Source organism: Epinephelus fuscoguttatus, linkage group LG2, assembly GCF_011397635.1.
Source record: "Epinephelus fuscoguttatus linkage group LG2, E.fuscoguttatus.final_Chr_v1".
In the NCBI taxonomy this organism is placed as follows: Eukaryota; Metazoa; Chordata; class Actinopteri; order Perciformes; family Serranidae; genus Epinephelus; species Epinephelus fuscoguttatus.
In genome coordinates this window covers 25,415,803-25,537,698 of record NC_064753.1, presented here as the reverse complement: position 1 = coordinate 25,537,698, position 121,896 = coordinate 25,415,803, and the positions used below count along the sequence as shown (strand labels likewise).

Here is a 121,896-nt window from a genome sequence, read left to right as displayed (position 1 = left end):
ATATTCTCCTTTTTTTATTCTTTGGTAATTATGTTTAACAGGTGTACGTTTGTTCCAGCTGTAAAAAATTTGAAGCATACACACATTTTTTTAATTCTTTTAAAGACAGGAAGACTACATCACACTTAGTTTAGCAAACTGCTGTGAACAAGCTGATCACATAATCTGAGAAAGCTATCAGATTATATTTCATTCAGTCTTATAAACCTGTGATTACGTGCCAGTGAAACACAAGTGCCACCAACCCCATTGATAAAGCAAGAAATTCCACTAATTAACCCTGATAAGGCACACCTGTGAAGTGGAAACCATTTCAGGTGACTACCTCTTGAAGCTCATGGAGAGAATGCCAAGAGTGTGCAAAGCAGTAATCAGAGCAAAGGGTGGCTGTTTTGAAGAAACTAGAATATAAAACGTGTTTTCAGTTATTTCACCTTTTTTTGTTAAGTACATAACTCCACATGTGTTCATTCATAGTTTTGATGCCTTCAGTGAGAATCTACAATGTAAATAGTCATGAAAATAAAGAAAACGCATTGAATGAGAAGGTGTGTCCAAACTTTTGGCCTGTACTGTATATATATATATCTATCTGTGTGTGTGTGTGTGTGTGTGTGTGTGTATACATACATGTATATCTTACTATATAATGACGAAAACTCTGTGTGTGTGTCTGTTCCACGTTTTTCTCCTCACTGACTCGGTGAATCCATGTGAAATTTGGCACAGTGGTAGAGGGTCATGGGAGGATGCGAATGAAGCAATATTACATCAATTGGCCAAAGGGGGGCGCTATAGCAATGAATGAAATTGCAAACTTTGAATGAGCATATCTCATGCCCCGTATGTTGTAAAGACATGGAACTTTGCACAGAGACGCCTCTCCTCATGATGAACACATTTGCCTCAAGAACCCATAACTTCCGGTTTTATAGATTTTCCGCCATTTTGAATTTTTTGAAAAACACTTCAAATCGATCTCTTCCTAGGAAGTTTGACCGATCTGCATGAAACTCGGTGAACATAATCTAGGGACCAATATCTAAAGTTCCCTCTTGGCAAAAGTTGGAAAACTTACTAAAACTGAGCTTCTATAAGGCAATGAATATTGCGGAGGGCGTGGCTCATCACATAAAGGTGTATAACCGATCACCATGCAACTTTGTAGACATATGATCACACATAATCTGAGGGGACCCCTCCATTATTGACCCGATCAAACAAAATGGGGGCGCTAGAGAGCTAATTTCTTATCTAGGTCTAACCGCCATATCGATTTTTACTAAACCTGTTTTTTTGGGGGGGGGGATTTTGCCTATATTTGACAGGACAGTGAAGCATGACAGCAAGGATGGGAGAGAGAGAGTAAGGAAGACATGCAGCAAAGAACGAAGGCCAGATTTCAACCCCCACCGCTGCAACAAGGGCTAGCCACACCTTTCGCATGTGAACTACCAGTGCGCCCCACTTTTAAGTCAATACAACATATAAACACTTTAACTATCTGCCTTTCAACGTGCTACCTCAACTACTAATGTACAGTTTTAGCCCACTAACTATCCCACTATTGGCAGTGGTACTACTGTTCTTTCTATTAAGTGATCGTACTATCAAATTCACAAAAACTCTGTCTGAATACATTTCTCTTCTTAATGGGTTCAGTTGATTATTTAATCTGCTATTTCCTATGACCTGTATCCCAAACATATGCCATGTGAAACTGTATGTGGGCAACTGTGCACTCAGTGGGTATGGACTAGTATACAGTATTTTAGCTTGATAGTATTGAATGAATATTGCACAGAGTGCTGTGTACTGATGCATTTCCTAAATGGGACCTCCATCAGCCTAGAGAGCATCTGGTGAGGAGTGATTTTAGATAGCAGACAGTTTTATAGCACTGAACCTTTTACGTGATGAATGCAATGTAACACAGATTTCACACAGGCATTAAAAATTTCACAAAATGTTACATGTAACTGAAAGCTGTGTGAGTGCTTTTGCTGTGTATCCTACATACATAGCGGCACTACAGAATGCCACAACATCCCTTTACACATTCTTTTTTTAGTCAGTAACGAGTACACTGCTGTTTTTCATGACTTGGTGACTAACCCTGAAACAGAGCCTCCATTTTCTGTACAGACTGGTAAAGAAAGAGAGTGAGACCTTCAGTCTTCAGAGATCAGTCCTACAGAGTTTTTTATGGAACAAACAGACAAGAGGACATGTGAATCAGGACCAAAAAAAGCATCCAACATTTCTGAGAGCTGCTGCAGGAGAGCTGGGAAGGTGTGCTCAGCTAAATGCCTCATTTGTGAAGCTTTTACTGAAGTAAAAAGACTCTTTGAGGAAGCAAGGTTTTATAAACAGTCTTCCAATTTGTTGAACTTTGCTTTGATATTCTTCTGTTAAATTAATATTTTTCTATATTTCAAAGCATTTGCATAAACCTTGAGGTGAAACATTGTCACCTGAGTTTTCAGCTAGTCTTATCAAAACCTTAATTACCACAACATTATAAAGGATATATTGGTGATGGACTGCACTTGTGTGGAGCTCTTCTAATCTTCTGATCATTCAAAGCACTTTTAAGTCACACTCACCCATTCACACACACATTCACACACTAGTGGCCGAGGCTACCATACAGAGTGCCAACTGCTACACAGTATCCATTAACACACAAACACCAATGGAACAGCCATGGGGAGCAATTTGGGGTTCAGTATCTTGCTCAAGGATACTTCGACATGCGGGCTGGAGGAGCCAGGGATCATACCGCCAATCTTCCGAGAAAAATAAAATGGCTTAAGCATCAATAAATAAATGTATAAATAAATACAAGAATAAACAAACAAAAAATAAAATAAATAAAATGATACATGAACGAATAAATGTTGAAACAAATACAAACATAGATTAATGCATAAATAAAAAATGATAATTTAATGTATCCATATATTTTGTACAACTACATTTATTTAAGTATTTCTGTGCCTGTATATTGATGAAGCAGAAGGTTCGAACCTCTGCATTTATTTCTTTATTATTTATGTATTAATTCATACATTTATTTCTTTGATGCTCATGTCAGATATTTACAGTACAGTAGTAGTGTCAGTCTGAACATAAAGCGACCAGCTTTCAGGATGACAGTGTTTCTCCCAGGATGTGGCACAATATCATGTTTGCAATAGGTTTTTATTTACCGTCACTTGAAAATAGGAGAGATTTTTAGACAAATATCCTGTTTTAATAACAACACTCCACCTGAGGGTTTGTCTTTCTTTGTTTTTTAGATGAAGCATGTAGAGGAAATCCAAACAGTTACTGCCCTGCTGCAGCAGCTTAAAATACTCACAGAAATGTTTTCTTGAAATCAGCGTGCATAAACGACAGTTGTCATATTAGAAACAATAGCAACTCTTACACCAGTTCCTTTAAAATGAGTTTCATAATGGCCCTGAACCCATCCAGTCTTGGAGGTTCCATAAAACCAATTCTCTCTGTTATTTTACAATAACACATCTATGAGTGTATTATTTTTCATTTGTGCCTTGTCTTGTGTAAAGAAAGCACATTAGAAATACTCCAGCCAAAACAATAACACTGTGGAGTTGTCACAGTGGACATGGCAGTCTAAAAGCTGGATACCACCTGAATCCTCGTACAGTTCCTGTGTGATCTTCTACTATCTGTGCTCATTGAATAACGTCAAAAATGCACACAAAATATATTCATTCATTTTCCATAACTGCTTATCCTGTTATGGGTTGCTGGGGGCTGGGGCCTATCTCAGCTGACATTGGGCGAGAGGCGGGGTACAACCTGGACAGGTCACCAGGCTATCACAGGGCTGACACATAGAGACAGACAACCATTCACACTCACATTCACACCTACGGACAGTCAGAGATTACCCTGCGTGTCTTTGGACTGTGAGAGGAAGCTGAGGTAAACCCTGAAAACCAACGCCGACACAGGGTTCAACCAGGAACCCTCTCGCTTTGAGACAACAATGCTAGTATCAAAAATGACAGTACAATAAAACATGCTCGAGACAGCTCTGTATTTAAAATTACACGTTAAATCATTAAGTTCTGGTAAAAAAACAAAACAATCACATAGAAATCGTTCATCTGTATCTTCTTCAGCAAATCACTGTTAAGCATATTTAAACTTAAACCATCTTTAAATTGTAATATAAACACAGTATTTTACACATCAGTCGTCATGGCTGCAGTGAGAGGTAACAGTCGACCATGTGCTGTATGTTGAGAGGAACAGAGTGCAAAGTGATCCACTTGTAAACAGCTTTGAAGTTTGCACGCAACAAATAAGCAGTTACTGTTTATCAGGTTATACAACTGATGTGTTGTCAGTGCCTGAGGGTCCTGTCATAAACACACCTGAGGATGTGCCTCCTTTAAACTATGTTCAGCTTGATCCATTTAAATATTGAAATAGGTGAGGCTGTAAAAAAACCTTTTATTTAGGCTGTTTTTCCTCAGTATGTCTTGCAGAATTCAAAGCAACAACCTGATGTCCAATTTATTAACTGCAAAAAAATGGGCAGAAAAAAATACAAATTCACTTTCTGAGTGAAAACTGTTATGCCCAGTCAAATGCAGAAATTACATATAGACAAAGTCTCCCACAGCAAGAACATTTATCCTAATTTAGTAAATTGAAATCTAAGCTTGTTGTTGTGACAGTTCAAACAGTGTACTTGTCCTCTCCTTGCCTCTGTGCTTTGTGATAGTGGGTGTAGCTGCTGTACAGCTCATTAAACACCTCTCTGACTCCCATCTGCAGTCCGGCCGTCAGAAACTTAATATCCTGCTCCATGCACAGGTCCAGTATCCGATAGATCCCCTCTGTTAGATGCAGCTTAATGTCTGGCCGCAGAGTAACCTGCAGGGGTAAATAAGAGGGCAGTTATGATGAAAAAGGAGAAGCCGGCAGACAAGACAATATGAGAGAGACCAGAATTCAAAATTGGAGGTCAAAGAATGTTCATATGTATTTCATAAATCATATCTTTGTTTCACCATCAGTTGGCTTAGTTTCACTAGGCAGCGATGGTCCTTCTTGGTTCACACACTCACTCACTGCGAGTCTTCAACATTTTCCTCATGCACTTTAATGAGATCTGTCTTAGCTGATTACAGGCAACATGATACTGAACACAGCCTGAGGGCAAACATATCAAGCCACTAATCAAGTGCCACAAAAGTTGAATATTCAAATATGTCCCTCACGTCCTGCTTGATACCGGTGTCATTTTTAAAACAGGCCGAGGTTCAGACCTGAAAAAGTACACACACACACACACACACACTTCATATCTTCCTGTGTGACAGAAGAGGGCAAACAACACAACACCAAGAGTTGCTCTCTTTCTCCAATGCCACACAAATGTGTACACACACACACTACACTAGACACCACCCTTTGTGCTCAGTAAACGCTGCAAAACAAGCCAAGAAAGATTCGACAGTGTCTGGTTATTTCCCCTGTTACTTCATCCCCTCGCAGGTGTTACACCCTCATGACCTGATGACTGATACAGTTAGCTGGACCACATTCCTCAGACCTTTGACATACATCATAAACATGACAGTCGCTCTGTGCTGGTGACTGTACCTGTTAAACGATTAGATAAGACCTCACTCACATGATTACAGGCTTCACACTATGACGAGATCAGTCTATTACAGGTTTTCTGCTAACAAAGTTCCCCTATCAAATGTCATGTAGCACAGTAGTCTGCCAAAGTTACAGTTAGTGGTGTGCTGACTGTCCAAATACCTGGTGCTGTTATCACAACCTGGATACCTAAAGAAAACAGGACGCAGTGGCTGCACCAGGTGGCAACCTCTAGGGCTGAAAAATGAAGCCAACATCAAACGGCCACACAAGGCTGGCTCAAGAAGTGAGTCAATCCCCTTAAACCCCCCATGTTGAAATGCCCGACTTTACAGCAGAAATAAACATGTTCACAGCCTGGTACAAAAATGGTTTTGGTCTCTATAGCTAATTTCTCCGTAAGTGACAACTGTACATGGTGTTAATTCTTATTTATCTCACCCATTTACATTTTATTGAAGCTTACACATTATTGAGGCTGGGGCCGCTTTGAGTGACAGGCTTTCCCTGAGGTGTCACCACAGTCTATGAGTCACATCCACCCCTTGCTACTCCACAGCTCCACCCTCTCCTCCAAATATGGTCACTTGTGACTCCAAAAACAAAATGGTGATGGCCAAAATGCTGAACTCAAGGCTTCAAAACAGGAGTCCACAATCCAATGCTGATGTCACCATGGCTACATCCATTATTTTATAGTCTACAGTCAGCGCACTGAGAGCCAAAGCTTATGATTAGGGTCCTATCAGCACTTGGAGGCACCAGGAAGCTGATGAATCACTGTCTTTAAGGGCTGCAACTAACCATCATTTTACTTATTGATTAATCTGCTCATTATTTTCTTGATTAATTGTTTTGTCGATAAAATGTCAGAAAATGGTGAAAAACCTGTCCTGTGTTTCCCAGAGCTAAAGGTCACATCTTTAAATGAGATGTTTTATCTGACCAACAGTCCAAAGATCTAAAGTTTCAGCTTATCTTCACGTATGACAAAGATGGGCATCAAATTACATCACATTTCTCATTTATCAAAATAGCAGCCAATTTATATTTTGTCAACCATCAAATCAATTAACTGACTAATTATTGCAGCTCTACTGCCTCATCATCCAGTCTGTACATCAGTTTGCACTTGCTTGACATGCTTTTATTTTTACACTTAAAAGTTGCTTTGATAAATTGCACATATCATAGACTTTAGTTATACTGTACATGAACTTCACTACCAGCTCCTTTAAAGGGATACTTTGCCAATATTCAATCAGCAATCAATATTCCACCCCCCCCAATCTCTCTCTAAAACTCAGACCAAACTCCAATTAAAGCAGTGCTGATCAAATATGAACCAAGATTCTGTCGCTGCGTTGCACCATGTCTCACCTAAAATGTCTTCAGAGACATATTTAGCTTACTGTTTAGCTGTATTTAGAGATTATTTGTTATCAGCCGGCTGCCATATTGATTTCTGTGGAAAAATGGCTAAGCTTGTATTGCATCATCCATCAGCAGGAGCATATATTGGTCCAGTGGGACGTAGTGCATTCTGGTAATTATAAGTTTTCTACCTCTTGGGCAAAAGCGATAACCACAGCCCTTCTTCTCTGTTTCCTCTGGTCATGTAGCACCACTTTCAGAAGTATTTATGTCTGTCTACTGCAAAGACGGTCCAATTTTATGAAAAGACCATCTTTCCAGCAGTGAAGTACTTCTTTATGACACAGGTCTTGGATGTGAATTGTAAATTTGTATTGAAATTACTTTGTTGCGTTGCTACTTAGTTTTTTGGTTCTACCCTAAACCTATTTCTTATTCATAAGGACTCTTTGAACAGAAGACTACATGTGAGTTTTCAAAGCCTTCTGTAGTCACTCCTCATCTCTACATGAAGCTACAATGTGAGAAATTCAGGCCCAAGGATTTGAGGAAAAAGAGCACATGAATGTAAAAACACTATTTCTGGTTGGTGGATCGATTCAGATCCCTTTTTCTTTAAACTGTCCATCATGAGTCCGATACTGTTATAGGAGTGCAATTCTCATAAATCAGTGGAGTTCTCTTTTAGTGGGGTTTTCAACAGAATAGCGAGTCAAACCTGTTCAATATCAAGACTAATGCCCACATTCACAAACTGCACCAGCACAGAAACTGTTTTTCTCACTGCAGCTCCACTCTGGTCTAATAACACCTGGCTGCTGCACAGAAAGTTCAGCTCAGGCACAGAGCCATTAGAAACAGTTCTGACACAGAGACGGCTAAATTACCTCTGACTTACAAAGAGGTCCATCTCTTTGAAAAGCCCCATTAAAAGCACAATAGAAATCCAATTTTAGGATTATTAGATGGCTCACAGAGCTAAAAAGATCTCAAACACCTCTTTCTCACTGTTTCTATCTGCCTGTCTCTCTGTCTACCTGTCTGTCTGTCTGTCTGTCTGTCTGGATGGGTACTCTCATGTCTCCCTCTCAACGTGTAACTCTGCTGGAAACTGCTGAGTCAGGTTGGCGTCTTGTTAAGTACAGTCTGGTAGCAGAGAGGAGCCGCGTTCACAGACCAGACGTGAGTCACTGCTCTGTGGGAACATCCAGCCCAAAGCTTCATTCCAGCACATGGAGTTACAGTAATCCTGGACCTGTTCACTCACATTTGTGCACACTCACAGTCTGGCCAATGAAAACACTTCCCCATCTCTGCGTCTGAGCGTCAGCATCTCCGTCACTTTGCTCAGCTGAATCTCACCAGCTCAACGAGCACCACGAGACAAACTGGGCTGGATGAAAGGATCAGCTGAGATCGTGCTGCCTCGTTCATTTCACACATGTGTGCGTGTATATGTGTGTATGTGTGTCACTAACAGCTGTGGAAAATCAGCGGGGATGACAGATGGGTTTGGATGAGGAACCGTGTTGACTTTGTATGATACTATGACTGCGTGTGTGTGTGTGTGTGTACCTTCTGCAGCTCTGTGACGTATTGAGCCACCATGAAGGCCGACAGCGTAGTGAAGCTCTCAGCTGTAGCGGCGATGTGAGAGTACATCCTCTCTATCAGTCTGGAGCACTGGAGATACACGTCTCCGTCTGGATGACAGGAAAAACAGAGACTGGTGTTAATTTCTTCTACATGTTTACTTAGATATCATCTTCACATACACATGGGAAACTGCAGCCTGTGTGTAGTGGTTTGGGGCAGTTTGGACTTGCTGCACTTGTTAATGTGGGAAGTAAGAAAGTTTCAGTTGTGTTTCACACTTGAATAGTTTCAGTACCTGCTAGACTTTCGAGTTCCCCTTTTTATTTCCTAACAATGTTGCTGCAGTACACTTTAATTGCACCACTGAGGCTTGGATCATTTAAGCACTAAATTAATTAATAATAGGAGGAGCAGAGTTTGGAGTACACACAGAAAATTACACATACTTTTACAACTGTCAAAAAAAGCAGGCTGATTGGCTTGTAAAATAATAATATAGAGAATTCTCCAACAGATGACTGCGGTTTGTCTGCTGCTTAGTCACTGTCTACAGTTTGTGTTTTGACATGACACCTCCCAGTTCTCTACCACCTCCAGTAACAGGAAAAGAGAAGAACAAGTTCTATTAAAAATTGAATAAAGCTTCAAACTGTTTTTTTCAGCAAATTTTTATGAATTTACATGATGCAATTTGTTACTAATCTGCTATTTATTCTTTGTGACATTTCAAGTGCATCAACCCACAAGCCAGACCTGAACTGAAGAGTATTTGTTTGTAATTTCCTGGCAACTCTCTGAACATGTTTGGAACATCAGTGTTTGCTCCATCAGGGCTTCGGGACTTTTAGAAACGTTACTATTACTATCTCAACCTACAGCCTTTCACTGTGTGCTGTGAAAACTCTCAACTTCCTGTTTTTCCAGTGGATTAATTAAACAGTTATCTGCTCAGATAATAAAGATTGTGTGTGTTTCTCACCAAAACCAATGTTTTGCTACACATTCATTTATGGTAATATATAATGAGTCTTCTTGTCAGAGTCTGTGTGTTACCTGTGTCACTGTCTCCTCCTCTCTGCCGACCCTCCTGCATGATGGAAGCCACCAGACGATAGAAGACATTTAAGAATGACGGCGCTGCACTCAACATCACCTGAACACACAACAAGTACATTGTTATAGCACATATGTGTTAGGTACTCCCTAAAAACTTGGTATTTCACCTTGGGGGCAGTGCCTTACGTCCTGCGTCACAGACTGTTGTGTACCTGGCATGTGTTCAGCCGCCTTACGAAGATACACTCGGATTTTTGCTGCTTGTACTGCTGGCACAGCTGCAACCATGCTTACACTGTACGTTACATTGTGCGTGCCATGTTTCTTGCAGAACGTTTTTAAGGTGATGTGGTATATGAGCTGACATTGTCATCAGGAGATGAAAGGGATGGTGGAGGGCGTGTCACCGAAGCAAGACAGCTGTCAAGTTGCAGACTACTGTTCAAGACCAAGACACAACAAAACCCGTTGTGTTTTAGTGAGTCACTGATGTGTTTCCAGCGGCTTTTTAGGCTCCAACCATGGGTACTTTTGTGGTGACCCATTGGTGGGGATATTGCCACATAAACTAGTTGTTTTTTTAGTGAGACATCACTGCCTTCCTGCTGGGATTGTGCCCCTAAAACCTGGTATTTTAAACCAAAACATGATTTATTCCTAACCATTACAAAGTGGATTCTGTGCCCAAACCTAACCACGCATTAACCACAGCACTGTTAAAATGTAAAGTGTCAACATAACTGCTACACAATAACATGTCAATGTAGGAAATCTGTGGTTTGCAGAAACATAAAATGCCAACATTTTTCCTGGCGATTGCATTGAGGATATCCCCCAGCCTTCACATTATATAACTACCTAGTCAGAGGCTTTAATATGAATCCCACTCTGTGAGACCGACTTCTCCATCTCCATCTTTTCATATACTGTAGCTCTGGAGTGGTTTACACTCTCAGGACTTATTCTAGTGGAGATGTGATTAAAAAAACACCAACCATGTGGGTTAGATTACAGGGAAATATATAGAAAATGGTGCACAAAACCTGCAGAAAATTTCCAATTGATGTAATGGTACAACACTGTAACAGAGAGAATATGCAGTATATATGTGATACTGTCATAGAGTGCAGCAAAGTTTTTCCCCTGACTTAAAAAAGGGGAAAATTAAAGATGGATTAAGATGTAAAAAGCTTAACCTTTTTAAATGTGTACAAACCAGACCTGCAATATCCGTCTATCTCATCACTTTCACTGCTTGAGTCGTAACAGAGCAGCCATAAACTCTCAACCCAAAAAATGACTGAGGTAAAAGTTGGATTCCCACAAGAGCTACGTTTGCATTTCTGTCCACACACCTCTCTCTCTCTCTGTTCTCTATTCAGGGAGGCCTGCAGCCGACTGAGGGAGGGATGAAGAGAGAGAGAATATAAACGAGAGGGAGATGATGTCAGCGGCTCTAATTGGAGCTCGGTAATGGTTTCCATCGACTTCAACCAGCTCCATGCCAACCACCTCTGCATGCCAGCTCCCCTACCTCTGCTCTCCTCCTTCCTCTCTGTCCTATCACACCTCCTTCCTCCAGCCCACTCCCCTCTTTCCTACAACTCCTGAAACTTTCCTCGTGCATTGCATTCAAATCACCTTAGTCTTTTGTTCTCTGCTTCCTGTTTCTTCCCATCATCTCTTTATCAGGTCTTGTTCTTATTCTACTCTCTTCCTCTATAAATGTACTCTCCTTTCCTTTATTACCTCCCTCCCTCCTTCCCTCCCTCCCTCTCTCTCTCCGCTCCTTCCTTGCTGTCTTCTGTCCTTGCAAACATCTGATATCAGTTAGCTGGGTCTTGCCCTGCTTGATTTAAAGCAGCTGCCCCATTTCAGTCGCACTATGTCACCATTTCGGTATAAAAAACATTGTCATCATTTCAAGGAGCAAGTAACAAAAAAATTATCACATTAACACCATTATAATATGAATGCAGCACTTTAACCCAACAAAAGGCCGTGTGTGGGCTGCAATGTGGATCCACATTTGAAAGTTTTACATTCCTAGTAAAACGTCTCTCTATAGGCAAAAACGTTGTTCTGTCTTTTGACACTTTGGGTGCAAGCACTTCCAGTAAAAGTGGAGAATTTGGACGTTATGAGGTTTTCGTGCAGCTGCAGCACGACTCTGGTGAGCTGCAATATCCTTTCTTTGAAAGAGACATTCCTCTGGGGCATCCTGTGGGCTCAGCTGCTGAGTTTTAGGGGCACATAACGCATTTTCTTTAAATCACGGATTCACATTACAATATGTATAATTTCCTTTAAAGACATGATACTTTCTGATAAATATTACACTATAAGCACAGTTTTAACATTTAAACTCAATAGAAAATGACTTTATTTTTATTACAAAGATCACAGTCTGTTACTGCATTATCTCTGACTGATTACACGGTTTGTAATTCAGCCAATCCTCGACAATGTAAATGGGTTAGACATATTAGTAGAAACTCCTCTCAGTATGACGCAGCATAGCTTAACAGCACCACAAATTGCAGCCTCCAAACTGACCGTTAAGTTGAATCAACACCTCCGTAAAACAGTTTCAGCAAAAACTGAACATTACATGATGGTGGGATTTATAGCAAGACTGTTGGATTACACTGATGCATATTTTATCTTTTTTTTCTTGCTCACACTCACACATCTGTGCTAGGATCATTGGTTGCTTTGTGTATGGTTACACTATATGTATAATAAATGTAAAATAATCTAATATGATCTTTACATCTCTATAATGGAGCACCAGTCGACTCAAGCTGCACCAATACATACACAGGTCACACGTCACTCCCCATATGTCATCTACAAACACACCCTCCCAATCTGGTGGTCTATTAAAGCTGCAAAATCTTCCCAACTCTCCCTTTGCATTGTCTATGCCTCTGCTGCCCTGCATCTGTACTGCCGCTCGCTCCTTCAGCCCCACCTCCACCCCAGCATCCACCTGCGGGCTCCAGCTAGGGAGGGAAATATTTAATCATCACTTCCCAATATCTCATATAAACACATCTGCGGGGAGTGATGAGGCCGGAGGCTGGACGCCAACCTCTATCTATGTTCTGCTGTTGAAATAAACATTTAAGCGTGAGTTGTCTGGCTGAACTACACCTTTAAAACCTTTGACATCATTGCCAAGAGCGCCTTTTTACATTCATCTCCAAGTCTGCTCCTTTATCCACTGACTCCTTCACCCTCTCCCTCCATTAACCCCCACCCATCTGCCTCTTCATACCTGAGGGTGACACTGGATGATGGCAAACAGTGCCTCATGAATCACCAGGAACGCTGAATGGTAGACGGATGGGGTCAAGTGGTCGAGGGGCACCGATTGGAGCGCTCCAAGGACCAAGTTCACGTGATGAGGGTTGGAGATAAGCCCCTCCCCCTGACGCAGCAGTGATGTCATTGACGTCACTGTGGGAACCGTGAAGGAAAGAGTCAGGGAGATGTCTTCAGAGGACGATTTTACCAAGAACTGTAACACAGAGAGACAGAAACATATTAAGACACAACTATGAGAGCAAGTAGCTGCAAACACAAACACACACACACACACTCTCATACACACCAACTGTCCTTTTTCAATGTGCACATCAATGTCTTTTTTTAGCTCTTATGCACCAACCTTGACTAGCACTCCTACTTTTGTCGTATCCAGCACAATACAACGACAATAAAGGCTCCCTGTTCACGGCAAACATTTTGACTTGTCAGAGCAGGAAAAGCACAGGTTTAACTAATAACACTAATGGTGGCTCTGTTCTGACTAAAGACCCTGAAACTGAAGCAGCTAAATCTTTTGTTTGATCATTTACACCTGTGCTTTTCTGGCTGTAACAAGTCAACATGCCTTCTGTGGCAATAGGGCTTATATAAAACAAATTATGACAAAGCAATCTTTAGATATTGGACTACTTTGTCAAATTCTATATTCACCCAAGATGTGCTGAGACTGTGTGCTGCACAGTTACAAATATTCAACTGCTTTTAAACCATCACTTTTTTTTACAAGCATTAAACCAGGATGATTTAAGACTTTTAAATATAATTGTTCCAAAACTGATAGCAGAATCAAAAATGCCTCCAATACTGCCTAAAATGCTGGATCAGAAATTGGCGGGCACCGATCCCATACCATCTACTTTTTTAATATACTCGGATAAAATGGCAGTTTTCCCTGATATCAATTATTTTTGCTGCTCTAAAACAGGAGCCTTGACAGCAAGTTGAGCTGTGCAGCCACTGGAAAACATTGTTTTGGAGCAACAAAGAAGAATTCATTTCCGGTAAATAGTGCATTGTTAGCAATTAGCAAAACGTCAGCAATTTGGCTTTTATTGTACACTGAAAAGTTCCACCAGTAAGAAGAGAACGTGTATAGTAAAGGCTTTAGTTTTGAGGGGTGGCACGAGTGGTGCCAGTTTCTTATACATCTTATAAAGCATCTGAAAACACATCACAGATGTATTTTTTCATGTTTGACAAAGGGTTTAACCTGAACAATCATCTCACATCCATACAGGGTTAGTGGTATCCAGCTGTTGAATTTTACGACTTTTACACAAGTTCAGGTATTGGAATCGTTATTAGGAAAGAAAAAATGGTGTCTGAACATCTCTATTTTTAAATGGGTCTTCTCTTACATCGTCTGGAGAGAAGAGGGGGGAAGAAACAACAGAGCAGACAGATGACAGACATATGGACACAGTGAGTGTCTCTAATAGAGACAGAACAGCATGGATAGCATATTAAAATGCTCTGTGTGTGTGTGTGTGTGTGTGTGTGTGTGTGTGTGTGTGTGTGTTATGGTTAAGCAGATTGCCATGTTGTCTGTCTGCTCCACCCAGCAGGCCCGACGGAAAACTCATTGACCAAAAGGAGCCTCACTGAAAATTACAATGAACAGGCACACCAGCGGAAATCAGCAGACACGACTGTCATTTGGCTGCTGAGTCATCTAGACGGCTGTCACATGTGCTTCCAGTGCACTGTCACTAAAGTAATTACTGATGTAAGGCCGGAGAACACACTGTTAAACACTCTCAGCGTGAGACTGTCCCCTGCTTGTCCTAACATTTCTGTGAAAGTCATAGTAGGAACTCGTGCTTCACGATTTCCAAACAAGTATTTTTACTCACAAGATTATAAAACTGTAATGACAGCTACTTCAGCTGCACTGAGGAATACCTCTATCCAGCAAATGCACTATTATAGTTAATTACAGCATTTCAAAGTCAACTCAATTCATTTTCTCTGACTGAAACAAACACAGAGCCGGCTTCAGCAATACAAATATCACCGCAGTATATCCTCATTCCAGTGATTTTAACCACACATGTTCCTAAGTGGCAGAGTAATCGTGCACCAAGATTTGTCTTTAAGTATGCCATTAACTCTGTGGGTCTTTTGCAGGGTGTGGAGCAAGTTTATAGTCCAGCTCTTGACGAATTTGTTAACTGCTGTAACCACTTTTACCTCAGATAAATGTGAATAAGACCAAAGAAATGTTTACTGACTTCCGGAGGAGGCCCCTTCCCCTTGCCTCTGCTGCGTGTGTGATTAAGAGTGAGTCAGTGCAGCAGTATTTTGGCACTGTCTTAGAAGACAAGCTTGAATTTGATGCAGATGCTGTATGTAAAAAGGAAAATCAACGGCTGTTCTTTTTAATGGAAGTTTTAACATGAACAAGACACCTTCTTTTACTGAGTCCGTCCTTTCTTCTTTTACGATTTACCAGTTTCGCAGTCTTCATCTTAAAAATAGGAACATACTGAAACAAACATTCAAGCTGTGCTGTAAGATTACTGGTGCTACCCTTAATGACCTTCAGCACCTGGATGAAATGAGGGTCACCTCAAAGGCACGGACTGTTGTTTTGGACCCTCAAAGTCCTTTACATGCTGAGCTCCAGATGCTTCCATCGAGGTGGTAGGTTTCTTTTTAACAAACTATAACCATAGATGTCGAGTCATTGTGTCCTCTTTCTTCTTTTCCATGATTCATTGTGACTTTGTGGGAGGCATGGATCCTGTGCTTTGTATAGTATATTGTATGTAATTGTGTTAGATGACTCTCTGTAAATAAAGTTGCCCCTCGAGGACAATATGTTTTTGACATGACATGTTTGCTCTTCAAGTGGTAATGTCTTTTTTTTAGGGGGAGGTAAAAGGCATTTAGATGACTCAACATCACACACATATACTGACACAATACTCTTTACGCTAGAGGGCAGCTCCTCCTGCCTGGTCAGGAGAGAAACTGCAATCATAAAACATAATTTCTTTCTCTCCCTCAAAAAGTGTTCACCACTCCTGCAGCCAGATGCATCTGTGTATGTTCATGACAACAGTTGTGTGTGTGCGCAAAGACAGAAATGTGCTTATAAACTCTTTTTGTCAGATTTATAAAGCAGCCTGATTCTGTTTTATAAATCTAAATCACTGTGGCGCTGGATGCATGTGTACGTGCCTCTTTTTCACACCCACAGTTCAACATAAACATAAATGGATGTAGAGCCACCCTTAAACATCCCCCTGCATAATGAAATTTGTGCACCGTGTACCACTCATAGATCTGTCAATGAGAAATACAGCTATATAAATACAGCTACTGACTGTGTTGCATGGGCGAGGTTCTCCAGCAGAGCAGCTGTCTTTCCACATGGCTGTGGCTATTTGTAGTGTCCGTACTAATTAATCACGTGTACCCGTTAAGCATAATTGCAGTAAAACTTCAACCATCATCATCATCACTGTTAAATGTCAGAAAGATGATCAATGATTCATTCATAGCGCTCATGTTGAAACTGACTTTACAAAGTGCTTCACAACCCAGAATCAGACTAAACAGTCATTAAAAGGGGGTTGACGGCTCAAATGCAAATAAAAAGAATGATGAAATTCATCGCTCAAAACCAATAAATCCAAAACCAATTTTAAAATGCAACTTTGACTGACATTTCACAGAATGACATGCAGCCTGCAAAAATAATAACACTATGGAGGAAATTGGCAAACAACCTAAAAACAATGTTTTCCATCTTAACTTATTCAGTCTCTTTATCATGTCAGCAGCTCTCTCAGCTAAAACTGTGTGAAGGCCTGTTACGAAGTCTGCGTGAGGGGTGCACATTCTCACCACACATTCTTCCTTTATAAATACCACTTTATGTGTGGGGAAAAGAGGTATGCACGGCTTTTGAGTGCACACATCATTTATACATCTGGTCACTGAATATTCAAACACTTTCAACATTCATCATGTGTAGTATACAGGCTGATGTTACTAGTTTAGTCTAGTTAGACCCAAACAGCTCTTGATCCTAACAACAAAACACTACATTCAAATGCATGTATGTGTGCACATCTATCTATGAGTAGCATACGCATATGTGTGCGTACACCCAGTCACCCACCAAAGGAAACTCTTTCATGTGATTGTGGCATATGACTGTGTGTGTTTGTGTGTGTGTGTTTTTTTTTTCTCACCACCATAGCAGACATAATCTGTGGTGCAACGAGCCACAGAGCTTTAGAGCACGGCTCAGGTAACTGACAACAGGAAAGCAGCTTGATGATGATTACTGCAGATAGCACCTCCTGGGGGACAGCAAAGGACGAGGGAGGGTGAGAAAACAGTATTTAATGTCACAGCAGACATAATTCATCATGAAAAAGAAAAGAAGAAGAAAATCTCTCTCCGATCAAGTAACAGAGCGCTTCATGTAAAATAACATCCCTAAAAATGTGATATTAGACTAAATGTAAACAATTTCTAGCACATTTAAACATTAAACAACAGTGGTGTACGAGATCTCAGGATTGAGCCTCACCCTGTGGTTTCCAGCCCTCAGCTTGCCAGTGTCCATTCCCTCTTTGATCATCAGCAGCAGCACGTTGAACCGACCTGTGGTGCTTTTCTCCAGCAGGTGGCGCAGCAGCTCCTGCACAGCTGGCTCCAGCTCACATATATCGGTTGCAGAAAGCCAAGAAGCTGAAAGCAAAGAGAAAATGTGTTACATGCAGGATAATGATGCGTAACTGAAATACAAAATTCCAGACTTCGATCGACACTGTCAGAGATGTTAATTCAACCGTAAGTGTAGATTTCTGGGGGGATGAAATTAATGACATTTACACCATAAATTCATGCAGAAAAAGCAAAAATTATTGCAATAAAAAAAATCCAAAGAACACAGGAAATTAAGTGTTTGATGTCAACCATTTTCTTGTGGATGACCCCACAAACCCTTGTTTATAATCTGATGTCAGTCCTTTTGGTACAATGCCAAAAACTAAGTGCTATATGATGACACTTTTGGGTGATTTGCTTTTTTTTTGTTGTAAAATATTACATCTCCTTTTAAAGAAAAACTCCACAAATAAATGACGCAAATGCTCATTATCTGAAACAGCTGGCAGGAAGTACACTAAATAAATCCACTGTAAACTTGTGTCAATATGTACAATATGCTGAGGTAATTAATGAAAGAAAAACACTGGCTGATTGCACAGGTGCATGACATGTCTGCTCTTCATGAGTGTCCGTGTACCTGTCAGCAGTCTGTGCACACTCTGCAGTATCTGCATGTACAGCTCATCCAGCTTCTCTGCTCCTTTTGTCTCCTCCTCCCTCTCTCCTCTCGTCTTCTCCACTGCTTTGTAGAAAGCGGACAGGAAATGGAGAGAGGAAACCATAAAGTCCAACGGCCGGTGGGCGAGACTAATTTCTTTGAGGATCTGCTGGCAGAAGCCCTGATAGAGGCTGATATGACTCAAGGTGAGCTGGGTGTCGTTCCGCTTGTCCTCGTCCTCCACTGACAGTGAGGACAGCTCACAGCGCAGCATGACAGTGACAACTTCTACTACAAAGGCTTGACCAAGGATGCTGGCTGGTTGGATGGCTGACTGACTGGCAGTTTGGGGCTTTAGGACAGACTCAACGGCAGGTCCAAGTGAGGCGGTCGTTCTTCTGAGCATCTGAATCAAAGTTTGATCCATCGGTTTACTCCTCCCCAGGTTAGAGGTCATTTCCTGGGAGAAGGAGGTCAGCGATGCCAGCAGGAGATGAACAGACGAAATTGTCGCTCCTGGATCAGCAGCTGAATTGGGTGCCACAATATGCATGCTTGCCATTTCCTTACTGGTAAGATAGGAGGCAAACTGGTCTAGGTTGAGTCGAACACTGCTGTTTCTGCTTATAATCAACTGGACCAAGGATTGGATGAATCCCTGCACTGCTTTGATTAAATCCAACCAATCAGAGCTGGTTGTGTCTTGAAAACGTCCATTGCTGCTGTGCAGGAGGAGAGAGGACACAGAGGCCTGCAGCAGAGTACCACCATGAATGAGCTTCAAGACACTTTGGAAGTTTCTACCCCCCACGAGACAGGTCAGAATGCTGAGCAGCTTCACCAGGAAGAGAGCATCACCCTCAGATTCAGTCTGGTCTGACTGGCTGGAGGTGGAGGTCAGCGTGAAGAGGAGGAGGAGGAAAACAGAGGAGAGATCCTCAGAGTTCATCCCATCTGGGTTTAGCTTTGCTAAGATTTGGAGTAAGCTTACCAGCTCTTTGATCTGTGTGTCCGTCAGCAACACAGACACCTCTCCAGTCTTTGAGGAAGCCAATATGTCCTCAACTAGAGTCTCTTTTTTTACAAGTGTGGACAGAGGCTGACTGGCAACTCTCTCTAAAGCTCCAGTTCCTTTCTCCTGAAACTTGAGCAGTGTAGGACAAACCTTGGGTGCACAAGCTGTCTTGAGAACACCGATAATCCTTTGTGCGAGGGAACAAACTGTGGCAGAGAACAGCGAAGACAACTCAGCAAGAACGGGGCTTTGGAGAAGTTGAGAAGATATGAGAGAGACAGTCAGACAGCCTGGCGGCTGGTCCTTTCCTCCGCCGGTCTGTCTGCTGAGGAGTGAACTGACAAGTACATCTGCTACGCGGCCCACGTCCTCTCCGCTCAGGTATGGAGCAATCAAAGGCAAATTGGATATGACAAGGTACCAGTGTGCGACGAGGTAGGAGCTGGTGTTCACACTCGCTAGCTGCCCGTCCCACACCTGCTCTCCATCAAAACTCACCTCCAACTCTGATTTAGCTAAAATATACTGGGCTGCCCTGTTCAGCAGTGCTGCGGTGCTGGATTCAGAGAATAAGGCAGTGTCTAACAGAACTTTCTTCATCTGTTGCAAAGTGAGCAGTTTGAGCAGCAAACGGCTCATGGGACTGCAGGATGATTGTAGACATGCTGGGACAATCTCACCAGAGAGGACACTTTCCATATGGGTCAGGACTGGAGCACGGTCTTCAGTCTCACCTGCAGTTTCTGCCTGTGCCGAGTCAAGAGATGTGTATTTGCTGCAGTGAATGCTAAAAAGCGTGTCAATTTCCACCCAGGTGTATCTGAGGAGGAGAGCAGCCTCCTGAGTCTTCTGTTTCCACAGCGCTCCCATTTTAATCTCTAAGACCTTCTCCGAGTCTTTGCGGTCCAAGCTCTTTTTGCCTTTCTTTGTGGACTTTTGAAGTGAACTTGTATTCGCTTTTACAGCTTTCTTTTCTACTGACAACAGATGCAGTAACTCTTTGACTACCTTTTGCATCTCCTCCATCAGGCCTTGACTCTGCCTGACTACTGGAAGAGGAGAGGCATTGTCTAAAGTCTTCAGACTAAACAAAACAACATGAAGCAGCTGGCTGAGGGAGAAAAGCTTTCGAGATGCATCCTCTCTCTCTTGGTCCACCTTGATTTCTTTATTCTCCCCTTCATCACCTCCCCCATCGATCTCCATCTTCTCTGCCTCCCTTTCCTCCTGCGCCAGGTCAGGTAGTATATATCTTCTGATGCTCTCCAACACAGATGAGCAGATCTCTAGGCTCTGAGAAGGGGGAGTATCCAGAAGGCAAGTGCTGAACGAGGCGGAAACGCCCTCAGACAGCAGAGGAGGTCGGAGATCATCCAGTGCTGGCTGACAGATCACAGACAGGAGCTCAGAGAAGAAGCGAGGTAGCTGGCGGAGCTTGGTGTAAGTCTGGAGGAGGCTGCACACCATGAGCTGTTTGGAAACAAACATTTTGTCTCAGTTAAAAATAATCTCTTACACATTTTATCATTTTAAATTATGCATTTGTGCATATTTTATTCTGTTGGGAGTTTGTTTGGACAATACATAATTTAGGATTTAAATCAAGACCTGTCGGGCCCGTTGGACACGCGCTTCCATGCATTCAGAGTTAACCCAGGCTGAAGAAAACAGCTGGTCCAGGTCTGGTTCAAGGATCACATGGTTGAGACTCAACAGCACCTTTAAGCAGCGGTACCATGCTGGGATGCTGAAGGACATGACAGGAAAAGTGTTCACTGTATGACCAGGAAAAAGGTTACAAGAAAAGCACTGACATCTTCTGGATGTAAAAAAAAGAGACAATGAAAAATACATCAAAGGGTGTTTTTTTTTTTTTACCTTGGCTGAGCCTGGTTGAAGAGCATTTGTGCCAGAGCTCTGTAAAACTTGAGTTGGACCTCTTCGTGCCTGATCCTGTCTGCTGCTACATTGTAAATATCAGCCGACAGAGCCTGGCTTAGCAGTGACTCTATAGCCAGCAGAGCCAGGCTCCAGCTCTCTGGGGAACAGAGGGAGGCTGGAGGAGACTCCTTCCCTGGGGACTCAGGGACAGGCTGGTCTGCTTTAGAAGGTGAGAGTGAGTGTCCTTCGAGACATACGTCCAAGACTGGGACCAATCTGGTGAGGAAATAGAAACACAGCATCCTGTGCGCCTCCTCACTTTCTCCTCTCCCTTTCCCATAGCTCTCCAGGAAGAACTTAAACAGCAGAGACACTGTGTTCGACTTCACAGCATAGTGTAAGGGCGGCTCACAGTAGCCCTGAGCACTCAGTTTGGACAGTATGGCACTGACTGGCTTTAAGGGGCCTTTTGCCCCCCCAGAACCACGTTTCCCAGATTCCTCTTTAGAAGGAAGGAGCTCCTCCTTGTAGGAGGTGAGGTGCTCAGAGGGGAAGAGAGCTAACTGAAGGATGGAGTCTATCTTGATGCGGATGTCTCTAGACAGCTGCTGACGGAGGCACAGGTGTGTGTGAGAGGGTGCAAACTCCCCAGAGGTCAGCAGGTGTCTGAGCAGTACTAATGGCTGGATCAGCTGGTTGGTTACCATGGTGAAGACTCTGTTAGGATTGGCTTGTTGTCGTTGAACTGACAAATAACACGAAAGCCCCTGAAGTAACACCTCAAACAAATTAGCTGCACGGAGGTTTTCCTTTGGCTTTGGAGGGGATTTATTAGCATCTAAATCTGACTGATCAAGAGGACCTTTAGGGATCGCCTCATTTTGTGATTTGTCCAAATTGCTAATAGGCTGATTTTGAAGACACTCAGTCATCACCTCATCTTGACATGTGACAGATTCAGTCATTACAGGCTCTTTGAGCAATGGCCGTTGTAGCTCACGACAGGCCAGAGAGCAAAGCTTAACTAGGAGATCGACCATGAGTTCATACTTGGTGGTGAAGACAGATGAGAGTGCAGGAGAGGACAGAAGGCCCTGACACACACTCAATATGGTGGACACACACACCGGAGACTTAGAGCCAGCATGAGCACACTCCTGAAGACGGTCAAGCAGCAGCTAGAAGCGAACAGAGAAAAGACGTGTCAGTAAAACCTTCATATATCAATGTAAACACATCCTCTTTGTGTAGTATGTACACACTACAGGTAAAGCCAATATGAGATTGTGCATCAGACAATCTGAAAAAGAAGAATAAAAACATTGTTTTTGCATTACAAACACCACTCTAGATCAGTATTACCAGCACACCTGTGCCATGTTGAGCCTCAGGCTGACAGTCTTGCCCTGCTTGAGAAGCGAGTGGAGCTTCCGGCTGTGAAGCAGATCGTCAAGGTAACACCACAGCCCTTCCAGAACATTCTGAGAAAACTCCACCTTCTGATTATAGCGGCCTGTCAGAGCGTGGGTGCACCAGTCCAACAGCACCTACAACGGAAAAGAGTCAAGACAGACATGTACGAATAGATGGGAGACATTTATATGCTGCTTTTACATTCATTTAAAAGGTCCAGTGTGCAGGATTTAGGGGGATATATTGGCAGAAATGGAATATATTATAATGAGAATGTTTTCTTTAGCATATGATCATCTGAAAATAAGAATCGTCATGTTTTCGTTATCTTAGAAAGAGCTATTTATATCTACAAAGGGAGTGGGTCCACGTCCACGGAGTATGCCATGTTGCACTGCTGTGTTTCTACAGTAGCCCAGAACAGAAAAACCAAACAGGGATTCTAGATAGCGCATTTGCATTTTCGCGTCAGCCACCATAGCAAGTAGCCCCTCTGTGGTGAGCAGCATCGGAAACACTTTTTTTTTTTTTTTTTACCATGAAACTGCTTTATTCAGTGTTTTTAACCGATCTAAATCACTGGGTTTATTTGTTTTGGAGAGGAAGAGACCTCTGTGGATAATTCAGCTCCTGGTAAAAACGTCCTGAACGTCTGGAGTTATCAGAGAAAAAAGGTGAGCACACATTAGCAGGTGCTTGGCTAGTGGCCTGTCTCCGGCAAGCCATACAGCATCACTGACTTGTAACGTGAAACTGCTTTATTCAGTGTTTTTACAAGTTTTAATCACCTGGTCCTTTTGTTTTGGAGAGGAAGCGACTTCTGTGGATAATTCGAAACCTCCTGAGCAATTAACACCCCAAGACTCCTAACTATGAGTTCACACTTGGCACACTGGATAAGTTTCAGCTAGCTCCAACACACCGTTCCTTGAACTAATCAACAAGACTATTGTCTGTAATTTAAAAGTAGTCAATGGTATCCATCTTCATATAAAATGCATTACTGACTTGGTTTATAAAATGAAACTTTTTCACCTCAGAAAAAAATTGGAATAGGTACTTCTCATACTGAAAACAGACAACTACTCAGAGTTCTCCACTTCATCTGTTACCTGTTCCTTGTTGGGCAGAAGGCACTGAGCGGAGATCCAGGCAAAACGTGCCAGCTTTAACTTGTCCTCCCACGGAGTCTGAGGACTCTTCAGTTTCAGGTGGATGCCTGAGTAAATGGCAGCCATCGCTGCAGCTGGAGCTTCTGCTGCACAGGCCTGAGGAGAGGGGATGGAGATGAGGAGTCAAGGTCAGAGGGAAGGAACACAACACATAGGGCAAAGATACAGGGGTGATTAAGCATAAAGTTAATTTAACAGTAATAAACTACATGAGTATTAGGTACTCCTTATGAAGAGGGTAAGGAAATCTATATTTATATGACCATAGAAACCAAAACAGTAAAGAATCCACATTCACCACACATAAAACCACAGGCAAATTCAAGAAAAGAGACTATATAATAGAATACAAAATATATTTATTTATTTATATATTTATTGCCCGCCAGGGGTGGAAATTTGTCTTCGGCTCACCAGACACAAGTGTAACACATAGTAAAAAGCAGACAGTCAGTAAAACTAACATACAAGGTCATCACAAAACACTTAACACATTAAATCAGCTCCTTGTCTGCCTGTGGTTTAAAACTCATCAGTCACTTTGTTGAGTTAAGGATACTAATGGCACATAAGATGAAGGACTTCTTAAATACAAGTTTAGTTGTCAGACAGAGTCTATAGCGCCTCCTGGAGCTCACGAGCTCAAACTGGCTGAAGAGAGGATGGGAGCTATCTGCTTGGATTCTCCTTTGCTTTCTTCCATAACCTTACTGTAAAGAGTTGGGTCAGGGGCTTTTGTGGCTTGCCTACTATTTCATTTGTCAATATCACAACCCTAGGAAGACACATGCATGACATAATGAAGCCTGAGAAAATAGAAAACTAGTGACAGGTGGTCATCAGACAGTTTATTCCAACCAAAACAACCAACAGCAGATATATATTCTTGATATAGTAACACATCTATCTTGTTGGCAACCCTGAGACCCACAAATACGACCAAATCTCAAAACATTTTCAACAAGAGACTGATAAAAGTCAAACGCAAAGGTTTAAGATTTTTTTCATTTTCAGGTCTGTTCAAGCCTGTCTAACACAGCTCAATCAGTTAACGTTAGCTAGCTAACGTCAGCTAGCTACATAGCATGTTCTTGCTAACGGTATTAGCTTATATGAAGCAGCTTCTCGTCCTGACGTATGCTAACTATCACTGAGCTTTGATGCTCCTTGTTTTAGGATAATTACATGCACTCATGTAAGCTTGGTTAATCACACTTACGACTTTTTAACCTGCACGTGTCTCCTGTTATCAGACGTCGTGAACTTTCAACTTTCACCCTGCCGGCGAGGCAGAAGCAATCGAGAGTCGATTTGATGTAGCGGTGTAACGGTGGCTCAGCAAAAAACTCTCTTTTTCTTATCTCTCACCACAGATCCTGGTCGAAAATATGACATTTAATGGACGTTTTTCTGATGATTATAACTTCTGTTAACTTAAGAGTAAATGAACACGAAATTCGTCGAGAAACCGGTTCGTCGAAAATATAATTTGGCTAATATCCCATGTCACCATATTGTTATACAATATACAACAGTCTCTATAAACGATTAAAAAAACAACAGTATCTCTCGTTTCTCTGGGTACAAATTTAATAATAGATTTTGCTTTAAACTTTTCACAACTCATTCACACTTAGGGGCCGTTCTCTACTTATCAGAGAAAGGGGTGGCTGGAGTGTGACTTTGTTTTTGTTTTTTAAGTCCACACCAAAGCTACAGATATTTTTCCATGAGCCACTGAGTAACTGGCAGGAAATGCATCACCCTCTCTCCAACTTTAGTCCATTTTAGATCTTTAAAACATACCATTTGATGTTTGAAAGTTAAATTATAAGTTGAAGATGAAATCCTGAAGCTGAAAAAAAAAGCCTTGGTTTTTCACTCATGCAGGCTGGTTAGTGCAAACTGTTTATTTATGGCCAAAGTTTGAGAGACATAAAATAAAGTGGTCTTGATGAAACATCGCCATTGACCTCTGAGCTTGTTTGTTTTCCTGATAGAAATGTTCATTGCACGTGTCCAAGAAATTTGAAATTTAACAATTATGCTTTTACACATTGTGGCTATGATAAAATGGTGTAATTTTGGCATTTAAAAAAAAGACTTCAGACTTTTTGCCTCTATTGAAAAGGACAGCTGGATAGAGACGGGATTATAATACCCCTACTGCAATACTTGCAGTGGTCTGCAGATGCAGTTTGACACCTGGTAATGTAAAGACAAAAGACAACACGCTTTTAAAAAGGATTAAAACACAATTTTATTTACACATTTTAAAATCAGATCATCTCTTGCTGGGGAGTGGTCAGTTATTTACTCACAAAGGGGGAGGAGGAGAGCAGGCCAAGGTCAACTTTTACTGCATGTTGGTTGCTTCTGTAGTTGTTCTTCACTGTCACACGTACCTGTTACTTGATGGCTGACTTCAGCTTGCTGCTGTACACTAGGCCGGCATCACTCGTCGGCCTTTCTGGAGGTGCAACTTGGCCTTAAGGCTGCGGCATGATGGGGAGACCTTGGCCTGAACATTCACATGGTTAACTTCACGTGTAACACAACGGTAAAAGCCTGTTCGCTTAAACATGCACATACCTGCAGATTAGAAGCACAGAGAGAAGGAGAGGGAGAGAGAGAGAGAGAGAGAGCAGTGTTTGCAGCTTGCAGCTTAAGTACCCCAGGGAGTGAAGCACCTAAATCACACCTGTCCTCAATCAGTAACCACCCCACAGCCATTGGCTCACAGCAAGTGAAGTCCCTCCACCCACCCACCCACACACACACACACACTCACACCCCCAATCCCAAATGGATCCCTTACAGACTCGTTGACTCAATCCATAAGCCCTTACAGACCTAGGACCAATTCCATTTCTTCCCCTTAGCCCTTGTCTTGGCCCTTCCCCTTGGTTTTGGTTCCGTTGAAGAAATGGAATTGGTCCTAGGTCTGTAAGGGCTTAGGACTTGAGTCAGTGAGTCTGTAAGGGATCCATTTGGGATTGGCGGACAGACAACACCACTGCACACACAAACCACACCTAATCAGTGCCACTAGACTAAAGGTCAGATAAGATAAAGGTGCCAATACAGTCTACCCTGTTACAGGATGACATGCAGCAAAGGGCTGCAGATTGGATTCGAACCCCAGCCGCTGCAAAGAACTCACCCTATGTGGGGCACACAATCTACCTTTTGGGCTTGATGTTGCTCCATTTAGGCCCCAATTATACAGATGGCGTTTCCTCCGAAGGGTGGCTGGGCTCAGCCTTAGAGATATCCGGAGGGAACTTGGAGTAGAACCACTGCTTGTTCGTGTTGAAAGGGGTCAGTTGAGGTGGTTTGGGTATCTCATCAGGATGCCTCCTGGGTGCCTCCTGCTGGAGGTGTTTCAGGCACGTGCCACTGGTCGGAGGCCGCAGGACAGACCCAGAACACACTAGAGGTATTACAAGTCTCATCTGGCCTGGGAATGCCATGGGGTCCCCCAGGAGGAGCTGGAAAGTGTTGCTGGGGAGAGGGACGTCTGGGGTGCTTTGCTCAACCTGCTGCCCCTGTTACCCAGCCTCGGATAAACAGATGAAAATGAATGGACAGATGGATGGAAAACGCTTTCTGTGTGATCGGCGATTTTTAAAGAAAACATGGCTTACAAACCCTGTGGGATTGAAAGGCATGTTTTCTTTAAAAATCATCTGTAAAATAAATACAAAATACAACCATTTAAATTTGTATGTCCCTCCCCAAGCCAAAATAAAAAACATATATCCCTCCTGGGTGCGTAAAAAAAAAATTTGACATGCTTCCTCCTCTTTTCACCATCCCCTCCAGCCCCTCACGAGTAAGGAACAGTCCCTTAAGGCTTGGTATAGACGATCTGGGTTTGCTTGGTTTTGTCTGGGAAAGTTTGCCTGTATCATCAGCCATTGAATTCACCGAGGAGGCGGAGGAGGAGGAATGGTATGTGTGTGTAGTACATAAGAACCAAACCAGGGTCACCTTTCGTGTTTCCACCCTGTTAAACTCTCTCCAGGTAAATAAGTTGCAGTTCTCACGGTGCGTTTGCGGTCAGTCGGTCTCCGGTAGCTTGTGTTTACACTTCACCCGCCTGTCAGGCAGATATTGAGCCGCGACAGATGACAGTGACAGGCTGGGTGTTGTTAGCTGCTCGGTGATAAGAGATAAACGGGGTGACGGCGGCTGTCAGGCGCAGATAAAACGGACAATTAACGGTCTAAACTCAACAATGTGGCGGCAAGAAGCTCCACAACTGCTCGGCTGTGGATACGGTGTGAAGACCTAACGGCTGGGGGGCTAAACATGTTTACACGAGTGGATTTACTCAGCAAGAAACACCTCGACACCATCAGTTACTGACTCTGACTGACCACTGAGGAACATACTTATATCTCTTTTGCCTTTTGTTAAGCTAATATCAACACAACTCGGACAATGCGGCTTTTAATTCGCATGTCAAGGTGCTCGCATGGAGTTCACCTGTCCAAGCTGAAGCTAACGCAGCAGAGGATGTTATGGCTGCAGCACCGGCTCACTCCTTCCGCTGCCCTCCGGAGGAAGAGACAGTCAACCGGGGTCAAGTCATCCCTCCATCCGACCCTCTCCTTCCCCCTGTCCTCACCCTGTGTCTCTATCCTGCCCTGCAGTCCACTCAGAGGTCTCTCCATACTCTGCTCACACACACCGACAGTACGGACAGTCATACACACACCTGTTGCCTTTGCCAGCTCTTCAGCCGCCTCCACACCCACACCTGCCGGGTCAGTGAAGACCCAGACGGACACGGAGAGAGACCAGACACCCATCACGGTCCCCCCGCGGGAGGATGTTAAGAGGATACTACGACTCGCTCACCCTGAGAGATGGAGATTGGCAGGTGTGTATACTGAGAGTCCCCTTGCCTCAACATATCCATGACCAAAGAAGGTCTATGCATCCACAACACATCTCCAGTGATCACTGACAGCCTAGCCTTTAGGTACTTCCCTTACAAGAGAATAAAAAGGTGTCCTATTGTTAAAAAGCTTTCACTTTACTTATTATGATGTTTTTTTTTATTATAGGAAATAGTGAAAGTTAAAGCACACTGACTCAGAACTCTCAAAACTTTATTGGGCTGCCATGAAGAGGATATACTCTATACTACACACACTGTGGTCAGTCCAATGAAGGTTTTATCCACTGTGCAGATGCTCTCTTATCTTTTCCTTCCTTCACTGGATGTGATAGCCTGCGCCCCGCCTAAATTTAGAAGGGAATCTGCACGTAGCCATGTTTCCGCAGCATCATTCTCCATTACAACACCAGAGGAATACTTTGATTACAGTTGTTGTCTCCCGTGTGTGAGGAAGTGCAAAACCACAGCAGCATGAACTAAAAGTATAAGCAAAAGAGAAATGAAATTGAAAAAGAAATGAAAAAAGAATTTTTTCTAATCAGTAGCAACAGGAAGCCTCACTGTATCTTGCCTTGAGGACAGTAGCATTATTTGAACCCTCTGAGTCCCTCCCATATGATTCTTTGAAGGCTGTGACTTGAATCATACCCCGAGGTGACCTTGCTTGGAGACAGGTTCCCCAGATAAGAAACTTTCATATCAAGTCAAATCATGTCTGGTCTGTCATGTATGTCTGCTCTCGGCTGTTTGTGATGTTTATCTGGACAGCACTGTGAAAGTATTCACGCTGTGTTTTACCACATACCATGTTAAGTTGCTGTACTATATTACTAAACTACTACACATTATACTGTGTCTCATATCCCATTCTATATCACCATATATATGTTACATTGAGTCTTGCACCATAGTCTATCATACTAATAGAAACTTTGAGTACTTTGGCGGCATGGTGGTGCAGTGGTTAGCATTGTAGGCTCACAGCAAGAAGCCTCAGGGTACCCAGGGTAGGAGGTTTGAACTCCCATGTCAGCGTGGGTTTTCTCCAGATACTCCGGCTTCCTCCCATAATATCTGGTGACTCTAAATTGCCTGTAGGTGTGAATGTGAGTGTGAATGGTTGTCTGTCTCTATGTGTCAGCCCTGTGATAGTCTGGCGACCTGTCCAGGGTGTACCCTGCCTCTTGCCCAGTGTCAGCTGGCTATGTTCCATGGATAGGCTTCAGTCCCCCCATGACCTCCAACAGGATAAGTAGCTACAAAAAATGAATGAAAGAATGACCTTTGAGTACATAGACCTTTTGATTCTGCTGCCATTAAACACACCACTGTCCCTTTCTATTCTTATTTTAGTTCATGTACTCATTATTTTTCTCTGTTACTTTCTATTCTTCTCTGCACTTATTTATGTCCTTGTGTTGCTCCAACAACTGAATTTCCCTCCTGGATAACCCCTTCAGAATATAGAGTTAAAACATCCTTTCATAAATTGTAGCCATGGGTTTTGCTTTCTACAATAATTTGGTATAGATTAAGTTTTCTGTCTTTTCCTGTCTCTGCTTCAGCTGCCGTGGGCTTCCTGACTGTCTCCAGTGCAGTAACGATGTCAGCTCCCTTCTTCCTGGGTAAAGTGATTGACACCATTTACACTACTGGAGCAGACACAGAGACGATGACAGCCTCCCTGACATCATTATGTATCATGCTGACGGGAGTGTTCCTGTGTGGCGGGGCAGCCAATGCTGCCAGAGTCTACCTCATGCAGACCTCGGGTGAGACGAAGAGAGGGATCAGTACTCTATACACAATATATATAGCCAATACAAACTCACTGATGTCTATATTTATGTGTGTGTGTGTGTATATATATATATAATATATATATATTTATCCTGGTCTTCATCTTTGTATTCACTATTCAGGAAAGTATAGGAAACAATAACTTTCAATGTCTTATATTTCATTACCACTTTGATATCTGTGTTAAATATGGAGACACAGCCAGGAGATGCTTATCTTAGCTTAGCATAAATATTATAATCAGGGGAAACAGCCAGCCTGGCTCTGTCCAAAGTTAAAAAAAAAAATACTCCTACCAACACCTCGAAAGCTCACTAATTAACGTGATCTATCATGTCTGTTTAATGTGTACACAACCAGCAACCAGTTATGGCTGTTATTACTTCTTGGCAACCAGCAGCCAGACACAGGCATTTCCTGGCAACCTTACAGAGATAATAGTCCTGTCTGTGTACAGATTAAACCCGCAAGATGTTATCTGTGAGCTTCAGAGATGCACATCAGGCTTATTGTTAAACTCTGGACAAAGTCAGGCTGACTGTTTCCCCCTGTTTCCAGTCTTTGTGCTAAACTAGGCTAAGTGCCTGCCAACTCTAGCCCTTTGCTTTCTGGTTGCTCTCACCTGTAATTCCACGCCCCATTTTCATGTACAGACATGAGAGTGATATTAATATTCTTATCTAACTTTCGGTGAGAACAGGAATAACCTTATTTCCCAGAATGTTGAACCACTCCTTTACTTAATTATTGTCTTTTTTTTTCAATCAACTGATTGACTTTACAATATGCCAAATATAATGAGAAATGCCCATCATAACTTAACAGAGCCTGAAGTTGAAAAAAAATGTCATTTTATATGTGCAACTATCCACATTTGTGAAGCTGTAACCAACCACACTTTGTATTTTTATTGAATGATGGCCTGGGATGATTGATGACTTAGCAGAAATGGAGTTGATTCAGTTTTTGATGATTGACTTTTCTCTATTGTCTTCACTGATATCATTTCTCTCTCTAGGCCAACAGATTGTTCGTGATCTCCGTGCCTCTGTCTTCTCCTCCATCCTCAGACAGGAAGTGGCATTTTTTGACAAGAATAGCACCGGAGAGCTTATCAACCGCCTCTCTGCTGACGCCGCCGTGGTGGGCCGCTCCATCACTGACAACCTGTCAGACGGGCTGAGAGCCCTCGCCCAGGCAATTGCTGGTGTCAGTATGATGGTGAGTACGTCTCTCTGAGTGCTCCACTGTGGTTGGCCAGGACAGTTTTGTATGAGGAGTCAATAGGTCTCCTTTATGATATAGTAATATTGTGGAATAAAAGTGCTAGGTTAGGTTGTATTACTGATGTGTCTGAAATACTTTTAGATGTAAAGGGACAGTCCACATCAAAATCAAAATACATATATTTTCCTCTTACCTGTAGTGCTGTTTATCAATCTAGACTGCTTTGCTGAGAGGCAGAGTCTTGGAGATAAATGATTTTAGGGTGAACTGTCCTTTTAACATAATTACTGCAATATAAGGACACACTCACTGTCAGTCTGACTTTAGAAACACCACAGTGAGAGTGAGGTGTTTGCCTGTGCAGTCTTTTGTTGTTCAGTACGAGGAAGTCGTGATTTTCTTGACGTCTTTTGTTTGTGTCTTTTCTTCTGTGTTGTTGGTATGTTAGCTGCAAATTACTGTTTAAAGACTGCAGGACTGTTGGGAAACAGGTTTATATATATGCTTCCTGTCCATCCAAGGAAAAGGATAGATTGTGTTGTTTAACTGCCACACCCGCAGGTATAAGCACTGTGTGTGTGGAGGTCACTCATATACAATATTGACCAATAGGTGGTTGAACTGATAGTTACTTGCTGAGCTATTAATCTAAAGTATGCTTATCTGATATTCAGTCACTAGTCTCAGCTTTTTTGTATCTGCAAACTTCTTTCGAACAGTTACAGAAAATCATAAAACATAATGGACACTCTCAACAAACAAGTTGTTCTTAGAAGGAAGTAAAATGATTTCCTGGTGTAATGACTGTTCAAGGAAATAGGTGGAAGTAATTGCTGATCAGTAACTGATTTGGTGTGAACATTTTTTCTGTCTTCCTCCTCTACACCCTTCCTCCCACTCCTTTCTTTTGACACCTTTTATTTCTATTGACGGGTGGGGTTTTTTTTTCTTCTCTTTGTCCTCTTGTAGATCTATGTCTCCCCCAGCCTTGCAGGCTTTGTGTTGCTCATTGTTCCTCCAATGGCTGGCCTCGCTGTACTCTACGGCAGATACCTTCGGTCCATCTCCAAATCCACACAGGACGCACTTGCACAAGCCACACAGGTACAGCGCACAGAAACATGCAGATCAAAGAATAGGCTGAGACTTAGCTGCCAGGTACGGTGGAATATGAAGGAGTTAAATGGTTGGAAAAATGCGTATTAGCTTTTTGATATTTCTTTGTTTTGTAAGCACATGAGTGGTGTCACCAGATGTTCAGCAGCAGGGATCAATAAGACATTATTTGAGGATGTGGTAATTAAAAACAGGAAGTAGTGACAAAATGTAATTGCAAATTTGCAGTAGTGTTTGTGTACCCCTTAGTTTCTAATATAAATGCTGCACTGCCTGTATTAGCTTAATTAAATTCACAGATAGAGTAAATTTACAATGTTGATAATCAAGATAAAGTTGTAATAAAACAGATTGCATATGTGTGTGTAGTTGGCAGAGGAGCGCATCAGCAACATACGGACGGTCAGAGCTTTTGGTAAAGAGCTGTCAGAGGTCAACAAATACACACAGAAGACAGACCAGGTCCTCAGTCTGGCCAGGAAGGAGGCTGTACTACGAGCCGGCTTCTTTGGAGTGGTAAGTGTGTGTGTGTGCGTGTGCGTGCGTGTGTGTGTGTGTGTGTGTGTGTGTGTGTGTGTGTGTGTGTCCTACCAGTGAAGCAAACCAAACCACAGTTAGGAAATAAAACATTGCACAGAGGCTTCTGCTTTTTTGCCCCTGTATTTCAAGTTTGTTGAATCACCACAGCACCTGCAATGTCAGAACATGATGTATGTTTCACCATAAAAAAGTATACCCTTACATGGTCAGAGAGTAAAAGGTTAAGATTGTGTTGAAACAACTCACAACTTGGCTTATGGCTCTTGAACAGGTTTTTCTCTTTATGTCTCCTCTTTATATCTTTAACACTTGGGCGATATTTGCATTTTGCATATGGATGAAATTAAGCTTTAATTGTTCACCCTGATTTACGTCAGTGATGGTACACAGAATATATGAAACCCATTAGAATATAATAAGTCATCAGCACCACAGGCTACAACCTTCAGAATGACCATAAAAATTAATTAACACCTATCTAAAACTCTATAAACAAACACATAATTTTGTGGCTTTTGAATTAGATCTTGCTCTGTCTCTAAACTCTAAAGCTCTTTGAGAATCTCTCAACTGATCATTATTGAATGTATTGTCCTCTCTGTCTGTCTTCACTGTTGCATCATCAGGTATCTTGTTAGGGGCGGGAATCTCAAGACATCCCACATTTTGATTCTGATTCAGAGGGCTAAGATGTGAAGATAAAATGATTATCAATGCAGAAGAGTAGTAACAAATGGGAGCCTAGCTTAGAATGTAAACACAACGCACCTGTTAACATCCATTACGTTTCACCATCCATTTCGCTTAGCTGTCAGAATCATACAGTCCGGTCCTCAGAAACTGTCACAGGCATAGATGTATTGAGAAAACTGGAAACAGCATTAAAGGCGAAGTCCTTTTAATCCCTATGAAAGTTGCTCAGTGGCGCATTAAGCCAAAAACGTTTGACGCCCCAGGGATAAAATTACCTGAACTTCCGCATCATTGGGCCCATAGAGCAGACACACTTAAGACTTTCACCGGCTGAGCTGCTAACCTCTGGTTAGAAGGGGGTTAAAATAATTTAATCATGTGGTTCTTCTAGACTTCAGAAATGTTGTCAGACCAAATCGTTGAAATCCTGACAGTGAAACGAGTCATTTCGTGGGGGTTGTGAGGCTCACGAAATTGTATCCACTGATTTACAGAGGTCTCTTTCATGATGTAAGTCTATGGGAAAAAGTCATTTTGGGCCCAGTGGCATCACATGATGGACTGCAAGATATAATTCCTCGGTTCAGTCACTATGTCAAATTGGCTTCAGAGCCTGGTGCTGTTCCTGGGGGCTTGGTCACAGGTGATCATAATTGAAGGGTCAGTTGGGTTTTAAATGTAAGATTATTGACCTCTCTGCATTGAGAATAATATTTCAAGAGAGAATAACTATACAAATATGTTTTTCCCTCCACCCGTAATATCAGTATGTGAATGTATGTCATTTTCCTTGCGTCTCCTCCCTCTAGACTGTTTCCCTAAATTGAATATTATCAGGTAAAATAATATTCTCCACGCTCAGTAAATTGCAGTTCAGAAACCAAAAGAGAGGGTCCAGTTAGCTTAAACATTAGCCTGTCACATGGGCTGTATAACCAGTGATGCCAGATGTAGGAGTAATCAAATAACTGTGTGTGTGTGTGTGTGTGTGTGTGTGTGTGTGTGTGTGTGTGTATGCGCACGCGCCAGACTGGTCTCAGTGGTAACATCATGATCCTGTCAGTGCTGTACAAAGGAGGCCTCCTGATGGCCAGCCAGCACATGACCGTGGGAGAGCTCTCATCGTTCCTCATGTACACTTTCTGGGTGGGCATCAGTGTTGCAGGTAAGACACCAACATGTGCACATGTACTCTATTATTATGTGAATCTCCTGTACTGTATTGTTTACGTCAGTATGGTGTTTGTGTGTGGTGACTTCTGTTTGATGTGTAGGTCTGAGTTCATTCTACTCTGAGCTGATGAAGGGTCTTGGAGCAGGAGGCAGACTGTGGGAGCTGCTGGACAGGAAGCCAGAGTTTCCTCTAAATGGTCAGTACACACACACACACACAAACACACAAACACACAAAGGAGAGTATTACTCCACTGCATCAATGAGTTTTTTATATGTCCTGAAAACTATCTAAAACTAAGTGTTTCAGAATTGTTAAAAAGATTGTCTTTATAGTCTCAGCCTTCTCTCTGTGTAACTAGATGTATATTCACTGTTGGACATTTTATCTCTAACTATATACAGTATAACAGGTTTCAAAGACTCGCTGCTTGCTCTGTCATTGCAAAACAGGTTAACAGGGGTAAAACAGAGGTATTTTTGCCCAAGTAGTTAATAAACTATGTGTACAATTTACATTTTAAGATGTAGTCAAATAATCTAGCACTGTTTTTGCTTTACTCCCTTGATCATTTATTTTATTTTATTTTTCCTCATATACTGTGTTAAACCACTCGAGCAAGTTAAAGGTGTGCTCTGCAGGAATTGTTGGATAGTGAAAGTAAAAGCCAACCCCAGCTGTGCTCGCTTGGCATTTTGTCTCACTATATTTGCATTTGTTTTGGCGCTTTGTCTGTCATTTTCATAGCGCCCTCTTTGATGCGCACCGCTTACAGTCTGGAATCTGGTCACTTACTTCACCTGCGCACTGTGCCCAGGAATGTCCCAAACAAAACAAAGTAGGATAAGAAGCAAAGACAACAGGAAAAACAGACAGAAGACAGTGTCTCACACACTTCTAGTGGGTCATGACCTGCAGTTACCGCTTATAGCCATAGGTGTTGCCAAAGAGACTGAAATGGAGATTGTAACTTTAATAATGGTTTTATCTTTGTATCCCTCCTCCTCTGCTCCTCCACAGAAGGTCTCATGCTTCCTTCAGAACAGCTGAAGGGTCGGTTGGAGTTCTCTGATGTCTCCTTTGCCTATCCGGCCCGTCATGAGGCTCCTATTTTCCAGAACCTCAATCTATTGGTTCCAGCTGGCACCATCATGGCTGTGGTGGGACCCAGCGGCTCTGGAAAATCAACCTTGGTCTCACTGCTGCTCAGGCTGTACAACTGTGACGCTGGTAAGAGAACGATTGTTCTGTTCTGACAGTTTCAAAAATCTGTGATGACAAACGTAGCAACACAAGCCTCCGTCAGATGGCTGTTTAACCTTTGAGAATGATCTTGTTTCTCCAGGTATCATCACTATAGATGGTCATGACATCAAAGATCTGAATCCCTATTGGCTCAGGAGTCACATTGGGACTGTCAGCCAGGTAATAAATTATTCTCTAACTCATTTGTTTTCCTGTAAAGCTCACAGCACACACATCATCTGTACATAGCCAAAAAACATTGAGAGCCTTGAGAAGATTGACGATTGATTGAATATTGTTTTTCTCACATTTGTCATCTCCTCTTCCCGCCTCTCTCCCAGGAGCCTGTGCTGTTTTCTTGCTCCATCAGAGAAAACATTGCGTACGGTGCAGTGGACCCAGACGCTGTGACCACAGAGGACATCTACAGGGCAGCCAGATTAGCCAACGCCTTTAATTTCATCCAGTCTTTTCCTAAGGGCTTTGACACTGTAGTGGGGGAGAAAGGAGTGCTGTTGTCAGGTGAGAAGCAGAGCTAGAGACACAACAGGGTCATCATCACAACATCCACTGCACTGTTAATCTCTGCAAACACATATCTGCGCGTATGCACAGCTGATGGGTTCTGATATTGCTGCTCTGTTGATGCATGAAAGCAGTCAGCAGGGTCGATGATACTGAGATAGATATTTGTTCTATAGATAAGAAAACTTTATTGTTCATTACATTGCATGAAATGGAAATTTGCCTTTGCCATTCTGGCAACACTGTAAAAACAGACAGGGGTCAGTTGAGGTAGTTCGGGGATCTGATCAGGATGCCTCCTGGGCACCTCCCGTTAGAGGTGTTCGGGGCACGTCCCACTGGTAGGAGGAGCTGGAAAGTGTTGCTTGGGAGAGGGATGTCTGGGGTGCTTTGCTTGGCCTGCTGCCCCCACGACCCAGCCTTGGATAAGCGGATGAAAATGGATGGATGGATTAAAAAAAACAAACTTTTTGATTTACATTTCAGAAAAACGACACTGCTTAAAGTTTCCAAGTCTTTCTAACTCTGACTCTTTCACAAGTATTTGTGTTTAGTGTGTATTCATATCTTGTCACACAGTAGAATTATGGCCAATTATTATTTTTTATTTACTTTATGAAATGCTTTATTACTCTATTAAAGGGATACTTTGGCTCTTGGGCTGTTGCTCAAACTACAGATTGTACCTCTGCATTTTCATATGCCCGCCACTGCAGACACATAGAATGTAGAAGTGAATTGAGAAAGCCCCCCTCAATTTAAAACAAGGTTCTGCAACTGCACTGCCTATTTCTCGTCTAAAATGTCTTCAGAGACATATTTTAGTGCACTGTTTGGTTGTAGTGCGAGAATTTGTGAACAGGAAATGGATCCTGTTTCCTGTATTGTAGTAACAGAGGCTTAAAATACTGAGATCAAATGGTAAAACTAAGCAGTGCTGATGAATTATGAAACATGATTCTGTTACTGCGTTGCCTGTTTCTTGCCTCAAATGTTTTCAGATTTTCAGAAACACATTTTAGCTTACTGTTTAACTGTGCCTCAAGATTGTTTGTTACCAGTCTGTCACCATATTGTTTCCTGTGTCAAAATAGACAAGCTTGCTTTACATCATCCACCAGCGGGAGCGTTTATTGGTTTGGTGTGGCATAGTGCATTCTGGTAGTTGTAGGTTTTCTACCTCTTGAGCAACAAGCGAACGCCACAGTCCTTTACCTCTGTTTACTGTGGTCATGTAGCACCAATTTCAAGAGTTTTGCACCTTTCTACTGCATAGACAGCCCAGTTTTATGAAAAGACCATTTTTCCAGCAGTGAAATACTTCTTTAACTATCATGGCTCCATGTATACAGTACATATAAGGCATATTTAGATGCAGCCTTTATGTGTATACATGGTTAACTTGTGTGTTTGTTTCTCAGGTGGTCAGAAGCAGAGGATAGCCATAGCCAGAGCTCTGCTCAAGGTGAGTACAGCAACATGGTTGTTCGTTTTACTGTTCATCCACAGCAGAAGAAAGCACAACTCTGATCATATCTGCTATCTGCAGATAACATTTGTTCACATTGAATCAGAATCAACACTCAAATCTGTGCTTTCCTTTTTTTCTGTGAATTCTTATAAAACTATTTGTGTTTTCTCTCCACAGAATCCTAAAATCCTGCTATTAGATGAGGCAACCAGGTGAGAAAGACTAAAGAAATGTTTCAATCACCAAACCACTTTACTTTTACTATATTTTTCTGTCTGCTTTTATTTACTCTGCTCAGCACTGTAGATATCTATGAACACTATAATAATAATGACTTCAGAAACTGTTTTTATTGTGCTGGTTTAAGACTGTTTTGTTAAATGAAACCCTAAACAACCATCTTTCCTCAGTGCATTGGATGCTGAGAATGAGTTCCTGGTCCAGGAGGCCTTGGAGCGTCTGATGGAAGGTAGATCTGTCTGTCTTTTTTGTCTCTCTCTCTCAAATTGTATTCATGCCAGAATAAAGCTTCAGCACTGCTTCTCCTAGTGCACTGATGCCACCTCTGTTTCTCTTGACTCATGATTTCCTGCTGCTCTCACCCAAACAACAGGAAGGACAGTCGTGATCATCGCTCACCGTCTCTCCACCATCCAGAACGCTCACGCTGTTGCTGTACTGGACCAGCGGCATATAGCAGAGTGTGGCCAGCACACAGAGCTGCTAGGCAACAGGCAGGGACTGTTCAGAAAACTGATGGAGAAACAGGCGTTTCTACAAGATGAACAGCAACGAGCACTTCGCTGAGAGGACAGGGAGTACAGACGAGTGGACGAGGTAGAGGTGAGGTCAATCCCTTGGAATAAAGTGGCTTTGCTTCAGAAGGGGTGGGGCAGTGGGAAAAATAGGTATTGCCTGGAATGAACAAGGATGGATAAAACTAAAGGAAAGCAGATCTTTCCACAGGACAACAGATGAACACTAGAAAAAGAGGAGAATGGAAAACCCACCGAGAAACATTGAAGGGTTTTTCTTAAATGCTGCGACTGTCTATTCACTGCTGAACTGACTATTTAGCTCCACATGAGGAGCTGTTTGAAAAGGAAACAAACAGGGTAATCTGCCGTGAAGACCCAAGAACTGAAACAAGGATCAGGTTCTTAGAGATGCTTTATTTTGAAAATATCTAACTAATATCTGCACTGAAAGACGAGGTCTGAAAGAGGATGAAAAGGAGACACGATGAAGACAGACACTCCTCACACAGCAACATGTCATTTTTTAAAATCACTGTTACTACCATAGTTTTCGAGGAAAGCCTAAATCCTGTTTAAAAATAGTTCAGGCGTACCTGAGACATGTGCAGAATGTAAATGTAACCATATGCATCTGGTACAAATGACTTTCACTCTCTGCTGTGGGTCACTATTGTCTGTTATCACTTCATGATTTTCATAAGCAAACCAAAAACAGTCCAGTACCGTGTATACACAACTGCTAAATGTGTATTTGTGACATATTGTTTATATTTAAAACTTGAAGCCCACATGCAGAGTATTTACAGACATTATTTAAAGGAAGCAGCTATTTGTGTTGTAGTAAAGCAGGACTGGACACTATGAGGACATGAATTAAAGTCCAGGTAAAGTAAAATCAGAGAGTTCTTTCTTAACACATGAAACATGTTAGAAAGGACTTGTTGAAAACGTGAAAAGACTTGAGAACTGTGCAGTGCTCTGTTGTTGAGTTAGACAGTTAAAAAACTGTTTCTCATCATTCTGTGTCCAGGATTTTTTTTAACATAACCTCTCCCCTCACCATATAAAAACTAATGTGTAGCATCAGTGTTGTTTTGTTCCTCCCTGTGAGTGAGCGGTGAGTTTGCTACGTTCAGCAATCTCTCTTGGCTCCTTCAGTCTAATAAACACATGAATAACTATCTTTGTTATATGCTACTATCATATAAAAACAAGCAAACTCACCAACATACCTCTCAGTCTTTCAACCGCAATCAGCTACCCAGCCTGCTGGTGGTTAACGCTCACTGCTGTGGTGGTGTTCTTTGTGCTAATGTTAGCTGCTGAATGAGCTGAATGAGAGCAGCTTCACAGCAGACGCACCCACGGCGTCACAGCTTTTCACATTTTTTAAACCTTATTTCATATTCTTGCCATTTTTTTCATCAGTAGAAAACACACTTTTCTGTGATGAGACAAACTCAGAACACATATTTAGTTTTTCTTTACCCAGACTTTAATTTCTGCACATTTGCCATGAAAAATATTAGTGATTGTTTCTTTCACAAGGACTTGGTCTCAGTTAATCGTATTTACATTGGGATGGGTTTACCAGTATGTTTAGATTGAGTGGGATTTCCTCACTTTAGATTTAAGTGACTGCCCTGAAACTGCTAAACCTTTCCATGGTTACATGTCAAACACAGTAACTGTGCACTTGGGAGGGTTGAGTGAGGCGAGCTGAACAGCCTCTTCTCTGTAAGATGTTCTGCTGCTCTCTGGGAGGCACGAAAAGGGAGACATGTCATTAAAGTCAGAGGTGGTCTGTGTGTCATGATCACATCTCTCTTAGCAAGTATCTCATTGTCTAAAATCCCTAATCCCTTCATCTTTTATCTTGTCTTGTAATCTCAGTCACTTTTCTTGGTCTAATCTATAAATGGTGGAAAAACAGAAAATCAGAAACTAACATTATGTCATACACATTTCTGACTGAACACTGTTGACCACTGTGTCTCTCTGTCTCTTCCATAACTGAACAGGATGTGCACTTGGCTGACATTAAATTCTGTGTAAACCGCTCTAAAAGCCACAGCGCTCATGTTAAAGGGCCTGGCTAAGAAGGAATGATTCTCCTCAGTAAATATTTGCATGGTAAATGTCCACTTCACTGCTCAGGGGGAGTCTGTTGGACTGGAGTGTTACATGAGACATGCAAATGGTCTCAGTTTGAATACCCTACAGCTCTAAAGGGACTGCAGATTGGACTGTTTCTAGAATTGCTTGTGAGAAACAACTAGATGTCTGATGAGAAGCTTTAATTGATTTACAGCAAATGATCACATATTATATAAATGTGTTTTTCTGATGTTCATGTCCCCTAAAATGTCTGACCTTGACTGTACTGACCTGTATCTGTTTTGTCACTAGAGGGGTGTTTTCACATTCCTCTACTGAAGCAGGCAGTGTTGATGCATTTCCGTAAAATCCAACCCACTTGCCAGATAAAATGTTGTAGGGATGCACGATAATATCAGCACATCATTAGTATTGGCTGATATTGGCTTCAAAATGAAATATTGGAATGGGCCAGAATGCCAATTTCTGTCAATACGACAAACCAGTTTTTTTCTTTCTTAAACCACCACAAAGGAAAAGAACAGGCTGTGAATGATTATTATCCTTAGAGCTTTTCAAATTTTAAAGGAAAGTTTAAAGACAATGAAATAATAGTACTAAACAGTGCAAACACAAATACATGGTCTTAACATGGACATAAGTAGGCCTACATAAATGAAAGTACATACAATAATAATAAAGATAAAGTGGGGTTCAGTCATACAGATAGAGAGGTATGTTCAGTCAGAGGATTCGGGGAAGAAAGTTGTGTAATTTTTAGTGGCAAAAAAGTAGCTGGAAATGTGGCAGCAGGTCATGAAAAACTACTTTTTTGTTTGTTGGTTTCGAACAATTGTTTGCAGCCTGGTATCCACCACTCCCTCTATTTCCTGACGACAAAGTCAGCTCATATACATGGAATCATCATCATGTCACATAGAAACATTGATGTGATTCGTATGAAATTTACAAATGTAATGTATCTGTGGTTTTTGCAGAAACCGATTATGCCAAAATTTTCTTCTGGCGGCTGAGCATCTAAGATGTGAGATTCAAATGACGCTAGGCAACCTAGATTAACTATGTCAGTAATACAAAATGCTTGAACAGTAACCTGGAACCCTCAGAGCAGACCTATCAGTACAGAGAGCCAGAGTTAACTTTATATGTGGTCAGACCATGTTTTACGAAATATTAATCACAGCAAAATATTTTTACATAATTTAAAAACTTGTCTGGAGGGAAACTTTAAGTCAGTCTCTATTCATAAGTATATTTCCTATATTTTCATTGTCTATTTCTAAAACAAAAGTCAGACATTATGTTGCAGGAGTTTTTCTTTCACATGAATTAGATTTGAATATTGCACCAGTTTTATATAAAAACATTATCAACACAATATTTTCCTACAATATTTTTTTCTCTTACCATTTGACTCAGATGAAGAGACTGCAAACCTGTGTGCATTGCTCTGAATGTTCATGCTAGATTTTTTGTTTTTATGGTTTTTTTGGGTATGTTTTTTATGAGTTAGAAACGTGAATTATTGTGAACGTAACTTTCTTTCATGGTTTGACGGCAGTGATGCGCAGAGACTCTAAAAACTGGACATTTAAACAAATCAGTCTTGATAATATTTAAACAAGGAATATATTAAAACAGCATTGATCACTGATGACTGACCACATGAAAGCCTTGTAATGTTGTCTGTGTCTGGTTTTATAAATATAGAGGTTTTATATATTTATTACAGTGTGTAGACTGTGCGGCAGCAACATGTGAGCTCTGTTCTCTGTCTCAGTTACTTAACTTTAATTAAGATAACTTAGTTAAGAAAGTTTCCATGTGCTTTGTTTTCTTTTGTGATGATTTTAATGTTGTGTCTTAAAGGTAGCAACAGATTTTAATTTCCTCACAGCCCGTTAGTTATCATCTCAAATTGAAACCTTTATTTTAATGTCACACCATGAACATTGTCTCTGAACATCACATGTCCAGACTTGTGTCCTGTGGAAGTACATTTTTAAAATCACCAAACTCCACCTATTCACATTAAATCGAAAGAATTCGTGTTTTGTTAAAAATCACCTCAACACTCACTCCGTAAAAAGTGAAAGTTTCCCAGTTAATGACAGATCCATGTCTAATAACAAATCACAGAAGACCACCGAGAGGTTCTTCTCTTTTTTTAAACTTTGTATAAGTTATAAAAATCATGATCTAAATGATGTATGATAGATTTTTAATTATTTTTGTGTTTGGTAAAGTATTCCATGTAAAGGTAAATAAAGTGAGATATTGATAGTTTTTATTTGTGGGAAGATTGCTTTTATTATGCTGATATTTTTTTTGTAAAAAAAGTAGCAGAGGACTGAAGATATTTACACCATAAATTGGTACAAAAAAATCACTAGAATGCAGGAAATTAAGTGCTAATGCTCAAACTCTTCCAGCAGAGAACCCCCAAATCTCTCCATTTGATATGTTTCTTCCCATTGTTGAATTTAAACCTACACCCTTCTTTGTTTAAGTTGTTTTGTGTACGTTTTGGTATGTTTAGGCTCGTACTGTGTACACTTTTATTAAACTGGAACATATTTAAATAGCTTCAAAATGTGAATTTTTGTTTTGTTTGTTTTTAATAAGTGAAGATAACATTTTATTACATTGCTTTAAGGGATTAGGTAGACCCATATAATATTATATGTCTTAAATACAGTGGTCATATTAGCACCCTTTAATCACCATTCCTCTACTGAGCCACTAAAATTGATGAGAAGAGGAGGCAACCTTACACCTCATCATTTGCTTTATCAGTGTAGATTATATTTAATAGCTTGTAACGGATCACATTTTCTCATTCAACTTAACATGCTGACATTTCTCATAGTATACTTGTATGATTGTGTCTGGTGTGTTTCCATGCAGTGTGTCAGACTGTCACTAGGTGGTGCTTTTGCCTCATACTTTGACCTACAGGGGGCGTAAGAGGAGTGTTCGCTGCTCACTTGGTGGGATCAATGTTCATTCAATCCATCATACTAAAATAAAACTTCTTGGTAATGATATGAGCAATGTGTATTCAGCTGCTGAAAGGTTGTGTTGACAGCGCGGTAAGCTTCTCGTACAAATAGACTCTGCACATTGTCTTATCTGCCCGCACACAGACCGGTCCTGGCAACACAGTAAATTATGGCAATCAGTTGATTTATTCTCCTTCTGAGTGCTTGTTGCTCTTGTGGGGCAGATTAAGAGTCTATCAAGATACATTGATTGCGTCAATCAGCCTTTTTAGAATCAGGCTCAGCCGTTGTGTGATAGAGAGGGATTTCTAAACAGCACAGGCACAAGAGGCAAAGACATGCTGTAAAAGACCAATGAAAATAAAACTGAAATATCTTGGAAATCATGCTCTTCTTATGCTCAGAATGAGTGGGTGTTCATTCATGACCTTTGGTGACAGTATGATAAAGATCATCTAAGTTTAAAGACTTTAAACCTCAGCTTTATTCTCACCATGTTCCTGCCCTGCAGAGGACGTCTCAGCTGGCTCATGCAGCTCACCAGGTGTTGCTCAGCCCTGCATGGGTTTCCAATTCCAGCTCCATGTGCTGCAGCTCCGCTTGCTTTTCTCTGTATCTACTCCAGAGCTATTTGAGGAACTACAGGAACTGAGAGGCTCTGACCCTTTACGGCCTTACGCAACTAAATGATATGATAATCTGTTTGCCTTATTTGTTCATAAGAGAGGAAAGTAAATATCAAAATAATTCACACATTTAGAAAAAAAGATACGCTTTTTAAGCTCCTGCAGCATTCGGTGAAGCTCAACCATGCCATACCTCTGTGGTTGGTAGGAGCATGCAGAGATTTACTGGTGGAGAGAGTCTTTGGTCTCAGGAAGCAGATTTAAAATTATTTTAAAGGAATACTTCACAGACAGAATGACCATTTGTAAATCCAGTAGTCATGCTATGTTACCTTGAGTTCACTAACCTTAGCACTGGAGTCTGGCTTTGAAGAGAGCATTGATAAGTTTCACTTTCAGTTCAGATTTAAACTGTAATGTTTTAGCAAAAATGAATGTGTTTGGGAAGTATTGGGGACTCGAATGGATAAATGAGACTTGAATTATACTGCACAAGTTGTTTAAGAGTTTGTAAATATGATTTTATATAGGGCAAAACATATTGTCAAACATGGCCCCCAATCCGTAAAGCCATGCGTGATAAAGTTGTCTTCACAAATTCAAGGAAATACGGCATGACTAATGATTTACAAACGGTCGTTTGGTGGGTGAAATATTGCTGTAAGTGAAACCAATTGTTAGTATGAGACATCCCACCACTATAAAACAAGGTGCACTTCACAGGCACAGTTGCATCTTTTTTTTTAATATCACTTAAAAGAGAAAGAAATTTGCTCAAAACTCTCACTGATCAGGCGTGTTGCTCCCAGTTCTGCCTCTGTGGTGAAATACTGCCCACTTCTTCAGGAATTAAATGCCTTGTAGCACAAATTACATTAAAATGTCTCGTTAGCCTGAGGAGACGTCTGGATTATCTTTGGGCAGGTTTCAAGAGAGGATCAGGAGTCTTGTTTACCCTTGCCAGGAGCATTAGAAAGCAGCGTTAGAAAGCAGTGCGTACTCAGCAAGGAGCTGATTTGTGCAGCACGTCACTAACACATGAGGCTAAACAGGAACAGGAACGTGTCGGACAATTTGTACTGCTTATTAAAGGAATACTTCACCCACAAAATAACCATTTGTATGTTAGTTAGTGAGGCTGTGTTACCTTGAATTAGTGAAGAAAATTTTGTTTTTCTCACATGCCTCCACAAAACTGCACATATTCACTTATTAGGGTATATATACCCTGATGAAGACTCTTGTTGGCTTATCCATGAATCAATAAAGGATCTTTAACTACAGTCAAAGCGCCTTGGATGCAATTTAGGACTGCCTGCCTGTACCATAGTGAGGTGGCCAGTCGTTGTTGTTTTATCTTTATGTAATTATTCGCCCTATTCTTGAAGAGCACCTGTTTTGATTTTTTTACAATTAACTACATAGGGGCTTAACCCAGTGCAACACTTCGTATTTTTTCCTCAATATTAATTTATTGATTGATTAGGGACCATGTTTAAAAGCAAAGTTATATTGAAAAATACAGTTTCAAGCACTCACACAACTTGTGCCGTATAATCCAAGTCTTATTATGCAGTCGTATGCTCAATGCTTCCTGAAAACATTCATTTTCACAAAAAAATTTAGTGCTGGAGTCTGGTTTCACTTTTAGTTAAATTTTAAATTGTAATTTTTAAGATAAAATGCATGTTTTTGGGAATTAATGAGCATATTACTGGATAAAGACGACAGCTGAGACTTGGATTATACTGCACAAGTTGTGTGAGAGTTTTTAAATGACTGCTTTTCTGTAGTTTTGCCATTGTTAAACGTGGTTCCCAATCAATCCATGGATCACTATGACCCCTGTTTTCCATGGAGGCAGGCCAGAAAATCAAAATTTTCATTTCAAATTTAGGCTAACACAGCATGACTAACTGATATACAAATGGTCATTCTGTGGGTGAAGTATTCCTTTAAGAATATATCCACATTTTTACATGCTGGTCTTAAAACAAAAACTGTTTGAATGTGGATAAGAATATTGTTTTAAGACAACACTGGAAAAAGAAACTATCCTTAAAATACCTTTACCTGTCCTTTAACAATATCCTCAGTATCCTTTCTTCACTGTAACACCTGAGATAGAAAACTTATCTCCAACAAGCCTCCTGCCTGTTCTCTACATGCACCACGGTAGCCTCGGTCAGTGAGCACACTGCCACACTTAAAAAGGTAGGACATTTGTGTACAGCATGTGTATTGGTTCCAGCGATTGAATGCCGAGGCTTGTGCTATTCTTACACTTTCTCTGTCACTCTGACCCTCTGTGCTCTCATGAGAGAGACACAGAGTGTTGACTGGAATAAAAATCGAACTGAGTAGGTAGCAAAGGTAGATGACTGAGCATGCTCTAAAAAAACACATCCATTTGTCTCCACCTGTCCACTTCTCCGCCTTTTATTTTACTAAAATAACCACTGTGCGACTTAAAAATATATATATAAAAAATACTTTACTTCTAAAAAAAAAATAAAATAAATAACTTTAAAAAAAAATCTCCCCTTCAGTCCAAAGTCTCTCCTTCAGCTGGCTGGGTGTCATTTCTTCTGACAAACTGAACTCATTTTTCCTGCCACCTGCTGCACATGCCCTTTCACCTCCCTCTCTCTCCTCCCCTTACCCTAGTAGACTTTCCAGGAGCCTCCCTGGACTCTCCTCCTCCTCGGCCCCTCTGACCTCCCCTCCCCTCCTCCCTCCCCTCTGCCGCTTGCTCCCTGACAACTGTCAGCCCCTTTACATTTTAGGCGTTACGCAGGCCCTCGTATCCAAAACGGCTCACAACAAGTACATAAAAGTAGCTCTACCTTGCTCTCTGCAGCCCCTCCACTCCCGGACCCCCTCCCACAACACACATGCACACCTTCAGGCACAAAAACAACATTCTCTGAAAACTTGCAGGGCCAATTAAGGCAACTTACTGCCCAACTAATAATGCCTGATTAAAAGCATAGACAGCATAAAGATTCAACTTTCTTTGCTTATCTTTAACTTTTCTTTTCCTCTTGTCCCTGTGCACAAATTTTTGTTTACACTCTATGTCGTATCCGACCACATGCAGTCCATACTCTAGCTTGCTGTTGCTGCTATAATGAGAATCAGGTCATAAAAGGTTGCATGTTAACATGTCTCTGCTCCCACATAAATCCAGATTAAGATTATGATATGAGAGCTCAATGATTAGCTGTGTGTACCTACAATTTACCCATTATTTCTTTAAGTGCCTCCCACCTTGCAGAAATGCAAAAATCTACATTTTCCAACATCTCTTGATATGTATATGAAGTTTCACAGATGCTAATTCACTTTGATTTTATCTCACTTAATATTTGGTGTCAATACATGGCAACATGGCAAGAAATCCCCACTTGTTTTAATGTGTCAGAGTCTCTAATTCTCATGGCAGAATGGGTCTCTCTCCTCTCTGCTCCCCTAAATGACCAAATTAACTCTCATCTCTGTCTTTTTCTTTACACCGCTCTGTTCCTCTGTCATTCCTCGCTTCCTTTAAGTTTATTATAAGCTCCTTCGCACCTCCTCTACACTCCTTCTGGTGTCTCATGCCACAACACACACACACACACAAACATATATGTGCATGCATGTACACACACTCCATTTCTCACTCCCACATGCACACTTGCACACGTGCACTACCTCCCCTCCTCCGTTAGAGTTATAATTAATCCAACTGCTCCAGTGACAGAGCAGAGTAGGCCCTACAGATAGAGTTTCAGCTGTTGGCTGTTTCAGGGGTTCTCTCCTTATTTATTCAATAAGACTGAGGCAGACATGTGTGAATGTCAGGCCATGTGGTCTGCAGAATGACACATTATGAATTTCACTAATTGTTAAAGATTTCTAATGGGGGTGCACTTGTAGCATAATTAAGAAAAGTGACTCCAGTTTGCAGTCTCTTGATGTGAGGAACAGATTTTCTGTGCACACTCAGCAATAATCGTAGTGATTTTTTCATAACGTAAATTCCTACAAGGCTGAAGCATGAGACAAATACATGTACATGTATATAGATGGAAAAGGGCCCTAAGTTTTCGAGTCATGGCTCCACATTGGGCTCATGCAGGATTGATCAGGCTGCATCATTTACTATAATCAATAATAAACAGGCTACTGAAAATGTTATTAAATGTCATGACTGGTATGATGAAGTAGGGCATAACTGTTCACACCAACTGTTCCTCCTCAGCTTTTATCAGATTATTTTGTGCTATCTTATATTGATCACCAGGGTGTGTATTGGAGTCTTAATTGGCACTTTGAGGCTGCAGAACAGTTTCTGGTTGACCTGTCAGTCAGTCGTTAGGGCCCTGGCTCTCACTGTGGGCTAAATCTGTTCAGATGAGGGCAGCATTTTCCCGTTTTAAGGCTGGATGAGGCCTACTAGCAGCAAATCTATAACCCTGGTTGGTAGCAACTGGCGTCTCCCCTAGAAAACCCCCACTGAACTGCAAGCTCCTTATACGGCCCTCGAGGTGGGACCGCGAGGCTCGATGGGAGGTCAAAGCGACAGTTCCATATATGGCGCGCGCTCTCTCCACGTCGGGGGCGCGCAGCGTCAGTCCGGACCCTCTCCTCAAACCCAATGGATGGGCCCCCCACCTTCCCCTGCGCGGGGCGCGCCTCCTTGCACCCCCCACCCACTCCGCACCCTCGGCCTGTCAGCATCCTAATATGGCAGAGGGCCGGGATGGGGGCCAGTTGTAAGGTTTGTGAATGGTGGAGGTTGGGTATATAAGGTGGACAGGCAGCAGTGAGGATTGTAGCTGGTTCAGCAACAGCACTGGTTGGGTCTTTCTCTCCGAGCCGCAGACACTCACCTAAGGTAAGACCCTGCTAGGACTCCTGAAGCCTCACACCCAGGTTGGGACACCAGACTAGGCCTTACCCAGAGCAACACTGGAGCATCTACTGGAGCAGAAGTTAGACAGGACTCCCAGGGACAGGACGCCTAGGAGCAGATACTGCTGGAGGCAACATGTGCATCTCCACTGGAGGATAGGCTAGGCTGTAGGAGAGGCCTGAAGCTGAAGGAGAGGAGAAAGATTTGTAAATAGTTGTTAACAAGAAGCTGAGAGAAATCAGTGCTGGACAGGAGAAGCTCTTATCCGAAATTTAATGTTTGGAGATTATGGATAGATAAATTGACAAAGTGTTTGAGTTCAGCATCTGCATAAGTGTAACACTTTTTTCCCGAAAAGGTGCCGATGCAGCAAACCTTCAGCTCAGTTAAATAGAATATTTTTTACCTGAGACAGGTGATAATGACACAGAGAGAATGGGAGAGATTTACCTGAATTTTAGCACAAGTTGGGTTTTTTATTTTGCGTCAGGCAAATTTAGAATAATATCGATATAGAGAACAGATCATCAGCCGAGATTCATCTAATTCAGATACAAATCTGAAGGAAAAAATAGCGTAGATCCAGATTGTTCACTTTAATGTAATTTTAAACGCCATGCGTAATGGCCCGCTGTCAGTGCGCCATGGATGCGTTTAGCTCAAAGCATGGGCCTGACCATATCAATGCTCCAGTAAATGTTACAGTTATTTTTCTAGTATATTATTTTTACTTTTTACAATTAAGACACCTGGTGTGAGCTTGCAGGAAAGAAAACCAAAGTTTTAGCTTAATTGAGATTCATTTTCTCCACAAAATTTGTATCGCCATGTGGATTTGATTTAGTGGGCTGAGCTCTTTCTCTCCTCCTCCTCTCTTACAGAAGCCAACATGTGTGACGACGACGAGACTACCGCCCTTGTGTGCGACAACGGCTCCGGCCTTGTGAAGGCTGGCTTCGCCGGAGACGATGCCCCCAGGGCCGTGTTCCCCTCCATCGTTGGCCGCCCCCGTCACCAGGTAAACAGCGGAGGAAATCTCCATACAATAATAGGACAGACTACTGATGGCAGGTCATGAAAACAATAATAATAGTAATAATAATAAAAATAATAATAATAATGATAATAGTACAATTATTGTAATAAAAACATCTCAGACAAATCATCCAATATAGACAAATACAATTCGGCTTAGGCTATACTAATTTTATTAAAATAATAAATTCAGGCAGTTGAACACTCTTTGGCAGGAGACTCCTACTGGAGTGAAAAAACATATTGAGCTGATTTTTTTTTTATATTCTAGTGTTGTAATTTGGTGGTTTTGTGCAGTTAGAAACTGTTAGTTGATAACAGCGTGGCACTGAGTACCATGAGCCATGTAAATTTGACTCCTCTTACCACCAGCAATGTGGCCTTTGACTCTTTCAGACTAAATTCGTCACAGATGAACTGACAGACACACAATTGATCTCTGTCTGTCTCTGTGACCCACGCTGTTATTTGGCACATCCACGAAATGACCAACGTTCCTTTTGCATCACACAGTAAAGACTTTAATCTGGCCAGAAGAAGGTCATACCTCTGTTTGGAGTATTTGACGTAACCTTTCCATTACCTTGCCCTCTCCTCCCCCTTCAGGGTGTCATGGTCGGTATGGGTCAGAAGGACTCCTACGTCGGCGACGAGGCCCAGAGCAAGAGAGGTATCCTGACTCTGAAGTACCCCATCGAGCACGGCATCATCACCAACTGGGACGACATGGAGAAGATCTGGCATCACACCTTCTACAATGAGCTGAGAGTTGCCCCCGAGGAGCACCCCACCCTGCTCACTGAGGCTCCCCTGAACCCCAAGGCCAACAGAGAGAAGATGACCCAGATCATGTTTGAGACCTTCAACGTCCCCGCCATGTATGTGGCCATCCAGGCTGTGCTGTCCCTGTACGCTTCCGGCCGTACCACTGGTAAGACTGACAGCAACAGCTCCCTAAACATACACCATACAAAGAGACAAAGACATTCTACTGTAGTATTTAATGTAATTGGCAAATATAAATGGTAGAATTATGCAACAATAATAAGCAACACATAATATTAACTGAGCTATTAAACGCCAATTCACCTTTGCGCCCATTTTACGCACGACTTTTACGCACAGTCTGCCAGCATTTCTGGGATTGTTTATGCTCTTTCATGGCACCTATGACATACACATTCTGTGTATTTGTAAATCCACCTTCATTCACCCACTTTAGCCACAGATTTACGCACAAAACTGAAATGTCTGAGTACTTTTTGTCCCCTGGACTTAACTAAACTCTCGCCTTGCCTCACTTTAGGTATTGTGCTGGATGCTGGTGATGGTGTGACCCACAACGTCCCAGTCTATGAGGGTTACGCCCTGCCCCACGCTATCATGCGTCTGGACCTGGCTGGTCGTGATCTGACCGACTACCTGATGAAGATCCTGACTGAGCGTGGCTACTCTTTCGTGACCACTGGTGAGGAACTCAGCCTACTCCAACAATAAAGCACCTGAGAGGAAGAAGCACCTAGACCAGCTTTAGGACAGACATAAAGACAACATTGATTCTAAAATATTATGCTAAGTTTATATTTTTATTTTAGAGGCAGATTTGGAATAGTTTGGTAAACATAAGAAAACAGCAACCTGACCTACAAAAACAAAGAATACTATTTTAAATTATTAATATGTATATACATGCACAGTGAAATTTGGATGTAGCGGTGTGTTCAAGAAAAACAAACATTAATCTTTCAGCTTCAGACATTTCTGTAACTTTCGTAGCTCAGCTCATTTATTAGTCTGCCATTACGCACACGGTGTCTGTGATCTCCGCTGTTTGACACTGAGCAAAATCTCATCAACTTGTCTCCCTACAGCTGAGCGTGAGATCGTGCGCGACATCAAGGAGAAGCTGTGCTATGTGGCTCTGGACTTCGAGAACGAGATGGCCACCGCTGCCTCCTCCTCCTCCCTGGAGAAGAGCTACGAGCTTCCCGACGGTCAGGTCATCACCATCGGTAACGAGAGGTTCCGTTGCCCCGAGACCCTCTTCCAGCCTTCCTTCATTGGTACGTCAGATTATCCTTCACTTTCTCTCATTGCGAGCAGCACAGGATATATTGTGCAAAACTAGATACCACCCCTCCTCTTAACACTTGTACCTCTCACCTGACCAGGTATGGAGTCTGCTGGTATTCATGAGACTGCCTACAACAGCATCATGAAGTGCGACATTGACATCCGTAAGGATCTGTACGCCAACAATGTGCTCTCCGGTGGTACCACCATGTACCCTGGTATTGCTGACCGTATGCAGAAGGAAATCACTGCTCTGGCCCCCAGCACCATGAAGATCAAGGTACATATACTGACAACAAAAAACTTTAGAATTTATCTGCAGATTAAAACATAAATACGCATAAATTGATAATAACGCACAGGAATTGAACAAATGATATGAAGCAGTGGCACTTTACTAATGCTTTGTCTCTCCCTCCCTCTCCTCCAGATCATTGCCCCTCCCGAGAGGAAGTACTCCGTCTGGATCGGTGGCTCTATCTTGGCTTCCCTGTCCACCTTCCAGCAGATGTGGATCTCCAAGCAGGAGTACGACGAGGCCGGCCCCAGCATTGTCCACAGGAAGTGCTTCTAAATCCTCCATCTTCATCTCCAGCTTCTCCATCGTTTACACCACCAGCCACCTGGAGAACAAGGGAGAAGGAGGAACAATCTCTGCGGCACAGCAACACTCTGCTGTCAATGGACTGTCTGTCTGCGCTATTGACATTCATATGCATGTTTTATCCCTTTAAAATGTGCATATTTTGTTGCTGTTTGTTGTCTGTGTTGCACGGAGAAAGGCTGTGAAAATCCATCACTGAACCATGCATCCATCCAAAAAAACTTTAATAAAAAAAGATAAGAACAACATGTTGCCCAACACATGTGAATGTAAGTGTATATACATATTGATAATTTATTAAAGTCCATTATTTGGTATTTTTGACCCTGGCCTTGTTTTTCTATCAGAGGGAAGGTACTGGGAGATGAAGAAAAACAAAAGCTTTGGTGAAATCAAAGTAGTAATATTGTAATATGGACAAAAGTACCACTCAAAAATTATTTTGCCTTCAAAACCATGAAAATCCTCTTCAAATTCAATGGGAAACCCAGCAGCAACTGGGGGAATATTGAGAAAATCAACCAAAATCATCATAACAAGCCCGGGAGAGTCTTAATTGACTCAGCAATTACGCATACCTACTGTGTGACACACACTACCCCATAAACCAATCAGCTGATGGGGGGGAGGGTTCATAGAGGTCGGGGTGTTGCATGGCACCCTGGATCATAGCTGGATGGGTGAAAGGGAGGGAGACAGGGTGTCTCTGTCCCATCAGCCAATGCTGGCTGAGGGGCTGCTGGGTGACAGAGGTGAAAGGCGACGCCTGAAAGCACCGACAGTCGTAGTTTGACTTGCCAGGAATGTGCCTGGGCAGCAGCAGCAGCTCCGCTTTAGACCGAGCGGATCAGTAGCATGGGACACCCGACACCCGGCTCTGAATCCTGTTGAGCTGCATGTCCTGGACGACCATACGCGCAGCCCCGGGCCCCCAGACCATCTTTAGACAAAACCAGACCCCGTGTGCAGTGAGGCATCTCCGTGGCCCTGCCTTATATGCATAGAAGCTCCACAGGTTATCTGGGTGTGGGGTTTGGGTGTGCGCTAAAAGCACAATGGAGTGCGCTTGGCGCGTCTCTGGCGCGCACCCACATCATTTACAGCACCCCATTGACCCAGCCTAATAAAGACACCATTCGTGCCTTTTCTCTATAACACTCACATCTTAATTTCTTAACCTCTTGACTCGAGGTACAGGTAGCCCTACTATAACAGACAAACTTAAGTGCACACATGAATATTCAGCCGGGTGTGGCACTTTTTGAAGGCCATTAGTGGTCAAGTAAAGCCCTGTAACCCAATTTAACAAACTCAATTTAGCTCCTTTATGTGTTGAATCTGCGCCCAGTGATTAAATAGGCCTACAACACAATATATTGTATTTTCATCCTCTTTTACCATCTGATGGAAATCATTATCAGCCTGGTCCTACATAACCGCCCTGACCGCATTCCTGACATCCCGGCCCGGGCCACCTGTTGCGGGTGTGTTTGGCTTTTTAAAAACGTCCTCAAGCGGGCGGAGCTAAGAGACGCAGACTGTGATTACAGCAGCAGCACCGTGCAGCGACAACGCCATCTGTTCTGCTCTGCTTCCGTGAAATCCGACCCCAGTGTAAGTATATTTACTGTACACAAATTTAGACTCTTACAGCCCTGAATTTCTGCTGTCCAGCCCGGCACTGCTGTAGATGGGAGTGGATGGATTGTCAGTGAGATTTAACGCTTGGATGTAACCTGCGAGGGCTGACAGGCGATTATCGGTGCTTCATAAAATCATATGATCATCACACATCTTCATATAACACGGACACATTTGTTGCAAGGAGATAATATGCATCTACAGGCAACTGAATAACCAATAGGCCTACTATAACTACTCTGTTACGATGTAATAGTTTATATAATACAGTCCATGATGACGCTTTAATTACGCTTATTTAAAGCCTCTGGATTCATGAAAACCTTATATTTCAGCAATAATAAAATAAGGCTGTAATAATTTGTAGCACAACAGGTTATAAAACCCGGAGTGTTTTCATACAGTGATTACAGCTGACCTTTAATTTGGAATACTCGTTTAGGCTGCCGGAGCCAATCAGAGGACGAGATGCCACTGACGTCATCACGTTCAAGCAACATCCATTTGCTGTTAGCGGACGTCACGACTAAAAACAATCGATTAAATTGAAAATTCAGCCACATTTTAAAGTAAAATGGCGATTTAATTTACGAAATTGATACACCAGTTTATAAAGTCATCTAAATTAGACTTTTATCTCCACCAACGGCTCAGTGAGGCGAACTAACCCCGGGAGAGGACGAAGAAGGCGGGTACGGTAGCCGAGGGGAAGCCACCAGCTGCTCTGCCATTGGTGTTTACCGTCTACACATTATGGTTTAAATGTCTGGCGGTGATATCAAACCTCAGAGACCTGCGTATGTTAAAATATCGTAGTTAATATTTTCGAAGGCTCTGTGTAAGCTTAAAACACAGTGTAGACCTGTTATGCGTGTGCAACAACGATAGCTTCTCATAGGAGTTTGTGTTTTTCAGCTTTGTTGGATTTCAGTTCAAAATGGTGACCAAGAGGATCCGCTCCGAGTACATGAAGAAGTTCAAAGATCCCAAATGGGAGACATACACTAAGTGCTATGAGGAGATGCTGAAGTACAGGCTGACCCGCAGGCTGCTGGAGCACACACACAACCCCTGGTTCTGGAATGGCACCGACAGTGATTCAGACTCTGGAGGACGGAGCCCCACTCCTCCCAGTAAGAACCAGGTACGGGCTGAGACCAGCAGAGACAGGGCGGAGGCTGAGGTGGAGGAGTGTGAGGGGGCAAGGATGGAGAGACAGCAGGAGCAGCAGCAGGGCAGAGCCACAGGGTCTGTACCCAGGCTGCCCCTTCAAGAGGAGGAGGAGGAGAATGTGTCTGCAGTCCATGGTAAACCTGAGCTGGGAATATGATTTTAAAATGTTGGATAAATGCGTGTTACTTTACTGAACCATATGATGACATTCACTTCTCTTAGGCTCACAACTTAATGGTGCTCAAGATGCAGGAGTGCCAGAGGTGGAGAGAGAAGAACAGAATCACAGGGAACAGGACAAAGGTAATTTAAAGTACTGTCAATGGTTAGTGTGCCTTGCAAGCGTCCATGGGAACTTAGCTTGGGAACTGGTGGGTCACTGGTAAGGGGTGCGGACTGGTACCCCAAGAGGTGCCAGTTCGCGCCCTAGTCACTGCCAAGGTGCCGTGGAGTAAGGCACTTAACACCCAACTGCTCAGGGCGCCCGTCCAAGGCAGCCCCCTCACTCTGACATCTCTACATTTAATGCTTGTATAGGTCTTGTTTGTGTATTCGGGTCCTGTGTATATATGACAACAGAGAGGGAAAATTTTAATTTCCTCCTGAGGATTAATAAAGTATATCTTTTAATAAAATGATATACAAAAAGTGTACAAAATTAACATATGTAGTTCAAATATAGACAGATGCATTACACTTAAGTAAAGCAATTATAAGTGTGTTTGCAAGTACATAAGTACAATATTTTAAAATGTTCAAATGGAATAAGAGAATGTAGATTTATTTTTGTGGTGCTCGCTCCATTTGTATGTAATGTTGTATTTGAAGCTTATTTTCCAAGTTCAGTGTGAGGTACAGGTAAAGTTAAGATGTACTGAAAGTGTGTGAGAAATCTATCACCCATGATAAAACGCAGCACACTGTGATACACTGTGTCAAGAAGCTTTATGGTGGAGGGATAAGCAATCATATACAGTATCACCATAATCAAGCACAGACATAATTGTAAACTGCACAGTGGTCCTTTGATTAGCAGATTGTTTTAATTTTAAAAGCCAGTTTTAACCTTCACTTTGCTTGACAGGTGTTCCATATGAATCATAAAAGTGAGTCTGGTATCCAGCCAGAGTCCCAAATATTTATAACATTCAACAATGTACAACAGTTTCAACTGAAGAACACGGAAGTGGTTGGATATGGGCATTAGGCCGGCTAATCTGAGGTGATCATTAGTAATGGGATGGAGTTAGAATCATGGTCAACATGAAAGACAAAAGGGAAAAACTGGATGTAATGGGCAGTAAAGAGATTACAGAGAGACTGGCTTCCCCCATGTGGAGAGAAAAAGCAAACACATAGTACAGCAAAGAGTGTACAGCAAAATGGCTACAGCTAATTTAAGCAAGTACATAGTTTATGCTGCACACTTTTTAAAAGGTTCCTGGCTTCATAGTGATTAGGACTGCTAAAGGTATCACATTTCATCAAGCAGTGATTTGTCAGCCATAAAAATACCTGTCAAATACAGATTGACATCTAAAAATAAAAGTCAACACTAGCAGCCTGGGACACCATGCTGATGTGACTGGGTGTTAAACATCAGTCATATTTAGTACCTACTGAAAACCACCAAGTATGAGAAGCTGTCATTCACTGTAAGGTGGCATCAAATGGTGGTCAGATTCCAGTCATGGTAACTTTCTTTAATTAGATCTTTACTGAATACTGATGCCAAGACTATTAGTCAGCTGAAGTCCTTGTTTGACTTCTTGTGTTTTAACTGTGTGAGAAAAATGTCAAGTGAAAAATCATGATGGCATCTGTACTGAAACTCATGTATGTCGTCTGTACTAGTGTCATAGAAATTGAAGCAATACTTAGCCCAAGCAGAGAACATTTCAGGTCAAGACTCCTACTCAAAGGCAAAAATTGCACAGCTGATACAAATAAGCAAAACTACATTTTTGAGATGCATCACAAACATATAAAGTGCCTTAAAGTTTTACCAAATGGCTCCCTTATTATTTAGAGATGTCACAAAATGTTGTGAAATTGCCATTCTTTGCACACTGTGAACTAAGTGCCTTAATCTCTGCATTGCTTATATTCTTGCTGATGATCGTTCTCCAAGAAACTTACTGTATTTACATTTATATTTAGTATTATGAGGCATTTTGGCGCTGCTTTTACCTATTTGTCATTTCTGTTTGTAGAGAGAGACACTAGAGTACCCCGATCACGGCAGAGTAAACCCCCCAAAGCCTCAAAGCAAACATGGCACTCCCAGCGGGTCAGGCCTGCACCAACACGGCAGCCCAGAGACGACAGTAAGGAGAGCAGACATCCTTTTGCTCTGTACGGTTCAGGAGAGAAGGATGCAGACATGGCAAGCAGGAAGACGCACAACGTCGGCCCTGTAGCTTCAACCACTGAGGTAATCTTTCTGATCAACATGTAACAAGCTGTGGTGTGACTGAGCACAAGTGTCAACAGGAGCTGGCAGTTTATAATGACGTTTGTTTTCTCGTAGATCCATGAGTCGGCTCTTCGGGCCAAGACCAGGCGGGAGGTGGAGCGTCAGATCCAGGCTCAGAGAACCGAGCGCCGGAGGGCCAAGTCTGCTGATGTGGACAAGTCCAGAAAGTTGGTTCAACCAGAATTCAACCCCTGGCTCACTGAGTACATGCGCTGCTTCTCTGCTCGCTCTCGATAGGACACACACGCACGTACACACACTCAGCAGAAATATTTACATCAGGGTAATTCCAGACAAAAAGACAGAAATAAAGCCATTACTGCCTCCCACCCCTGAAGTTTAAATACCCACAGATGTAGACTAGAGCACGGGGTGGACTGATTCATACAAAGGCGCCAAAATGTGTATCGCTCTCTCCTTCAGGACGTAAACTGACAAAACTTTGAAATTCACTGTGTGGCTTATTCCCCCAGATGTGTACTATCATGTGTTTTATATAAATCAATTTTAATACAGTATACAATAAGAAGCATTTTACAGGGTTTAAGAGACTCTTGAACGAAGTGATTTGAAAGTAGTTGTATAATTAACAGATTAATCTACCATATACAGATATTTTGGTTAGAATGAAGAGTCTAAAATACAGCCATACTTTGATGCACTCCCTTTAAACACGGTATATAAAATATCTCCACGTTTTTTATACAGGGATTTTAAACCAGTGGACTCACACAGGAGTATTGAAGGCACATGGCAGCATGTGTGAGTTGATTCAGCCACGTTCCTAAAAACACTTCTGAGATCAAACATGAAGAATGTACATACCTCTGTTGTATACACATATATACAAAACCAAACACACAGTTGTTTGTATTCCAAAAAGTTGTGCTAAGCGCAGCAAGATGGCCTAATCAGCTGAGAGTTTTCCTCATACGTTTGCAGCTTTCGATGTGGATAAGCATTTTCTTATTTGTGCTGAGTACAAAGTATCGATTGACTTACAGAAATATGTCTAGGAGTTTTACAGCTTTTGGTTTTCAGATCACTCAGTGCTCTGGACTAGTTCTTGTAGATTTACTGGTGTGTGTAACTGTTTATGGATTGATCCGAGCTGACTGGGTTTAGATTAATAGTGAATCACACACTCTCACAGTCAGACTCAAACTCTGTGTACAATCATAGCTGTGTCACGTGGCACATTTTTGCATGAGCTTTTTATGTGTGTGACTGCAGGGCTTGGATGAATGGTCAGACACCGACTGGCAGGTTCATTTTATTTCAACATCACAGTACAGTACTTGCCTTTATGCCTCTCTGCACACAGCAGGCCTCCACTCCTTGTTATCGTCCTACCTGGCACCTACCTCTGCCAGCTCAGGTCAGCAGTTTGTCAGACCCAGCTTCATGGTGGTATTTAAAGGGAAATTTTATAACTTATTTTCAACCAGTTCTGTGTCATTGCGGAGTGTGCATTGTGTGCAAATGAATGTTCGGCTTCCCTTGGAAGCACCGTTTATTTACACAAACTGCATACACTGCGGTTTCCCTTTAAGTTTCCCTTTGAGCACATTATTGCAGCCTGCTTGGAAGATCAACAATTTGCAACCCACTCAAGGACACCTCGTGATGATCCCCTAACAACAACTCAAAGGGTGGACACCCTGTGGAGGCCTTGTGCACTAACTGTTGACTCTCTACTCTATGTTCTGTGTCGTCTTCTGTTGCTCTGCACCTTCCTCTGCCATCTCCTATATCAGTAGTGTGTCGGACTCAGCTTCACTGTGGTTATTTAAGCACATTATTGTGTTATAGTGTTATTGCAGCCTGCCTGGCAGATCAACAGTCAGACCAAATACTCAGAGGTGCGTCACCCCTTCCGTGAGCCACTGTGCCCGCTCTCCATCTGCAGCTAATGCTCAACCACACCCGTGCTAAACAGTGTTTTTAACTTGAAATTGTTTCATAGCGACATTTGTGTTTGTTCTTTAGTTAATGTGTGTGTAAAGTAATCAGTCGACCAGGTGCTATCGCAGTGTGAGAATGATGTGTGTGACTTTAAAGCCATTGGATGACTGTGAACAGTATGTGGACACTGCAGTGTTTCTGTTACATACTCACTGGTCGTGGGACTCTTTCCAACAGAGAAACTGAATAGCAAAAAAGACATAAAGCTAATTTAGGTTATTTTCAAAGCGTAACAATCAAATGTTGAGGCCAACTTCCGTTATCATTGCTGTTACTAAATATGCTTTAGAACCAAAAGGGGAACCACAACAACAATGGACATTAAGCTGATGTCTAAATTACCTTTAGTGAGAAATACCTGAGTACATATTGCTGACTTACTGCTTACTGGTTAAGGCAGCATGCACTCTAAAGCAGGACCAAATGAAACAGCACTTTGACAGTTAGTCACCTTTCTGAAATAATACGTGTACAGAACATCTTGCTACCTGTTTAGATTTTCATGTGTTTTGTTCATCTTTTGAATCTCTCATATTTGTTTGTATGTGTGTATATTTTTAACATCAAACAAGGTTTTTTGTACTTACACAAGAAGTCAAAAATTGGAATTTGAATCTGGTCTTTGTTATCATCAAGAAAGAAGAAATCAGATCCTAGTTATCACGATAAAATCAGCTCTGTGCCATAAAGACTTGAGAAACGTTTTTTCTCCTCTGCACAACTAAAGTTATTGATGTGAATATTGTACAGAAAAAGGAGAGCTGTGCTTTAGACATTTAAGTTTCTCTAGATCTTATGTTGTTGCAACTCTGAGTTCAGTATTACATTACTTGCTATTGATTTAGTTCTAAAGTGTTTTTAAGTTAAACTGTAATATAGTTCAAACGATGTGAGATTTTGTGCAATATTTAAATATTTGCATTTGAGCCAGTTTGTTTTTTAGATGTGGTAAACTTCGACAGTCTCAGAAAGCAGGAGTGGAACAAGATAATTATATTATCTTATAATTCCTTTATAGTTAAAACTTTATAGTTAAGATTCTCTTAATACTGTACTTACAGTCAGATTTTCTAGGTGTAATAGGTCATGTATAGAAGAAAGCCATCAAGCCTAAATATCCCTTTACACCAGGACAGTGTCATCCCACATAATCATCCCACTCAAAAACTGAATCACGCATAATGAAGAGTGAAGAGGTTATAATCAGTGGGCACCAGAAGTACTGAAGTTCCAGCTGCTGACAAACTCAAGTGTAGAGTCTGGTTTTAGTGAAAAAGCTTCTGCTGTTCCTCATGATATCAAATACAATTTAAGTTATCTCATTTCATAATGACATAAGGGATGTAACAATAACTAAATACTGTAAAACTTAGTGATACATTTTCATGTTTACATTTTAGGCTTTTAATATACAGTGCACATATTTTATATGGTTTAGAGGAAGACTGTTTAGGTTAAATGGTGTTTGTGCAAAGCTTTTAATAAATCACTTTTCCACTTATCTGTTCACCGTTCTCTGTTCATCTCTGCCAAATCACACTTATTATTTAGAAGGCTACAAAAACCTTTCAAAGAAAGACATGAATAATGCAACAGACCCACAAAAAGTGCTTTTCAAAGACAACGTTATATTTGTAATTTTTATTTTAAAAACATATGCTTTTATCATACACAATAAATTAAAAATCCATGATATTCATAATGATAAGAGAAAAATGGACGTCCATAAATAAACAAAGGACATGATGATGACATAGACACAAGACGGCAACCTGATGTGGAGCAGAAGAGCCGCTATCAGATGAATTCTTACATAAAATATCTCTACAGTTTGAAGTGTGCTTGATTCAAAAGTTTAATGCATAACTGTCAAGGGGCAAAAAGTAAAAAACATTTAGAAAAAAAAAAAAACATGTAATGCTTCAACATACCTCTAAATCTAAATGTTCGAAAAATATTCCCAAGTTGAAGTGTTTTTGTGGAGAGCTCCATGTGGCTCAACTGAACATGAAGTATCTTTGGAGACAAATAAAAAACTTGAAATGCATTCAGTTAGTATCACCCCACAGCCGGCAGCCATCGGTGAGGTATTCATGTAAACAGGCATAGTTAATAAATGAGAGGGACCAGACGTATTCAGTCATAATGGGAATCCTTTGGATAAAGAAGTGTGTCACACTGATGAGACATGTAACTGAACAGTGAATGCTGAATGTGTCGTTGTAAATTAAAAGACGACATAACTTTCACACTCTTAACAATTTGAATTAACCAACATAAAGTCAAATGTATGCTCAGGATATTTCCGTTTTTAAAATCTATCAACGGTGATAAAACAGCATTTTTCCACATATATGTTCATAATGTCAGTTTGTCCCATTTACAAATAAACATAACTGCTGCAAACAGTACTGCCCATCTATACTGCTCACACGTCGCCAGTGTATTGTAGCTTAACATGATAATAATACAGTGGAGCATAAAACAGATACTGGATATGATATCTACTTTAATATACATATAATATCTCTTCATAATGAAATACTCTGCTATTCTGTCTGAGAAAACATGCGTCAGTCTCTATATACAGAAACACTGTACAGTGTATAAGATGCTGTAAGGAGTTAGAGGGAGATTCACAGAGGCAGAGGAAAGAGACAGGCAGGTGGACAGGTAAGCAGATGTGTGAACAGGTATCAGAGAATGGCGGGTTGCGAGCAATGGGTAGGGTAGGTAGGCTGATGAAGTGTTATTTGGCAGCTGCATTGCCTGGAATAAGGGATACAGGGAGTGCAAAATGTTGGGGGTGGTCAGTTTAGTGGTGTGTTTTACACAGGTGAGCACAGCAGGAAGTTAACAGGCAATCAGAGCAGATGGATGAAGAAACAGAAGTACTATTGAGGGGGAGGGTATCAAATATGTATGTGGTTAAAGGAACAGCCCAACAATTGGTTTTGTAGCCAAGAGTTAAACCAGATTTATGGTAGGACGCTTGATAATTTTGGTAAGTGTCGCTTGACAGAAATTAAACAATGACGTGTTGTTTGAAAGGTTTAAAGTCATCTCCATGATAACCAGAGACCCCCTGCATTTTTTTTCACGCCTTCAGTCTATTTCTGTCATGTTGAGTGAAGCCTAATTTGTACATTTGTCTGGGTTTAGCTTGGCATAAAAACTGGAAGAAGAGGGAACAGGCTAATCAGGCTAGCCCCAATATTCAAAACTCTACCTACCAATGCTTTTGAAGCTGACTAATTAACAAGTTATACCTTGTTGATAAACTGGGATGCAAAAGGAAAGACACTTCCCAAATGTAAACTTTTCCCTTAAGTAGTCCAGATGGAAGGTAGATGGGAGCAGTGATAAGCAAGAAAACTAAAACGCACTAAGTTGAGAGGTGAGAAAGAGAGAGCAAGAGAGAAGTTACATACATGTCAGTCATTCACACCCTGATTGGATGGCTGGGGAGGGTTTGGTCCAATAGTGGAGCAGAATGTTGGAGGGTGGGCGGTCTCTGGGTTCCTTGGAGATGCTCAGAGTTCTGAGAGGGGGCGTGGCTGGGAGGTCTTTTCAGCTCTCTGCAGGTGCAGCCATGACAACAAAGGTTCTGAGGATTCCGTGCGAAAGGTCAAAGGTCAGAGAGGAGTCATCAACATAGCAACCTGAACCCTGGGTCCCCCGTGGCTGTTCTTCTTCTGGTCTTCACAAACACGTCTGAAACACACTAATTACATGCACACACACACAGTCAGACATACCATATTATAACACAGCTGTAAGCAGTCGTGTTGGGGTATTTTGTAAAGGTGTATCAACAATATGGACTTAAAGACCCAATGAGCAACTCTTCTCATTATCGGAGGAGGAACTGCAGATGTATGACCTACTTCCTGTTTGCAAGCAAAAGGCTGGCCGAACCAATATAATGTAAATGAAGTGAACGTCATTAAAGGATAAGTCAGGTGATTTTCTATAATTTTTATTGTCACACACTAACACCCCGCGGCTGAAAACAGTCCCCAAAAATAGACTATTTACTCTGGTTTGAGTAAGGTTTCTTAAAAACTAAAGTGCCCAGTTGTTTAGGAAATTATTTAAATTTAGGTGGTGTGTGAAAACGTTAACAGTCCCATCTAGAGCCAGTGTTTAACTGGTCTGTCCTCCCTCAAACTTGGCACAGTGATGCAGTGGTTAGGATAGTGCAGCGCTTAGGGCTCCCCCACCACAGGTTCAAACCTGTATCCATGTATCTACCCATGTCTGCGTGGGTTTTCTTCAGGTACTCCAGCTTCTTCCCACAGTCCAAAGACATGCAGGTTAACTGGTGACTCTAAATTGGCCGTAGGTGTGAATGTGAGTCTAGATGGTCTGTCTCTATGTGTCAGCCCTGCAATAGTCTGGCGCCCTGTCCAGGGTGTACCCTGCCTCCCGCCCAATGTCAGCTGGGATTTCTGCCAACAGATGCCCCTAAATCTTACACTGGATCTTTAAGCAACTAATAAATGATTTCCAGAATGAAAATCTTCCAGAAGAACTGTAATGAAAACATCCCAAAGATGCTTCCTTTTGTGTGTTTTTGACACATTGGCATTTAAATATTTAAAAAACAAAAATCCACTCTAAATCTATATTCAGACTGAGGTCTGTAAATCACAAGATGAGTGACAGCCAGGAGAGTAAAAGATGAGGAGTGGCTGAGTGCAGCAGATGCACAGTGCTGAGAACAATGATCAGAATGTCAAGTCGCTCCAACCAGCTTGTAAGCTCTGACACTCAAAATGAAAAATCTTATTCTGCAGCATAAAACAGCAAAACATCATCTTATAATGTACGCACACTGCAAACACACCAGCCCTTTCACCTTGTCTGTGTGTGCTACTACGCGCATCCACTAGCAGCCACACTCCTGGGTGCCCTGTGGCTGAGCACGGCGAGGAGAACGAAGCTGCCGTAACGCAGCGTCACCATACTGGATACCTGAACCCATCCTCTCTGGATCCAGCTCTCCTGAAATGAGAGACAAGATGAGTGAAGAGACCTGAGAGAGTGGGCTTCATGTTAGGATCTCCATCAACTCTGAAAAGACATTTGTCATAAATAATAGTTTTCTAATATTAAGTGAAGCTGTTTCTGCCTTTAACTCTGAAAATTCTCTGTGAGAACTGGTACAGTGTGGTGTCTGGAGTCATAGCTAAGCCTGTCTTGTTGATCCCGTCAGGATCAGAGGGGATTTAGGGTCGGGGGTGTTACGGTTAAAGGTGAGGGTGGCAGTTCCTACCTGACTCTATCTTGTTGAGGATTTTCCGAGCGCACTGGACAAAAGCTTCTTCAACGTTCTCTCCTGTCAGAGCGCTGGTCTCCAGGAACATCAGCTCTGACACACACACACACACACACACACACAGCTTTTCAGTCCTTTGTAGCCTTAACAATACATATACTTTAAGGTACATAGTTCTTCAGAGAACAGAAAAGAAAATTAAGACATGCCAAAAAAAAGTGTATTTTCTGTAACAACAATAGGTCCATATACTAAGAGAAATAAGTTCCCCAGCTTTTAAAGGGACAGGTCACCCTAAAATTAAGGTGACTGTTGAATCTACCGTTCTCCTGAGCAAAGCGTGAAGCCTCCAGGAACGTGACCTCTCTGTCAGCGTCCAGGTCCTTCTTGTTTCCACATAGGATGATGACAATGTTTTGACTTGCCAGCATCCTGGCATCACTGAGCCATGTGGTCAGAGCGTTGTATGTCTCTCGACTGCAGTGCACAGACAGGTTGCATTTTAGAGAGGAGAGGGGACTTGACACTGAGGTGATCTGAAATCATGTTCTGTGTTTGGCTGATTTACCTGGTGATATCATAGACCAGCAGAGCTCCTGCTGCTCCTCTGTAGTAACTCCTGGTCACAGACCTGACACACAGATAAATTCCAAGTCAATACAAGCAGGTGGTCAGATATTATGTGGTGACTTGGATGCAAGGTGGCTCTCAGATAACAAGTTTCCCTTTAAGTAGGCATGACAGGGGCTATCCTTTGGGTCGCATATTAAATTGAGAAATTCATCTGAGTTCATAGTAAAGATTGGGCTGACATCCATTTCTTCAAACTCCTCGGTATATTACTTGGGTTGTGACCTGGATGTTCATTTTTATCAGGGGAAGACATGAGCACTGAATACAAATACCAAAACTTTTTGTCACTCCCTTTTTCAGAGCAGATATTTTGCTCATCATGTCAGGAAAAAGCACATAAGGAACAAGTGTCATTAACGATTGCTCTCCTGCAGTCGTTACTGTCATGCTATGCAGTAAATGAATGTAATTACTTACACCTGTGTTTGACAAGTCAAAAGGTGTCACTCAAACTGTTCCTGTTCACCAGCAGTCAAGTGTGGTAAATTAGACTTTAATTGTATGGGTGTGGTAGAATAGAAATGATGTCTGTGCACAGGGTCCTAAATGTGTTGAGAGTTATGTTGGGATTTTCCCCTACCTGAACCTTTCTTGTCCTGCAGTGTCCCAAATCTGCAGTTTGACCATTTTGTTGACCACATTGATGATCTTAGAGCCAAACTCCACTCCAATCGTGTGGTTTGATTCATCCTTAACTGCAAAACAAAATAATACATGGTTTATTACTGAATAACTGCAATACATGGTGATGGCCTACATGGTATCCTTTCAGTGAAGAAAACATACTGTACAACTATCATCATCATCTGGACTCTCTAGAGACACATTATTTTCTTTGACCTAAAGCTGATCCAATTTTCACATTAATATATGTTGATTACTCAACACTACAGTGCTGCATTATCATTACAGGTGTGAGCAACTGTCTGTTAATAGTAAATAATAAACTGTGACTTACATCGCTTCTCTATGAACTGGTGCAGCAGACAGGATTTGCCTGTTCCAGCATTCCCAATCACCAGGAATTTAAACAGGAAATCTGATGAGAGAAAACAGAGAAATAATGGTGTTTACATGCAAAACAACATGAGATCTGTCTGTTTTGTTACAGCAATCATGATTGTCTTAACTATAGTTAATATTAACTTATGACAATTATACGGGTATCAACATGTAAACCATCTGATATGCATTAAGAAATTGCAGTACAGAAATGTCAAAGGTGTTTGTGATAATGTAGTGTCACCATTATACAGTTTGTCTACAAGAGAGGACTTGACAGTTATTTTAATTTAAATATCTACAATAAATATAAAATATCTTCATCAAAATTATTTAATTACCATATTTATTTTTTTGTATTTTTGTTGAATTACAAGTAAAATTGCAATTGTTATAAGATTGTATAACTCTCAAATATTGATATCTGTTGAAAAACCCATACCCGTACCACATGGAAGGACACAAACCAAGGGGCCCCTGATTTAACAGGGGCTCCTAAGCCCTCACTTGCAAAATGTTACTCAAATTAACATGTACTACTGACCACAATGAGATTCAAAATGACCACAAAGAGATGCACAGGAACTGCAAAGACACACAAAACTACTACAAAAATGGGGCAAAACAACCACAAGGGACCATGAAAGACAATAAAATTAACTTAAAGAGACACAAAATGACCACAAATAGGCACAAAACCACAAAAAGATGCATTACAAGTACAAAGAGATGTAAAACAACAACACAGCAAGAAGCTAAATAACTATAAAGTATGTGTATCTTGCTCCTGTGAAGGAGAGGTGGGGGGCTTTTTGCATATCTGTGCCCAAGGGGGCCACTGTCTGATAATCCACCCCTGTCATACCATCCTAAAAAACACCAGAGCAGAATATGACAGTGATACACAGCACTTGGCACTCTCATATGAGGATAGTGGTGGGACTGTGTACAGACAGCAGTGTCCCAGCTTCACCTCCAAATCCCTATGTAAAATGGTGAAGCTAGGACATCAGTCCCTTATAAATCATAGCTATCACCTAAACAGGTACCCCCTACTTCCCTTATATTGTGTCTGTCACACCGCTCAGTGAGATCTTCACGCCAGCTCCATCATCCTCAGCCCTGTCCCTCTGGTGTCAGCTTCCTGTCCGAGGCGCTAACCTCTGTGGGGATTTGTAACCTTACAAACTCGACACATTTCGTCCACACAGCCACTCTAAAATCTGCTGTATACCCTCTGTAGTGTTACTTACGCTGACATAGCATTTTAAAGGCCAGCAGCCTTCGGTTAGCCTGTCAGCTATCTGTTTACGATGAGAAAAAAGCTCTCTCGGCACACCTGCCTCATCCCATCTCTGTGGCTACGTGAAGATGTTAATGGTGGCCACTTGTCAAAACAGACCCCTTACCGTATGACTCCGACATCGCCAGTGTGGCGTTTTGACAGCACAGGGAAGGAAAGGAGAATTGGAAGTTGACAGATGGATAGCTAGCTAAGTAAAGGAAAATAGTCCTCTTGATGGTTTCCGCGGATTCCAGCTGATTTTCCCCTCCGACTTCCCGTACGTTTTTTTTCAAAATAAAAGCCATCCCAACGGACCGAGCGCGAGCGTTGCCAACGAAAGACTCATTTACGTGTAAGTTGTTATAAGCTTAGCCTAAAATAATATTTAAATTACCCACGAATATAAGCCTTGTGTATAAAACTGAAATACAATTCACAACTCATAAGAAGTAGCGAGAGAACTGCCAACCTAACGTTACACTCCAGCCCAGAAGGTGGCGGTTATGTAAGTTACCTTAACGTTCGCCAACCGCCACAAAACCTAACAAGTATTTAAACGAATGAGGTTTAATAACCAGAATATATCACATTTATAAATATCCATTCATTTTCTTTTCCTTTTTTTGCTATTTTTGTTGATTAAAGTCATGCTGTCAGTAGGTGGCGCCATGCCCCTTTAACGTTTGCTTGTGTTCCGCCAGCAAAACTAAAGACGACGAAGAAGAAAACGAAGAAGTGGCTAGTGAGCTAGCCCAACGGCAGTAGCTTTTATTTAGGGAAATATGGCTGCTGTGCTCCCCATCAGACCGCCCTGCGACAGCAACCCCGCTACTCCAGGAGCACAATCCTTAAAGGTGATCTTTATATTTCACAGACACGAACAACACCAGTAATAATTAACTTTGTTCACTGAGCTTTGCACGGTTGCTTGCTGAGCTAACGGCTAGTTAGCTAGCCAACGGCTACCTGCGTCCATGAATGACAACTGATGGCGATGTTAGCATCACCCCATTGTTTTCAAATGGGTGCTAAATGTTTGAGATGGCTTGTATTGTTACGGTCGTTTCTGCAAGTATTTATTTATTATTTATGTTATTTTATTTTTGATTGACAGTGACGTCATTTTTTCCACAGAAGATTACAGTGTTGATGCTTAATAAACTGCTCTATATGGATAGCCAGATATCACCTCATTTTGCTGTAAAAGGACTAACAACGTTCAGATAGGACTTTAATTTTCAGAAGTGACAACATAACTGTAGTCTAGATAATGTTTTTTTTTTTTTTTTGCATTATTAATAAGCATTCTTTCCCCTGTTTGCCCAAACAATAAATCATTTTGGAATATAGTGATTTCTCTGCCCATGGAAATGGTGAACTAGAAATTAGACAAATAATACAGAGTGCCTCCTGGAGAAAGTAGAGATTAACAAAACTATACGCTATAGTTACACTTTTATTCTTTTCTCTCACATCATATAAAAGTCATTTGTAAACGCAGGCATGCTCTGTGGAGTTTGCCAACATCACATTATATTAATGTTAAATATAAGTCAAAAATTGTGTTTCTATATTCCAATGTAGGAGGATGTTACAGAGGAGGAGTCCAATGATGGCAGCCAACCTCCCAAGAGAAGGAGAATGGGTTCAGGGGACAGCTCTCGAAGCTGCGATACTTCAAGTCAAGACCTTGGGTAAGTTGGCTTGATACTTTGTAAGGAGCAATAAAGTGGCATTGCCAGTCTTAATAACCTAAGAGCTCACAAGATTTTGTTGTTATCATATAATATGTTTTATGATGAGTTATGTCTTTGTATGGACATGGAGGTGATAAACTTAAGAGACATAACTGTAGCCTGTATAATCTCACATGTTCTCCTTTTACATACATTATTCTAAAATGCGGTTTACTCATTGCATTATGTGTGCTTATGTGTGCTACTTCCTAACATCTCTTCAATGCTCATACAAGTTTTTTATCCTCAACCTGCTGTTCCACCCACCTCCCCCCTTCCAGCCTGACATATTTCCCAGCAGAGAACCTGACAGAGTACAAGTGGCCTGCAGATGACACAGGAGAGTATTACATGCTGCAGGAGCAGGTCAGCGAGTATCTGGGAGTCACATCCTTCAAGAGGAAGTACCCAGGTAAGACTCAAGTAAAAATCGAAGCAGTTATACCTGTTTAAGTGTTCAAGAATAAAGTGTTACTATTCTCCTTTTAAAAAATTCTATTGATTCTATAACACAATACTATTGGTTTGCTAGTGCTCACGTACAAGTATTATTACTGGAATACAGTCACAGTATAAGTATAGGCACTGAGAAAGGATAGGCTAGCTTCCCTAGTAGCAGCTATGCATAGTTGTTTGTCTGCTGTAATGACCTTTCTTTGCTCACATTCTGACCTGATGAAGAATGAAGCTGTTCCTTGACCAGTGATGTTGTTTTCTTGCTTTGTAGACATGGAGAGGAGAGACTTGTCCCATAAAGAGAAGCTATACCTGCGTGAACAAAATGTCATCACTGAGACACAGTGTACTCTGGGTAGGTACCACACTAAACACCCTCAGACCAGGTAGAATTGTTGATAAATAAACTCCTAACATTCTCTTGACACAGTGGATTTACAGTAGAGCGCAAATAGTCTGGAACATGATTTATAAGATTTATGCTGTGAATAATATTTGAATGTGTAAGTCATCGGTGTGCTTGATGTGGTCCAAATATGCACAGAATATGTCCTGATTGTTCCCAGGTCTGACAGCTCTGCGGAGTGATGAGGTGATAGATCTGATGATAAAGGAGTATCCCACCAAACACTCGGAGTATTCAGTCATACTGCAGGAGAGAGAGCGGCAGAGGATAGCTAAGGAGTACTCTGTAAGTACACAAACTAAAAGAAATATGCTGGGGTTGATCATTACTGTGGCATTTTATTTTACTGTAATACATTTAATGAAAATCCTCCTACACACGTGTGCATATCTCTTACAGTCTTTGTTGTCTTATAGCAAATGCAGCAGCAGAACCCTCAGAAGGTGGAGGCCAGCAAGGTTCCTGAGTACATTAAAAAGGCAGCTAAAAAAGCTGCAGAGTTCAACATGAACTTCAACAGGGAGCGTATGGAAGAAAGGAGAGCTTACTTTGACCTCCAGACACATGTGAGTCCAACCTAGGAAAACTTAAGCAAGCTCAATGAGATTGTACAGAGACGATGAAAAGAGCTTTGTGTAACTTCAGAATTTTTGACGTGCATTGTGTTTTGTGTGTTTCCTCAGATTATCCAGGTGCCTCAGGGGAGGTTCAAGGTGCTGGCTCCAGAGCTGACGAGGACAGGGCCCTACCCTGTGGCTCTCATACCAGGACAGTTCCAAGACTACTACAAACGGTACTTCACATACCGAGATAAATGATTTTGCTTACAGTTTGCCTCTTTTGTATTCAAGGCAGCAAACCCCAAAAGTATGTACCTTTTCTTAAGTGAAATTGTGTTTTCTGGATAGGCTCTTAACCTGTATTATATATTTACTATGTTTACATGCACACTGCTATTAAACTATTATTAATATGACAATATTCTGAATTTGATATGAGTCATGTAAACAGCATGTTCCATTTGCAAATTAGGCTTTATTCAGGATGTAGCATTTTCCATTTAAGAGAATACGTGTCTTAACAAGGGTTTTTACAGCGGTTTGCGACACACGGCCTGTTCATGGTCAGCTCTGTGTGTTATCATGGATGGGTTGTGCACAAACCAACTAGCCAACTGTTTGTGGGGCTGGGTTAGAGACGCACGCCCAAAAGAAAAGCCCACATTTCTAGTCGAAAAGAGAAACCTACCCACCTTTAAACATCATGAAAGACTTGGATATCAGCAGGTTTTTTGAATGCACAAATATCACGACGCCGACCTTTTCAAGAAGGTTGTTGAAAGAATGAAAGAGGGAGGCTGTGTTAGCACTGTCCAACAAGTCTGCCACTGATGGGAAAACTGATAAAATCCAATTTTGACATAAAGAAGCAAAATAGCACAAGCAGCCCCAGTTGTTCCACTTTTCCATATTTTGATGTGATAAACGACATGTTAGGGCACATTAATCAGAGTATACATGGCTTCATGTAAACAAGGACATTAGTGGAATATTTGTTTTCATTAGCCATGTAAACAGCTTCGTAGGAATATTGTCTTTGTTGGAATAGGGGCAAAAATCAGACTACTATGTGCATGTAAATGTGTCAGTGCTGTGCTGAATGTTTTGCCCTAAAGCATCATTGTGATGTGCTTGACAGGTACTCCCCCAATGAGCTGCGGTACTTGCCATTGAACACAGCTCTATTTGAGCCTCCACTGGATCCAGAGCTCCCTGCGCTGGACTCAGAACCAGACTCAGATGACGCAGAGGATGGCAAGGAGGACAAAAAGAACAAGAACTCATCTGTAAGACATCAGACCATGAACAACTACTATAATGGCCCATCTGTGTCAGATCATACATCCATTCTGGATTAGTTGTACAAATGCTTAATGGTAGAAATCTGAATCATGATGGATTCTAGGTCCCATGTCTGAGTCATTTACCTTTACTAAGCTTGACAAAGATATCTACATGGAAATACGTTCTTGGGCATCACTCTTAGACCCCCCCTAACCCTCCACTCTTCCTCCGTGCTCTTCTTTTCCTCTGAACAGGACAGTTCTTCAGGCAACGCATCAGACGTGGAGAGCCAGGAAGGAGGCGGACACAAGTCCAAGGCCAAAGACAGGACATCCACGCCAGGCAAAGACGGCAACCAGCGCCATTCTGCCTCCCACAAAGCCACCCCAGGGTACAAGGTAGAGGACAAAAGCACCTGAACTCTTCTCCAACAACAGCAGCAGCACTTTTCTACCCCCTCCTCCTCTTTCTACTACTACCACTCCCTTACTCCATCCATCCCGCCACCCCACCCTAGCTTTCTTCACTTTGTTCTCCGGCTTCTACAGTTTGTCAACTTTTCAGCTGGGACAACCTGGCCCACACACACACACACACACACACACACACGCGCATACACAAACACAAACACACACACTGGGGGTCCTGTCTTCAGTTTTTTGTTTTAATGATTGCCACGTTGCTTGTTTTTCTCTCTCTTCGTACCAGACTGTGAGCAATAAGAACATTTTAAAGGAACAGTTCACTTGTTTCTTTTTCACTGCACTTTCACTTTTTGGGTTTTTCAGCGAAGACAAATTTGAACTTTAAAAGTTTTTCCTTTTTGAATGTCTTCAATATACCTCTTGTCTGTCCTCACTTGTCAAAAAAAAGATACTTCCTAGACAAGTAAGTGGATGTTTTGGCTGCTAGTTTTCCTTTTTCATTTTTGAAAAGAAAAGTCTTTTTGTTACTCTGATATAGAACATATAAACCACATGCAATTTGTGGTTGCTTTTAAAAAGTAGTTGATGTTAACACTATAGAATTTTAACATTTATATCTGAAGTGTAGAATGCACTTAACCCTAATGTTTTAAGTGTGTATTGATATTATAATATGCTTTGTTTATACACCATGTGATGTACTGTTAATCTGTTAATACATATAGGACATAGGGTTTACCTGTCCCTATAATGTCATCTTGAGAGATGAGGACATTCTGACCTTGTTCACACTGTTGCTGAGCTGAGCTAGAGGTATTCTGTACGCTGTCTGTCTGGGTTTGGACTCCGCTGGACAAGCCCCACATCACCTTAACACCCAGTCATGGCACATCTTTGATAGTCATGTTAAATAAATGCCACGAGTGTAATCTAAATGTTTAAAGGACTGTAGATGGGGTAAATTCAATTACCTAAGTGCACCACTTGTTCCCTACAGCCCACTGTGCTAGCCAAATTGATTTTCACTTTTCCAATCTTGCAGAAAAACATTCCAGCACCTAGATATGCTGGTATATTACCACTTGTAACAGTATGATGGACCAGGGCAAGTCCAGTTGAGTTCAGCTCAGCGCTGTGGTGTGGGCACGGTCCTTTTCTAGTGTCTTTTTAAAAACAGTTTCAGTGTGTTTAAGTTTGACTTGTTGACTTATTCATCAGATCATTTTGCATTTGCTTTCAAGCCCGCAGACATAGCAGAATTCATTAGCATTAGTCAGTAACATAATGTCCCAGTACTGTATCAGTTTGTGACGGGTACAAAAGGACCTGGAGGTGTAACAGCTTTCAGGCATTTCTGTATTTTAAGAAATACAGTATACACAGAAGTCAAGCACGATCCATTATTCTGTAGCTCTGGTAAATTCGCCAAAGTGAAATGCTGGAGAAGATGAAATGTACCAGCCTCCCTTCCAGTGGTAGATTTTTAGTATCTATCTTTCCCCTTTTAAAAAAAATCCCTGTAAATGAAAGGTTAATTGATTTCTAATGACTTGAAAAACTCTCTGTCAGTGATGCCGGCTGATTAACGTTACCTCGCTCTGGTCTGGCTACCATTTACAGTAGTGTTTAACGATGACCTCATGACTGATAGTGTGGTATTTGACAAGCAGCTCCTGAATAAAGACTAATTATGCACAACAACATTGGAATTAGAGTAATTGCCTCCACAGCAATATTTTGTTGAGAATGTGATACATGTTGCATTTTACATACATGTTATATCTGTACTGCACTGTAAACATGACATGTTAAAGTTCAGGTTAATGATTCCAGGAAATGGATCACTCTGAAACTCAACAGCCTCTCTGCAGCTTATACATATATGAGGCATTGTGGAGATAAAAATATTGTGTTCACTGTGTGACACAGTTGCACACAGTAATATTACATAAATCACATTAACATCAGCTGCTGCAGATTATATTTGACTATCAGCTATTTTTAAGTCTCCCTTGGTATTGCTCTTAGTCTGTCTGAGGATGTGTGGTGCTGGTCTGATTCTCAGAAGGAGCTCAGAAAGTTTTATTTTGTATGTCAGGCATATGAAGGAATGAGAATGAGGGATTTTTTTTGAGTTATCATTATGTGGTGCAAGGCTGAGTAGAGTTCAGTTTCATTAGACTTTAGACTGAGGCAGATGGAAAGTTGTGAGGCACAGCTAACAGGTTAGCATTACCTTATTCAGTACATTATATAAAAGTACAAACATGATGTTTAAACTATATGATCCACTGATCTAAAGTCTGTGTGGTCAGCCAGTATGAAGTTGCCATTAACTGTGTCCCAGTATGTATGCCTCTGTGTCTGAATTATAGTAATGTTTAGAGCTTTATGACTCCATACAAAAGTTACCAGATTATAATATAAAAGTAAACATGCCTGAAAGTGAATTCTCTGAGTTTTTTTCTTTTATGTGCATAAAATACAGCATTTCTTGTGTTGACCAAACTCAACTAATTTAGAATAAAACAGGATTCAACCTCATGAACTGCTCATGTTCTATTTTTCTATATTTTGCTTGTAGTGTAAGCATCTCATGTGGCCACGAAAACACTTCTGTAGTTGTAAAGAGTCAGGTCACAATAACTATAATGGTTTCAGTGATGCCGCGAGGTCAAAGGTGTCAGCTGTTGAATTTTAAAGGAGAAATATTGATAGGGTGTATATTTAGCATATGTATATTAAGCATGTATGAAATTTAAACAGGGTGCTGCGTCCAGCTCTACCTTTTCCTTATTTCCCTCTCCTGCTGCTGTCTGTCTATTAGTTTAGTTCTCTGCTTTGTTTCTAGTCTTTGATTTTCATCATTACCAAACCATGTCCTTTACTGACCCATAGTGTTGTACCTATGGCTGTTTAGCATTACCTGCTCACTTCCTGCCAGGGGACACTTTAATGAAGGATGTCACTTTCTTCAAAACCAAGTCGCCACCTGCATATCAGCTACTTACCATGTGTTATGTTGATTTTGTGAAGAAAACTTTGCCTTTTTGGATTCTCTGTTCACTGTGGAGGCATATGAGTTAAACGAAGGTTTATTCATAAATTCAAAGTAATAAGCAGTGACTAATGAATATACAGATAGGCATTTTGCAGGTGAAGTATTCCTTGCGCAGCTGTTAACTCCTTTAAAGTCGAGTTACATTGTTTATTTTAGTTAAAGTAAGGCTGTTGCAGTCCAAATATAAAATCTTGCTCAGTCTCCCATGTTTTGACTGTGTGGCTTCCTAAAGAGGTGTTAAACTTTTTAAATGTTTCCCTGTTTACCTGTGTGACATCTGGATTTAAACGTCCCCAAGCCTCCTTATCTTTCTGCTCTGGTTCTTTCCTCGCTGACCCCTTTTAAACCTAAAGGTACGTTGCATAGAAAGCAACTGCAACATCCTTAAAGTCAGCTTCTTGACCACTTGACTACATTAATCTGCCATAGATGACGGATGCAGCACACATGCATGAGGATATGATAGACAACATCTGCCTCTTTTGTGTTTGCATCCTGATATATATTTGGTGTCCTGCCCAGTAACCTGGGGATGCTCCTGCAACAAAAACTTAACAAAAGAAATACAAAGAACTGGGTTTGTAACATTTAAATCTATCAAACTTAGTTGGACGGCAGTTTAGATGCCACGTGATGCAAATTGAGCTGAAAGTATATAAACCACTCAACTTGTAGTTCATGTATTGTGCCCCCAAAGGTAGAAAAAACCTTTGTTATTCAAGATAAAGTGCTCTTTTTGTTTTTTCTCCAGGCATCAAAAAGTTGTTGAACTACTTTATTGTCCATAACCACAGGATGCGCATGGTTTTTATAGCATTATTCTGCCCTTGCAGCCTAAGGTCATTCCCAATGCTATATGTGGCATTTGCCAGAAGGGTAAAGAGGCCAACAAGAGGGGCAAGCCAGAGGCTCTCATTCACTGCTCCCAATGTGATAACAGCGGTAAGTTCACACTGTTAATTTGAAAGGAACGTTCCTTGTTTACATATATATCTATACATACACTCACACACACATGCAACATCAGCCCATTTTTTATGCTCTCCATCATTATCGTAAGCTGTAATTTTAAAACATTTTTCCCTTTGTTTAACATCAGTGGTACATAAAATTAAGAGACTGAATTGATAATCATTTCCTAAGGAATCATTTCTGCCATCAGTGAAAGGAAATGTTCAGTTGTTTAACACCAGTCAACTTCATTTCATTGTGTAGAATTAAGTTTAATGCTTTCAGGCAAGCGTTAATGCTGCCTTGTTTATATGCTGTAAACATTTACATTAGACAGCAAAGCTTGTGTAGGTTAAAAGTATTGTCTATAATTCACTTCAGATGATTACAAAGACTTTAGTGGTTGTTGGCAAATTAAGAGTTTATTTATATTCATGAGGCAGTTATAACATTAAGAAAAAGGCTTTGCATGGCTTTGTTTTTAGATAGTCCTGATAAAAGTCGATGGGTAGCTATAAATGTATTTCCCCAGCAATACTTTGAAGCTTATGTTGGATAGATGTGAGTAGATGCTAGATGTCTTCTCTTCTGTTTTAAAGGTGAAGTCTTACATGTGTTGAAGTCCTCTGAAGTATCAGGACGGTGTATTCTTGGCCTGTTCACATTATGTCTGTATTTGTCTTTGTGTTTTTGTCTGACTTGCTTCCTTTTCTGTGTCTATGTCCATGCGTTGTGTATTTATGTCCGTGTGTGTGTGGCTCTGTGTGCATGTGCTCTGTGTGCATCTCCGTGTGCGTACACTTTAGGCCACCCGTCTTGCTTGGACATGAGCAAGGAGCTGGTGAGTGTGATCCAGACATACCGCTGGCAGTGTATGGAGTGCAAGACGTGCACCGTGTGTCAGCAGCCCCACCATGAGGACGAGATGATGTTCTGCGACAAATGTGACCGAGGATACCACACGTTCTGCGTGGGCATGGACTCCATACCTACTGGTCAGTGAATGGGCACGCACACAAACACAAGCATACAGTATGTGATAATATATGTTTGGAGGGTTACTTTTAAAATGTATTCCATTACAGATTACTGAATACATGCAGTACAATGTAATGTGTAACGTATTCCATTAGATTACTCAAACTAAGTAGCCTATTCTAAATACTTGGGATTACTTTTGGAATTCTTCAAAATCATATTTGTGTCGTTCTTCCCTGATGTATCAGTAGACTTGTTTTTATTGTGGAAAAGCGGCTTACAAAATTCCACTAATACAGCAATAAAACACATTTAATTTCTTAAAGATTCTTCACAGTAAAAGTTCATTGTTATTTTGTCATGTAAAAGCTTTAATTGTGAAGCAACAACACAAGGAAATGTTTGTTTATCATCAGCACTAAGTTAACAGACTCTTATACGGCTGAAAGCGAACATTAAATGATAAAATAAGGCAGATATGTAAAGTAAAAACAAGACACAGAAGAGAAACTAAACTCCAAACCACAGAGGTCCAGTGAGACGCTACAGAAGTACTGAAGGCTGAACACAGAGACTTTTAAAAACACCTTTCTCTCAGGTTTTTTGCACACAAAGACGTGAGTTGAGTCTTGCAACACACATACTTGTTTAAGGGAGAGAAGAGGGGTCATCAGGGGTTGGCAAGATGCCACTGCTACCTGCTACCTGCTTAGAGGCGGTAGGACGCGCTTATGTTATGTTATGATGCTCAAAGTTGCAGTGCTGCGTTGCTTGTGGACAGTTGGAACATTACAATGGGGAAACAATGCAATCAAACTGATGCTCGCTTGCATCATATTCAGTTACACACGGTGTTAGTGTTGATAACAAAACAAAGTAATCCCTTAAGTAATCTCTTTTTAAAGAGAGTATTTCTATTTTAAAGAGTATTCAGAGAGTATTCAGAGTACCACCAATTTAAACTGTAACTCTAACTGAACACAGTTTCTCATATTTTGTATTTTAAATACATAATGCCGTTACTTGTTCTCTGTTACTCCCCAGTTCTCATGATATGTGATAACAGATAGCCGATAACAGAAACAAAACCGTTTACTTGACTTGAACTACAGTCTTGATTTGCATTTCACACAGTGACTGGACAACAAACCTGATGAGAGAGAAAAGCAGTTTTGTACACACAATTTCTATCACAGTCATTCATCTAGTTTGTCTGCTTTTTTAAAAAAAAAAAAACGCACTTTGTTTGTATCTTTCATACTAATAAATTCATTCTGTTTCTACAGGTCTTTGGGTATGTGAGGTTTGTGATAAGGATTTCACCACACCCAAGAAGAAGGGAGGAGCCACAACACCGAAGAAGTCCAAGTCAGCTAAAAAATGATCAACAGCATCACTAACCATCATACTTCGACCAAATTCTACTCAAATGCACATTATGTCAATGGTCAATCACTTGAAGAAGCTCTGCATTTTTTAAAACATCAGATCACTGTGATCCAAAATTAAAAAAGTGAAGCCCTCTCACCAAATACCAACAATCCACACACAAGATCTTAACTTGCTGTCGGTCTGTATCGAGTGACAGGTCTGTAAACACAGGCTAACACTAGACAACAGACATACTTGTCTTTTCTGAGAAAGCTGTGGTGACATCAGTAATGCAGGTCTTAAATTTGAATCAAAAAACTTATTTCCATCTCCAAATATATTCTAAATAATGTATGTGATTATACCTCAGATGTACATGCTCATAATAAATCAATAAATAAATAATCCAGACTAGGCATTACCTTTATCATAGCAACTCTGTTCTGTAATGGTAGAGAGTGACTTAACCTGAGACATCGTACATTAATAATGTTAACAGCCAAACTACAGATCAAATCCATCTAAATGTGCTGCACTAAATCCTGTGATCTGTTAACCACTAATAGTATCAGTGAGTTCCTACTTCTTTATACAGATAAATCTTGTCTTACAATTCTGCAGTGGGAAAAATGTTTCAGTTGAACAAATGGTGCTTTTGATCTGGTGCTACTGAAACAATCAAGAGGTCACTGATGTAATGCAGTTACTTTTCCAAACATATTTTGTATGGTTTTATATTTTTTTCTTTTGTATTCTTAATTAAAATGTATTTAATAAGGCAGGCCAGTAAAGAGCAATCTTATTTAAACAAAGTTTTGTCTTAAATAATGACATGGTGCTTGTGATTCTGTGTAATGACATGTAATAGACACTGGCTGTGGTAGACCTCACGGCTGCAGCTCCTATTTGTGAGATGTGTGAGTCTTGATTATGGAGACAAAATGTGTCTCTTTATTTTACATGCATTGATTTTGTTTTCAACCCTCCACTATTACTGTACGAAAACATAACCACTCATTGTAATGACATTGCAATTAAACATCCGTCAGCGATGATAGTCAGCTGATACTTTTGCAGGTGGCTTGAAAGATTTTTTTTTTATTTTGTTGAATTTATTTTGTCTGTTTTGTATTGTCCCTCAAAGAGCAGCTTGTTTATGAAACACTTGTTGCTAATAATGTCATTGTCACTGAATTATGAAGTGTTTTTTCAATAAAAGCTACTTAAAAAAGTCATATTTGTGCCTTACCTATGGTGTTGTACCACTGTTTAATTGAATCCCACTTGATACCAAAATATATGATCGCAAAACAATCTGTAGTGCGCTGAAAGGTAAATGTCTACTTGAAAATATACATTTAAAAGTTATTTTTATTCTTACATTTTATTTATTGGACAAAGCTTTAAAACTGTCTCATATAGACAGCCCATCACTGCAACAAGACGACCAGCTGCGTTTAAGTCTGTATAGCCTTTGGATGTATGAGTAAACAATATGCAGGAAACTGTATAATTAGAATTACTAATTTTTTTGCCACTCATTGGTGATTTTAAAGGTCCAGGGTGTAAGATTTAAGGGCATCTATTGGCAAAATTGGTATATATGTAACCATGTTTTCATTTATAATCACCTGAAAATAAGAATTACGTTTTTGTTACTGTACAATGAGCTGTTATATCTACACACTGAGCGAGGCCCCTCACCTGGAGTCCACTATGTTGATCTACAGCAGCCCAGCACAAAAAAGCAAACGAAAAGGGGCTCAAGATGGCTCCATTTGTGTTTTCGCGCTTTAGAGTCGGCTACTGCAGTTGTTCCTTTTCACACTTGACACATGGGAGAAGCTTCAGATTTGCAACCTTCCCGCTAGATGCCATTAAATCCTACAAACTGGACCTTTAAAGTTATTAAGTTTTGATGCATTCAGTTATTGTGCAGATAACTGAATTCATATTAAAGACACATTGTCATCACATACTATGGATCTTTTGGTTAAATATCTTCCAGTCCAGCAAACTGCACATCTGGGTTATGCTATATATGGCATCTGCTTTTGATATATCTTAAACAAAAAAGAATTGCATATCTCTAAATGGTGAAATGTGAAGGAAAAACTTTTCTCATCTGGGTAAAAATCTTCAGAAAACTGGTCTCTGTCCCTAAAATGGCTCCTGCACTACATCAAACAGCCTGAGGGGGCGCTCTCGCCCAGATTCCATCTGAACACACGGGTATGTTGACAGTAAAAGAAGAGGCTGCCATATTGCAGTGAGACAGCGACTTTACAGGATTGAATTTGATTCTTGACCACTGTTTCCTTACAATAAACATGCTGTCCTCTCATACGTTTGGAGATCCGGGCAAAATGAAAGAGTATCATTATACTGGCCCAGTAGAGCACCGGTTCTCACCGTACGCTTTCAACGGAGGGTGAGTGATTTTTCAACCGCTGGCCGCTAAGCTTGCTAGCTAACGTTTACATCCCGGTGGACTGTGCTAACTAGCTAAACAGCTTAGCATGTACCAGCTGAAACTAAACAAAGGTGAAGTTGATGTAAAGTATGTGAACATTGCAGTGCTTCTCTATACAGTATCATAACTTAATTTTAATGCTCGAATTAAGATAAAAGGAAAGATAATTCGTAAGGGCAATATTAGCTAATAGCATAGTTTCAGTTTCGAAACAGTAGCATAGCTTCCGTTAGCATGTCTGTGGGACAGCAATACATTTTCCTCTTTGATGGGATGGTTTTTAAGATGAATGACCTGGCATATGTTTGTGTTTTCTTGTTTTCTTTGTCAGAACCGTACTAGCTGTTGCTGGAGAAGACTTCGCCATCGTAGCCTCAGACACCAGGCTGAGTGAAGGCTACTCAATCCACAGTCGTGACTCGCCAAAATGCTACAAGCTGTAAGTTTGCACTGTCACTTCCCTGCACAGTCAGTGTAGCACAGATCTGCAATATAGAGACACAATGTCACCTTTTAAATCTACAAATGGTCCCTTTTAAAAACTATTTTAGTTGTTGTGTACAAAGTCATCAAACTTTATTATCAGATAAACCACTGACGTCACTGCAGCTCAGCTCTGGTACTCTCATAAGATGGAGAGTGCAGATGGTACCTGCTTGGTACTCAGTGACCAGCTGCAGTGCCCCTCAGCAAAGCACCAGTTGGTATCTGTGGCTTAGACCACTAATCATTGCCACATGAACGTAGGCCACCTGAACAATATGCTGCTGTGACTGTCACTGATTTTTGTGTTTCTCCTTCCCCTCACAGGACAGACACAACCGTCATTGGCTGCAGTGGTTTCCATGGAGACTGCTTAACTCTGACTAAAATCATTGATGCCAGACTAAAGGTGGCTGGGGCAACTGGGTTTTTGGTTTCACTCACTCTTTGGTCTCATCCCTAAGATGATCTAATTGTGCTGTCAACTGTAATGCCTCTGCTTGCAGCTTGTTCAAGTCAGAGTTTACATGACACTGATATTGTAATGTATCTTGTTGTCTTTAAGGATGGTGGTTGTATTTTTTCCAAACTGGATGAATAAGAAAATCATCTTTTGAGTTTTACTGAATGTGTCATGGGTTATTTAATTTATACTAACATCTTAACTGATGTTCCTCCCCCTCTCTTAGATGTACAAACATTCAAACAATAAGACAATGACCTGTGGCGCCATCGCAGCCATGTTGTCCACCATCCTGTACGGCAGGAGGTTCTTTCCCTACTATGTCTACAACATCATTGGAGGTCTGGATGAAGAGGGTAGGTACTTAAATGCTGCAGATATTAAGATGTATGCACTTACAGTGCATAGTCTAAGTAAAAAAAGCTCTATATTTCAGCTTTAGTCATCTTTCTTGTGTGCAAAGATTGTTGGGTTGTTGCCTGTATTGTCTCTTGTATCATTACTTTTTTGTGTAGGCTGGAAATTGTTGAAAGTGTTGACTGTGTAATAACTGTTTTCATTTGCAATTTTTCATGTCTGTCATGTAGGCAAGGGAGCAGTGTACAGTTTTGACCCAGTGGGCTCCTACCAGAGAGACACCTACAAGGCCGGAGGATCAGCAAGTGCCATGCTACAGCCACTGCTGGACAACCAGGTAAATAACACTGACTACATGCTGACCTGTTGTTGCCATAATCCCACTATGTCTCTTCTCATCAGGTATGTAAGCAATGCAAACAAGTTTCCTTATAGTGAACAAGGCTCATTCATGTGTCTCTCTTTCCAACACGTCCTTCCACAGATTGGTTTCAAGAACATGGAGGGTGTGCAGCACGTTCCCCTGACTCAGGACAAGGCAGTTCAGCTGGTCAAAGATGTCTTCATCTCAGCTGCTGAGAGAGATGTTTACACCGGAGATGCCCTTCGGATCTGCATCATCAACAAGGAGGGCATCAGTGAGCAGACTATACCATTGAGGAAAGACTGAGGAGGGAAATGTTCTGCTTTTCTCTTTGATCTGTTCTTTCCACATTCACCTGTTGGTTTTGGCCCCTTTACAGTAAGTTTCTTAAAACAGGAGTGTTGATCCAGAAGTTGTTTCTAGGGGCCTTACAGGTCAGGTTCAATCTTGGGAGCAGATTTTCCATTTGATGTCGACACTTTTCTCCTGCTTACCATGGTTATCTCCTGCAGTTTGTGCTACTACTACATCCTTATATTTGTGGTCTAGTAACCTGATTCTAGATCAGCACTCCTGTTGTTGAGAAGCAAGGAACTCTCTTCATTCAGCCTGTCTCCACTCTTCCCCTGTTTGGATTTTTCATTATGTCTCGGAAGGATACATACTCTGCTATTATTTTTACATTCTTAATAAATGTAAAGAATTGAAATAGTGGGTCGTCTTGTTCTTCATGTGCATGTCCTTCACACATAGACACTGCATTCTGGGTGGCTTATGCTGCTCTCAGTGTTGTCCTGAAATATGTTTTGCATATTAAAGCGTAACTATTCCCATATTAAAGACAATAATCTTTGTTCAGGACAGCGTTTCCTGACTTTACACAACATGAGCACCCCGCCATCACCATGCTGAAAACTGACACTGACTTGATATACAATAATGTAGGTTAAACATATTGTATCCATATGGTAGACATTTGTATATTACAATGTGACTGATAGACTCCACTTCCCATTCAGTTGAACTCTGCCATGTTTAGCTTTTCTAGGTTCTTGATACAATTACTGGTTCACACATCACTGATCTGATTTCGAGCGACACCATTTACAAGTTTTGTCCAAGTGTGTAAACATTTAACATTTTTGTAAACTGCAAGTGTCTCAGGTGATTATGACTATTTTAGCAGCCACCAGCTTCATTAAGAGAAGAGTTTGTGCCAAATAAGAAAATAATAGAGTTTTTTATGTTAATTTATGCAAAAACAAAGAGTTGTTCAAATGGGAAATGAAAGTACTACATTTTCAACTGCTTATCCAAAGCCGGGTCGCAGGGGCAGCAAATTGAGCAAAGTTTCTAGATGTCCCTCTCCCCAGCAATACTTCCCAGCTCCTTCTGGGGGACCCTGGGGCGTTCTAGGCCACACGAGATATGTAATCCCTCCAGTGTGTTCTCGGTCTACCAGTGGGACTTGTCCAGAACACACCTAATGGAAGGCGTCCAGGAGGCATCCTGATCAGATGCCTGAACCACGTCAACCTCACCTCACCTTCATTTGTCCATCTTTTAATTTCTTTTTATCAATAAGTTGATCTCCTTTATGTGAAACAAATCTTTAAACCTACTCAGTCTAATACTTTATACTTGTGCTTAACTGTTGGCAAAATGTTGATTAACTTTACTCACTAATATGTTCCAACAAAAACCTGCCTCTGCACGGACCACAGATACCATTGCATTCTGAAATTTGGTTAAAAATCATTTTGAAAAAAACATTAAATGTGAGTATATGTTACCTGTAGACACCCTGTACATTCGCCCAAAAAAACAAACCTCCACTTCATGAAGTACAGTTTGTTTCACACATCTTTAATTTGGATATTATGGACGGGAAAACCTCAAATAATGTCTTCTTTCTTTTGTAGTGTTGTAAGTATGTTTTTAACCAGATCAGAGGTAATAGAGGTTTATAACAACATTCTGACATTCATCATTCTTTTTTCTCAGTACTATGTTTGTTATTATTTGGTTTGACAGTTTTTTTTCTCAATTTCAAAAACACTTTTACACACTGTTGTAGTCCTGGGGAAGAAGGAGTCTTATCAATTTGTTCTCTCGTCCACCTGTGTACACACAGAAGGCCCCTCAACTGGTATTGGGGACCCCTGCTCTGCATCCATCCATCCATTCATTCATGTATATCCCCAGAGGTTCAGCTATCTTTAATTATTACTGCATACCACAGCAGTTTATCTCACTAAGAAACATATCGTTGTGGGTGAAATAAACGACTGTAGATGCATCATTATACTCTTGACTACCACACAGGTTACTTCTGTAGACTACAGGCCTCTCTCACTGCAGACATTTTGACTTGTCATAGCAGGAAAAAAAAACACAGTTTAAGTTAATGACATTGATGATGGCTGCATTCCACAAAGATGTCCCAGTTCTAGGGTTGTCATATTGCGTAAGTGGGCTCACTGGGATACTTGGTGAAGATAAGCTGTCATCAGCTAAATGAGTTGTTCGTGCATTTCCTTTCAAACCATGTCAAACATAAGAAATAAAAAAAGGCCCAATTCAATACCACACTTGGTTCCTAATCAGGTTTTTAATATATAATGTATTCATACTAGAACAGAAACAAAATAAATTCAAAGCAGAGAGAGTGCATACAAAATACAGAAAATTCTGTGTGCTGTTAATTAGTACTATTTTCCCATAATGCCCTGTATAAAGGATGATTAATAAATTTGAAGTAAGAACATCATGGAAACAAAACAGGTTTATCTTAGGAAAAAAACAAAGTTGAAGCCTCAAAGTTGCAGTTTGATTGACATCCAACATCACACGTCATTTTCTGTTGATATTAAAGGATTAAGTAGGTTGATATTAGTGTAATTACTGCTTAAACAGTATACTGTGTTGATTAGTATATAGTACAGATTTGGGACATGGCTAGTGTCTAAAGCAGGGCCTGTAATTTTCCTGTTGCATCAAAATGTCTGCCAAGAAAAGGCCCTTTGTGTTTAAATTTAAACGGTTATTGACTGTTAATAACGTGTTGGTTTTGTGCATTGTGTTGTAGACAGTTTTGTTGCTTCTCTCCATCTTGCCTGCAGTAACCTCACAGTGCCTCTGCTCAGGAGTGACAAGGAAACATCAACATTTATCCAACCAATTTTGTGATGTGTCTAATATTGGTTAATATTCTGACATTTTTTTTAAAGCTTTATATTTTTCTAAAAAAACCCCCCACAAAATATAAGCTTTCAAGTAGGAACCTATGTAGTACTGAACAAGCACTGGGCTCCAGCCCAGAGTGAAAACTCAGACTGTCCTATCAATGCTCAGCAGGAAGAAAAACAACACTTAATGACATTTTATTTCTTTTTATTAACCCAAGTTAATCAGCAAGTTAACAAGTGTTTACTCAATAACAATTTGAAAAAAATCAAAAGACTCTCTCACACACAAACACAGACACAAGCAGTGTCCTCAGGCGTAGTACTGAAGGTTGGCCTTCTTCTTGGCTTGGACCTCCAGGATTCCCTCCATGTAGTCTTCATGGTTCAGCTCTGTGGCCCCACGACGCAGCGCGATCATGCCAGCCTCCACACACACAGCTTTGCACTGGGCTCCATTGAAGTCGTCGGTGCAGCGAGCCAGCTCCTCGTAGTTGACGTCGGGGCTGACGTTCATCTTGCGGGAGTGGATCTGCATGATGCGAGCTCTGGCCTCTTCGTTTGGCATGGGGAACTCGATCTTTCTGTCCAAACGACCTGATCGGAGCAGAGCAGGGTCCAGGATGTCCACTCTGTTGGTGGCAGCAATCACCTTGAAGATAAAAATATAAGGCGTTATACTGTTGTCATCACTGTGACATCATACTGTAAAGTAATGACCTTTTGGTTGTTTAAGGTTTGTTTCTACATTCATTACATGTTGTGTGTTGTGTTATGCTGTGTGCTTGTATTTTGTTGTCTGAATTGATACTACAGAGCAATTGATTTCTTCCAGAATAATACTGTGAATAAAATATGGTTTCCACAAGACTCCAGACTTTGAATTTATAATGTATCACCTTTAAAAGTTGACATAAGCCTACAGTATGTACAGAGTATATTTATATACTGCTGTAAACATGCAGTGTATAAGTATATAAAGGGTATAAACTTTTTTGGCGGCAGCGTCTTACCTTGACCTGCATGTTGGGCTGAAATCCATCCAGCTGGTTGAGCAGCTCCAACATGGTCCTCTGCACCTCTCTGTCTCCTGCCTTCTCGCTGTCAAACCTCTTGGTGCCAATGGCGTCCAACTCATCGATGAAGATGATGGATGGGGCTTTCTCTTTGGCCAGGGCGAAGGCGTCTCTCACCAGCTTGGCTCCATCTCCGATGAACATCTGGACCAGCTGTGGACCGGCCAGCTTCAGGAAGGTGGCCTTGGTCTGAGCAGCGCAGGCCCTGGCCAGAAGGGTCTTCCCTGTGCCAGGTGGTCCGTACATCAGGACCCCTTTGGGTGGCTGGATGCCAAGGTTTTCAAACTTCTCCTTGTGGTTCATGGGCAGGACAATAGCCTCCACCAGCTCCTGGATCTGTTTGTCTAGCCCTCCTATGTCGCTGTACTGCTCTGTGGGGCGCTCGTCCACCTCCATGGCCTTGACTCTGGAGTCGTACTCGGTGGGTAAGGTCTCCAGGATCAGGTAAGAGTCCTTGTTGACACCAACCAGGTCTCCGGGCTTCAGCTTCTCGGCGTCCACCAGCCCGATGACGGGGAGGAAGTAGGTCTGTCGAGTGGAGGTCTTAATGACGGCGCACTTTCCTTTCCTCTGAGAGTCCAGGTCCACATTAGCCCCGTCCTCCTCCTGGTCGTTGGGGTCCACATCCAACAGCTCGATCACATTAGACACGAGATACGGCAGCGTTTTGTTCACCTTTATCTTCTCCGTGTTTTCTTTGATTTTATCTTTCATAGCCTGCAGTTCGTGGGTCACCCTCAGCACCTCGCTCTTCATTATCTTTATCTCGCTGTCGAGGAGACGAGTCCGCTGGACTATCTCCTCTGTGGACATTTTTAACACTTCTTCACCGATTCCATCCTCCACCTCGTCCCAAACTGATTTGTCACTCAGCGACGCCATCTTGCTCTGTTTGCGGCGGACGATGGAGCGGTTAGTTGAACTGTGACACGGCGGAAATAAAGCTTCTACTTCCGGAAGTAGCCGACGACACTCATGAGCGCCGAAACACCAAGGAAAAACCAAACCTGAAGCTGAATTAATTTTGTTGCTGCGACGGTTTGAACTGCGAGAGTGTGCACGTAAGTTCACGGGCAATTTACTGTCGTGTACTAGTAAATGTCAACGTTTGTTACAACTCTTTTGAGTGCACAAAGCCGTTACTTTCACAACGCGTTTGACTTATGTTAGCATGTGTTGCTAATCTTAGCTCAGCGGCTAACTTCAGCTAGCCAGTGTGTTGATGTTTCATTTTGGAGGCTGTCAAGAGATATCCGGTTAAAGACTATAAACAGATATTTGTCACTATAGTATTTGCATTTCAGACTATTCAAAGAACACCATGTATTGGGTTCCAAAATAAATAAACTAGTTAAAATAAGGTTAAAGTTAAAGCTAAATGTGGTTAGCAAGCAGGTAGTGTGCTCGCGCCACCGCTGCAGCTGCACAAAATCTGCTTCATGCCATTTGAATGTTCTAAATTCAGATTTGATGATGCACGGTGCTAAAAAAAATATCGGTATGAAGTGTTTGACTAAGTAAACATTGGGTCTGTCCATTTTTCCAGGCACGGCATAGCTGTCAGAGAGAAGAAACAAGAGGTGGGTGTTTGTGCAGAGTCCACTGTGCTTGTTGGTGTTTTTCGGCTGTAATACAGACTCCAGACACACAGCTGTGAGGCACCTGCTGTGTAAAGTCCCTTCCTGCTCGTGGGTGGCAGTGAGCTAACGTGAGGAGCTGAAAGATGGACCAGAACAACAGTATACCACCCTTCCAGGGGCTGGCCTCCCCTCAGGTAACACTGGTTTTATGTATTCATGGGTAAGAGATTTTTAAGTGAACTTAGCTTTATAACCAGTGTGATGTCCCAGCTTACCCTCAACACAGTGTGATTTACGCTCTTAGCTTACTCTGGCTGCCCAGCACATCCGCATCTTGCGGGGGCTTCAAGGAACCAGCTTTACACATGAGCTCCCAACCTGCACCTTCAGCATCATGGCTTATTTTATACTTAGTGACAATATTTACTGCCACTAAAGAAGAGGAAGTGTGACGCTCACGAAACCCAGTGAAATAAGTGACAGTAACTTTGTCACTGGGGACCCAGCAGCTGTGTCACATAATGTCGCATACAGGAATAAGATTAAAATCTTTGAGGTGAGCCACAATTTGGCACTGCAAGCAATAAACAAGGCTCCACATCTTTCAAGTTTACAAGTTGCAATAAGCTCACAGCTTTCAACTATCTAGTATTGCCATTTCATTTCATGAAATACTGGAAAATAGGAAACCAACTTAAACTTGTGGCTACAATGATTTGAAACAGGTCCACTCTTAATTCAAGGCCCAGGCTACTACTGTTTTCACAGGTAGCTATTCAGCCACTGTTTTGAACCCATATACCACTGGTATTTACAGTAGACATTCATTTTATTTATATAAGGAAGTGAGGCAAAGTAAAAAAAACTTTGTGACAGTAATAATTTGTTTTCTGGCATTATCATTTGCTCTAAGTGTGGCCTTTCTGCTCAGTCCCAACTTCTTTTTTTTTTTGATGTGTCCTTTTATAGGGTGCCATGACTCCAGGCATGCCAATCTTCAGTCCTATGATGCCATATGGCTCAGGTCTGACACCCCAGCCTGTCCAGAACACGAACAGTTTGTCTATACTGGAGGAACAGCAAAGGCAACAACAGCAGCAACAGGCACAGCAGGCAAACGCAGGTATAACACTCACTACTGTCATATTCCTCTTCATCCTTTCCCAGCCTTGCAGGGTGAGATTATAATCTCATATCCCTGGAGTTGTAGAAAATAAAGTGATCGTCCATGTCTGTACCATAGAGAAAGTATATGATCGGCTCATATTATATAAATCCCCTTGGGGATTAATAAAGTTTATCAAATTAAATTAAATAAAGGAAAAATATGTTCTTTGTTCTCTAGGCCTCCCTGGAACGTCAGGACAGACCCCTCAGCTCTACCATTCCCAGACTGTTGCGGGCACGACCACCACAGCGCTGCCAGGGAACACCCCGCTCTACAACACCCCGCTGACCCCCATGACCCCTATCACACCGGCCACGCCAGCTTCAGAGAGCTCTGGAATAGTACCACAGCTACAGTATGTTTCATATCCAATGGAAAGAATGCTCAAAGTATTGGTTTATGCCACTTGTGTCAGTCACACTTGGAAACTGTTCAGCTAATACTCACACTTTCCCCTTTATGCTATGTTACCTTAGTCAGTGGTAACTGATCAAGTTTAGTTTGAACATCCCTAGAGGGAAGCGCATGTAGGTACTAGGGTTGGGTCGGTATGAGGGGAAAAAAAAAACGGTCCGGTTTTTGTAAAAAAAAAAAAAAAAACCGCATCAAGTCGGTAATACCGAATTTTCGCCACTTGGGGGAGCAATTGACTCATTTAAAATAAAAAACGACCTTAGAACAACAGAGTGACAGTAACAAGTTGTTTCTTTTATTCCTTACAAATAAATTTTGCAGCTTACTCAATCAGTACAAACAAGGGTTGCGTCCTTCATCTGGCTCAAAGCCAAAGTGTTGCCATAGTGGCGCATTCCTTGATTTCGTCGAGACTAAATTGTCCGCCATTATCAATTCCCCGTCACTATTAAACAAACTACAGGCTACAATAGAGGCGCATGCGCACTCGCACCTCCTAGCTCAGTCCCCGCCCCACCCCCTCTCTCTCCTGCTTGCTGTGCGCTTGGTGAAGAGGCAGACACAGGTGCTCACAGACTCGGGCTTACTATAAGCGGAGCGGACTACGTGTGAAAATGTCCGTGAAAAATCCCGCGATGTGAAAAATACATGCCGAACAGTCTTTTGTGTGACACTGGTGCGCAGAGCGAAGTCCGCGCAGTCGTGCTTTGCGGGCACAGGGTTTGCGGACGTCCACTTTTACCGGGCGGACCTCCGCGGCGTCCGCTCCGCGTACGTTCTGCCCGAGTATGCGGTCCGGTCGGTCTCAAAAAATAAAACCCGGACCGGACCGAATTGGTATTACCGAGAACCGACCCAACCCTAGTAGGTACTGAAATTGTGCTCAAGGTCAGTTAAAATGTATCTAGACTTTAAACATAACTACAGCAAACATTTCACAGACTACCTCAGGGTGTCCCGTGTCATTTCCCCTTAGTTACTAATGTTTTTGATAACCAAAATTAGCTACTTCTGCCATTATTTCTTCACACTTCAGCTTGTTTTCCCTTATGCCTCTTACTCAGTTCTTTTCTCTGTACTTACTTTCTGTAAATATAATTTTATTTTATACTTATTTTTCCTACTTTCAGAAACATCGTATCTACTGTAAATCTGGGCTGTAAATTGGACTTGAAGACTATCGCTCTGAGAGCCAGGAATGCAGAGTACAACCCAAAGGTGATCAGCTCTGTGTTGCTCAACAGCTCAACACAGTGACGTTTTAGTGGTGGGGCTTAAGGGAACATTCTGGTTTACTTTGGCCTGCAATATTTCACATATATGTTGCTATTGTGGCTCTGTGGGTCATACAGACTTTGCGTTCACCACCTTTATTGTAGAGATGCAGGGCATTGGGGATTAATACTAAAGAACAAAAATCAGGGCAACTAGTGTTTATAGACCTTTTTCATGGCATTTTTAACATGTCATAGCAGCAAAAGAAGGGGTGATACTAATTTTCTCAACAATGGCTCTGTTCCATTCAGCCTCCCTGTACAGTGGCAGTAAGCCATCATGCACAACACCAGCACCCTGGAACTATCTCACCTAAATTAAATGCAGTCATATGTGATGTTGTTAATTGCACCTGTGCTTTTCCTGTAATGAGATGTCAAAATGTCTGCCGTGAAAAAGGTCCACTGTGCATGCTGGCTCTGACACTGACCTGTCCTAGGAGGTGGCAAGTCCAAAGTTGGCATGACCCTTTAGAGTCACAATAGTGATATTTATGGGAAGTCTGATCCCCTGATCTTCCCTCTAGCACCGTCATCACGCCAGAATATCCTCTCATATACAAGAAATTCCCAAACTGAATAGTGAAGATGTTGCCATAAGCTATACTTGATATATTTATGCCAGACACGCCCACACAACTCCGTTTATGAGGAAGCACTGCTGGCTGTAATAATGTTTCCCCTCTCTCGCCATTCCTTGTAGCGTTTTGCTGCGGTCATCATGAGAATACGAGAACCCAGGACCACTGCTCTCATCTTCAGCTCAGGGAAGATGGTCTGCACCGGAGCCAAGAGGTCAGAATATGCACTATTTCCTTCATGTGCAGAAGTTCTTAATAAAAAACACAGATATTAAGAGTAGAGCTTGGTCTAGTAGGGTTTCTAGTAGGCCTTTCACAATAACTACTTTTGGTGGATGACATGTCGTCCCAGAATTAATTGCAATGAATGATATTTTTGTCATCTTAAGACAATAAAGCCTCTGATATAATAATATAATAGCATATTGATGCAAGAACAACTTTCAAAGACCTATTAATGTTTAATTTGTAAGAATATTAAGACATTGGAAGTGGTATGTGACAAAAATTAAAATATCTTAAATAAAGAAAACAAATAAATGTGTGTGAGAAGGACCTGAGCCTTGTATCTCCTCTCCTCATCTTGTTAATATGTCAATTATTGTTCTTTTTTTCCAATCTGCCCTGCACCGTCTCACCTGTTTAGTGAGGAGCAGTCGAGGTTAGCTGCAAGAAAATATGCTCGTGTGGTGCAGAAGCTCGGTTTCCCTGCTAAGTTCCTGGACTTCAAGATTCAGAACATGGTGGGAAGCTGTGATGTGAAGTTCCCCATTCGGCTAGAAGGATTAGTCCTCACACATCAGCAATTCAGCAGGTAATTTCTGTTTGTTTTATGTCTTGTGCAGCTAAAAGCCATGTTCACCCATTTCAGCTTTTTTTAAAGCACAAGGGTGTGGTGTTTGTGTTGTAGCCACAGGGTTGTGCCAAAGAACGGAAGGCTAGATGGGGTTTCTTTTTCACAGAATGCTCCCATACAAACGGGTTATCCTCTGAAAGGATATATATGCAATTGCTTGGAATTTAAGTGACATGTAGAATATGGGTTTCAGATGGTGTGCAAAGAGAAGAGTTTTTCAGAAATTAAAGAGCTAATCTCTGTTTTCATTAAAATAAGGTGACTTGTCTCTTTCAGCTATGAACCAGAGCTGTTTCCAGGACTGATTTACAGAATGATCAAACCCAGAATCGTTCTGCTCATCTTTGTTTCGGGGAAAGTTGTACTCACAGGTAAGACACAAAAAAACTAATCGTTGGAGTTTTTATTGACAGATATAGTAGCCTTATATCTGCATTTCCTCTTTAGTTGATGAAATGTTCTTACTTTGTGCACAAAATAAGTTTATTCTTACCACCATGTGTATGTTACTGAGTTAAGTCATTTAAAATTAACAAGCGTGTGCTATTTGCAATCAGCATTCTACCTCTGCCCCATTTTCCTATATAAGTAAGTCTGTTTGCCTAGTGGAGAAAGCGGTGAAGTCGTTGTCAGAGAGAAGCTTGTAGTTAAAAGGTGTATGTTTACAAAATATGAACATGGTGTGCAAAGGTCTTATCGCCGTTGTCAAGCTGTTTTCAAGCGTTGTCAAGAAAAGCAACGGAAACTGGTGAGTCATATCAACAATGGCGACTGCTATAGACAAGATAGAACCTGTTATCGAGGCTGTTCTAAATAAAAATATTTCCTCAATGTTGCCCAACATTATAGTTCATTGCCTTGGCTCCACTCCACTCTTACAACTCTGGCAAAACAAACATTTTGTCATGGCTACGCATCAGTGTTTACTTCAGACAACATTAGAGTCAGACAGATACATTCTCTACAGTCTCCAGTGACTGGTTAGGGAAAATTGAATCCCCCATGGTAATTGGTTAGAGTGGGCGCAGGATAGAAACCGGTTTAACTAGCTGACAATTGTGAGATCAGGTTTTGTGCACACATCAAAAGAAGAGGTTGAATGTACAAAGATAACATACAACATACAGACAAAAAGGCATCGAGATGGAACATGATGCCTCTGTCGTTGTAATGGGATTGCCATAGTAAGTCATTGTAATTAATAATATGTTTATTTTCTTCTTCTTTTTTTAAGGCGCCAAGGTGAGAGCAGAGATCTATGAAGCATTTGAAAACATCTATCCCATTCTGAAAGGTTTCCGCAAGACAACGTAGAACCTGCCACTCTTTCTTTTACCTTTTATCTCCCAGTCTTTTTATCTTTTACCTCGACTCAGATTTTTTTTTTTCACTCAAAGGAAGCGTCATCTATATGTTGACTTCTACAAGTGGACTGCTGTAAGGGCTGTTGTACAGGGATGTGATTCTTCTTCTTCCTCTTCTTTTTTTAATGTTCCTCCAGTGTTTTAGAAAAGCAGGATTTAACTGTTTTGATTTTTTGCTGTGGTTTGAACACAGTTGATGGCATACACACAGAGACCCCCATTTATTTCAAACCCTGTCTCAGTTTTTTGCTCAGTTATTTTTCGGCTTTTTCTGTTGTCCACATCACATCCCTGACTGTACATAAGACTGTAAAAAAATGTAAAAAGTGCGGATTAGAAGAGAAGCAGTCTGACTGTGACTGCTTTTTGTTTTTATTTTAAGCCATTTTAAATGCGTTTTGTACGTTGCATTTTTATAAATTGTCCGCTCAGTCCCCAAATTGTATCAAGTCAGAACCACATTCCTGTTAACAGTATTTGTTAAGATTTTAGTTTGAGTGACTGTTTATCCCAAAAGAAATTGGCCTGCTGTATCAGAGTTTCATCTTCGTACGTTTGGCATTCAATCTGTCACATCTCGGCTCAGTGTAGTTGTAATTTGGTAAACGCTGGAGGTGAGTTTTCATCTAGATTTTAAACATTTTGAGATGAAAAGCATAGTTCAGTCTGTTAAGCAGCAACTTAATGTAGATGCTCTTAAATTTTAAATTGAACCAAGTCCTGCTGCGAAAGTTGTCATCGAGTTAATAGTTAGTACTTTGAGACTTGTGTCAGTTGGTTTGGGACACATTTGTTCCAAGACATTAACAAAAAAGAAGCTGTTTGTCGTAAGCGGCCTCTTGATTTACTTCTCTTAAATTGACATCTTGCATCTTAAAATCATGAGCACTAAAAGATGATGGCATATAACCAATGCATTGTGATCCCATGTTTACGTATTGTTTTAAATTTTTTGGCCATTCAAAGTTATATTTAAAAGTTTTCTACAAAAGAATTATTTTTGGTTGTAGGAAAATATGAAAAAATATCCATAATATGTCCTCAGCCACACACTTGGCCAAAAATTGGTTTAAATTTTGGGCACTTGGTGAGCTAGTTCTGGTGATCCTCTGTAAATCTGCCACCTGACACCTGTTTGAGTGGCAGAAGAGATTAGGGATTGATACTAAACTACATACTGCCCTCTGTGATTCTGAACAGAGGGCAGAGCAGGTGACCAGGAAGTTCTGTCACATCTTGATGCAATTCTGCTTCTTCTGAAATTGTTAATGTGCTGCACTGTGCATTAATAAATGTGTACATACTGACCCTCTTGTTAAAGCTGCTTCTTTCACCATGTTTGACCCTAAGAAGTGTGTGTGCTCTGTTTATGTTTACTGAAATAACAGAAGGGTTAAACATCTCTTTAAAAAGCCAAGAAATACTGTCATCTTGGTCACACTGCATATTCTAACAGGTATGATCAGAGTTTTACTTTCAAATAGCCTTCCGTAAAATTTTAATACACTGTGTAGTTTTGCTGCTAAAGCCTCACTGGTTTAGTCTGACCAGTATCTTTTGACAGCTGATGTTAACCTTAGAGAGGTCTGACTTAATAACACTGTACTTGTGATGGAGAAATGGAAAATACATACTTTTCCTCTTACCTGTAGTGCTGTCTATCAACTTAGATTGTTTTGGTGTGAGTTGCTAAGTGTCCGCCTTCTTTCAAATATAATGGAACTAGATGGCGCTCAGCTTGTGGTGCTCAAAGCACCAAAAAAGTTCTGTTGAACAGCAATGTCTCTTTCCAGAAATCATAACTCAGTTACTCGAGATAATCCACAGACCTTGTTGTGAGCAGTTTCATGTAGGGACTATTTTCTTTCTACCAAACTACACCTGCTTACTGTATCATTGCGCAGAAGGAAGTGTGCATCTACTGCTAGCTTACCTAGCACTACTGAGCTAGCTAACATCACAGCTCAACTGAGGATGACACCATTAATGTTTACATCTCACGCTGTCACGAGCATGAGCCTCTCGTCCATGAGTCGATGCACACTTCCTTCTGCGCAGTGATGCGGTTTGAGGGTGTAGTTTGGTATAAAGAAAATAGTCCCTACATGAAACCACTCACAACATGAACTGCGGATTGTCTTTAAGATGATAATACTTCCTCAAGATTCTTGAGTAACTGGGTCATGATTTATGGAAAGAGACATTACTGTTAAGTTTTTTAAATGTTTTTTATTTTTAATTTTTATGCTTTGAGTACCACAAGCCGAGTGCCATCTAGTTCCATCATGTTGGAGAGAAGGCAGACATCTCTACGACTGATATTTCCAACACTCTGCGACTCACACCAAAACAGTCTAGACTTCAGAATCAGAATCAGAAATACTTTATTGATCCCCAAGGGGAAATTATTTGCGTAACAGGTGCTCCTTGCAAGAGTGGAAAGATAAGTGAAAATATAAGAAATTTAACAAGGGTATTTACAAATATTTATAACCTAAATAGATAATACACAGAATATATACACTCAAGGTGAAATGGGGTTATTGCACAAATAGGGGCGTGAACTGTCTCTTAACCTTTTTTCCTCACCAGACACTGTGGATTGTGGTTTTCCAGGAGTCTCTCATCACTCTCCATTTTCATTAGCCATAATTTTGTTGCTGGGAAGTAATGTTTTATTTAATGAAAGCTGACTCTGGTGTGCTACAATTTACCTAAAGAACTGGATTTACAACCCCTTGAAATGTAAATGACAGATTTCGTGTAACACTTGTCAGATATTCAGCTCTGGTAAGGTTGATTATAACGCTCCTTTTATTTGAAAACATGTAGTTGACTCAGACAAAGACATAAAGAGTAGATTTTTATTGCATAAGAGGTGCAAAGGTGTGGAAGATTAAATGACAAGATAAAACTTAACTAAAAAGCACAGGTTTACATTGACAACTACAGTAAATAAAACGTAGAAAAAAATCTATGCAGCAGAGAACAAGTTCATTTTGTCTAATCAGTTTGATTAGTGTCCTCTCTATAAATATATATATGCCACCCACCAAGGTGGCTAGTAAGGGATTGTTACACGCCACTGCCAAATTCTCGCCGCATTTAACAGATGCTGTTGTCAAGCCCTGCTTGTACTTTGCTTTTCTTGTTATATAATTTCTCATTATCTTGTAATTGTCCCTTGTTTTGTTCTGTTTAATGGTTACATAGTCTCTTTTCACACTACCTTTTGCTAAATAAGTGACTTTCTTCATGTAGCACAGATCTGACTTTTATGATGTTTGTAACTCTGAAATTAACTCATACCAGCCATTTAAGATAACATTGCAATAATCTCAATGGGAGATATAAATGGCAGGTAGTATTTTGCTAGTATTTTAAATATTATCTGTCTTTGAACAACTGAAAAAAGCAGAAAATCAGATGAATGTTTGTTCAGATAACTTTGTTAAAAATCTTTATTGTGTGATGATAAGGCACAGGGTCATATTGTATTTTTTTTACTGACTATTTACAGTATGTAGTTCTAAACATGGGCATAAGCCACTGAGCACACACAGATGAGGGACAAATTAAAGGAAAAACCTTTAAAAGAGCAGAGAAACTCATCCAATGTAAAGCTTTTGTGCACCAGGGCTTACGAAGTGGATTACTCAGTATGAAGACAACATGAACAAAATGCTATGGCTTTCAGTCACCAGCTCTCAACCCAGCTGAACACCTACGGGGAATTTTGGATTAAATAAATGATAATGGTAAACAAAACATCACACATCACCATATGTTAGAGTGACATTATGTCAACAGCTTATCCACAGAAGATTACTGTAACATCTTCATTACACACTACAAAATTACAAGACTTTCAACGATTTTTACTAATTCCATGACGTTTCGAGGCCTGGAAAATGTGACTGTGAAATTCCATTACTTTTCCAGGTTTTCTATGACCATGGGAACCCTGGAGGGAATATCTGAGGAGGGATGGTGTTCATCTCTCAAACACAGTTCCACAGACTTTTCTGGAGGCTTGTGGTGGCCTGACTCCACATGAAGACACATCATGTTGGTTTCTCCTTTAATTTGTTACCTTTCTGTAAGTTAAAAATAACAGAGATTAATTGCTCTTGACAGCCAGAATCTAAAAGTATAATAGAAAAGGTTTGGATGTGGCAAGAAACCAGAATTCCTGTTTGATTGTCTGAAATAACAGAACAATTAATCTTGACCCTTAAAAAACATCTTCATTGTCCTTGATGGTTTTGATGGGAGGAGTTTGACCTCTCTGTCAGCTGGACTTCACACAGGTTTTTAATTTTATCCGTGTTTAATCAGTTACAAGAGCAGCAGCACGTGTTCAGTCCACCAAGTGGGCAGTCACATCAGACAGAGTAAAACACCAGTCTGAGCTTTCACAGGTGTCAGTGTGTCAGATGTTACGTAGGTTTCATCTGTGCGTGTTGATCTGAGCTGAAGTCCTGTTTCCAAATGAACTCGAGGCGGTACTCGTCGTCATGGTTACAGCTGGCAGAGCACGTGTAGACCGCCAGGGTCCCCCAGTCGATACTGGCTCCTGTCGAGTCCACACACAGGCTGTTTAACAGCTGCGGCATCACCTAAGGACACACACACACACGCAATTATTGAACATAGGGCTGGGCGATATGGAGAAAATCAAATATCACAATATTCTTGACCAAACATTGATATTGATATTGCATTGATATTGCAGGGTTGACTATTGGTGTTTATACAAAATATATCACAATGAGGTTTTTGATAAATAATCATTAGTAACGTGGATGTAATGACTAAGGGGGTAAAGGCAAGTAATAGAACAGCTAATACAGTCTGTTCAACAGTTAGGAAATTACAATATCCAAAAAGTATGACCACAGTATCATAATATCAAAATCGTTACATTGGCCAGCCCTCATTACATGTATATGATATACACACTGCTCAACACTGTGGAAAGACACTGATACAAACTGTCACACACACACACTAAGATGTTTTTGTGTGGAAAGAACCCTCTGGTCACAGCTTGAAATACAAGATGTGCAATATTCCCCTGAGGCAGAGTAACTGCATTTACATGTGAACTTTGATTAAATAAGGACATGTCAGACATTTATGATAATTTCCACAACTTAAAGAACAGGTCTTGGTCAAATTAGTCACTTAAAATAATAAAATACACTTAAAGGTGCTGTACGTAACTGTGGAGAAAGATAGTTGGTTGTTGAGTCTCATTGCCAGGTCATCAAATACTGACACTTTGGGTTGGTAGCTGTACCGAACCACCAACCCAAAGTGACAAGTGTCAGAGGTGTAGTGGAGAGAGGCCTTAACAGTAATCAGCTAAATCTTAAAATCTATTCAAACCATTGGCATTCAATAGTGTGTTGAGCAGGAAGGTGATAGCTGGGGGGAAAAAGGATGGAGGAGAAGAAAGGACTACCTGAAACTCAAAAATCCTCTTGGCGCCACAGGTGCATGGTGGGATATCCTCATCTGAAGGGATGTGCTGAGAGGAGACCCACAAGGGGGAGCCGCCTCGACTATAACGCACCACCTGAACAGAACAAAACACTGTGAGATGGACTCAGAGAAGACCGTGAAGGTCTTTTTAACACAGTGGAGGACGTGGAGTTTTGTCAACCTGGTGAGGCTCTGGTGCGATCCTCTTTTTAAACCGCTGGAACACTTTGTTGTCTTCGCTCTCGTGCATAGCCATCTCCTCCAGGTCCGTCTCTGCCAGAGCTGAGCAGAGAAACACAGCGTCAGGAATGAAAGGAAACATCATGTCCGTGAGTTAGTTCATGTGACCAGTATTGCTACAGGTATCACAAAACTGAAACCTTACTGTCTGCTAGGGAGGGACAATCTGCACTCCTCTCCTCCTCCTCTTCTTCTTCAGCCTCCTTTGTGTCTTCCTCCTTCTTCTCTTCCTCCTCCTCAGGTTCAGTGACCAGCTCAGACTCAGGGAAGAGGAAGGTCGAGGTTGTGACAGTTGGTGCTTCTGTACAGACAGAAAAAGACACAGCAGAGACATTAAGCCTCAGAATCGCATACTTTTTACTGCAGCTGCCCTGACAGAGTACGTACTGTTGCATGGAGCATGCACACAACTGGGACACACTACTTGCCGTGAACTTTGACCCTCTTGCTCATTTATCTGTCACAGTCTGTAGCACGAAACTTGGAAGTAGAAACAATTAGCTGTTTTGTCACCACTGAACTTTACTATCCTCCATTAAACTTTAAGATGTATGGTATTTATTCCGCCAAGGCCAAATGCTCTCAATGATTCAATGGGTTCTGTCAAACAAATCGAGCTGAAAACAAAACCTGAAGCATGTGACTGTTCAGTGTGTTTCCTTTTTTTAATCCAGTGCATAACACACACCTTGGCTGCCACACTCCCTCTTGTGTGTGTGTTTCCAGTGGAGGGTCTGGTGGTGTTTTCCACAGTAGGTTACGCTGTGACAGCGGGAGCAGGCTTTGTTGCCGGGGCAACCACACACCCAGCATAGTTTAACTCCAGATACGGACAACACACTCTGGTCCGGTTCAGGACCGCTGGGGGGTTCATCCTCTGAGAATGAAAAAAACAAAACAAAACAAAAAATACATCAAATCAAAGTCAAGTCACTGCTGAAATACACAAAAACTGATGAATACAAATATATAATACTACTGCATTATCAATGTTTATATTACAGCTCTTTGAACATATATGTAAGCATCTGGCAAAGAACACCAACCTGGTGGAGGGTCGTAGGGGTAGAACTCATTCCTCCTCTGTAGCTGGCTTCTGAAAACTGAAAAGAAGAGGAGATGGAGACACCATCAGTCAGGAAACTTGACGAAATTATATTTACTCAACAGATGACAAGTGTTCAAAAATGTGGAGAGAAGAGGACATGGAGAAGAGAAGATAGACTCAGTCCTGCTATCGTGTGACAACAAACATGACAAGAGCATTGAAGCAACAATAACATTTACAGTTACCTTTCATACAGCGACTGTCGTTGGCTGCGTAACACTCGTGAGTTCTGCAGCAGAACAGAAAGAGCGTCCTGTGGAAACTTCTGTCCTGACCAGAAATGGGTGCGTACACCTGCAAGGAAGACAGAGAAGGTTTATCTAGTAGTAAAATGAATAGGGCTGAGATGAGTTGATTACTTGGCTCATATAAAAGTTCCATCTGACTGGAATAGTCTTCCTCTTTTCTTGAGATCTGTTACCTCTTTCCACTGCTTCAGGACTTCTTTACATTCACATCTCAAAACAACTCGCTCCTGTTTTTAAATTGTCATATTGAAAACTGTTATGTAACTATTCAAGGTCACGGTATCCAATTCTAATTTTCTTGTACAACAGTTGAGGGCAGGGCCTGTGGTGTATTGTGTCTTGAGGATGCCCTTGACAATGGGATGCTGCATCTCAAGGGGCTTTCCTTTCAAGAAGTTCAATTCAATTCAATGGGTTCAGAATTCTAGTTTCATTTTGTTGACACTTAAGAGTTTAAGGTTTTTATAGAAGGGATTTTGGATATCTTTTTATCACTCCACCGATCAGGAAATACTGTCAAGAGCCATAAAAAAAAAATCCATTTTCACCATGTTTTTAGGAATAAATTGTCATATAAAACAGGCTATGAATGATATAAGAACAAACCCCTCTGTAACTCTAAGAATATACTGTAGATAGGAATAAAACATTAAAATTTGGTGGATATAAGTGCTTCTGAAGTGGAGCTTTATGGCTCAAAGTATCAAAAAAAAAAATCATTCTGAGAAAATGGCATTTAAAAAGCAAGTATTGTAAAATCCCATACATTTTTAGACAATGGTGAATAGGGACTATATTTATTTTTAACTAATAGATACCACCATCAAACTTCCCTAGTTTTCCAGAGCAGAAATCTGAATTACAATCAACGCCTATAAGAGTATTTTGGACGTTTTCTCTTTACCAGTCCTAAAGACGACATGTTATGGAAGCACAATAGCCTCAAATCTCAAAGTTGACCAGTTCATGAAACAGCTGAGTTTCTACCTGCAGTGTCTCCCCTTAAAACCTGAGCTCCCCATGATCACAGTGAGTTATTATTTATAGCGGAGGATCCCCTTGGCGTGTCCAGGGTCCCTCCCTCTCCTCCCCGGGACTCTTCTTACCTGCAGCAGGAAGGCCATAGGCAGACGGCATATCTCACACTCCAGCCCGGACAGTGAGGGCAGGCCTCTCTGGCTGAGCCACGCCGGTTTCCCCCCGACCTTACTGGGGAACTGTGGGGACAGCAGCCGCCACGACTCCGCCTCCTCCAGGAAACCCAGAACCACCTCCGCCGAGGACACGCTGCTGTCCCCGGACATGTTGGGGAGGAGGGTGTCGGTGTGTCAAGTAGACTAAAAATTCAACAACTGTCCAGAAGAAGGTAGAAGTGTTAAATTCCCAGCCTCTCACAACACAACATGACACGTGGGTGCAGTTCAGAAAAGCGTCCGGGAGGAAACGCGGACTAGCCGGTGTTTGGTTCCGCATTAACTAAAGCTCACACTGTACAGAAATAACACACTGTAAAGACTCATCTAGATTTATATAATGTATGTGGAAATATGTTAGGCTGCTCAACAGCTTACATAGCACTCTGAAAGTTTATTATGTTTTATTTTAAACAACATTTAATAATGTTTTATTTTCAAGTGTCAAGTTGTTTTCCAGTCTGTCCACTAGGTGGCACAAATGTCCTAAAAGTCTCACAAGACGACCAGTCAACTCAAACCTTGGTTTTCACTGAATATTTCCATTTTGTTATAGTTTATGCTGCTCTTCAGAGGGATTTTTGGGGGTTATTTTCTTTCTACTCTTTTACATAACCACTGGCTGTATTTTGTTGTTATATTGCTGATGAAAACTTTCCATTCAAAATATTTTGATAGTTTATGAAATATGATGCATTGTTATTAATCTACCCAACAACATGATATAAAGTAGATAAAATTAGGTCCACCTCGACTTGCTGCGATATTATAGGGCTTGTAAGTTAATGAAACGAATATCAAATAAGTCATATTATATCTGAGTTGGTGGGTCAAGTATGTCAACACTGTAGGTAGAAATAACAGACTGTAATGGAAGGATAAAACAAAAAGAGGTAAGAAATGCAATGACAAACAAAACTGCAAACGCCTTGTGCAAAAGATTAAAGGTAAAACTTGACAAACTTTTTGGGGAAATTATGAATAATGAGGATGACACTAGGCTGGTAATCTTGTTCAGGTTACTATATATATATATATATATATATATATATATATATGTATGTATATATATTTACTTTATATTTTTGTTAATAATTCCTGTTTATTTTAACTATATATTTGTAAATACTCTTTCACATATTTTCATGTATCTTTCTTCTCTTGCAAGGAGCACCTGTAACACAAATAATTTCCCCTCGGGGATCAATAAAGTATTTCTGATTCTGATTCTGATTCTGATGGTAAACCTGAACAGAAAATAAGAGTAGGGATTTTTATTTATTTATTTATTTTATTTATTTTTTTAAGAATTTTGCTGATTGAGATGAAACATTATTATTATTATTATTATTGTTATCATCAATATTATTAGTATGGGCTCTCGCTCTCTCTCTCTCTCTCTCTCTCTCTCTCTCTCTCTCTCTCTCTCTCTTAATTTTTCTTAAATTAATTTAATCTGAGTAAGTCTAATTTTTATTTATTTTAATTGTTTGATTTCAATTTTGCTGATTTAGATGAAACATTATTATTATTATTATTATTATTATTATTATTATTTTGGGCTCTCTCTCTCTCTCTCTCTCTCTCTCTCTCTCTCTCTCTCACACACACACACACACACACACACACACACACACACACACACACACACACTGTGATGTCATATGAAGGGGAGTTTGGGACGGGTCTGCTCTGGTGTGTCCATTGGACGGCTGGACGCACACAGACTGTAACAAACGGGGCCGTTAATTCAATCTCAGCTGCTTTAACCGGACTTTAATTCAGATTTAAATCCACCAAGACTCTGAACATGGACACAGAGTCAGTTTGGGGTCTGTGTGCGGTGAGCAGCAGCTAAAACTTTCTCAAACTAAACCATGGAGACGAGGAGGAAGCGGACAGCAGCGACAACACAAAAGTCAGTTGACAAACGGCTCAGTGTCCCGGCAGATAACAACGGAAGAATGGACGATGTGAAAACTGGCCCGAACCGGGACTGACGCTCCTGTCCGGGTCTCCTCAGCCTACATGTCACCCTCCTCTCCCTGCCAGATGCCTCCGCGGGGCGACGGGGGCTACAAGCCGGCACCGGTGTCCCCTGCTCCGCCTGTCCCACCGAGGAGGGTCAGGGGCTCCGGCAGGACGCGGCGGTCCGGTGCAGGGGCAGGGGCAGCGGGAGCCGGAGCAGCGGAGAGGCGGGTGAAGTGTGTGCTGGTGGGGGACGGAGCTGTGGGGAAAACCAGCCTGGTGGTCAGCTACACCACTAACGGGTACCCCACCGAGTACGTGCCCACGGCGTTTGACAACTTCTCAGGTAAAGATGGAGTATCAGTTATAACTCAATGCACAGGGGAGACCGGGGTCGGTTGGCACACTTTACACTCTCTTACACAGGATTTCTCTGGCATTATTTATGTTAAAGTAGTCAAACCAGCAGCAAATGAAAGGTTAAGGTCTCAGAAATAAATAGATATGTTTTTGGGTACACAAATGTTTTCTGAAATTTGGAGATTTGTGGTTAAAGACTCCATCATGGGGTTGGTTCACACATGTTTTGGGGTTAGTTGGCAAGACCAGAAAATATGATCACTGGAATGTCAAATTACCTTTGCCATTTCCCATTCAAAATAATAATAGCAAACAAACAAACAATAAAATAACTGTTTTTAACCTTTTAGAATACAGCTATAGTTACAACAGTTAATTTTACAATCGGTTGACACATGTGCCAGCCAACCCTGCTCACTTTTTTTAAGGTTACTTTTTTTTGGCTTTTTGGCCTTTGATGACCGGACAGATAGAGGATAGAGAGCGGACAGCATGCAGCAAGGGGCTCTGGGCTGGAGTTGGGTCTGCGGCTGCTGTGGCAAGGACATTGCCTTTGTATATGGGGCGCTTACTCTACCCACTGAGCTGGTGGGTGCTCCCATTAGACCCAACTTTGAGAAGCAGTTACATTAGCCAGCAAGCATCCCTTTGTCTATTAAAGGGAAGCTACATATTTACAATATGGCTCACACATAGACTGTAAAAATAATGGACATATCTACCATGATGTCAGCCATTGGTTTATGGACTCCTGTATTAAAGCCTTGATTCTGGCACTATGGCCATCACCATCTTTGTTTTTTAGAGCCATAAGTGACCATGTTTGGGCAAGAGGCTGGCACTCTGAATCAAGTGTAACTTTAAGCCTTGATAAAATGTAAATTGTTGAGTTGTCATGAAGGGGGAAAATAACAATAGGGACCAAAATTTGTTTTTGTGCCAGGCTGTAAAAACATGTTTATGCCTGCTGTAAAGATGGGCATTTTAACATAGGGGTCTGTGGAGATTAACTCACTTTTGGAGCCAGCCTCAAGTAGCCATGTAAAGAACTGCAGTTTTTGGCACTTCCATGTTGGCTTCATTTCTCAGCCCCAGATGTTGCCACTTGGTTTTAACATAGTAGATCTACATTTATGTTTGTGTGACCAGGAAGTAGCTATATGCCAACCAATCCCAGTCTCCCCTATGTGTTTATAAACACATTTATTACCATATGGATGGAAATATGATCCTAAAGCAAAGCTTCATTATAAAATGTAGCCTGTGGGTGGCCATGTGGTATTTTACAGCGGCTGAAGACATTTTATTTATTTATAGAGCAGCCATCGATAAGTTTGATTTATTAGTCTTTCAGTCAGTAAAATGTCCAATTTAATTTACATTATTTCATGTGAGCTTTATAGTTCATCATGTAACCCACTTTGAAGTTGTGACCAGGACTGGTTTTGATTTTTGACTCCTTTAATGACTTAAACAAATCATCAGTAATCATATACAATAGATGAATATTCTGAGGATTGGCCTGACTCTTCATTGATTAATCATTCCTTTACTGTATTAATTTAAAAGTAGTTAAATAGTTACCAGCTGTATTGTTGGACATATGTGTTTTTCCAGTGAATATCTACACTGTGTCTCATGGTGTGTATACGTGTGTGTGTGTGTGTGTGTGTGTGTGTGTGTGTGTGTGTATGTGTGTGTAGCGGTGGTATCAGTGGATGGGCAGCCAGTCAAACTACAACTCTGTGACACAGCAGGACAGGTCAGTGATCTCATCGCAAACACACTCACACCCACACGTACACATCATTCACTCACACGGGGGAGAGAGCAGCAGCATTTCCTGTTGTTGTTTTATTTGTGTTTGAAACAATGCGTCTGACCAGAGGACTTGATGAAGAGAGAGCAGTTCTTTCTTTCTTTCCTTCTTGTCTGAGTGTTGCACTAAAACACACATTCATGTTTGTGTTTTTGTTGTTGTTGCATTTTTGCCTTTATTTGATAATTGACAGTGTAGAGCTGCACAGGAAACATGGAGAGACATGTCACAAAGTTCCCTGGCTGGATTAAACCGCAGTTGAATCACATAGTACCCACCCCCCCACCACCGCCACCATCATTAGTCTACCCCACAAAAGTTTTTTTTAAAATTGGAAACTAAAATGGTCTTTTCCAAAACTTAACAACATCAAGTGTTTGGTCATAAAAATATCACTATAGTTGGAGTTTTCATTTAATACATTGAAGTTTTGCAGCTCTACATGGTTCCCACGGTCATGGAAAACCTGGAAAAGTTATGGAATTTCACAATCACATTTTCCAGGGGTGGAAAAGTCTTGGAATTTTTTTGACTACAATGAAATTGTTACAACAATTTTCTGCAGCTGTCAACTTAATGTAGCTCTAAATTAATATGCATCAATGTGTTTAGTTTAACACCACCTATGTCTTCATTATCCCCCACATCCCACCTTCATATATGCCACCTTGCTAAAATTATGTTTGAATAGAGTTTGGATCTGAAGACAAAAACATTATGAGTGCTTAAAAAGTCATGGAAAAGTTTGTAAATTCTGTCCATGAAAATGTGTGGGAACCCTGGCTCTGTCCATTTCTACTTTATATAACAGAAGAGTTTGACCACCATGGCGTGCCTGAAGATAATTGGCAGATAGATTAAGACTAGTCCTTCGTTCATTTTGGGGCCAGAGCACGTATTACTTGGCAGAACACCACAGCAGCTCTCTCAACAAACTGATGAATATCGTTTTAGAATTTAAAGAGCAGCGGCATTTAAACAGAAAACAAAAAATTGGATGAAACAAGAGGCACTGTAAGTAAACAAATGGAAGGACACATTTAGATACATCTTTAAAATGGAGATATTATAGCACAGGATTTATGTTTAACTGTTTTATGTGAGATAGAAGAGAGTATAGAGAGCAGATATTATATAAAAATGAAAAGGAAGGGGGAAAGATGGACAAAGACATAAGGATAAAAAGAAAAAAACTGTATGCTTGTAAGATATTTGCTGATTTTCCCCCCTAGCATTACAGTCAAATTATTAGAACTACTATTACTATTTCTTTTTTCCTTTTAGATGTTGGGATTGCAGAGTGGAGTGGGAGGGATAGACAGTAGCTATTATGATAATCTGATATGTCTGTTTTCTGAGAAGTAGCTACCATAAGGGATAATAATTTGACAAATGAAGAGTTTAACAAAACGACTGGTCCTAAACTAAACATGTTTTACAGTGGACGTCTCAGTTAGTGTTTGTCTAGATGGGCTCAGTCTGTCCAGGAAACTGTCTGGTTGGTTTTTTCAAGGAAAAGTCCTCTGGCACACAGGAAGTGATGCATTTTATATCTCAGTGGCAGTAAATCTTATCTTTAATTAAGGAATAAATAATTATAAAAATGTTCTTAGAATGAGCTTCAACTGGTTAGAGCTAATGTTTTCCTTAAAGCAAGTTATAGAATCTGTCTCAACAAGTGAAATAATCAAAAAAATAGTATAGATAAAGAATCCGCACACATTATATAAACACTTAAAAGCATTTTTGCTGTATCAGTGTGTTTTCAGATATGATGGCAGAGTAAATGGGAGGATCACAGGCACAGGAAGGAAGGAGAGTCAGAGATGAAGGGGGAGAAACTAGACATATCCTCATAGTTTGTCATCTGTCATTAAAAACAGACGCCGCTCAGCGGTACCAGTAACTGTGACAGGATAGACAGGATTGGCAGGATGTTGTGCCAGTAATACTTCTGTCTTTTGTCAAAATGCTCGGAAAACCATCATGGTGCTGCCCTGTGAACTCTCCTCATCCTCAACATTATCTCTCTCTTGATCTCTCCCGACCCCTCTAGGATGAGTTTGACAAGCTGCGGCCTCTGTGTTACACGAGTGCAGATGTGTTCCTGCTGTGCTTCAGCGTCGTCAGTCCTGCTTCCTTCCAGAACGTTCCTGAAAAGTGGGTTCCAGAGATCCGCAGACATGCACCCTTCGCGCCTCTGGTCCTAGTTGGGACACAGTGTGACCTCCGAGAAGATGTCAAGGTGAAGTGACTTTGGAGTACAAGTTCTTGCCTTAATCCAGACAAAATAGTCCCCTAATTCTGACAAAAGTGAAACAAAACCACAAGTATTAAAAAGAGGCTACACCTCTTCATGATCTAAATGACAGATTTACAAACGTATCACTTTAAAGGAGCAGTCTCACTGATACAAGAACAACAAAAGTAGGCCTGTGTTAACATAATGCTTCCTCCTCTCTTTAGGTTCTCATTGACCTGGCTAAGTACCGGGAGCGACCTGTGGACCCAGCAGATGCCCGGGACTGTGCGATGGAGATTGGTGCTGTGGCCTACATGGAGTGCTCTTCCCTGACCCAAAAAAATTTAAAGGAAGTGTTTGACACGGCCATATTGGCCAGCCTGCAGAACTACAGCTCCCATAAGCACTCGAGAGGGAAACAGAAACGACGCAAAAAGCAAAGGCAGACACCTGACAAGATGAAGAGTCTGTCTAAGTCATGGTGGAAAAGGTACTGCTGCGTGGCCTAAAGCAGACCTGCAATGGGTTTGTGTCTTAGACTCCGATGTTAACTTTACCCTGGTCTCTGGTACCCTGGACTTGCTCCGAGTTTGGGTTTCTCTCTAATGGAGCGTGATGTTGAGCAGGACCTCGACTGGACTGTGGCTGGGAACCAAAGTAAGACTGTCACAGATCTGAAATGTTTTTGTTTTTTATTCAAAGAGGGGCTTTAAGTCTTATCATGGATGAGATTTACTACTGAGCTCTATCACAACCTGCTGGGAAAATACAGCAGTACTGCCGTGTCCTTTTTCTGACCTGGTTTGAATCTTAGCCTGCCTCCAGTACGAGCCCTCTGCAGGAGAAGGTGCGTCTGCCTCTGCTGGTGTTTAACTGGTATGGACTGGGACTATGTCATGGTGGATGTGACAATGTTGCTTATGATTAGAGCGGCCCAGATTTGAACAAGAACAGTCTCCTCTGTGTCAAACACATAAAATGGAATAATTTTAGTCTAGTGTTCTGGTGTCCCAACCTAGTATGGATATATGTGAGCATGTTGTGTCACCTGGAGAGGAGCTTGACTTACTGGAACTGCAACTAAACATCATTTGTCTAACCTGTTTCCAACATTAATGATCAGAAGGAACTGCTGACTAAAATAGTGCTTCCCTGAAATTAAACTTTGTCCTTATTAACTTATGACAAGATGAGGACATATTGGATTTTCTGACCTAGACATGATCACCTGACATTATCATAGTCAGAACTTCGTCAACTCATCAAGCCCATGGTTAATTTTAGAGCTTCTTTTTATAACTGGGATCACTGTTGCTCTAATGAATGATTTTATTAAACAGTCAATAATTTCATCCTGGTCACAGCTTACAAAATCTAATCTGAAACACTGATCATAGTTTACTTACATGGTCCTCTATTTTAGTTTCGATCTGAGCTATTTATGTAAATAAGTCTGGCTTGGCTCTTAGTGTGGTTTTTCTTCACATCGTGCTACTGTCAGGCCCAGAAGGAAGCCAGACAGTGAATACGTTTTTTGTGGCTGAGAAGCACGTCTCATACTCTGTCTTATTTGCAACAGAACTAAGAATGCCAATGTCTTTGTCCACAATGAGGGTCAAAAGTGATCATTCATCATCGTCATCTATCCGACATTAGCACTATAGGACTCTGCAGTCTGGCTTGCACTTGACCTTATCAGGCAATAGAATATTTTGCAGTTTTCATGTTCGTCCTCTCTTTATTATCACATTGTCCCACAAGCCACAACTTTGCTTAGTGCTGTAGCCAAGTGACTTCTGTAGAGAAGGCCTTTTTCACATGCAAAGAAGGAATCCAGTCTAAAACAAAACTACCAGGATCTGAAATGTTCATCCTGTCAACCAGTAACTAGCATCCGCAGGGCAAAAGTTGAAAGGCAGACTAATACTAAACTGGTTTCAGATATTTGTACTGCTTGGTGTATATTGGATTTATCTTTCTGCACACTTAAACCGCCTTACTGTAAGTGTGAGCACTTAACAGAATTACATCAACCAATCCTCTTTGCATGTGTTTGAATTAACAAAATGAGCTTGGCTGTTTGTTTCTGCTGGTTTGCCGCGATAAAATAACTCGGAACAAACTGGGGAATAAACAAAGATGGGTTTTATTTCTTAGCTTTTCAATGCAATTGTGTATCCAAGACTGTGAAGTTTCAAGTATGTGAAGTCTTTTCTTAATAGTTATGAGTTTGATTCGTCATGTTTGACGCTCTGCATTTGTTCCCTTTACCCAAAATATGCTTTATTACAGAAGTAACCAGTGGTAATTTATACCATTCTGCATTCATAATGCTTTAATACAACAGAGACATTTAGTGTCTGTGTGCTCTGATAGTTCCGTAGCCTGTTTTATCTTCAATAGATTAAGTTTTGTGTGTTTTAAAGCACAAATAAAAAGAAAATGTGTAGATGTCAAACACTCAGCTGCCACACCTTCCTTTGTACATTGTAGCTACTAAAACTAGAACAAAATCCAGTAATTTACAACTATTTCTCTACAGTGCCTTCATCTGAATGGCTCTTTGTATTAGAGTCACTGCAGCAGGGAGGAAAAAGGGTGCAACTAGGTTGCAGTCTGTAATAGATTCAAAGCAGATCTGCCATCATTTAGTGTGCAGCATAACTTATATTGATCAGACATTAAGACAAAAATAATTTTCACTCATGCTCTTCAGTCTAACTTTGACCTAAGCATCTGTCTGGAATACATCCCAGGACAAGTTAAACCTTTGTCTGACTAGTAACTCAGCGGTGAAAGGACAAGGTTAAAGGTTCAGGGTTAACACCGTCACAACTGTTTCCATCTCACAACAATGTTTCATGTGACAACTAATATTCTGCTACTTTTGTGCTAAGTAATTCCCACCAGTTATAATAACCCATGTTTCTAATTATATTCCTGACAAAGTCAAACAAATAAATAAACAGACACAACCCTGCTCTGGAGGGGTTTTAGTCATTCTTGGGCTAAGAGTTGGGGATCTCTGATAGCTGTTAGCTCAGCGCTAAGAAAGCTGTAAACTCTGGGCTAAAAGGCGTCTGAACCCTGGATTAAGTTTAAGGTGAAAGCCTTGTTAATGTTGCAAAAGTGAAGCCGACCATTCTAGTGTTTCTCTGCTGGTGTGAATGGAGTGAGCTGTGGTGTGCCTCAAAATTTTATCAACATGAATCCCTGTTAAATGTAAGGCTTAAGTTAAAAGTTAAACTAAACGTTAACTGTCTAGTTGATGCAAACTGAGACAAGACTGCCACAACATGCACAACCATAGAGGAGGATTTGTGCGACTCTGTAGAATATATTCACCCAGTTAGTTAACAGCTCCTCTAAACATTTCTGTTTTGTGCGTCTAAGTTTCCCAAAACACTACAGCTTGATCTTTGCACTAAAATTTGGTCTCTTACACTTGACTTTTCTGCAAAAATATCCTTGTGTGTAACCCAAACTGATCTGCTGTGTTTTCTACTATCTGGGTTCAAGTTGTATACTAATACACGCACACAGTGTTGCTAAAGAGAGAGCTGAATCTAAAATGTATCTCAAGTTGAAATGTCGATGTTAGGCCTGTGTATAAAACTGAGACTCCAGATTTTAAGACTGGAGCTGTTTGGCAGTTCTCTGCTGAAGATGTTACGACTGCGACTGAATGGGTTCACTGTGTCGACATTTTACTCATGATAGCAAATGCATTGTTTCTTGCTTGGGGGGAAAAGGCATAATAAGTTGCTTGTCTTGCTGTTTGTGTGCAGTCTTAGCTGATGGTGGATTTAAGTAGGGTAAAGGTCACACAGACCCTTATGATAGCTGGCATTTCCTCTGTCAGGTCTCATCAGTTCTACCTGCATACATGTATAACTTAAAGAGAGCACAGTAAGTTTGTCGCAGTGTTTGTTTGCGTGCAGCACGTGGTTTGGCCTGCTTTATACTGAGAGTCACTGTGTTAGATTATTTCTGTTTAAATGTATTAAAACAATATAAATGATGACAACAATATCTTGCATGTTTCTGGCAACGACTTGAGGATGACTCGGTCTTTGTTTTTGCTCTCCTCTCTTTATCCAACCTGTAACTCCTGCTGGATTAAGCTAATGCTATGTTCCTTTAAAGGATACTTCACCCACAAAATGACCATTTGTATATCAGTTAGTCATGCTGTGTTACCTTTAATTTTCTGGCATGCCTTCACAGAGAGCAAACATATTGATTCATTGGGGGCCATGTTTAGCAAGAGCAAAACTATATCAAAACATCTGTTTACAAACTCTCATACAACTCATGCAGTATAATCCAAGACTCATTTATCCAGTCAGATACTCAGGAGTTCCCAAACACATTCATTTTTGCTAAAACAAAACCAAACCCAAACATAGTTTTTGAGTCTGGCTTTGAAGAGAGCAGATATGTTTCTCTTTTAGTTCAGTTTTACATTTTAAGGTTTTAGCGAAAATGCATGTGTTTGGGAAGTACTGAACATCCAGCTGGATAAATGAGACGAGTTGTGTGAGAGTTTGTAAAAACATGTAGTTTACCTGTTGTGAAAGGTGGTCCCATGTCAATCAATAAATGAATATGTATAAGTAAACAGAACTCCCCCTGTACAGCCAGTCCGAAGGATCAGGTGCTGGTACACAGGAATGTCTCAGATAGAATAATCAACATAAACCACCGCACACTGAACTGAATTACTGTTATTTTATTGAGAGCAAACAACGTATTTCACCCATGGCTTCTTCAGGTTTGCTCAACAGAAGATTCTGTTGAGCCATGGGTGAAATGCGTTGTTTGCTCTCAATAAAATCACAGTAAATCATTATGTATGTCAAGAACGTTTCCCTAATGCAACGGTTCGTATAATATTCTATGAAAAAGCTCACGTAACTATTTATATGATAACGTGAAGTTACGGAGGTTAGGTTTAGGCAAGTAAAGTTACTGTGGTTAGGTTAAGAGAAAAGAAACATGGTGAGGACAGACCTTAAAATGTCTCAAAGTTCACACTGGTCTCCTGGGGAAAGTCCTGTGTTTTGTGACCCAACCTGTCTCCTTACAGGAGCACTTTCTTGTTTTCTTCCATCAGCACATTGATCACATGATCACAGCTTTCCAAAATATGCAGGTTACACTCAAATTACTGGATCTTGATTACTTGGGATACGTATGACTATTGTTGCATTACTTTACGTCAGAAACCGTATGAACACTGCATGAGAACAGCTTGATATACAAATGGTCATTTTGAGGGTGAAGTATTTCTTTAAAGAGAGTCCATGCTGTCCTCTCTGCCACAAGTGAACATAGTTTAACAGTAAAACAAGTAGAGAAGAGCCATAACTTTCTAATTGAACTTCTAATTTAGCAAGTAAGGCTGTAGCAGTGAAACTCCTGAAGATATTGAATTAAAAAACGGTGCATGTCTCCACTTACAAATTCAACTTTTCATGTGTAATAATCTTTTTTATTTTTATACATGTTACATTGTCTCACTTTAACGTGTTAACTGCTTTGCAGGAGCCAGAGTAGGCAGGTTGATCCACAGCAGTGTGAGTCCTGTATGACAGATGGACGGCTTTGTAATGTTGAACAGATGGGTCTCTGAAAGTGAACTATTGTGTTTAAAGATGGTCAGAGAAGAGACATGAACTTGACTGTCCACTAGGCAGACTGAGGATTGTGCTGGAAAGTCTGTGTTTTGTTGAAGGTTAGACAGAAATGTTAATGTCCTGTGTTTGGGACAGGTGTCTGGATGTGGACCGGACAATATGGCTGCAAAGGCTGACCTCAGTTATTGTGATTAATGTGGTGTTGGAATTTATAATACAAAATGAAACGGTTTCTGCGTGTGAAAGGGTCTTGGATTACTGTAAACAAATCAGTGTTTGTAGACTTTAATTCCCACACATTCCTAATTATTGATTGCACAAGAATTTCCCATAAAGCCCAGGGAGTTTAAACAAAAGCAGACCGCCTGGGGAAGCAGACAGAGCGGCTCATTCTTGAGATTTCATTGTTTTATTGAGGTTGATACCCCCTGAAGCACACCTGAGCTCACTCACATGGGGCACCAGCTGAGAGCTTCTCCGAGGAAACCGCCCCACTCAGCCTGTGTGAAACATCATTTTTTCTGCATGTAAAAACATTGTAACAGCTGCCACATCCCGCTCACACTGAACTCTCTGTTTAACTGAGGACGTCAGTCGGAGAAAGAAGTGTTTGTACAGAAGTTTTATACCCTGAGAAATAAAGAATATTGTGTATAATACATGCTGTGTGTTGTTGATTTTGAGGCTCGGTGCTCAGTGGTCGGACTGGGAATGTGTGTGTGTTTAAATATAACTCCTTCTGAGCACCAGCTGTAAAGGAGAACATGTTTTTTTGTTTTTAGATACACCTGTAAATAAAGTTTGTCTGTATTATATGTGCATATTTCTGTCTGCTCACCAACACGCTTTCATGAATTTTACCCAACACAGACAGTCAGGATGGTCAGTAGCAGAGAAACACACATAAAACAGACCTCAGATTGTTTTTAAGGACAACACATGCTCTTTGTTGATTTTTGGGCTCCATGTTTTTTCATGTTGTGGCTGAGCTGATGTTTTGAAATTGTACTGCGCGCTTTGTGATAACCAAGTGCAACAACCACGCTGTGCTCAGCTGATGCACATCAGAAGGATAAGATGTATGCGATGTTTGGGGGCATGGAAAGACACACGTACTCGTACACAAAACACACACACACACACACACACAGACGCCCACAGAAAGTCATCCAACTTCAGACTGGATCATTGTAAACAGACTCTCTGCTTCCAGGCCTTCATGGTTATGCAAGAGCTTTATTTTGAAGGCTGTCATGTGACATTTGGTTAGTGGCATGTCTCTGTTCTTGGAGGCAGTGTGTGTGTGTGTGTGTGTGTGTGTGTGTGGTGGGGGCATGCCGTGACTTAACTCTGTCTGGGAAACAAACTGTTTGCTTGCTTTACCTGACAACACAGAGTTAGTGCCTAACGACAAGGCCGACTTTGTTCTGGATCAGCTGCTCCATGACTCAAGTAGTGCCAGGTCCCATTTACTGATACAATTTAGTTGTAATTCTCCTCTGTGAGTGGGCTGGACACTGACTGATACAAATCAGAGCTCATTTCCCAAAATACAATAATCATAAATTATAAACCTGCTGGGGAAAGAACATCAGACAGACTGGAAATGGTGTTCAACATTTGTTTTATTGTCTTGGTTTCCTGTCAGCACATTCAGCTTTGATTTGATGTTTTTTATTTGCAATACAAACCTCACATGATCTGTAACAAATGATTATCTAAAAACAGAAAATAATTGTTGGCAGAATGTAATAAAATGTCCCCATAAGTGGATCGTAAATCTAATCAGATCTATCAGGCCCTGTGACCATCAAAGTGTTTTTTCCACAGCTGAAACACCAGGCGCTCCTCAGAAAGTGCCAAAATACTGAAGTCAAGGCTTCAAAACGGGAGTCCACGAACCACTTTGTGACGCTATGGTTGCTATGTCCATTATTTTATACAGTCTGTGGCCATGATACAGAAAATCTTTGGGAGTAAAAATGTCAGCGCAGGTAGAGGACGATCCCACCAGTCTGTGTGGTCATGAGAGGAAACATATATTAATGTATATACTGTGTATAAACATATATCTCCCCCACTGTTGTTGTTCAGCACCTGTACCTGTACATGTAAAATATGAACTCGGTCTTTGTAGTATTTGTCCCTCCTCAACTGTGATTGAATGGCTGGGTAGAAAGGGACAGTAAGTAACTGCGCTCTGGAAAATAGACAAAGAAACATAAAAACACCAAATGTGCAACACTGAACACAGAATAGACGCTCAGCGCCTTGTCACACTGCTGAAGTTTGTAATGGTAGCGTAAATATGCAGTGCTCCAATTGTAAAGACTAATGATTAAAAAACAAACAAACACTGGGCTCTGGTGGACACAGCCTCTGAATGAACAATGTAAAAACACCTCACAAACTGAGCAAACGTTGAAACAACAAACTGCGCCGCCGCTGAAAACCTTAAAGGTCTAGTGTGTAGGATTAAGTAGCGTCTAGAGGTGAAGTTGCAGAACTGAAACTTCTGCCATGTACCAAGCAGGTAGGAGAACTATGGTGATCGATGTGAAAATGGGAATGGCCCTATCTAGAGCCAGTCTTTGATTTGTCTGTTCTGGGCTACTGTAGAAACAACATGGTGGAATCCCTGGAAAAGGACTACTACTACTTAAGTAGATATAAATGGCTCATTCTAAGGTAACGAATGCAACAATTCTAACTTTCAGATGATTATAAACTAATGCTAACATAGTTACAAATATGTGATACCAAATCCTGGACACACTGGACCTTTAAACAACACATACTGAAGCGACATGAAAGTAAAAATGTCTGCTGTTTTTTGGAGTCGCTGCCTATGTCATCATGAAAACAGGTCATAAATGTTTGCTGTATTAGTTTAAAATGATTTCCAAAACTCTTCTAATGTGTTTATATCATGTCATTATATCATGCTGCACAAATATTGCTGAGAAAGACATATGTGGCCACATCCTTTATTTTAATGTCAATCAGTTGCTTTTAGTCATTTCCAGACTTAACATTATGAAACACTAATGACATTATCCAGGATTTTATTGTGTTGCAGTTTTATTAAACACATTTACTTGATCAGTTTTATTGTTATATTCCCCCAAAGAAGGAAAGAAAGAGATACAGAGGGACGTTGCCTCGGAGAAAAGCCTGTTACACATGGTATATTTATGTTTAGCTTCTTATTGCGAAATGTTACAGTCACATGTTAATGCATATACAAAAAGCTGCCAGTACTCAAGGCGATGGTCTGAGGCTCAGTTCCAGCCCATTTTATAATTTTATAGCCTCTCTGTCTCAGACTGTGTGTGTGTGTGTGTGTGTGTGTGTGTGTGTGTGTGTGTGTGTGTGTGTGTGTTACATAACATAAAGAGGGGCCAGAGTGACATCAGTGCTGACTCTTAATGAGCAGAGCTGAAATACAATCTCCACTTTCCTAACAAGCTATAAACCCAATCAATGTGTGTGTAGACAGCTGCTCTCTCACTGTGTGTGTGTGTCTGTGTGTGTGTGTTCAAAATAGCGTCAGCGGTTGAGAGAAAGTGAAGAAAAAAGTGTTAGAAGAAGTGACAGACAGGGAGGAGGAGAGAGAGGCACATTACCATAAATTATCTCATAGAAAGTGACCGTGTGACATAAAGAGAGCAGATGATCAGACAGACTGTGGAGTTTTAGATGCAGCAGTTTTGAACTGCACTAAAGTTCAACCTTTAATTTTCTGAAGTAAAGTGGTACTTACCCTTCGTCAGTGTATTACCTACAGTAGATGGCAACTGGCATGCCCTCAGTTTGGAGAAGCAGACAAGAGTACGCCACTGAAGTTAAGCAATGCACTGCTGTGGACGAGGGCAGCACCAAAACATGTCCACAGTTTAAGTGTATGCTATCTTTAGAATATTTTCCCTGCTTTACCTTGCTGTCAGTCAGACCTTTCAGACAGGGAGCTGAAGCTGTTATATTCATCTAAACAAACAAACCAGTTCAGGCAGTGGTAGACCAGCAATGTCCGTGTTCTTCAAGAAGAAATTACTGTTTTTGTCAGTGGAGTCTGGTGTCTTTAAAAAGAACATTGAGTTCCCCGTCTGAAAGGGCTGTCTGACGGAGAGATAAAGCGGTGAAAGTATTCTAAATATATTGTACACTTGAACTGGTCTTGATTGTTTTAAGTGGCTAAAATATGTTTTGCTGTTGCCCCCGTCCACAGCAGTACATCTTAGCTTCCTGCCTGCCTTTCCAAATGAGGACGTGCCTACTGACATCTACACAGCTGGCTGGATACATGCAACTCCACTTCAAATAATCCGAACTATCCCTTTAACTTAGTGCCGTCAAAGAGTGGCCTCATCACACACAGTGCTGTCTTTTTGAACACTTTTTTACCCACAATATCTGCACCTCTGACAAGTTCAAATGGCAACACACATAATTCCATCATAATGGCAACCCTGTCTCCCAGAAATTTCATGTCTTAGTATTAAGTTCCTTTCCCAACTTTGCTCAGCACCGCCCCTTTGCTATGGTTCATCAAGCTGTCAGTGGGAGCATGGAGCCCACTGTCACTAACTGCACTCCCTGAAGAAATATTATCTTATTTTTGGAAAATGAAAATTGATTTCAGAGAGAGGCAGAGAGAAGGGTCAAAATATGTATCTGAAGGATATAACCAGGATGTAAAGTAAAAGTGTACCACCACATCACCTGACGATCCACAAAAGACAATAAAATTAATGACTGTGGGAGCAACGTTGCTCCTGTAGAGCAGAGTAGGTCTCTGTTCACACACAGCAAAATGTGTATATGCAGTAGACCTTCAGTAGCTAGTGTAGCATAGAAGTGCTAACTTGGTAACATATAACGTTAAACGTAAATCTCCTTTAAACCCCTCTGGGTAACAGGTATGAAGGTATTAACCCTTTAATGTTCAAACTAGGAAAAAAAGCAATGGAAAAAATGTTTTTATATAATTTCCGGTAGCACTTTATAATACAGCCCGTGTTTTACGACGTAACTCCCCGTGTCTTACGGCGTAACTTCCCGTGTCTTACGGCGTAACTCCCCGTGTCTTATGGCATAACTTCCTGTGTCTTACGGCGTAACTCCTCTAAGACCTGCCGGGGTCTTACAGTGGAACTGCTACTGTCTTATGCTGTCACTCCCAGTGTCTTATAATGGAACTTCATGCGTCTTACCTTGCACTTACTGGGACTTCCCGGGTGACTCTCTGACATCTACCATGACATTTTGGGGGAGCCTATATGGTTTAGTTTCACTTATGACTTACAGTGTAACTCGCTATGTCTTACAGTAAAACGTCTTACAGTCCAACTCCTTTTGTCTTACCATGTAGGCCTACTTATTAAAACTTATAACTATAAAATCAGATATGATTTACAGTTTTAAAATACACGAAAATCATACTGCAATATGTAACCTGTTTAATCACACAATGACAACTTCAGAGTTATAAAATATCTTTATTCTTTACCACGCAGACACCTGGTACTTACATGCTAAGTGCCCAAGACTTCCCCTGTAAGTACCAGGGACCGGGTTGTATTGTAAAGTGCACACTGTTCACCCTTCCTTACCATGCAGGTACCTGGTACTTACACTCTAAGCACCCGAGACTTCTGCTGTACCTACCAGGGACT

General features: G+C 41.1%; 11 protein-coding genes and 1 long non-coding RNA gene across 14 annotated transcripts; 7 read left to right on the top strand and 5 right to left on the bottom strand.

Moving 5' to 3' along the window:
- Positions 1–4,030: 4,030 nt before the first annotated feature.
- Positions 4,031–25,057, bottom strand: urb2 (URB2 ribosome biogenesis homolog). The gene is made up of 12 exons (XM_049604668.1): positions 24,999–25,057; positions 23,720–23,875; positions 22,565–22,741; positions 21,192–22,372; positions 20,922–21,060; positions 18,278–20,783; positions 17,558–17,718; positions 17,214–17,324; positions 12,959–13,201; positions 9,676–9,775; positions 8,602–8,729; positions 4,031–4,917 (listed from the first exon to the last, which is right to left on the bottom strand). Exons 2-12 carry the CDS (start codon positions 23,843–23,845, stop codon positions 4,720–4,722), a joined length of 5,070 nt encoding a protein of 1,689 aa, XP_049460625.1. The 5' UTR covers positions 23,846–23,875; positions 24,999–25,057; the 3' UTR covers positions 4,031–4,719.
- A 2,627-nt stretch (positions 25,058–27,684) lies between these two features.
- On the top strand, positions 27,685–44,639 carry abcb10 (ATP-binding cassette, sub-family B (MDR/TAP), member 10). The gene is made up of 14 exons (XM_049600996.1): positions 27,685–28,667; positions 30,254–30,460; positions 31,507–31,709; positions 32,685–32,819; positions 33,201–33,347; positions 35,094–35,229; positions 35,339–35,434; positions 36,259–36,468; positions 36,584–36,663; positions 36,825–37,005; positions 38,430–38,473; positions 38,657–38,691; positions 38,890–38,948; positions 39,093–44,639. Exons 1-14 carry the CDS (start codon positions 28,226–28,228, stop codon positions 39,284–39,286), a joined length of 2,169 nt encoding a protein of 722 aa, XP_049456953.1. The 5' UTR covers positions 27,685–28,225; the 3' UTR covers positions 39,287–44,639.
- LOC125903838 (uncharacterized) lies at positions 35,289–45,078 on the bottom strand. 2 transcript variants are annotated; one of them, XR_007451336.1, is made up of 3 exons: positions 44,851–45,078; positions 36,792–36,972; positions 35,289–35,427 (listed from the first exon to the last, which is right to left on the bottom strand). It is a non-coding gene; the product is annotated as an uncharacterized LOC125903838 (long non-coding RNA). The 2 variants fall into 2 exon arrangements; XR_007451337.1 differs by lacking the exon at positions 35,289–35,427 and adding an exon at positions 36,379–36,507.
- Positions 45,079–49,706: 4,628 nt separating this feature from the next.
- Positions 49,707–53,919, top strand: acta1b (actin alpha 1, skeletal muscle b). The gene is made up of 7 exons (XM_049593536.1): positions 49,707–49,865; positions 50,765–50,901; positions 51,525–51,849; positions 52,225–52,386; positions 52,790–52,981; positions 53,090–53,271; positions 53,422–53,919. The coding sequence occupies exons 2-7, from the start codon at positions 50,773–50,775 to the stop codon at positions 53,563–53,565; spliced, it is 1,134 nt and encodes a 377-aa protein (XP_049449493.1). The 5' UTR covers positions 49,707–49,865; positions 50,765–50,772; the 3' UTR covers positions 53,566–53,919.
- Positions 53,920–55,028: 1,109 nt separating this feature from the next.
- On the top strand, positions 55,029–62,351 carry ccsapb (centriole, cilia and spindle-associated protein b). Of its 2 annotated transcripts, none has more exons than XM_049560881.1 (5): positions 55,029–55,209; positions 56,152–56,543; positions 56,632–56,712; positions 58,623–58,843; positions 58,940–62,351. In XM_049560881.1, the coding sequence occupies exons 2-5, from the start codon at positions 56,174–56,176 to the stop codon at positions 59,120–59,122; spliced, it is 855 nt and encodes a 284-aa protein (XP_049416838.1). In that variant the 5' UTR covers positions 55,029–55,209; positions 56,152–56,173; the 3' UTR covers positions 59,123–62,351. The 2 variants fall into 2 exon arrangements, with proteins under 2 accessions (XP_049416838.1, XP_049416831.1); XM_049560874.1 differs by lacking the exon at positions 55,029–55,209 and adding an exon at positions 55,743–56,033.
- A 135-nt stretch (positions 62,352–62,486) lies between these two features.
- On the bottom strand, positions 62,487–69,311 carry rab4a (RAB4a, member RAS oncogene family). Its single transcript, XM_049597227.1, has 8 exons — positions 69,176–69,311; positions 67,723–67,803; positions 67,345–67,459; positions 66,700–66,762; positions 66,454–66,608; positions 66,129–66,224; positions 65,712–65,857; positions 62,487–64,574 (listed from the first exon to the last, which is right to left on the bottom strand). The coding sequence occupies exons 1-7, from the start codon at positions 69,189–69,191 to the stop codon at positions 65,742–65,744; spliced, it is 642 nt and encodes a 213-aa protein (XP_049453184.1). The 5' UTR covers positions 69,192–69,311; the 3' UTR covers positions 62,487–64,574; positions 65,712–65,741.
- A 21-nt stretch (positions 69,312–69,332) lies between these two features.
- Positions 69,333–81,494, top strand: phf10 (PHD finger protein 10). The gene is made up of 13 exons (XM_049597215.1): positions 69,333–69,403; positions 69,753–69,905; positions 70,636–70,745; positions 71,069–71,199; positions 71,515–71,598; positions 71,810–71,934; positions 72,066–72,215; positions 72,333–72,442; positions 73,348–73,495; positions 73,748–73,891; positions 77,813–77,921; positions 78,737–78,925; positions 80,195–81,494. The coding sequence occupies exons 2-13, from the start codon at positions 69,834–69,836 to the stop codon at positions 80,290–80,292; spliced, it is 1,470 nt and encodes a 489-aa protein (XP_049453172.1). The 5' UTR covers positions 69,333–69,403; positions 69,753–69,833; the 3' UTR covers positions 80,293–81,494.
- A 1,020-nt stretch (positions 81,495–82,514) lies between these two features.
- psmb1 (proteasome 20S subunit beta 1) lies at positions 82,515–85,128 on the top strand. The gene is made up of 6 exons (XM_049560282.1): positions 82,515–82,710; positions 83,084–83,191; positions 83,563–83,644; positions 83,925–84,054; positions 84,286–84,392; positions 84,540–85,128. Exons 1-6 carry the CDS (start codon positions 82,610–82,612, stop codon positions 84,723–84,725), a joined length of 714 nt encoding a protein of 237 aa, XP_049416239.1. The 5' UTR covers positions 82,515–82,609; the 3' UTR covers positions 84,726–85,128.
- A 2,667-nt stretch (positions 85,129–87,795) lies between these two features.
- Positions 87,796–89,613, bottom strand: psmc3 (proteasome 26S subunit, ATPase 3). Its single transcript, XM_049599163.1, has 2 exons — positions 88,618–89,613; positions 87,796–88,256 (listed from the first exon to the last, which is right to left on the bottom strand). The coding sequence occupies exons 1-2, from the start codon at positions 89,560–89,562 to the stop codon at positions 87,918–87,920; spliced, it is 1,284 nt and encodes a 427-aa protein (XP_049455120.1). The 5' UTR covers positions 89,563–89,613; the 3' UTR covers positions 87,796–87,917.
- A 6-nt stretch (positions 89,614–89,619) lies between these two features.
- Positions 89,620–97,238, top strand: LOC125902640 (TATA box binding protein). The gene is made up of 9 exons (XM_049599149.1): positions 89,620–89,741; positions 90,227–90,454; positions 91,230–91,383; positions 91,606–91,783; positions 92,973–93,060; positions 93,820–93,911; positions 94,344–94,511; positions 94,830–94,924; positions 95,788–97,238. The coding sequence occupies exons 2-9, from the start codon at positions 90,404–90,406 to the stop codon at positions 95,865–95,867; spliced, it is 906 nt and encodes a 301-aa protein (XP_049455106.1). The 5' UTR covers positions 89,620–89,741; positions 90,227–90,403; the 3' UTR covers positions 95,868–97,238.
- Positions 97,239–99,637: 2,399 nt separating this feature from the next.
- On the bottom strand, positions 99,638–104,423 carry pdcd2 (programmed cell death 2). Its single transcript, XM_049562871.1, has 8 exons — positions 104,107–104,423; positions 102,938–103,046; positions 102,691–102,747; positions 102,333–102,521; positions 101,790–101,945; positions 101,586–101,686; positions 101,385–101,498; positions 99,638–100,536 (listed from the first exon to the last, which is right to left on the bottom strand). Exons 1-8 carry the CDS (start codon positions 104,302–104,304, stop codon positions 100,357–100,359), a joined length of 1,104 nt encoding a protein of 367 aa, XP_049418828.1. The 5' UTR covers positions 104,305–104,423; the 3' UTR covers positions 99,638–100,356.
- Positions 104,424–105,869: 1,446 nt separating this feature from the next.
- On the top strand, positions 105,870–117,003 carry rhoua (ras homolog family member Ua). The gene is made up of 4 exons (XM_049596140.1): positions 105,870–106,507; positions 108,225–108,283; positions 110,397–110,585; positions 110,807–117,003. The coding sequence occupies exons 1-4, from the start codon at positions 106,222–106,224 to the stop codon at positions 111,089–111,091; spliced, it is 819 nt and encodes a 272-aa protein (XP_049452097.1). The 5' UTR covers positions 105,870–106,221; the 3' UTR covers positions 111,092–117,003.
- The last annotated feature ends 4,893 nt before the right edge of the window (positions 117,004–121,896 follow it).

Coding starts and splice junctions, on each gene's coding strand:
- abcb10 (XM_049600996.1), top strand. CDS start 28,226: ATGCGGCTTTTAATTCGCATGTCAAGGTGCTCGCATGGAGTTCACCTG. Junction 37,006..38,429: donor GAAAGGAGTGCTGTTGTCAG/GTGAGAAGCAGA, acceptor TTTGTTTCTCAG/GTGGTCAGAAGCAGAGGATA. Junction 38,692..38,889: donor CTATTAGATGAGGCAACCAG/GTGAGAAAGACT, acceptor ATCTTTCCTCAG/TGCATTGGATGCTGAGAATG.
- LOC125902640 (XM_049599149.1), top strand. CDS start 90,404: ATGGACCAGAACAACAGTATACCACCCTTCCAGGGGCTGGCCTCCCCT. Junction 93,061..93,819: donor ATGCAGAGTACAACCCAAAG/GTGATCAGCTCT, acceptor CATTCCTTGTAG/CGTTTTGCTGCGGTCATCAT. Junction 93,912..94,343: donor GTCTGCACCGGAGCCAAGAG/GTCAGAATATGC, acceptor TCACCTGTTTAG/TGAGGAGCAGTCGAGGTTAG.
- rhoua (XM_049596140.1), top strand. CDS start 106,222: ATGTCACCCTCCTCTCCCTGCCAGATGCCTCCGCGGGGCGACGGGGGC. Junction 106,508..108,224: donor GGCGTTTGACAACTTCTCAG/GTAAAGATGGAG, acceptor ATGTGTGTGTAG/CGGTGGTATCAGTGGATGGG. Junction 108,284..110,396: donor TCTGTGACACAGCAGGACAG/GTCAGTGATCTC, acceptor CGACCCCTCTAG/GATGAGTTTGACAAGCTGCG.
- psmb1 (XM_049560282.1), top strand. CDS start 82,610: ATGCTGTCCTCTCATACGTTTGGAGATCCGGGCAAAATGAAAGAGTAT. Junction 84,055..84,285: donor TGGAGGTCTGGATGAAGAGG/GTAGGTACTTAA, acceptor TCTGTCATGTAG/GCAAGGGAGCAGTGTACAGT. Junction 84,393..84,539: donor AGCCACTGCTGGACAACCAG/GTAAATAACACT, acceptor GTCCTTCCACAG/ATTGGTTTCAAGAACATGGA.
- rab4a (XM_049597227.1), bottom strand. Junction 66,225..66,453: donor ACGCTTTGCTCAGGAGAACG/GTAGATTCAACA, acceptor TGTGTGTGTCAG/AGCTGATGTTCCTGGAGACC. Junction 65,858..66,128: donor CCTCAACAAGATAGAGTCAG/GTAGGAACTGCC, acceptor CTCTCATTTCAG/GAGAGCTGGATCCAGAGAGG.
- acta1b (XM_049593536.1), top strand. CDS start 50,773: ATGTGTGACGACGACGAGACTACCGCCCTTGTGTGCGACAACGGCTCC. Junction 50,902..51,524: donor TTGGCCGCCCCCGTCACCAG/GTAAACAGCGGA, acceptor CTCCCCCTTCAG/GGTGTCATGGTCGGTATGGG. Junction 53,272..53,421: donor CCAGCACCATGAAGATCAAG/GTACATATACTG, acceptor CCTCTCCTCCAG/ATCATTGCCCCTCCCGAGAG.
- urb2 (XM_049604668.1), bottom strand. CDS start 23,845: ATGGCTGCCATTTACTCAGGCATCCACCTGAAACTGAAGAGTCCTCAG. Junction 13,202..17,213: donor AGATTATGTCTGCTATGGTG/GTGAGAAAAAAA, acceptor TCTGTGTTACAG/TTCTTGGTAAAATCGTCCTC. Junction 9,776..12,958: donor TCATCCAGTGTCACCCTCAG/GTATGAAGAGGC, acceptor TTGTGTGTTCAG/GTGATGTTGAGTGCAGCGCC.
- psmc3 (XM_049599163.1), bottom strand. CDS start 89,562: ATGGCGTCGCTGAGTGACAAATCAGTTTGGGACGAGGTGGAGGATGGA. Junction 88,257..88,617: donor AGCCCAACATGCAGGTCAAG/GTAAGACGCTGC, acceptor TTTATCTTCAAG/GTGATTGCTGCCACCAACAG.
- ccsapb (XM_049560874.1), top strand. CDS start 55,999: ATGTCTGGCGGTGATATCAAACCTCAGAGACCTGC. Junction 56,034..56,151: donor ATCAAACCTCAGAGACCTGC/GTATGTTAAAAT, acceptor TGTGTTTTTCAG/CTTTGTTGGATTTCAGTTCA. Junction 56,713..58,622: donor TCACAGGGAACAGGACAAAG/GTAATTTAAAGT, acceptor TTCTGTTTGTAG/AGAGAGACACTAGAGTACCC.
- phf10 (XM_049597215.1), top strand. CDS start 69,834: ATGGCTGCTGTGCTCCCCATCAGACCGCCCTGCGACAGCAACCCCGCT. Junction 73,496..73,747: donor AAAAGAACAAGAACTCATCT/GTAAGACATCAG, acceptor TCCTCTGAACAG/GACAGTTCTTCAGGCAACGC. Junction 77,922..78,736: donor CTCCCAATGTGATAACAGCG/GTAAGTTCACAC, acceptor CGTACACTTTAG/GCCACCCGTCTTGCTTGGAC.
- pdcd2 (XM_049562871.1), bottom strand. CDS start 104,304: ATGTCCGGGGACAGCAGCGTGTCCTCGGCGGAGGTGGTTCTGGGTTTC. Junction 101,687..101,789: donor TTGTCCCTCCCTAGCAGACA/GTAAGGTTTCAG, acceptor TTCTCTGCTCAG/CTCTGGCAGAGACGGACCTG. Junction 100,537..101,384: donor AGAGGATTTTTGAGTTTCAG/GTAGTCCTTTCT, acceptor GTGTGTCCTTAG/GTGATGCCGCAGCTGTTAAA.